This window comes from Symphalangus syndactylus, chromosome 4 (assembly GCF_028878055.3).
Source record: "Symphalangus syndactylus isolate Jambi chromosome 4, NHGRI_mSymSyn1-v2.1_pri, whole genome shotgun sequence".
In the NCBI taxonomy this organism is placed as follows: Eukaryota; Metazoa; Chordata; class Mammalia; order Primates; family Hylobatidae; genus Symphalangus; species Symphalangus syndactylus.
In genome coordinates, this window is record NC_072426.2 from 93,791,136 (window position 1) to 93,923,126 (window position 131,991).

At 44.5% G+C, this 131,991-nt stretch overlaps 4 protein-coding genes and 1 pseudogene across 14 annotated transcripts; 2 read left to right on the plus strand and 3 right to left on the minus strand.

Moving 5' to 3' along the window:
• The first annotated feature begins 29,175 nt into the window (after positions 1 to 29,175).
• Positions 29,176 to 44,863, plus strand: LOC129480952 (pulmonary surfactant-associated protein A1-like). Of its 11 annotated transcripts, none has more exons than XM_063638162.1 (6): positions 29,176 to 29,296; positions 30,451 to 30,603; positions 41,282 to 41,476; positions 41,769 to 41,888; positions 42,647 to 42,724; positions 43,195 to 44,863. In XM_063638162.1, the coding sequence occupies exons 3-6, from the start codon at positions 41,305 to 41,307 to the stop codon at positions 43,569 to 43,571; spliced, it is 747 nt and encodes a 248-aa protein (XP_063494232.1). In that variant the 5' UTR covers positions 29,176 to 29,296; positions 30,451 to 30,603; positions 41,282 to 41,304; the 3' UTR covers positions 43,572 to 44,863. The 11 variants fall into 11 exon arrangements, with proteins under 11 accessions (XP_063494232.1, XP_063494230.1, XP_063494231.1 ...); XM_063638160.1 differs by lacking the exon at positions 29,176 to 29,296 and adding an exon at positions 29,413 to 29,551; XM_063638161.1 differs by lacking the exon at positions 29,176 to 29,296 and adding an exon at positions 30,131 to 30,321.
• An 8,074-nt stretch (positions 44,864 to 52,937) lies between these two features.
• Positions 52,938 to 53,041, minus strand: LOC129481490 (uncharacterized; annotated as a pseudogene).
• A 6,892-nt stretch (positions 53,042 to 59,933) lies between these two features.
• Positions 59,934 to 63,725, plus strand: LOC129480954 (mannose-binding protein A-like). Its single transcript, XM_055275559.2, has 4 exons — positions 59,934 to 60,120; positions 60,564 to 60,680; positions 61,531 to 61,605; positions 62,278 to 63,725. Exons 1-4 carry the CDS (start codon positions 59,937 to 59,939, stop codon positions 62,649 to 62,651), a joined length of 750 nt encoding a protein of 249 aa, XP_055131534.1. The 5' UTR covers positions 59,934 to 59,936; the 3' UTR covers positions 62,652 to 63,725.
• Positions 63,726 to 75,105: 11,380 nt separating this feature from the next.
• Positions 75,106 to 87,464, minus strand: SFTPD (surfactant protein D). The gene is made up of 8 exons (XM_055275552.2): positions 87,131 to 87,464; positions 84,528 to 84,729; positions 80,062 to 80,178; positions 79,689 to 79,805; positions 79,257 to 79,373; positions 78,707 to 78,823; positions 78,004 to 78,087; positions 75,106 to 75,596 (listed from the first exon to the last, which is right to left on the minus strand). Exons 2-8 carry the CDS (start codon positions 84,724 to 84,726, stop codon positions 75,220 to 75,222), a joined length of 1,128 nt encoding a protein of 375 aa, XP_055131527.1. The 5' UTR covers positions 84,727 to 84,729; positions 87,131 to 87,464; the 3' UTR covers positions 75,106 to 75,219.
• A 40,043-nt stretch (positions 87,465 to 127,507) lies between these two features.
• On the minus strand, positions 127,508 to 128,005 carry LOC129480301 (nuclear nucleic acid-binding protein C1D-like). The gene has a single exon (XM_055274032.2). It carries the CDS (start codon positions 127,975 to 127,977, stop codon positions 127,552 to 127,554), a length of 426 nt encoding a protein of 141 aa, XP_055130007.1. The 5' UTR covers positions 127,978 to 128,005; the 3' UTR covers positions 127,508 to 127,551.
• Between the last annotated feature and the right edge of the window lie 3,986 nt (positions 128,006 to 131,991).

A 131,991-nucleotide genomic window follows, 5' to 3' on the forward strand; every position in this document is an offset into this window, starting at 1 on the left:
CTGCACTCAGGGAGCTCCACTGGGTTCCTTGTTTAGTTTCAGAAAATGAAGAAGTCACTGCTCCAGCTGAGGTTGGTCAGGTTGATCCAGGTCAACCTGTCTGCCCTGTAATCTTGCTCAGCTCTGAGCCCCAGGACCCCCAGCCGGTGTCTCTGGAGCCTGCAGCCAAGTTGGTGAGCACATGGGCAGAGTGGCAGGCAAATTTGCTGCACGTTCCACTTCCCTCTGCCCTAGCAGGTTCAGCTGGAGGAGTCAGGGCAGCACCTGGAAGGTCACGGGAGAGCTGCAGTTTCTGTCTTTGGTAGAACATCACTTTGGGTGATGTCTGGCAACCTGCAATGGTGATTATGCTAAGTGTCCCAGTGATATATGAAGCCCTAGTTGTTGAGGTCCTGGTTCGAGCATCTGGATTAGGAAGGAGTCTCCAACTGTGGAGGTGGTAATGACGGGAACCAAGACAGGAAAATCTCCCCTGGCTTATTTGGAATTGGTTTGAAAAATCCCAAACCATTAAGGAGTTGAGCTCTTCCAGGGAGCAGAAGCTCAGCCAATGGACCCCAGGAGCAGGAGGCTGGGCAGTGCCAATTTGTAGCACGGAGTCTTTCAGCTGCCCCAGTGCTGTCTGCCACACCATGTGGTGGGTGCTGGGCCAGGTGTGGAATGGGGGAGTCAGGCCAGTGCAGGGTGGGTGCAGGTGGGGTGCAGCTCCAGCAACTTGGCTGTGGGGAGGCAGGGCTGTTTTGCAGGTGATGAGCAGGAACAGAGGCCAACTCGGATGTGCAGGGCCTTGTGGTTGGCAGGGCAGGGCATGGCTTTAGGGGAAAGGCACACCTGAGTTTTGACCCAGAGTTGTCACTTACTAACCAGGTGGCCTTGGTCAGTTTCATTTTTCATTTTATTATTCTGAAACAACATCAAAATTACAGAAAAATTGCCAGTATGGTATGACTTTTTTTTCCCCTGAACCTATGAGAGTAGGTTGTCGAAACCCCAACACCTCAATACTTTAATATGTTTTTCACGCAAAGGCATTTTTGCATTATAACCATAACCAAGAAATTAACACGGATATAATAACTCCAAATAGCCTTCAGGCCCTATGCAAAATGTACACAATGCCCCAATAGTGTCCTTTATAGCAAAGGATCCGTTTCTGAGCCATGTGCCTTATTCGGTTGTCACGCTTCTCCAGGGTCCTGAAACCCACAAAGTCCCTCTCTCTTCCCTTCACCTTCATGACCTGAACACAGTGTGAACACAGGAGAGTTACTGTGTAAAATGCCCCTCACTTTGTTTGTTTGTTTGTTTGTTTGTTTGTATTGCCTCACAGTTAGATTCAGGTTCTGTAACTTCGGCAGAAATACCATCGACACCCGGCTGCCGTCTTCTCCCATTCTACCCGGCGGAGCGTGACTTTAGTTTGCCCCAACACTGATGATGTTCGTGTTGATCATTTAATTAAGGTGGTGGGTGTCACAATTCGCCACTGCAAATTTATTCTTTTTCTGGTTTTAATCAGTGACTATGTTGTGGGGACGCACTTTGGGACTATTGTAAAGATACCATCCCTCATCACACTCACACTGTCTTTGTTGCCCATTGATTGATTTGTAGCAATGTGGACTCGTGAGTGAGGCTTGCCACCGACCGCCAGGGGGAGCCATGCACTCGCCTGTGGGCTGCAAGGGACACTATCCGAGTTTGATGTTGAGACAGGTACAGTTTACCAGCACATGGCACCAGCAAATCTAAAGAATGTCGTTAAGAAGCACAAGCTTGGCCACGGTGAAACCCCGTCTCTACTAAAAATACAAAAAATTAGCCGGGCGTGGTGGCGGGCGCCTGTAGTCCCAGCTACTCGGAGAGGCTGAGGCAGGAGAATGGCATGAACCCGGGAGGCGGAGTTTGCAGTGAGCCGAGATTGTGCTACTGCACTCCAGCCTGGGTGACAGAGCAAGACTCCGTCTCAAAAAAAAAAAAAAAAAAAAAAAAGAAGCACAAGCTTGTCGTTCTTAGCACTAAGAATTGCTGCAGTCCCTGCTGAGTTCCGAGTGTCCATGCCAGGCCACAGCCTCCTCCCGCTGCTCAGGCCCCATTGCCCCCGCCGGTCCGCTCTCCTTCAAGTGTGCCCTTCTCACTCTCCTCGGGGCTTCACCCCCCCATGCTGGGCCACCTCCCTCTGCGGGGACATCCTCTTCACACCGCCAGGCCCTGGGTGCCCACGAGAAGCCACCTCAGAGTCCACAGTCTCACTGCACTCCGAGTCCCACTCCCTGTGGCAGGACCCCCTCCTCACCCAGTGTGACTGAAACCACGAAGACGACGCTTTCCCACGTGGGCAAGGTAAGACTGAAGGGGCACAGAGTGGGAGCCATGCACCTCCCTAAGGACAGCCCACGGGGGTTTCTGCAGATTCGAGACCTCTCTCTTAGTGCTCAAGGGACTCTTTCCTTCCCCTTTCTCCAGCTGAACTGGGTGCTAGCAGTGGGAAGAGGCTGTCTGTGGCTGCTAAAGCTTTCCCGTCGTTTTGGATCATCGCAGCACTCTATGAGGCGTACAGAGAGTAAATCCCCATTCCATACTTCAGTCAAGTGAGGCTGACAGGGGTTACATGGATTGCCAAAATTACCCAGAAATCCTCTTTCCAGCTCAATCCTCTGCTAGAACCTTCCCAGAGTCAGAGGGATGTGCTTAATCTACCTGTACCTGGAGACAAAGAGATGCATAAATTGATTTACTAATTATGGATATATTTCAAGATCACTTCTACTGTCAGAATCTAAGGGGCAGCTCAGCCACATTAAGGGAATGGAAGTTGACGCTTCTTTTCCTTGATGCAGCCAGCAAACTAAGCAAATATGTGTGTATTATAAATATATGTACACACGGATATTGTGTGCTGTATATTTACACATATATTTATACTACATTGGCACATCTAATAAATGTCACTGCATTCTTAAAAAGCATAACACAATAAATCTTTCTATTACCTAGAAATGACATATTTTAATTTTCATCAACACAGCCCTCTCACCTCTCTACCCTGAGCATTTTGAGTCTTCCAAACCCCAGAGAAACACATCATGTTTTATTGAGGCTTTGAGGAGAGAGAAACAGCTTTTCCCATTCTGCGCCTTGGAGGAATTGAAACTGGCAGAAGGCAGCAACTATCTCCAATGAAATAAGCTCAGGAAAACACACGTGCGTGCACACACACACACACAAACACACACACACACAGACACACACACACTGACTTTGCATCAATAAGACCATACTGCAGATACTCTTCTACAGTAAGTGTTTTCTCTTACATACCCCAGCCATATTTTCAGATTGACACATAGGGATATAATTATAACTATAGTCTTTTCTTGGGGTTTCCTTGTTTTTAATTTGGGTGATTTATTCTTTACTTTTTTTAATTTTAAAAAATTTCTTATTTTTAATGGACACATAATTTTATATATACATGGGATATTGTGAGCTATTTTGATACATGTATGCAATAATCAATGATCAAATCAGGGTAAGTTGCATACCCATCACCCCAAAAGTGTATCAATATTTGGTGATGAGAACATTCACAGTCTTCTCTTTTACCTCTTTGAATGTATATAATGAGTTATTGTTGACTATGGTCACCCTCCAGTGCTCTAGAAGGCTAGAACTGATTGCTCTTGTCTAGCTATGATCTTTTATCCATTGACCAAGCTCTCCCCATCCTCCATTCTCCTGGTCTTCCCAGCCTCTAGTATGCTCTGTTCTACTATTTACTTCTATGAGATTAACTTTATTTTTAGCTTCCACATATGTGTGAGAAGATTCTGTGTTTAACTTTCTCTTCCTGGCTTTATTTCACTTAACATAATGGCTCATCCATGTTGCCATGAATGACAAGATTTCATTCTTTCTTAGGGCCGGACAGTATTTCATTGTGTATCGTTATCGCATTTTCTTTATCCATCCATCCATTGGTAGACACTTAATTTGATTCCACATTTGGCTATTGTGAATAGTACTACAATAAACATGGGAGTGCAGATACTTCTTCAACACTGAGTTCCTTTCCTTTGAATATATGCCTTTGAATACCGAGTAGTAGAATTGTTAGATCATATGGTCGTTCTATTTTTCGTTTTTTGGAGGAATCTCCACTCTGTTTTCCATAATGACTGTACTACTTTACATTTCCACCAACAGCGTATAAGAGTTCACTTTTCTCTGCATCCTTGCCAGTATTTATCAGTTATTGTCTTATTAATAAGAGCCAGTCTACCTGGGGTGAGATATCTCATTGTGGTTTGACATTTTCCTTAGGAGTAGTAGTATTGAGAATTCTTATTTTTATATTATATTTATTATTTTATTTTAGACAGGGTCTTGCTCTGTCACCCAGGACAGAGTGCAGTGACACAATCTCAGCTCACTGCAGCCTTCACCTCCTGGACTCAAGCAATCCTCCCACCTCAGCCTCCTGAGTAGCTGACACTATAGGCATACACCACCACGTCAGGATAATTTTTTATTTATGTAAGCATGAAATCTCACTATGTTTCCCAGGCTGGTCTCAAACTCCTGGGCTCAAGCCAACTTCCCACTTCAGCCTCCCAAATTACTGGGATTACAGGCAAGAGTCATCATGCCTGGCCAAGCATTTTTAATATACTTGTTGGCAATTTATATGTCTTCTTTTGAGACGTGTCTGTTCAGATCATTTGCCCATTTTAAAATTGTGTTATTTGGATTTTTTTGCTGTGGACTTGTTTGAGTTCCTTGTATATATAGGATATTAATTCCTTATTGGATTAATAGTTGCAAATATTTTCTCCAATTCTGCAGGTTTTCTCTTCACACTGCTGATTGTTTTCTCTGCAGATGCTTTTTAGTTTGATATAATCCCATTTGTTTGTTTTCACTTTTGTTGCCTGTGCTTTTGAGGTCTTTCATAAAATCTTCACCCACCAGTGTCCTGAAGCACTTCTCCTGTGTTTATTTCTAGTAGTTTCATAGTTTCAGGACTTACATTTAAGTCTTTAGTCCATTTTGTGTTGATTTTTTGTATGTGTGAGAGATAGGAGTCCAGTTGCATTCTTCTGCATATGTATCCAGTTTCCCCAGCATCATTTATTGAACAGACTGTTCTTTCCCCCAACGTATGTTCTTGATGCCTTTGTCAAAAATCAGTTGACTATAAATATGCGAATTTATTTCTGTATTCTCTACTCTGTTCCATTACTGTGTTTATAACAGTACCATGCTGTTTTGGTTATCATAGATTTGTAGTACATTTTGAAGTCAGGTAGTGTGATGCCTCCAGCTTTTCGCTTTTTGCTTAGGGTTTCCTTTTGTGGTTCCATACAAATTTTATGATTGTTCATTCTCATTCTGTGAAGAATGTCTTTAGTATTTTAATAGGCATGACATTAAATCTGTAGATCACTTTGGGTAGTATGGTTATTTTAACAATACTGATTCTTCCAATCCATGAACATGAGATGTCTTTTCACTTTTTGGTATCCTCTTCAGTTTTTTTCTTCAGTGTTTTATAGCTTTCATAGTAGAGATCTTTCACTCCCTGGTTACATTTATTCCCAGGTATTTTATACTTTGTAGCCATTGTAAACGGGATTGACTTCTTGATTTCTTTCTCATGTAGTTCCTCTTGATGTATACAAATGTTGATTTTTGTATGTTGATTTTGTATCCTGCAACTTTACTGGATTCATTTATCAGTTCTAAGAGTGTTTTTGTGAAGTCTTTAGGATTTTGCCTTTTTAAGGTCATGTTGTCTGCAAATAGGGACAATTTGATTTCTTCCTTTCCAATTTGGATACTCTTTATTTTTTCCCCATGATTAATTACTCTGGCTAGGACTTCTTTAACTATCTTGAATAAAAGTAGTGGGCTGGGCGCAGGGTCTCACGCCTGTAATCCCAGCTCTTTGGGAGGCCAAGGCAGGAAGATCACCTGAGGTCAGGAGTTGGAGACCAGCTTGGCCAACATGGTGAAACTCTGTCTCTACTAAAAATACAAAAAAATTAGCCAGGTGTGGTGGTGGGTGCCTGTAATCCCAGTACTTGGGAGGCTGAGGCAGGAGAATCACTTGAACATGGGAGGCGGAGGGTGCAGTGAGCCGAGATCACGCCACTGCACTCCAGCCTGGGTGACAGAGCGAGACTCCGTCTCAAAAAAAAAAAAAAAAAAAAGGAGTGGTGAAAGTGGGCAACCTTGTCTTGCTCAAATTATTAGCGGAAAACTTTCAAATTTTCTCCATTCAGTATGATGGTAGCTGTGGATTTTTTTGTATATGGCCTTTATTGTGTTGAGGTACTTGGTTTACACACCTAATTTGTTGAGCGTTTTCATGATGAAGGGATGTTAAATTTTGTCAAATATTTTTTCTGCATCTATTGAGATGATCATGTGTTTTCTTCTTCATTCCATTGATGTAATGTATCACACTTATTGATTTATATATGTTGAACCATCCTTGCATCCCTGAGATGAATCCCACTTGATCATGATGATTATATTTTGGATGTGCTGCTGGATTCTGTTTGCTAGTATTTTGTTGAGGATTTTTGTATCTCTGTTCATCAGAGATATTAGCTTGTACTGTTCTTGTTGCTGTTGTTGTGTTTATGTCTGGTTTTGCTGTCAGGATATCAGGACAATGCTGGCCCCATAAAATGAGATTGGAAGAATTTCCTCCTCTTCAATTTTTTGGAATAGCTTGAAAAGAATTGGTGTTTTTTGTTCTTTAAAACTTTGGCAGAATTCAGCAGTGAAAGCATCCAGTCATGGACTTTTCTTTGATGGTAGACTTTTTATTATTAATTCAATATTGTTACTAATAATCAGTATGTTCAGGTTTTCTATTTCTTCCTGGTTCAGTCTTGGTAGGTTGTATGTGTCCAGGAATTCATCCATTTCCCCTAGATTTTCTCATTTGTTGACATAAGTTGTTCATAATAATGTTTAATGATCATTTGTATTTCTGTGGTATCGATTGTAAGTTTCCTTTTTTGTTTTTCATTTTTACTTATCTCAGTCTTCTCTCTTATTTTTTTAGTTAGTCTACCTAATTGTTTGTCAATTTTGTTTATCTGTTTAAAGTACCAACGTTTCAGCCCAGTATAGTGGCTCATGCCTGTAATCCCAACACCGAGGCCAAGGCAGGAGGATCTCTTGAGGCCAGGAGTTTGAGACCATCCTGGGCAACAAAAAAATACTACATCTTTTTAAAAAGAAAGAAAAAAAATCTTAGCTGAGTGTGGTGGCATATGCCTGTATTCCCAGATGCTCAGAAGAATGAGGATCTCTGGTGCTCATGAGCTGGAGGCTGCAGTGGGCCATGAGAGAGGAACTGCACTCCATCCTGGGTGACAGAGCAAGATGCTCTCCCTAGAAAAATACAAAAACAAACAAACAAACAAACAAAAACTTCCCCCAACTTTTTATTTTATTGATCTCTAATCTGTTTGTTGTTTATTTCTGCTCGATTTTTAAAGTTTCTTTCTACTAATTTTGGGTTTGGCTCTTTTTCTTGCTTTTCTAGTTCTTTAAGGTGCATTATTAACTTGTTTTTTTTTTTTTTTAAATCACCTACTTTTTTGATGTAGGCATGCAATGCTATAAATTTCCCTCTTAGTACTGATTTTGGTATATCCCATAGGTTTTGATATGTTGTGTTTGTATTTTTGTTTCTTTCAAGGAACTTCTTAATTTCCTTCTTAATTTTTTTATTCACCCATTGGTCATTCAGAAGCATATTGTTTAATTGCTATGTATTTGTTCAGTTTCCAAAGTTCCTCTTGTTATTGCTTTCTTGTTTTATTCCATTGTGGTCATAAAAGGCAATTGAAATGATTGTGATTTTTTAAAATTCATTGAGACTTGCTTTGTGGCCTAACATATGGTCTATCCTGGAGAATGTTCTATGTGCTGATGAAAAGAATGAGTATTCTGTAACTGTCAGATGAAATGTTCTTCAAATGTCTGTTAGGTCCATTTGTTCTGGAGCACAGATTAAATCCAAAGTTTCTTTGTTGATTTTCTGTCTAAGTGATCTATCAATACTGAGAGTGAACTGTTGAAGTCCCCAAGAATTATCATATTGGAGTCTGTCTCTCCCTTTAGCTCTAATAGTATTTGATTTCTATAGCTTGCTTTTCTGGTGTTGGGTGAATGTATCTTTACAATTGTCATATCCTTTTACTAAATTGATCCCTTTGCCATTATATGTGACCTTCTTTGGCTTTTCTCACAGCTTTTGACTTAAAATACATTTTATCTGAAATAAGTACAGTGATTCCTGCTCACTTTTTATTTCTATTTGCATGAAATATTTTTTTCACTCATTTGCATTCAGTCTATGCATGTTTTTACAAGTCATGTAAGTTTCTTGTCAGAAGCATATAGTTTGGTCCCTTTTCTTTATCCGTTTAGCCAGTCTATATTTTTTAATTGAGTAATTTAATCTGTTTACATTCAAGGTTATTGTTGATAAGTGGGGATTACTCTCGTGATTTAAACAGTTGTTTTCTGGTTATTTTGTCTCTTCTTTGTTTCTTCCTCTCTTATTGTTTATCTTCGAAGTTTGTTGGTTTTCTGTAGTGATAAATTTTGATTGCTTTCTCTTTCTCATTTGTATGTTTCCTCTACCAATTATAGTATATTTCACATGTTTTCATGAAGGTAGTTATTTTTCCTTCACTTCCAGGTATAGGATTCCCTTAAGTATTTTTTATAAGGCTAGTCTAGTACTGATGAATTTTCTCTAGTTTTGCTCGCCTGGGAAAGTCTTTATTTCTCTTTCATCTCTGAATAATGGCTTTGCTGGTTGTAATATTCTTTTCTGACAATTTTTTTTCCAACACTTTGAAAATTATCTTATTCTCTCCTGACCTCTAAGGTTTATTCTAAGAAACCTGCTGTTAGTCTAATAGGGATTCCCTTATTGTGACTTAACACATTTTTCTTACTGCTTTGACTATCTTTGACTTTTGACAGTTTATTTACAACTTTTACTTTTGACAGTTTATTTACAATGAGCTTCAGTGAAAACGTTTTTGGATTGAATCTATCCAAACTCCTGGAAAACATTATGCTTTAGGCTTTGAGGAGAGGAAGCCAGCTTTCCTCATTCTGCCACCTTGGGGCAATTGAAATTCTCAGGTGGCAGCAAATGTCTCCAAAGAAATAGGCTTAGAAATTCTCTCTCTCTCTTACTTTGCACAAAAAAGATCATACTGCAGATACTCTTCTACAACTAGTGTTATATACCTCAGACATCCAGACATCTATGCAAATTCTGTAATTAGTGATTTCCCTTACATCCCTCAGGCATCTTTTCAGGTGAACACATATAGACCTAATTATAACTATACTCTTTTCTTGGGGGTTGCTTATTTTTAATTTTGGTAATGTTTCCTTCACTATCTTTTTAACTTTTTGGAAAAACTTGTGCACCATAATAAACAAAAAGGATAACAGATAAGTTTACATCTCAGTGAGTTGTTACACATTGAAACCTATAAAACTACCAACCAGTCAAAAAGTAAACTTTGCCAGCACCACTGAGACCTTCTTATGCGGTCAGTTTCTATGCCCTCTCTCTTCCCTATAGGAACTCATTATTCTAACCTCTGTTGCCATTGATTAGTTTCCCTGTTCTTGAAATTTATGTAAAGGACATACTCATACACTAGGGAATTTTGGGGTCTGGCTACTTTGGATCACCATTTTATGTGTGAGATTGATCTATGTTGTTGCACACGGCAATAGTGTGTTCATTGCTGACCAATATTCTACTAGATGAATATATGACAACTGGTTATTTACTATGGTATTGACAGACAGTGGTTATTTCCAGTTTCAATTTAGTATGTAAAATGCTGATGTGAACATTCTTGTACATAAAGCTGTCAGGTTATGAGTTTTTCATATGTTAAAATATTAAAGTATTAAAGTACATACTGGATGGGATTCCAAGATGGCAGAATAGGAACAGCTCTGGTCTGCAGCTCCCACCGTGATTGAGACAGAAGATGGGTGATTTCTGCATTTCCAACTGAGGTACTGGTTCATCTCACTGGGACTGTTGGAAAGTGGGTGCAGCCCACAGAGGGCAAGCCGAAGCAGGATGGGGCATCGCCTCACCTGGGAAGCACAAGAGGTTGGGGGATTTCCCTTTCCTAGCCAAGGGAAGCCATGACAGATTGTACTGGGAAAATCGGGAAACTGCCACCTAAACGCTGTGCTTTTCCAACGGTCTTAGCAAATGGCACACCAGGAGATTATATCCCACACCTGGCTCAGCGGGTTCCATGCCCACAGAGCCTTGCCACTGCTAGTCCCAGATAGTCCCAGCAAGGAGGCAAGCCTGAGTAAGTAAACAAAGCAGCTGGAAGCTCAAACTGGGTGGAGCCCACCGCAGCTCAATGAGGACAGCCTGCCTCTGTAGACTCCACCTCTGGGGGCACGACACAGCCGAACAAAAGGCAGCAGAAACCTCTACAGACTTAAACGTCCCTGTCTGACAGCTCTGAAGAGAGCAGTGGTTCTCCCAGCATGGTCTTTGAGCTCTGAAAATGGACAGATGGCTTCCTCAAGTGGGTCCCTGACTCCCACGTAGCCTAACTTGGAGACACCTCCCAGTAAGGGCCAACTGACACCTCATACAGCTGAGAGCTGCCTTGAGACGAAGCTTCCAGAGGAAGGACCAGGCAGCAATATTTACTGTTCTGCAATATTTGCTGTTCACCTCTCCTGGTGAAACCCAGGAAAACAGGGTCTGGAGTGGACCTCCAGCAAACTCCAACAGACCTGCAGCTGAGAGACCTGACTGTTAGAAGGAAAACTAACAAACAGAAAGGAATAGTATCAACATCAACAAAAAGGACATCCACACCAAAACCCCATCTGTAGGTTACCATCATCAAAGACCAAAGGTAGATAAAACCACAAAGATGGGGAGAAACTAGAGCAGAAAAGCTGATAATTCTAAAAATCAGAGTGCCCCTTCTTCTCCAAAGGATTGCAGTTCCTCAACAGCAACGGAACAAAGCAGGACAGAGAATGACTTTGATGAGCTGACAGAAGTAGGCTTCAGAAAGTTGGTAATAACAAACTTCTCCGAGCTAAAGGAGAGTGTTCGAACCCATCATAAGGAAGCTAAAAACCTTGAAAAAAGATTAGACGAATGGCTAACTAGAATAAACAGTGTAGAGAAGACCTTAAATAACCTGATGGAGCTGAAAACCATGGCACAAGAACTACATGACGAATGCACAAGCTTCAGTAGCCGATTCAATCAAGTGGAAGAAAGGGTATCAGTGATTGAAGATCAAATTAATGAAATGAGAAGAGAAGTTTAGAGCAAAAAGAGTAAAAAGAAATGAACAAAGCCCCCAAGAAATATGGGACTATGTGAAAAGACCAAATCTACGTTTGATTGGTGTACCTGAAAGTGATGGGGAGAATTGATCCAAGCTGGAAAACACTCTTCAGGATATTATCCAGGAGAACTTTCCAACCTAGCAAGGCAGGCCAACATTCAAATTCAGGAAATACAGAGAACACCACAAAGATACTCCTTGAGAAAAGCAACCCCAAGACATATAATTGTCAGATTCACCAAGGTTGAAATGAAGGAAAAAATGTTAAGAGCAGCCAGAGAGAAAGGTTGGGTTACCCACATAGGGAAGCCCATCAGACTAACAGCAGATCTCTCAGCAGAAACCCTTCAAGCCAGAAGAGAGTGGGGGCCAATATTCAACATTCTTAAAGGAAAGAGTTTCTAACCCAGAATTTCATACCCAGCCAAACTAAGCTTCATAAGTGAAGGAAAACTTAAGTCCTTTACAGACAAGCAAATGCTGAGATATTTTGTCACCACCAGGACTGCCTTACAAGAGCTCCTGAAGGAAGCACTAAAAATGGAAAGGAACAACCAGTACCAGCCACTGCAAAACATGCCAAATTGTAAAGACCATCGATGCTAGGAAGAAACTGCATCAACTAATGGGCAAAATAACCAGCTAACATCATGGCTAAATGCTCCAATTAAAAGACACAGACTGGCAATTTGGATAAAGAGTCAAGACCCATCAGTGTGCTGTATTCAGGAGACCCATCTCACATGCAGAGATGCACATAGACTCAAAATAAAGGGATGGAGGAAGATCTACCAAGCAAATGGAAAGCAAAACAAAACAAAACAAAAGCAGGGGTTACAATCCTAGTCTCTGATAAAACAGACTTTAAACCAACAAAGATCAAAAGAGACAAGGCCATTACATAATGGTAAAGAGATCAATTCAACAAGAAGAGCTAACTATCCTAAATATACATGTACCCAACACAGGAGCACCCAGATTCATAAAGCAAGTCCTGAGATACCTACAAAGAGACTTAGACTCCCACACAATAATAATAATAGGAGACTTTAACACCCCACTGTCAATATTAGACAGATCAATGAGACAGAAGGTTAACAAGGATATCCAGGACTTGAATTCATCTCTGCACCAAGCAGACCTAATAGACATCTGCAGAACTCTCCACCCCAAATCAACAAAATATACATTCTTCTCAGCACCACATCACATTTAATCCAAAATTGACCACATAGTTGGAAGTAAAGCACTCCTCAGCAAATGTAAAAGAACAGAAATCACAACAAACTGTCTCTCAGACCACAGTGTGATCAAATTAGAACTCAGGATTAATAAACTCACTCAAAACTGCACAACTACATGGAAACTGAACAACCTGCTCCTGAATGACTACTGGGTAAATAACGAAATGAAGACAGAAATAAAGATGTTCTTTGAAACCAATGAGAACAAAGACACAACGTACCAGAATCTCTGGGACACATTTAAAGTATTGTGTAGAGGGAAATTTATAGCACTAAATGCCCACAAGAGAAAGCAGGAAAGCTCTGAAATTGACACCCTAACATCATAATTAAAAGAACTAGAGAAGCAAGAGCAAACAAATTCAAAAGCTAGCAGAAGGCAAGAAATAACTAAGATCAGAGCAGAACTGAAGGAGATAGAGACACAAAAAACCCTTCAAAAAATCAATGAATCCAGCAGCTGATTTTTTGAAAAGAAAAGCAAAATTGATAGACCGCTAACAAGACTAATAAAGAAGAAAAGAGAGAAGAATCAGATAGACACGATAAAAAATGATGAAGGGGATATCACCACCAATCCCACAGAAATGCAAACTACCATCAGAGAATACTATAAACACCTGTACACAAATAAACTAGAAAATCTAGAAGAAATGGATAAATTCCTGGACACATACATCCTCCCAAGACTAAACCAGGAAGAAGTTGAATCTCTGAATAGACCAATAACAGGTTCTGAAAATGAGGCAATAATAGCCTACCAACCAAAAAAACTCCAGGACCAGATGGATTCACAGCCAAATTCTGCCAGAGGTACAAAAAGGAGCTGGTACCATTCCCTCTGAAACTATTGCAATCAATAGAAAAAGAGGGAATCCTCCCTAACTCATCTTATGAGGCCAGCATCATCCTGATACCAAAGCCTGGCAGAGACACAACAAACAAAGAGAATTTTAGACCAATATCCCTGAAGAACATTGATGTGAAAATTCTCAATAAAATACTGGCAAACCAAATCCAGCAGCACATCAAAAAGCTCATCCACCAAGATCAAGTCAGCTTCATCTCTGGGATGCAAGGCTGGCTCAACATACACAAATCAATAAATGTAATCCATCACATAAACAGACCCAAAGACAAAAATCACATGATTATCTCAATAGATGCAGAAAAGGCCTTCTACAAAATTCAACAGCCCTTCATGCTAAAAACTCTCAATAAACTAGGTATTGATGGAACGTATCTCAAAATAATAAGAGCTATTTATGACTAACCCACAGCCAGTATCATACTGAATGGGCAAAAACTGGAAGCATTCCCTTTGAAAACTGGCACAAGACAGGGATGCCCTCTCTCACCACTCCTGTTCAACATAGTGTTGGAAGTTCTGGCTAGGACAATCAAGCAAGAGAAAGAAATAAAGGGTATTTAATTAGGAAAAGAGGAAGTCAAATTGTCCCTGTTTGCAGATGACAAGATTATATATTTAGAAAATCCCATCATCTCAGCTCAAAATCTTCCTTAAGCTGATAAGCAACTTCAGCAAAGTCTCAGGATACAAAATCAATGTGCAAAAATCACAAGCATTCTTAAACACCAATAACAGACAAACAGAGAGCCAAATCATGAGTGAACTCCCATTCACAATTGCTACAAAGAGAACAAAATATCTAGGAATCCAACTTACAAGGGATGTGAAGGACCTCTTCAAGGAGAACTACAAACCACTGCTCAACAAAATAAAAGAGGACACAAACCAATGGAAGAACTTTTTTGTCCTTGTGATTGTTCCATGTGAACATGTGAATTTCATGTTCAGCTAATCATCTCAGCTAAGTAGTATTTTGGATACAAGCCATTTCTATAAGAGAGTAGTAATTTCTTCTCTGAAGATTTGATACAACTCACCTTAAAACCATTTTGTTGATGGAGGGATGGTTGTTAATTTTTGACTTCCATTTCTATATTTTATGATTAGTGATATATCAATTACTCTGATATCTCAGTTATTCTTGAGCCAACTTAAATAATTCTAAACTTTCTTATAATATATATTTTACCTAATTTTCCATATGTTGCTATAAAATTAACTGTACATAGTGTGATTTTATAATGTCAGTACCATCTGTACCAGTATAATAATCCCTTTTCCTCCTGATTTGTTTGTTGTTGTTGTTGTTGTTTGTTTGTTTGAGATGGAGTCTCGTTCTGTAGCCCAGGCTGGAGTACAGTGGCACTATCTCGGCTCACTGCAACCTCTGCCTCCTGGATTCAAACAATTCTCCTGCCTCAGCCTCCCAAGTAGCTGGGATTACAGGCGTGCACCACTACGCCTGGCTAATTTAAATTAACCATGTCCAGTTAATTTTTGTATTTTTAGTAGAGATGGGGTTTCACCATGTTTGCCAGGCTGGTCTTGAACTCCTGACCTCAGGTGATCTGCCTGCCTCGGCCTCCCAAAGTGCTGGGATTACAGGTGTGAGCCACTGCGCCTGGGCTGATTTGTTAATTTCTTATACCTTTTCTATTAATCATTGATATTGTATCAGTCAGCTAACACAACAGTAAATTTCCCTCTCAAGGGCTTACAACAGTAAACATTTTATTTTCTGCTCTGGATCTTCCAGTTTGTTGAGCTTTGGCTGATTTCAGCTGAGGGGGCCTGGACTCAGTAGCAGTCGGCTGGACTCCAGACTTTCAGGTGAGCTCATGACTGTTCCATATCACTTTCCAGTGATACATACTTCCCATGATTGGGAAAGAAACACAAAGGCCATAGCAAACCTGTAAGCACACGTTAAGCTGCTGCTCCCTTTGTCTCAGCTCAGGGTCACATGGCCACACCAAACAGCAAAGGGGCTGGAGTGTTTACTCCTCGCGCTCTAGTGGGAGCCTTTGTGAAGTCCTATGGCAGAGGGCCTGAGATGTAATTTTACAACAAGGAGGAAACAACCCAAACTACCATGGCCATATCTGCTAAGTTTATGTCTGTTACAAAGAACCAGTATTCTATTTTATTAGCTCTATAGTTATTTTTAATTCTAGTTTATTAATTTAATTGTATAATTTTCATTCATTCCTTCATTATACCCTCTTTTGAAGTGCATATTAATTTATCTGTCATGTAGAGTCCACACTCCTTGGAGGACTATTTCTGGGAGGCTTATCATTTCTATCAGCTCTCACTCTGTTTGTCGCCTACTATATTTGGTAATTGTCCCATGGTGAACTCAAATCTGCTTGGCCTCCATCTGAGACACCACTGAGGTTCCTGGGCTACGGGTGTGGTTCTCCACAGCGTTTATGTCTCCACAGTGCAGGTGATCATGCCACGCTGAGACACTGGAAACACAATTTTTCATCTTGGCATAAATAGCAGAATTCTGTAATAGTCGTAATAGCAACATAAATTCATCCCTGGGTCTATGAGAGGACAGACCTATGGGTACACATCCTTGGGGGATAAACTCGTCCCCTCCAGAATTCAGGCTTTCTCAGGTTCCTTTGCTCCTAGGTGTATTTACCTCCTGCCTACCCTCTCCTCGCTCAAACCACCCTTTCTCTAAGTCTGCAGCACTGTTAGGATCCTGGTTCAACGGAAATCTGTCAGTTTCACATTCCCACCTTCCTCAGAGGTCTGCCTATTTGCTGTGTGAATTGAAAGTCATTTGTCCTCTGGGCCTATGGGCTCTTCAACATTGTGTCAATGGCATCAGGAGACACAGCCTTGAGAGGGATCTTCTTTACCATGGAAGCACCTCTTGGTGCCTGGCAGGCCCCCTGAATGGGAACCGGGAGGGCAGCTGGGCAGGGCCTGATGACATAAGTACACAACGGTGAGGACCCTTGAGAAGCCAAAATGCCTATCACAAGGCAAAGTCACAGGGAAGTGACCCACCCCACTCCCCACCTGGGAAAAACAAACTTCTCAAGCTGTTTGGTGACATGAAGTGTTTCAAAGAATGGGTGTGAGTTTGGAGGAAGGCAAGCATCAAAGGTCATATCTGGGACCTGGGCAGCTTGACTAGGCTCTGGAGACAAGAACTGGACGCTTCTGGTAACTCAGGCCTGGACGAGCACAGATGGTCTGGTGTCTGCTCGAGGTCTCTGCCTCTCTCCTCTCCCTCACACCCAATCCTCCTGTGTGCCCAGCCCTGGTTTGCACCCTGGGGACAGAGATGTGAACTGAGAATAGGAAAGTGAGATCACTGGTAAAGGGGGCACAGATGGTAGCTCCAGCCAGAGAGAAGAGGGCTGATTTGAGGACACGCTGCTGGAGGATTCGTTTGTTCCATAAATGTTTATTGAGCATTGACTCTGTTTCCAGGCACTCTTCTTGGTGGAGAAACAACAGCTGGGGAACAAGACCCCTGTTCTCATGAGCTTCTCGTTCTACCGGGGTGGGGTGGGTGATGAATCAATATGCAACCAAATAAACAAAGCAGTCCCACATGGAAGCAACAATCGGCAGAAAATTAGAACAGAGAATTACAACTCACTGACAGAGTGACTACTTAAAATTACAGGGTTAGCAAAGACCTTTCTCCAGAGATAATATTTAAGCTGAGAGCTGAGTGACAACAAATAAGCATGCAGAGATGCAGGGAGATGTCCAGGCAGAGGGAGCAGCAGGTGCCAATGCCCACATTCGCTGTGGATTGAAGTCATCTGCAAATACCCTTTCTCCTTGTGCCTGGCCTGGTGAGATGCCCAAACAAGACATTTGACAAACGTTCTAAATGAGAAGAGAAGAAGGAGGTGACTCAGTGCTAGGGGTCTTTAGTCTCTCCACACTGGCCCTGCAATAAATGAAACACAAATGGAAGTAGTCAATTCAACTGATACAAAGGTATGTGTGCATGCATCTGTGTATGTCCCTGTATGTGTGTATGTGTGCGTGTGTGTGTGTGTGTGTGTGCATGTGTTTGTCTGGTGGAAGATCTATGCATGCTTTTTCTGGAAATAAATATCTGGAGAAAGCTACCCTAAGAACCTGTGACTCTGGAGGCTCAGAGGTGCTTAGCTGTGGAGACAGATGCCTGGGAGGGAGCAGTGCAGGATGGGGTGAGGACACTAATGTAGAGAGCTGCCTAGTGCTGTGCTGGAGACCCAATGGCATCCCAGGCAGAGATGGGTGAGACTGACCCAACAGGGAAAAGGGACATCCAGGTTCGGCCTGTGTCTTTCTGAATCTCCACCTCCAGCAGGTGTCTCCTCCACATGAGGGTTCCAGCACAGACTTGGGGAGGCTCCCCTTTCATCAGGACCCACGCTACACTCAGAACAATCCCTGTAAAATGCCATTGCCTCCAAAACAAAGCTGCTCGCTGACTCTCTGGGATCCCATATTTCCACACAGGAATTAGGGATATGTGGTTGTCCCTACAGAGGGGTGTCCCACCTGGTTAGGGAGCTGGCCTTGGTGCAGGCCCTCCCCTGGGATGCAGGAGGGGGTTCTTTCTTCTTTGGGTCACCATTAGCTCGCTGGCTATTCCAGGGGTGAACATGAATGGAGTATTGAGCTTTCTGGAAAAAAAAAATGAGTGACAGCCACTGGGTCATCTTCCCTTTGTCTTGCAACAGATCAAGGGCTCAGAGATTTGCAGCGCCCTCCTGGGAACTTGGGGCCCCCAGTAAACACAGGGGCTCCTGGAATTCCAGGACCAAGGGGCCAAAAAGGAGATCATGAGGACAATTCAGGTAAGGGGCATACCTCAGCATGTGTGGCCTGGGGAGCTGGAGGGCCAGCTGGGAGGTCCCCTTCTCCCACTTCTCCTGCTACCTCATGGGAAGGTGCTCAATTCTGCTTCCTGGCCCAGTGCCCCCGGCCCTCTCAGCTTTACTTGGGGCCTGAAGAGACTCCCATAGGTGCCCAGGTGCAGACATTCAAGCCACATAGGGCCATTCCCTTGTCAGGCCCCTTAGCAGATGGGCCTAGGCTTTTCTCCAATGGAAACAGTTCAGTGTGCACCTCCGGGGTGCCAGGGAGGAAATAGGCCCTTTAGGGGTTGGGTTTATGTCCATTGTCACAAGAGTGCATGAAAATGGTCTGTCTCTTAGGACCCCTGGGTGATGGGGAACATCACAGCAACTTAGTTCAGAGTAAAATAGAGCAAATTCAGTAAGAACAAAAGAACAATGACAACCCACTTATTCATATTTGTCTACCAGCCTGTCAAAACAATAAAGGTATTAAAAAGTGTATCTGGAATGAGAAATGAAAACTAATGACAAAGAAATTTTTCAGAAAGAAGAGTAATGAGTTGAATATTTTCTTATGAATTCTTACAATATGACAATATGCAAGCTATATGTGGAGACAGGGGTCCAGGACTGAAGTTCCAGGTTGTGAAGGGATGCAGAGATATTGCTGGGAAGCAGGAATGTAGTCATTTTTCCCCTTTTATTTCTTTTGCTTTCTTATTTTTCTGGAACAAATATTCTTCTTAGTAAGCCACTTTGTTTTTTTCAAAGTGCTCCACTCTCCAACTTAAGGTCTTCTCCATAAACACCTTCTCCCTATTGCTTTGCAGTTGCTGAGGCTAAGCTGGCCAACTTAGAGAAAGAGCTATAGAGCCTGAGATCAGAACTGGACCATATGAAGAAGCATGTAATTCAGCTACCACTGACTTTCTTCACAGAATTGGAAAAAACTACTTTAAGTTCATATGGAACCAAAAAAGAGCCGGCATTGCCAAGACAATCCTAAGCAAAAAGAACAAAGCTGGAGGCATCATGCTACCTGACTTCAAACTACACTACAAGGCTACAGTAACCAAAACAGCATGGTACTGGTACCACAACAGAGACATAGATCAATGGAACGGAACAGAGCCCTCAGAAATAATGCTGCATATCTACAACTATCTGATCTTTGACAAACCTGACAAAAATAAGAAATGGGGAAAGGATTCCCTATTTAATAAATGATGCTGGGAAAACTGGCTAGCCATATGTAGAAAGCTGAAACTGGATCCCTTCCGTACACTATACAAAAATTAACTCAAGATGGATTAAAGGCTTAAATGTAAGACCTAACACCATAAAAACCCTAGAAGAAATCCTAGGCAATACCGTTAAGGACATAGGCGTGGACAAAGACTTCATGACTGAAACACCAAAAGCAATGGTAACAAAAGCCAAAATAGATAAATGGGATCTAATTAAACTAAAAAGCTTCTGCACGGCAAAAGAAACTATCATCAGAGTGAACAGGCAACCTACAGAATGGGAGAAAATTTTTGCAATCTACCCATCTGGCAAAGGGCTAGTATCCATAATCTACAAAGAACTTAAACAAGTTTACAAGAAACAAACAAACAACTCCATCAAAAAGTGGGCAAAGGATATAAATGGACACTTCTCAAAAGAAGACATTTATGCAGCCAACAGACATATGCAAAAATTCTCATCATCACTGGTCATCAGAGAAATGCAAGTCAAAACCACAATGAGATACCATCTCACACCAGTTAGAATGGCGATCATTAAAAAGTCAGGAAACAACAGATACTGGAGAGGATGTGGAGAAACAGGAATGCTTTTACACTGTTGGTGGGAGTGTAAATTAGTTCAACCACTGTGAAAGACAGTGTGGCGATTCCTGAAGGATCCAGAACTAGAAATACCATTTGACTCAGCAATCCCATTACTGGGCATATACCCAAAGGATTTTAAATCATGCTACTATAAAGACACATGCACACGTATGTTTATTGTGGCACTATTCACGATAGCAAAGACTTACAACCAACCCAAATGTCAATCAATGGTAGACTGGATTAAGAAAATGTGGCACATACGCAACATGGAATACTATGCAGCCATAAAAAAGGATGAGTTCATTTCCTTTGCAGGGACATGGATGAAGCCAGAAATCATCATTCTAAGCAAACTATCACAAGGACAGAAAACCAAACACTGCATATTCTCACTCATAGGTGGGAGTTGAACAATGAGAACACATGGACACAGGGCGGGGAACAACACCCACTGGGGACGGTTGCGGGGTGGGGCCCTGGTGGAGGGATAGCATTAGGAGAAATACCTAATGTAAATGACGAGTTGAGGGGTGCAGCAAACCAACATGGCACATGTATACCTATGTAACAAACCTGCACGTTGTGCACCTGTACCCTAGAACTTAAAGTATAATAAAATATATATATAAAAAACAGAATCAGTTATATTAGAAGTATTGGGGGAAAATGAGAATCCAAAAGATGGTTGGGTGTAATATCAACAAACAGAAATTGAGTCTTTTTTTTCTAACAAATCAGCAATAATTAATTTAAAATCTAATAAAAATAGTAACAATAGCAAATAAAAGCATAAAGAAAGTAAAAATAATCCTAATAAGAAACAAGAACATATCAATTTTCAGAGGCTTGAAGTATTTATCTATAAAATTGGGACTATACACGGTCCTGGATTTTTGATGGTTTGACTTACAATTTATCCACTTTACAATGGTTCAAAAGTGATGTGAATTTAGTAGAAGCCATACTTCGAGTACACATACAATTATTCATTCACTTCCAATACAGTATTCAATAAAGTCCATGAGATAGTCAATATCTTATTATAAAATAGGCCATGTATTAGATGATTTTGCCTAACTACAGGCTAATGTGTTCTGAGCATGTTTAAGGTAGTTTAAGTTAAGCTATGATTTTTGGTAGGTTAGGTGTATTAAATGCATTCCCAACTTATGATATTTTGATCTTACACTGTATTTATCATGATATAACCCTATCATAAGTCAAGGAATATCTGTATATCCTTCTCCTTCTTTTTAAAATAATTTGGGGGAGGCCTCAATAATTTGTGTGCTGCATCCTAAGTGCATGCAGAATGGTGATCAGATTAAATTTTTTCATTCATAAAAGACTGAGAAATTATTTCCCTCATTCTCATTGGTTTTCTGAGTGTTGATTCAGAGCTTCCTTCCACCCAAGAAAAGCAACAAATGCCGAAGAAGAGTGTTCACAGGTATTGGGGGTGGAGAAGTGGGAGCCTTTCTGGGACAGTGTTACAGGGGAGAAGTGGGAGATGGGACACATATGTAGCTGCTTCTTCAAGCAGGTAGGGACATGGTCTCATTCCTGCACAGCCCTGGGGTATGGAAGTGTGGTCCCATTCCATGCAGACCTGAAATTAGGATGACTCACTGAGGCCTGGGACTGAGCCCTGAGTGCCACCATCACTGCTGGGCTGCAGAAATCATTCAGGTGGCTGTGTGGAGGACAGAAGGCATGGTATCCCCACCCACAAATGGACCATGTGGATTCATGATGCCCATGTGTTCTTCCAAATGGTGTCTGTAGCTCCCCATTCCCCTGCACCATCTCAGGGAGGAGAGCAGTTGGTCCCTCCCATCAAACAAAGAAAGCACATCTTAAGATTGAATTTTCCAATCTTCAGGCAAGTGGGGGCTCAGAGCCAGAGTTCATTTGATTTACAAAAATACAGAAATGTGATATATCTTGGAACCAGAACAGAGGAAACACGTATGAACACATTCACGATTTATTACATACATTTAAATCATCTTTGTTCAGCTCAGGGGTGGGGTGGCTGGGAGCATGAGCCTCAGATCCAGGAAGATGGGTTTGGATCCAGCCTCTGCCACTTGCTCTCTGGAATAATACTCAAAACATTTAACTCCTCCAAGCTTCAGTGTCCTTATAAAAAAAAAAATGGGGAAAACAATACCGGTCCCATGACATTGTGTGAAAATTGAATAATATGTAATAAGCCATATCAGAATTGCTTGTCAAGGTGTGTGGCACATGGTATGTGCTCAGTCAATAGCCTCTGTGTATAGTAACAGCTCTGGTGGCAATTTTGCTAGCTGCGGGGAATGGTAATAATTGTGACAGCAACAAGTATTTTATCCCCATTTTATAGATGAAGACATAGGCTCAGGGAAAAAAATCCCTAAGAGCCGCCAGTTACCTTGCCTACCTCAAGACACATCCTAAGACCTTGTCCACATTAATTTTAATGATTATCTGGGTGAATAGATTAATGAAAGGGGAAAGTGGAGCTGGTGGTGTGGGGGGTGGTGTGAATGCCCACTGAAGTCTGAAGTGGGATGCAGATTCGTCCATCAGGAGAAAGTTACTTGGATCACGTCTGCAGTTGGGGGGCTCTTCCCTAGAGGCCTAGGCCGGCTGCCTTCAGGTCAGGGGGCTGAGTTGGCATCCAAAGACTCAAAGGAGTGAATTGTACATGTCAGTCACAGGATTGGCTTGGGCACCACTATTCTGGGGCACCACTGGGCCCTCTGACCACCTGGAGAGCCTGACCAGGCCTGCCACAGAGACCTCAGAGTGCCAGAGAATCTCCACTGTGTCCTTAGCTCCACACAGTCAGGACTTCTCTGAAGTCCGCCTCTCTATATCATTAGGCTTGGCCGGGACTGCTCATCCTGCTGGCGCTGGGCTGCAGAGGGAGAGCTCAGGGCACCAGAAGGCAGGCACTCTGTGTGACTTTGGAGGGTCCTTCTACCCCAAGACCTCACTGCTACCATCTGTAAGTGAAGGAACTGGACCAGATGGGGAATAAGGAGGGTTGCATCTCATGCCAAAGGCAAAGGTTAGGAGTGACTGCCTGGGGTGCAGTGCTGGGAGGGTTTGCAAGGGGAGTGTCAAGGCTGGTCAGTGATTATGGGGAAGAGTCAGGGCCCATCAGGGGAATGAAGTGGCTAAGGATGCCTCCAGCCCTAATAGCCACAAGTGAATTCTGTCGAAAGGGAGTTCTAGCATCTCACAGACCAAGTAGAGCTTCAGGATGGAGGCTGAAGGCCAGACAGGATCCTCCCTGTCCTGCGGCATAAATTCTTCTCAGAACTTACAGATGGTCAGTCAGTACTGCAGGCAGCTCCTGTCATTCCACTGTGTACATCTCCAAGCACTTCTCATTGCCCTGACCTACGAGCTCCCCTAGGCACCAGTTTGTGTAGTCCACAGGGGCCCCATCTAGGTAGCAGAAGTCTCCAAGGCTGGGGCCCTCAGCCAGGGCCATGTAGGCATACATGTTGTACTTCTTCAAAAAGCTTGCAATGGCCTCGTTTTCCTCTGGACTCCTAGGGACAGCAATGCAGCTGCCTGCTCTGGCACATGCCTCACTAATGGCATCTAAATAGACCGACTGCCTGTTGGTGAAGAAGAACTTCTCTCCCACTGCCAATATGGAGCCTTGCAGACTGAGGGCTGAGAGCCGAGGAGTCTGGGTCAGGCCTCTGACCACTTTGTCTCTAAGCCACCTCCCTCACCTGGGCTGTCCGCCATCGGGCTCTCCGCAGCCTCTCCATCTCTGCCTCTGTGTCTTTTGTCCCTCCCCCAATCCTAGTTTTCCAAATTCTTTTCTAGGCTCTCATCCATTTATTTATTCATCTATTTAACAATTACTTATTGCCAGAAATGGTGCAATTTTCTGGGATTCAATAGAAAGCAAGATTAGGCAGAGACCTTGCTTTCCTAAGTCATCAGGAGTGGATCGTGTACACTTCTGTCACCTCCGGGCCATTCAGAAACATCAGAAAAGGCAACCACCATTCCTTTCCGAAGACCTGAATGTCCACACGCTTCTCTTCATCAAAAGGATATGCCAATTCTAAGTATATATGCACCCAACACCAGAACACCAAGATAAAAACAAATATTATTAGATGTGAAAGGAGAGACAGACTCCAAAACAATAATAATTGAGGACTTCACCAGTTTACTCTCTGCAGTGTTAGATCATTTAGACAGCACATCAACAAAAAAAAAGTTGGTTTAAACTGTGTTTAAACCAACCAAATGGACCTAACAGACGTTTGCAGAATATTTCATCTGACAGCTACAGAATTCCCATTCTTCTTATCAGCACGTGGAACATTCTCCAGGATACACCGTTTTAGGCTACAAAGTAAGAATCAATGAATGAAAATATGAAAATGACATCGAGAACCTCTTTTGACCACAATGGAGTAAGAAGGAAATTTAAAAATTTCTCAAAACAAATGAAAATAGAAACACAACATACCAAAACCTATGGTAGACAACACAAGCAGTGGTAAGAGGGAAATTTATAACAATTTAGCAGAAAAGTAGAAAGATTTCAGCTAAAAACCTAAAATGCATGTTAAGGAACTAGAAAAGCAAGAAAAAAGCCAAACCCCAAATTAGTAGAAAGAGAGAAATTTTAAAAGTTGGAGCAGAGGCTGGGTGCTATGGCTCACACCTGTAATCCCAGCACTTTGGGAGGCCAAGGTGAGTGGATCACCTGACGTTGGGAGTTTGAGACCAGCCTGACCAACATGTTGAAACCCTGTCTCTACTAAAAATACAAAAAAATTAGCTGGACATGGTGGCGGACACCTGTAATCCCAGCTACTCGGGAGGCTGAGGCAGGAGAATCGCTTGAACCCGGTAAGCAGAGGTTACGGTGAGCCAAGATCGCACCATTGTACTCCAATCTGGGCAACACAGTGAGACTCCATCTCAAAAAAAAAAAAAAAAGGAGTGGAAATAAACAAAAAGTAGACTAAAAAAGCAGTACAAAATATCAACAAAATGAAAAGTTGGGGAATTTTTTATTTGTTTGTTTGAGACAAGATCTTGCACTGTCACCCAGAATGGAGTGCAGTGGCATGATCGTGGGTCACTGCAGCCTTCAACTCCTGTGCTCAAGTGATCCTCTTGCCTCAGTCTTCCGAGTAGCTGGTACTACAGGCATGTGTCATCACACAAGGCTAAGATTTTTTTTTTAGTTTTTCAAAGACAAGTTTTTGCTGTGTTTCCCACGTTGGTCTCAAACTCCTGGGCTCAAGTGATCCTTCTGCTTCAACCTCAGTGCTGGAATTACATGCATGAGCCACCATGCCCAGCTGAAAAGTTGGATTTTTGAACAAATAAACATAATTCACAAACCATTAGCTAGAAAAGGTAAGAAAAAAAGAGAGAAGACCTACATAAAAATCAGAAACAAGAAAGGAGTCATTATAACTGATACCACAAAAAGACAAAGGATCATTAAAGACTTTTATAAACAACTATATATCAACAAATGGGAAAGCCTAGGGGAAATGGATAAATTTCTGGATTCATACAACCTACTAAGATGAAACCAGGAGGAAATGGAAAGCCTGAACAACTAGAAATGAGTAATGAGGTTTAATCAGTAACAAAAATCTCCCATCAAAGAAAACTCTGGGACTGGATGGCTTCACTGCTGAATTCTACCAAACTTTTAAAGAAGAAATAACACCAATTATTTTCAAGCTATTTAAGAAAATTGAAGAGGGAGATGGAGATAGGGATGAAACACGCCCTAGTCTCCTGCAGCGCCCCCAGGCTTGCTAGGATTAGGAAATTCCAGCCTGGCGAACTCTAGTCAGACCTGTTCTCTGCTCTTGAACCCTGACAATGCATGCACAGCGGGACATGGAAGTTCATTAGTGATTCTAGTTTTGCCCTGACCTTCTGCCTTGTGATCTTTTGTTGCCCTTGAAGCATGTGATCTCTGTGACCCACACCGTATTCATATACTCCCTCCGTTTTGAAAATTGCTAATAAAAACTTGCTGGTTTTACAGCTCAGGGGGCATCGGAACCTGCCAACATGTGATGTCTCCCCCGGACACCCAGCTTTAAAAATTTCTCTTTTGTACACTTTCCCTTTATTTCTCAGACTGGCCGGCACTTAGAGAAAATAGAAAAGGACTCATGTTGAATTATCGGGGGTGGGTTCCCCCGATACCCATGTTTATTTAAAAAAAAAGGAAAAGAAAAAAAAGTGTAAAGTTTGTGTGGAACTATAAAAAGACACCAAGTAGTCAAAGTAATCCTGAGCAAAAAATGAAAAGTTGAAGACATCACACTACCTGACTTCATAATGTACTACAAATCTATGATAACCAAAACAGCAGGGTACTCGTATAAAAACAGATGCATAGACCAATGGAACAGAATAGAGAACACAGAAATAAATTTGCATATTTATAGTCAACTGATTTTTGGCAATGGCACCAATAACATACATTGGGGGAAAGGACAATAAACGTTCAATAAATGGTGCTGGGAAAACTGAATATTCATATGCAGAAGAATGAAACTAGACCCTTATCTTTTACACGTTAAAAAAATCAACACAAAATGGATTAAAGCCTTAAACATAAGACCCAAAGGTATGAAACTAGTAGGAAAAAGCATAGGAGAAGTGCTTCAGGATATTGGCCTGGATGAAGATTTTATGGAGAGACTTCAAAAGTACTGGGAATGAAAACCAAAAATAAACCAATATGGTTATATCAGACTAAAAAGCTTCTGCACAGAAAAGAAAACAATCAACTGAGTGAAGAGATGGCCTGCAGAGTGGGAGAAATATTCATAAGCTATTCATCCAATAAGGGATTAGTATCCTGAATATGCAAGGAACTCAAACAATTCAACAGCAAAACATTCAAATAATCCAATTTAAAAATAGGCAAATGATCTGAACAGACACTTCTCGAAAGAAGACATACAAATGGCCACATATATAAACAATACTCAATATCACTATTCCTAAGATAAATGCAAATGAAATCAAAATAAATTATCTCATCCCAGGTAGACTGGCTTTTATCAGTAAGACAAAAAAGAATATATACTGGCGCGGGTGCAGAGAAAAGGGAACTCATACACTGTTGGTGGAAATGGAAAGTATTACAGCCATTATGGAAAGCAAAATGAAGCTTTCTTGAAAACCTAAAACTAGAACTATCATATAATCTAGTAATCCCACTACTGGGTATTCAAAGAGGTATCTACCCTCCTATGTTTATTGCAGAGCTATTCGTAATAGCCAAGATATGGAATCAATCTAAGTGTCCATCAGCGAATGAATGGATTAAAAAAATGTAGTAACTAAACACACTGGAATACAGTTCATCCGTAAGAAAGAATAAAATTCTGCCATTCATAGCAATATGGATGAGCCATTATGTTAAGTGAAATAAAGCCAGGAAAAGAAAATTAAACACAGCATGTTCTCACTCATTTGTGGATGCTAAGAAAACTTAATCTCACAGAAGTAAACATAGAACAGTAAGTAAACAGTAGAACAGAATATATTAGAGGCTGGGAAGATTAAAGGGAATGAGAAATGGGAAAGGTGGGGCAATGGGTACAAAATTACAGCTAGATAGGAGAAATGAGTTGTCACCTTCTTTAGCACTGTAGGGTGACCATAGCCAACAAAAAAATTATGTATACTTTCAAATAGCTAAAAGAGAGGGTTTTGAATGTTATCAACACAAAACAATAAGTTTTTGAGGTGATGGATATGCTGCTTACCTTGATTTCATCATTGCACATTACATACATGTATCAAAATAGTCCACTGTGCCCATACATATATAAAATAATTGTGTCAAAAATAACATTTTTTAAATTAAAAAGATAGTAAAGAATACATTACCAGAAGTAAAAACAAACAAACTCCAAGAAAAGACTATAGTTACAATTATATCCCTATGTGTCAATCTGAAAAGGTGGCTGGGATATGTAAGAGAAAACACCAATTGTAGAAGAGTATATGCAGTATGATCTTATTGGTGCAAAGTAAGCGAATGTGTGTGTGTGTGTCTGCACGTGTGTGTTCCTGAGCCCATTTCTTTGAATACAGTTGCTGCCACCTGCCAGTTTCAATTCCTCCAAGGTGCAGAATGGGAAAACCTCTCTCCCTCTCCTCAAAACCTCAGTAAAGCATGATGTGTTTCTCTGGGGTTTGGAAGGTTCAAAATGTTCAGGGCAGAAAGAAGGGTGACAAGGCTGCATTGGCAAAAATGAAAATAAAAACAAGTAATGTGATTTTTAAGGCAAATTGGATGCTATTTCTAGGCAAAAGAAAGGTATTTATAGTGTTATTCTTTTTAAAAATAAAATGGCATTATTAGAGAGGCATCAATGTAATATATATGTATGTAAATATACAGCACACAATATATATGTGTGTATACATATGTATATAATGCATACACACATATTTGCTTAGTTTACTGGCTGCCTCAGGAAAGAAGAGCCTCAACTTCCATCCCCTTCATGTGGCTGAACGGTCCCTTAGATTCTGACATTATAAGTGATTTTGAAATATATCCATGATTAGTAAATTAATTTGTGCATTCTCTTGTCTTCAGGTACAGGTAGAATAAGCATGTTTCTCTGACTCTGGGAAGGTTCTAGCAGAGGACTGAGCTGGAAAGAAGATTTCTGGGTAATTTTGGCAATCCATGTAACCCCTGTCAGCCTCAGTTGACTGAAGTATGGAATGGGGATTTAATCTCTGTATAATTCATAGAGTGCTATGATGATCCAAAGTGACAGAAAGATCCAGCAGTCACGAACAGCCTCCTTCTACTGCTAGCATCCAGGGCAGCTGGAAAAGGGGGCAGGGAAAGGGTCCTCTGAGCACTAAGAGAGAGGCCTCAAATATGCAGAGAAGCCCATGCACTGTCCTTAGTGCCTGTGCATGGCCTCCACTCTGCACCCCTTTGAAACGGGAGAGTCCCCTGATCCCCCTCACAGGATGCATGAGAGGGGTGTGGCTAACCATTTTGGTTGCCCCGCTGCTCAAACCCCTAGGGGGAGCATGCAGATGGGCAGGTGCAGAGATTGGGGTGAGTGCTTTGGGCTCCAGCCCTGCGGTAGAGTCATGGGTGGGTGCCTGTAACCCTGGTGTTACAAAACTCTTTGAGCTTTGCATACACAGGTGGCTTGAGTGTTAATCAGCTCAATGGACCCTCTGCCTTATCCTAAGGTCAGAGGGCCTGTGTGACAGCTTTCGGTATCCCAAGCTTTCAACCAGCATCCTGGAAGAATCAGATCACATGTGGGCTTGAAGGATGAGTGCAAGATTTTATTGAGTGGTAGAGGTGCTCTCAGTGAGATGGATTGGGGACTGGAAAGGGAAATGGAGTGGGAAGGTGATCTTCCCTTGGAGGCGGGCCATCCAGTAGCTGGTATCTTCTCCGATCACCCCGGGCAAACTCCCCTCAGTGTTCAGATATTCCTCCTCTTCTCTCTCTCTCTGCCATGTCATTCCACTGTCCATCTGCTTGTCTGCTAGTCTGCTGGTCTGCTTCTGGAGCCTGGGGTTCGGGGTTTATATGGTTGCAGGATAGGGGTTGTGACAGACCAAAAGGCAACTTTTTGGTCATGAAAACAGAAATGTCTTTTCCCATTTAGGGCCATGGGTCTTCAGGCTTGAGGGTGGGGCCTTTGTTGGGGAGTCATCCTTTTTTTACCCAGTGTGTCACTGTCTCCTGTCACTATCATTCCCCTCCTCTGAAGAGGCACATCTAACTGCCATTAGAATATGGATGATGACCAGTCTTAGCTACTTCCTGCTGACAGGGGGAGTTGTTTTGGGGAAAATGTCAGTCAAATTCCTCCTAGAGGTCTATCTAAGGGTCCCTGACAAAAGGGAGCTATCATCTGAAGCTCTGGTTGCCTGATGAATCTTGAATTTGATGACCTCTAAGTGAGAGAGGAAAAAAAATTTTATCAGGTTAAGTAGGCATGGGTTAAAATAGTGTATTATACAAGGAAAGAATCTAGTGCCAAAGATTACAGAAATAAGAAGTAAAATATACTAATTACCCTGAAAACACTATTGTACCCCGTGGTATAGAAGAGAACAAAGGTAAGAACAGCAAGCATAGGCAAGACTAAAAAGAGGACATACATGAAATGTTAATTAACACTTATCTTTTGTGATTTTTAGTTTGAGTTCCCTGATCTCTTCACAGTGGTATTTTCGGTGCTCTTCTAGGTCAAAAGAGATGACTCTGTTGGCTTCCCAGGCCTTTACTCGAGTGTAATGAATCCAAGAGTCTATTCTGGTGACCTTGACCTCCACCACCGTAGGAGTGAAAAGAAGTACAGTGCAAAGTCCCTCCCAACCAGGGCATATTGAGGGAGAAAGGTAAGGAAGTACCTTTACAAGTACTAGGTCCCCTGGGTTGAATAGAGGTGGGCCTGGTTCATGGGACTGGGACTTCAACAGTTGTTTCAGTTCCTGTTGGAAATGGACCAAAGAGGTTATGTGCTTAATTATAACAAAGGTTTCTTGGTCTAGCAAGAAATCATTTGTGAGAAAATGCCATCCATACATAGTCTCAAAGGCACTCAAACCCAGACTTGTAGGAGTGTTTCTGATATATAGCAGGACTATAGAAAGAAGAGTAGTCCAGGGGAGATGAGTCTCCTGAGACAGTTTCTTGAGGTGCCTTTTGATAATATCATTTCTTTTCTACCCTTCCTGAGGATTGTGGTCTCCAAACACAATGAAGATGGTACTGTATGCCTAGTGCCTTTGAGACCCTCTGGGTGACAGCTGCCTTGAACGAGGGGCCATTATTGCTCTGGAGGTACTTAGGGAGTCCAAAGTGAGGAATTATCTCATTGATTAGTACTATTATCACCTCAGAGGCTTTCTCTGTCTGACATGGAAATGCTTTTACTCAGTTAGTGAAGGTATCCATCCATACTAGGAGGTACTGGATGCCCCTTGCCTTTAGCATATGGGTGAAATCCATTTGCCAGTCTTCCCCCAGGTAGCCTTGGAGAAGATGCTATTAATTAAGGGGATTGTTTTTAAGGCAGGTCTTGCAAGCATTAACAACATGTTTAACTGTTTGTATCAGGTTTTTATCTGAGAACGATCTGAGCCAGTTGATAGGTTTTATCTTTACCTAGGTGGAAGGCCTGGAGAAGGCTTTTAAGAACTTTCCATGGTTGCCAGCTGGTAGATGAAGCATGCCATCCCAAGAGGTGTCCCGTTCTATATTCACAGGAGAGTATTGAGGTTTTATTTCTCTGATGGGGGCGCTCCAAGATCAGCAGGGCTTCAAGTGGGTCAGAGACCTGGGGCCCCCTTGCTGCTGATTTAGCTGCTCAGTCTGCCAGCCTGTTTCCCTCAGCTATTTCATCCATCCCTCTTTGGTGGCCTTTACAATGTATTACTGCCACTTCCCGTGGGAGGAAAACTGAGCAAAATAGTCTATTAATTTCCTGATGGCATTTAATGGGATACCCATTAGCTGTGAGGAAGTTCCTCTCTTTCCAGATAGTGGCATGGGTATGGAGAACTAGGAAAGCATACTTAGAATCAGTATAAATGTTAACTGTTTTTCCTTTGCTTAATTCGAGTGCTCTCATGAGGGTGATTAGTTTGGCCAGTTGAGCACTTGCACCTGAGGAGAGAGGTGTGCTCTCAACAATATCATTCAGAGTAACTATTTCATACCCTGCTTTACGATTTCTTTGTTTGACAAAAGAACATCTGTCCATAAAAATAATCCAGTCTGGGTTCTTTAAGGGGTTTCCTTGAGGTATCCTCTGGATGCATAAGTTTGTATTACTATTTATTCACAGTCATATTAAGTTCCCCAGCTTCCTCTGGGAGGAAGGTGGCTGGATTTAGGGAGGGACAGGTTCTTAATTGGACTGCAGATCCTTCTGATAACAGAGCTTGATACCTGAGGAGGTGGTTGTCTGTTAGTCAGAGACTCCCCTTAAAAGTATTCTTACCACATTATGCAGGGTATAAACGGTTAAGTTATTACCCATGGTTAACTTAGCCTCTGGTACCAGCAAGGCTACTGCTGCGATTGCCCTGAGGCAGGCCAGTCATCCTTTGGCTACCAAATCAAGCTCATTACACAGTTAGCCCACAGGCTTCTGGGCTGGACCCTGGGCATATGTTAGGACTCCCAGTGCCATTCCCTTTCTTTCTGATATATAAAGATTAAACATTTTTCCCATGGGGGGACTAAGGGCTGATGCCTTAAGCAAGGCTTGTTTTAGTTGGTCAAATGCCTTTTTAGCCTCCAGTTCCCAAATTAGACAGTGAGTATCAGCTGCTTGAGTCTCCTTTATTAGGTGATATAAGGGATGTGCTATTTCACCGTACCCAGATATCCATAATCTGCAGAATACTGTAATGTGTAAGAATCCCCTCCGTTGCTTGAATGTTTGGGGAGGAGAAAGGAGAAGATAGGTTTAATCCTTTCTTCGCCCAATGCCCTGGTCCCCTCTGACAAGACCAGGCTTAGGTACTTCACTGAAGTCTGACAGAGCTGAGCTTCAGATTTTGAAACATTATATCCTCTGTTAGCAAGAAAATTAAGAGGAGCCTTATTGCCCTCCTGAGAGATTTCCTCAGTTGGGGTGCAAAAGAGAAGGTCATCCATGTATTGCAGAACTTTGAACTGAGGATAAAGGAACTTGGAGAGATCTCTCCATAATGCCTGCCCAAACAAGTGGGAGCTGTCTTGGAATCCCTGAGGTAACACTGTCCAGGTTAACAGGGTGGTTTGGTTAGAGGGATCCTCAAATGCAAACAAATACTGGGAGTTGGGGTATAATGGTATGTAGAAGAAGGCATCCTTTAGGTCCAGGAACCATTTAGTCCCCTCAGGTATTTGAGCTAGCAGGGTATACGGATTGGGAATCATTGAGTGTATTGGAACCACAGCCTCATTAACAAGGAGGTGGTTCTGAACAAGCCTCCATTTCTAGTTGGGTTTTTGTACCCCCAATATTGGGGTATTACAAGGGCTATTGCAGGGTTTGAGTGGGCCCTCCATCTTCAAGTTATCAATGATGACTTCTAGTCCATTCCTAACCTCTAGTTTCAGGGGATATTGTTTCTGGTTAGGAAAGGAGGTGGGATCCTTAAGATGGACCCAGACTGGTATGGTAGTTGTGGCTCTGACAATCTTCCCTAGAGTTGCCCAAACTTCTGGGTTAATATTGGTCTCCACTAGGATGAGACAAAGAGTTACCCTAGGGGCCATCAGAATGGTGGTCCCCACAGGGGCCGTAATATCCCTACCCAACAGAGGAGTTGGGCTTTCAAGCATAATTAGAAAAGCTTTGGTGAACAACCCCAGCTACCGCTAAGGGGTTGGAAAAAATATTGGGTTAAAGACCTTCCTGTGATGTTACTCACAGTCACGCTAAGAGAGGAGAGGGGGCCTGGATTGAAGAGGAGAACTGAGAGACCAGCCCCAGTGTCCAAAAGGAGGTCCACTTTCCTCTCTTCAATTTCCATGATTACCCAGGGCACCTTGATGATAATGGTTGTCTGGACCACAGGAGCCAGGAGAGGAGCCCTGGGACCTGTCAGTCCTGCTGCTGGACTATTTGGAAGACTGGCTCTGGACCTGGTGACCAGCATGCCCAGGAACAGTCCACCCTCCAGTGGTCCCCATTGCAGATTGGACAGGGTTGAGGTGGCTTCCTCATGCTGTCTGAGCAATTCTTGAAATGCCCTGGTTTGCCACATCTGTAGCAATCGACAGGTGCACCCTGGGAATTCTGGGGTTTGTGGGCTTTTCTGCTGGCCATTAAAGTCTCTGTCTCTTTCCTGTATTTCCTCTCTCTCTTGTGCCTACCTATCTCTATTATAAAAGACCAAGGTGGGTACTTTCAGAAGGTTCTCTAAAGTACTATCTGGTCCCAGAGCCTGTTTTGTAGCTTCCTCCTGATATCAGGGGCTGCCTGAGTAGTAAATTTATCCTCTAGGATTGGTTGTCCTTCAACTGAATCAGAGGATAGACAGGTGTGCTTTACTAAGGCCTCCCTTGGCCTTTCCAGGAAGGCAGTGGGATTTTCATCAAATCCCTGGTCAATCATGGATGATTTAGTATAATTGAGAGGCTTGGTCCTGGTCTTACGTAAGCCCTCCATTATGCACACCTGAAAGTGCCTCCTCTTCCAGTCTTCTTGTCATTGGAATCCTATTTAGGGCAATCCACTGATACTGCTTCTCTTCCAGTTGGATAATGTTTGCCCCCTTCCCTGACACTACATGTGATACTAAGCTCATCCCCAAATCTCTCTGCTGCTTGCAGAGCAGGCTGCTTCTCAGTGTCTGTCAAGGTCTGGTTCAAAAGCAACATAATGTCTCTCCAGGAGAGATCAAATATTTGGGTGAAATTCTGGAAAGCCTCTATATATCTATTGGGGTCATCTGAAAACTTCCCAAGATCCCCCTTAATTCACTTTAAATCCTGTAGGGAGAAGGGGAACTGGACCTTACTGGGCCCAAATTCACCAGGCATTTGTTGAAGGGACAAGAGTGAGGTTGGGGCTTGTCTAGGGTGAGGAGTTTTAGGAGGGGACAAGTGAGAGGCTGAAGCTGAATAGGGAGGTTGGGGTGGACCCAGAGGGGAAGAGCTGGAGGGGGCTGGCTTCTCTGCTTGGGGTGCCTCTGGGATTCATATCTTTAGTTTCCTAGGCTTGCCCCTTGCAGTCCTCCCTGAGATGGCAAACAGGAGGGCTGTATCAATCCTACACTGTCAGCAAAGTTCTGGATTGCCTTGCAGGGTGTAGAAAGCCTGCACATATGGGACCTCAGACCATTTGTCTTCATGTATACAGAAAAGGCCCGACCACCGGATACTATTGAAATGAATGGTTCTTTCCTGAGGTCCATCCTGTCCTTCATAATTTGGCCAAACCTTTGTGCAGAGGGCTATGAGGCATTTTTCTTCCAGATTAAGAGGATCAAAGCAGTCCCATTGGTTCTGGATACACTCCAGAGGGGTATAAGCTGGGAGTGGTGAAGAGAGATGGTTGCCTATTCTGAAAGACGAGAATAGAGGCATGCCTCATTCTCTTCCTTCTTTAGTGAAAACTCAGGGTGTGATGGAGAGGGAAAGCAAGCATCCTTCCTCTCTTCCATCTTTTTGTTCCTGAGTCCCAGTGACCTTGGCAGGTGCCACTCATGAGTACCAATGCAGCATGCAACCATGAAGCAGAAAAGGCCTAGAGAATAGGAATTATTCGCCCTCACCTATGCCTCCATCTTCCCCTGCTGTCAATAAACTTTGAGTTCCCTGGGCCTCATTTATGCCATGGAGCATGGCCTCCTTCCATGGTGTGGGGATTTAGTCTGCAGGAATTTGTCCTACCCATTTACATTGTGCCTATTGCCTGACTTTGGATCCCTCAGATCTAATTTTCCTTTCTAGGGACTCAGCCTGAAGTTTGGAATAAAGTTTGGGACTAAAAAGTATTTCAAGAGGCTGCACGTATCTGTTTAGATTGTCTCAAATGATCTCTGCCAAATGTGCAGGTATCAGCCAGCAGGGCCTGCTCCTCTGTTATTTTCCCCATCAGCAGCAGAGTGCCAGGAGGGGGAACCCTCTCACCCAGAAAAGGAAAAAAACCCAAAAACCCAAAATAGCATAAGGGGAGAAAGGGGAAGGTACTGGGGTAATGTTAGAAACAAATTTTCAGTGCCGCAAAAGAATAGCACTCAAACATAAACTTTCTCAGCAAGGCAAATTTACTCCTGCAGGAGGGTGTGTCTTGCGGTGGAGCAATGGTGAGAGCACCCAGGACAAAGGAAAGAAGGGATTTTTATTATCTCTTAACGTAGCTTGTCCCTGTAACTGTACCCTGCCTCCATTGACTGGAGTTGGACTGCACAATCTAAGCCAAACCCAGTTGACTAACTTGAAAAGTGCAGGAATGCTGTTACACTGGTGGAAAGACAGGAAGATCAGTTTCAGCAGGAGAAGCCGTTGCAATGGGAGGGCTAATTCACAGAGTGGGTAGCAGATGTGGAATGTGCACTCTATAGATAAGGATTGGTGGGAAGTTTGTTTACCGGGGCTGGGGGAACACAGAGAGTAAGGAAGTCTGGCCTTGAAAGCAGGGAATGAATGACAAGAAAATTTAAGCAAGCTAAACCTTTGAAGAAGAATTTCCTACTGTATTTAACAGGAAGAACCTCTTGCTCAGTGCAAATTTGTCCCTTTAATCATTGTATCTTTCCCCTGGATTGAACTGGGCTGAACTCCTTGGCCAGAGGAGTGAAAGTTCCATTGGTGCGACAGCCGAGAAATGCTGGCTGGCCTTTCCAGCAGGGCCCCTGGCAGTAGCCACTGTTTCTCCCACCCCTTGTGGCCACTGGGCACAGCTTTTGCATGCTCTGGACATTCCCAGGTGCCCGAGCCAGGAGGGGAGTGAGTACGAGTTGGGGGGTGGGGGTGTGTGTAACATGAGCAACTGCGGCTGTCAGGGTGGATGTGGGCATCACACATCCAAGAAAAAACAAAAACCACATTGTTCTAATTTCCACCTTTGATGGCTGAGCCAAGCACTCATTCTATTTAATGTTATAGCCACAGCCTGTAGCAAAACTGTTAACATTATAAAGGAAGAAATAAGAGCCATTTCAAACTGTGAAAGAAGAAAAGACACCAAGTGAAGTTTGTGAAGTCTGTGGGTCTTGGCCAACGTAGTTCAGTCTTGGGGCCTTCCAGCAAAAATGCCTTTGGTTGCCTGAGGGCTTTACTCCAGTCCCATGTGGTGGCTAGACCCCTGTGAAGAGAAACAGAGCAGGAAAGAGAGAGGTGGCAGGGCCTTGGAAAAGAGGCAGATCCGACGGTTTCACATCTGTACTCACCCTTCCGATGAATATCCCAGACAGGGCTCCAGCTGAAATGGAAGAGCTCCCTTATCCCTGTTGCAGGACATGCAACAGGGGTGTGGCTTGCCTGTTCAGTCACCCCACTGCTCAAACCCCTAGGGGAGCAAGCAGATGGGCAGGTTACAGAGGCCAGGGTGAGTGCTTTGGGCTTTGGCCCTGTGGTAGTGTCTAGGGATGTGTGCCTGCAACCCCAGTATTACAAGATCTTTCAGCTTTCCCTTCCACAGACGTCTCGAGTATTAATCAGCTCAGTGGACCCTCTACACAAAGATAGAGGGCAGGTGTGACAGCTTTCTGTATCCTGAATTCTCACCCAGCATCCCAGAAGAATCAGATCACACACGGGCTCAGAGGATGAGTGCAAGATTTTATGGAGTGGTGGAGGCAGCTCTCAGCAAGATGGATGGGGAACTGGAAGGGAGAATGGAGTGGGAAGGTGATCTTCCCCTGGAATTGGGCCACCCAGTAGCTGGACTCTTCTCCAATCGCCCCAGTCAAACTCTCTTTGGCATTCAGCTGTCCCTCCTTTTCTCTCTCTCTCTGCCACATCATTCTGCTGTCCGTCTGCTTGTCTGCTGGTCTGCTGGTCTGCTTCTGGAGCCTGGGGTTCAGGGTTTCTATGTGTGCAGGATAGGGGGTATGGGAGGCCAAAAGGCAACTTTTGGCCACGAAAATAGAAATGTCTGTTCCCATTTAGGACCATGGGTCTTCAGGTTTGAGGGTGGGGCCTTTGCCAGGAATCATGCTCTTCTACCCAGTGTTTCCCTGTCTCCTGTCCATATCACCTTCAGTCTTACCTTGCCCACGTGGGAAAGCATCATCTTCCTGGTTTCAGTCACACTGGATGAGGCGGGAGTCCCGCCACAGGGAGTGGGACTCCAAGTGCAATGAGACTGTGGACTCTGAGGTGGCTTGGCATGGGCACCCAAGGACTGGCAGTGTGAAGAGGATGTCCCTGCAGAGGGAGGAAGCCCAACGTGGAGGGTGAGGCCCCGAGGAGAGCGAGAAAGATACTGAAGGAGAGCGGACTGGACCGGTGGGGACAGTGGAGCCTAAGCAGGGGGAGGAGGCTGTGGACACAGCTGAGTGGCCTGGTGTGAGCACTCGGAACTCAGCAGGAACTACAGCAATTCTTAGAGCTAAGAGTGACAAATTTGTGTTGGGAGAACCATCTTCTTAACGACCTTCTTTAGATTCACTGGTGCCATGTGCTGGCAAACTGTAACTGTTTCAACATCAAACACACATAGTGCCCCCTGCAGCCCACAGGCGGGTGCTTGGCACCCCCTGGTGGTCAGTGGTAAGCCTCACGCACAAGTCCACATTGCTACAAATCAATCAATGGGCAACAGACAGTGTGATGAGGAATGGGATCTTTACAATAGTCTCAAAGTGCGTCCTCATAACATAGTCACTGATTAAAACCAGAAAAAGAATGTATTTGTGGTAGTGAAGCGTGACACCCACCACCTTAATTCAATGATCAACACAAACATCATCAATCTTGGGGCAAACTAAAGTCACATGCTGCCCAGTAGAATGGGAGAAGAGCACAGCGGAGTGTCTATGGTATTTCTGCCGAAGTTACAGAACCTGAATCTAATCATGAGCCAATACATTTAAAAAAAAAAAAAAAAAGTGAGGGGCATTCTACACAGTAACTCTCCTGTGATCTTTAACTGTGTTCAGGTCATGAAGGTGAAGGGAAGACAGAGGGACTTTGTGAGTTTCAGGACCCTGGAGAAGTGTGACAACCGAATAAGGCATATGGCTCAGAAACAGATCCTTTGCTATAAAGGACACTGTTGGGGCATTGGGTACATTTTGTATAGGGCCTGAAGGCTATTTGGAGTTACTGTATCCATGTCAATTTCTTGATTATGGTTATAATGTGAAAATGCCATTGTGTGAAAAACACATTAAAGTATTGGAGTGTTGGGGTTTCATGTTGACAACCTACTTTCATAGGTTCAGGGAAACATGTTTGTACCATGCCTGCATTTCTTCTGTAAATGCCTGCAATTCTTCTGTAAATTTGATGTTTCAAGATAATAAAAACAAAAAGGAAACTGAGCCTCAAAATGTTACATAACCTGACTGAGTCCACATGGGTAATAAGTGACAGCTCTGGGTCAAAACTCAAGTGTGCCTTTCCCCTAAAGTCATGCCCTGCCCTGCCAACCACAAGGCCCTGCACATCCGAGTTGGCCTCTGTTCCTGCTCATCACCTGCAAAACAGCCCTGCCTCCCCACAGCCAAGTTGCTGGAGCTGCGCCCCACCTGCACCCACCCTGCACTGGCCTGACTCCCCCATTCCACACCTGGCCCAGCACCCACCACATGGTGTGGCAGACAGCACTGGGGCAGCTGAAAGACTCCGTGCTACAAATTGGCACTGCCCAGCCTCCTGCTCCTGGGAGTGGGGTCCATTGGCTGAGCTTCTGCTCCCTGGAAGAGCTCAACTCCTTAATGGTTTGGGATTTTTCAGACCAATTCCAAATAAGCCAGGGGAGATTTTCCTGTCTTGGTTCCCATCATTACCACCTCCACAGTTGGAGATTCCCTCCTAATCCAGATGCTCGAACCAGGACGTCAACAACTAGGGCTTCATATATCACTGGGACACTTAGCATAATCACCATTGCAGGTTGCCAGACATCACCCAAAGTGATGTTCTACCAAAGACAGAAACTGCAGCTCTCCCGTGACCTTCCAGGTGCTGCCCTGACTCCTCCAGCTGAACCTGCTAGGGCAGAGGGAAGTGGAACGTGCAGCAAATTTGCCTGCCACTCTGCCCAGGTGCCCACCAACTCGGCTGCAGGCTCTAGGGACACAGGCTGGTGGGGGCGCCTGGGGCTCAGGGCTGAGCCAGGTCGCAGGGCGGACAAGTTGGCCTGGATCAACCTGACCAACCTCAGCTGGAGCAGTGACTTCTTCATTGTGTGAATTTAAACCAGGAGCCCAGTGGGGCTTCCTTAGTGCCTGTGTAAGGGCTCTTGGCTTTCACTGCTAAGGAGCTTGCTAGGGACAGGGTGGGTGACCTCAGCCATGGGGGGGATTTCTCTTCTTACAGACCTGGAGTTCCTCTTTGGTAGGTTCTGTGCTCCCCTCAAGGGTCCTTTGAGATCCTCCAGCCTGAGTGCTCTTGGGGAAATGGGCTGTGTAAACACCATGCCCATTTCCTGCCTGGAGCACAGGTTTTGTGGTAGAGCTCTCAGGGGTGGGAAGGAAGCCTGGCAGCCCCCACACCTATAAATGCTGCTGTCTACCTTACCCTCTGACTTAGAGGCAGAGACCCAAGAAGCTGGAGGCTCTGTGTGTGGGTGAGTTTAGCCCCATCCCCTGGGTGTTCTCCAGCTTGAGGATCGCAGGCAGAGAGGACCAGCCCAGCAGCCACAGGCCTGACCAAGGCCCAGGCTGGGAAGGAGGGCAACTCCCATTTTCCACTGGGAGGTGTTTCACAGCACAGTCAATATGGATGACCTGCAAAGACCCTCATACTTTGATATCTTCCTTGGCCAGATCCATCCCTACCAGGGACTCAGCAGGGCCTAAGCGGGGGGTGTGGGAGAACAGACCCCGAGAGGAAGGAAGACCTCATCACTGACTGTGAGAGGGTCATCACCAGCCTGATCATCACCTTGAAGGGCCCAGGCTGTGGGACCCGTTCATCTCTTTTCGTTCTCAGGTCGCTGATTTCTTGGAGCCTGAAAAGAAGGTAACAGAGCATATGAGGGACAGATGGAGTGAGTCAGTGAGTGAGTGACCTCATCCTTCCTCCTAACAGCCTGGGAGGGACAAGGCAGGTTTTCTGCAGAGCACGGAAGATTCAGCTGAAGTCAGAGAGGTGAAGCCAGTTTCCCAGGGTAACATAGTGAGGCACTGACAAAAAGGAGACTGCAATGGAGCCCAGGTCCCCGGGCTCCCCAGAGCTCCTTACTCTTTCTCCTCCTCAGCAGCCTGGAGACTCCACAATCTCCAGCCAGAGGCCTGAAGCATGAGGCCATGCCGGGTGCCAGATGATGCTGGGAATTTTGCACTCTGGTCTCACCCGCCCTGCCTCTCAGCTCTGCCCAGCTTCCTGAGTCCTGACAGAGCACAGTGGGGGAGATGTTGGCAGAGGTGGCAGAGGGGCTCACGGCCATCCCTCCTGCAGGAGCAGCAACTGGAGCCAGAGCCATGTGGCTGTGCCCTCTGGCCCTCACCCTCATCTTGATGGCAGCCTCTGGTGCTGCGTGCGAAGTGAAGGACGTTTGTGTTGGAAGCCCTGGTATCCCCGGCACTCCTGGATCCCATGGCCTGCCAGGCAGGGACGGGAGAGATGGTGTCAAAGGAGACCCTGGCCCTCCAGGTACTGTGCTTGAGACCCCACCCTCAGCTGAGGGACACAGACCCCTTTTCAGGAGGCCCATCTGTCCAGGCCCCTAGGTTGTGGGCCATAGTGAGCTGGGGGCTATAGTAAGCTGGGTGGGACCTGGTGGGTTCCTGGAGCCCTTAGGATGGCGCATCCTGGAGAGTCTGTCCTCATAGTGCCCACGGAGTGATAGCTGAGCCAGCCCCAGTGATAATGGGTGTCGAGTCTCACTAGCTCCAACCAGTTGTGGGTGACAGATCCTACACATCCATGTCTCTTTTCTCTGCAGGCCCCATGGGTCCGCCTGGAGATATGCAATGTCCTTCTGGGAATGATGGGCTGCCTGGAGCCCCTGGTGTCCCTGGAGAGTGTGGAGAGAAGGGGGAGCCTGGGGAGAGGGGCCCTCCAGGTGAGCAGGGTAGGGCAGGTGGGCAGTGGGAACATGAGCACAGCGACCCTGAAGTCAGTTACACAGGGGTGATGGGGGTCAGACAAACCCTGCAGGTTCCCCAAGGGCATTTGGCTCAACCTAAGTAAGAGAATATGAATTTGAGGGAGAAAGCCGAGGTGTCTGGGCAGTGTGGTCACAATTCAGGGAAGGGCAGGTGTGGGAAGTCCTCCGTGCCTCATGACCACCGATGGGGAGACACTGAGTCAGTTGTGGGATGAGGGACAGACCTGGGAGGCAGGGGAGGCACATCCTGGGATGGAGTTGCTGGGGGCAGTCTGAAGGGTGAATGCAGACCAGGCATCCAGACAGATGGTGTGATCAGGAGCCCCACAGACAGAGGGGAACTTTGAAGCTCAGAGCAGTAAGCAAGTCCATCAGGGCAGTGCAGAGAGCATCACGCTTGCCCTTGGTGGAGGGTGTGGGAGAGGGACTTGCCCCACAGAGGCGGGCAGACAGAGCCCCTCAAGAGACAGAGCAGGAAAGAGGACAAGGGGTGGGGGGTCTCAGCAGGGGCAAGGCTTCACTGAAGAATAGGGGACCACGGGGTGTGGAGACACACTGGAATCTCGTGGACCCTCTGAGCCTGGGGTCTGGGCGGTGCCTAGCAGCAATGAAAGGGCAGAGTTCCAGGATTGCAGATGGCAAAACGCCTGTGTGGCAGCAAGTGGGGGTCTTCACTGGGCTGCCCCTCCTTCTGTGTGGGGCGCTCTCCACAGGGCTTCCAGCTCATCTAGATGAGGAGCTCCAAGCCACACTCCATGACTTCAGACATCAAATCCTGCAGACAAGGGGAGGTAAGGGGACCCCCTGGGCCTCACAGGGTAGGAGTTTCCCACAAATTCCCTTCATTCTCAGCACTGGCTTCTAGAACATAGAGATGACAAATAGGCATGCACATGCAGGCCTTAGGGAAAGGAATGATGTTTGCTTTTCTGATGTCTTTGAATGGCCCAGAGGAGACAGAAGCAGACACAATTCACTCCCCATTTCATAGGAAAGCAAGTTCTCCACCTGCCTTGCTTTCCACTGAATCCCAGGAACTTGCACCATTTCTGGCAACAAGTAATTGTTACTTGGGTGAATGAATAAATAGAGGAGAGTCTAAAAGTGAATTTAGAAAACTGCGATTGGAAGAGGAAGAGAAGACACAGAGAGAGGCAGAGATGGAGAGACTGGGGAGAATCTGGTAGCAGAAACCCCAGGTGAGGGAGGTGGCTTAGAGACAAAGCGGTCAGTGGCCTGATCCGGACTCTTCTACTCTCAGCCCTCAGTCTGCAGGGCTCCATAATGACAGTAGGAGAGAAGGTCTTCTCCACCAATGGGCAGTCCGTCACTTTTGATGCCATTCAGGAGGCATGTGCCAGAGCAGGTGGCCGCATTGCTGTCCCGAGGAGTCCAGAGGAAAATGAGGCCATTGCAAGCTTCGTGAAGAAGTACAACACGTATGCTTATGTGGGCCTGACTGAGGGTCCCAGGCCTGGAGACTTCCGCTACTCAGATGGGACCCCTGTAAACTACACCAACTGGTACCCAGGGGAGCCTGCAGGTCGGGGAAAAGAGCAGTGTGTGGAGATGTACACAGATGGGCAGTGGAATGACAGGAACTGCCTGCAGTATCGACTGACCATCTGTGAGTTCTGAAAGGAATTAATGTCATGGGACAGGGAGGACCCTGTCTGGCCTTCAGCCTCCATCCCGAGGCTCCACTTTGTCTGTGAGATGCTAGAACTCCCTTTCAACAGAATTCACTTGTGGCTATTAGGGCTGGAGGCATCCTTAGCCACTTCATTCCCCTGATGGGCCCTGACTCTTCCCCATAATCACTGACCAGCCTTGACACTCCCCTTGCAAACCCTCCCAGCACTGCACCCCAGGCAGCCACTCCTAGCCTTGGCCTTCGGCATGAGATGGAGCCCTCCTTATTCCCCATCTGGTCCAGTTCTTTCACTTACAGATGGCAGCAGTGAGGTCTTGGGGTAGAAGGACCCTCCGAAGTCACACAAAGTGCCTGCCTCCTGGTCCCCTTAGCTCTCCCTCTGCAACCCAGTGCCATCAGGATGAGCAGTCCTGGCCAAGCATAATGACAGAGAGAGGCAGACTTCAGGGAACACAGTGGAGATTCTCTGGCACTCTGAGATCTCTGTGGCAGGCCTGGTCAGGCTCTCCATGAGGTTAGAAGGCCAAGTAGTGTTCCAGCAGGGTGGTGGCCAAGCCAATCCCATGATTGATGTGTACGATTCACTCCTTTGAGTCTTTGGATGGCAACTCAGCTCCCTGACCTGAAGACAGCCAGCCTAGACCTCTAGGGTGACCTAGAGCCACCTTCAGATGTGACCCGAGTAACTTTCAACTGATCAACAAATCTGCACCCTATTTCAGACTTCAGTGGGCATTCACACCACCACCCCCACCACCAGCTCTGCTTTCTCCTTTCATTAATCCATTCACCCAGATATTTCATTAAAATTATCATGTGCCAGGTCTTAGGATATGTCGTGGGTTGGGCAAAGTAACCAGTGACAGTTGAAGATTTTTTTTTTTTCCCAGAGCTTATGTCTTCATCTGTGAAATGGGAATAAGATACTTGTTGCTGTCACAGTTATTACCATCCCCCCAGCTACCAAAATTAGTACCAGAACTGTTACTATACACAGAGGCTATTGCCCGAGCACCTATCATTTGCCAAGCACCTTGACAAGCACTTCTAATACAGTGTATTATGTACTATTCAATCCTCACACAATGTCATGGGACCAGTACTGTTTCCTCATTTTTTATAAGGACACTGAAGCTTGGAGGAGTTAAATGTTTTGAGTATTATTCCAGACAGCAAGTGGCAGAGGCTGGATCCAAACCCATCTTCCTGGACCTGAAGCTTATGCTTCCAGCCACCCCACTCCTGAGCTGAATAAAGATGATTTAAGCGTAATAAATCGTGAATGTGTTCACATGAGTTTCCATAGCTTTGATTCCAAGAAACATCACATTTCTGTATTTTTGTAAATCAAATGAACTCTGGCTCTGAGCCCCAACTTGCCTGAAGATTGGAAAATTCAATCTCAGGATGTGATTTCTTTGTTTGGTAGGAGGGGCTACCTCCTCTCCTCCCTATGATGCTGCAGGGGGATGGGGAGCTACATCCACCATTTGGAAGAACACATGGGCTTCCTGAGTCCACATGGTCCATTTGTCGGTGGGGATACCATGTCTTCTGTCCCCTACTCAGCCACCTGAATGATTTCTGCAGCCCAGCAGTGATGGTGGCACTCAGGGCTCAGTCCCAGGCCTCAGTGAGCCATCCTAGTCTCAGGTCTGCATGGAATGGGACCACACTGTCATGACCCAGAGCTGCGCAGGAATGAGACAATGTCTCCAATTGCTTGAGGAGGCAGCTACATATGTGACCCACCTCCCACTTCTCCCCCTGTAACACCTGTGAACACTCTTCCTCAGTGTATTTATTGCTTTTCTTGGGCAGAAGGAAGCTCTGGATCAACACTCAGAAAACCAATGAGAATGAGGGGAAAATTTTCTCAGTCTTTTACGAGTGATAATTTTTAATCTGATCACCATTCCATATGTGCTTAGGACCCAGCACAGAAATTATTGAGCCTTCTTCAAAATTAAGAAAAAAAACAAGTAGAAGCACATACAGATGTATCTCGACTTATGATGGGGTGACATCCCAATAAACACATTGCAGGATGAAAATATATTAAGTGGAAAATGCATTTAATACACCTAACCTACCAAACATCATAGCTGAGCCTGGAGTAACTTAAACATGCCCAGAAAACTTAAGTTATCCTGCAGTTGGGCAAAATAATCTAACACAAGGCCTATTTTATAATGAGGTGTTGACTGTCTCATGAAATTTATGGAATGCTGGACTGAAACTGAATGAATAATTCAGTTATATGTGTACTTGAAGTATGGCTTCTACTGGATTTGCATTGCTTTTAAGTCATTGTAAAGTGCAAAATTTGTAAGTCGGACAATTGTAAATCCAGGACAGTCTATATTCCCAATTTTATAGATAAATACTTTAAGCCTCTGAAAATCTGCGTCTATTGAGATAATCCTGTCGTTTTTGTCTTTAGTTCTGTTTATGTGATGAATCACTTTTATTGATTTGCGTATGTGGAACCAACCTTGCATCCTGGGGATGAAGTTTACTTGATTGTGGTGGATAAGCTTTTTGATGTGTTACTTGATTCGGTTTGCCAGTATTTTGTTAAGGATTTTTGCATCAATGTTCATCAGGAATATTGGCCTGAAGTTTTCTTTTGTGTTGTATCTCTGCCAGGTTTTGGTATCAAAATGATGCTGGCCTTAAGGAATGAGTTAGGAAGGAGTTCCTTCTTTTCAATTTTTTGGAATAGTTTCAGTAGGAATGGTACCAGCACTTCTCTGTACCTCTGGTAGAATTAAGCTGTGACTCCATCTGGTCCTGGGATTTTTTTGGTTGGCAGGCTATTTATTACTGCCTCGACTGCAGAACTCATTATTGGTCTATTCAGGGATTCCATTTCTTCCTGGTTCTTTCTTGGGAGGGTGTATATATCTAGGGCATATTTATCCATTTCTTCTAGATTTTCTAGTTTATGTGCATAGAGGTGTTTATAGTATTCTCTGATGGTTGTTTGTATTTTGTGGGATCAGTGGTGATATCCCCCTTATCATTTCTTATTGTGTCTATTTGAGTCTTCTCTTTTCTTCTTTATCAGTCTAGCTAGTGATCTATCTATTTTATTAATTTTTTCAAAAATCCACCTCCAGGATTTGTTGATATTTTTAAGGTTTTACGTGTCTCTGTGTCCTTCGGTTCTGCTCTAATCTTGGTTATTTCTTGTCTTCTGCCAGCTTTGGGGTTTATTTGCTCTTAGTTCTCTAGTTCTTTTAGTTGTGATATTAGGTTATTAACTTTCTAGCTTTTGGATATGGGCATTTAGTGCTATAAATTTCCCTCTTAACACTGCTTTAGCTGTGTCCCAGGGATTCTGGCACGTTGTATCTTTGTTCTCATTAGTTTCAAAGACGTTCTTGATGTCTGCCTTAATTTCATTGTTTACCCAAGAGTCATACAAGAACAGGTTTTTCAATTTCTATGTAGTTGTGTGGTTTTGAGTGAATTTCTTCATCTCGAGTTCTAATTTGATTGCATTATTGTCTGAGAGACTGTTTGTTATTATGTCAGTTCTTTTTCATTTGTTGAGGAGTGTTTTACTTCCAATTGTGTGATCAGTTTTAGAGTAAGTATGATGTGTCAATGAGAAGAATGTATATTCTGTTGTTTTGGGGTGGAGAGTTCTGTAGACATCTAACAGGTCCACTTGATCCAGAGTTGATTGAGTTCAGATCCTGAATAACTTTGTTAATTTTCTGTCTCAATGATCTATCTAATATTGTCAATGGGGTGTTAAAGTCTCCCACTATTATGTGTGGGAGTCTAAGTCTCTTTGAATGTCTCCAAGAACTTGCTTTATGAATCTGAGTGCTCCTGTATTGGGCACATATACACATATATATTTAGAATAGTTATCTCTTCTTGTTGAATTGAACTCTTTACCACTATGTAAGGCCCTTCTTTGTCTTTTTTTATGTTTGTAGGTTTAAAGTCTGTTTTGTCAGAAACTAGGATTGCAGCCCCTGCTTTTTTCTGTTTTTCATTTGCTTGGTAAATTTTCCTCTATCCCTTTATTTTGAGCCTATGTGTGTCTTTGCATGTGAAATGGGTCTCTTTAAGACAACATACTGATGGGTCTTAATTCTTTATCCAGCTTGCCATTCTGTGTCTTTTAATTGGGGTCATTTACTCCATTTACACTTAAGAATAGTATTGATATGTGTGGATTTGATCCCGTCATGATGATGCTAGCTGCTTTTTTGCAGACTTGTTTATGTGGTTGCTTCATAGTGTCACTGCTCTGTGTACTTTGGTGTGTTTTTGTAGTGGCTGGTAACAGTTTTCCTTTCCATATTTAGTGCTTCCTTCAGGAGCTGTTGCAAAGCAGGCCTGGTCATGAAGAATTCGCTCAGCATTTTCTTGTCTGAAAAGGATCTTATTTCTCCTTCACTTGTGAAGCTTAGTTTGGCCAGATATGAAATTCTGGGTTGGAAATTCTTTTTTTAAAGAAAGTTGACTGTTGGCCCCCAATCTTTTCTGACCTGTAGTGTTTCCACTAAGAGATTCACAGTTAGTCTGATGGACTTCCCTTTGTAGGTGACCTGGCCTTTCTCTCAGGCTGCCCTTAACATTTTTTCTTTCATTATGACCTTGGGGAATCTGATTATTATATCTTGGAAATGATCTTCTCATGGAGTATCTTACTGGGGTTCTCTGCATTTCCTTAATTTGAATATTAGCTTGTCTTGCTAGGTTAGGGAATTTCTCCTGGATGATATCCTGAAGTGTATTTTCCAACTTGGTTCCATTTTCCCCATCACTTTCAGGTACCCCAATCAGTGACAGATTCAGTCTCTTTACATAATTCCATATTTCTTGCAGGTTTGTTCATTTCTTTTCATTCTTTTATCTCTATTTTTGTCTGCCTGTCTTAATTCAGAAAGCAAGTTTTCCAGTTCTGAGATTCTTTCCTCTGCTTGGTCTACTCTGCTATTAATACTTGTAATTGCACTGTGAAGTTCTTGCAGTCTGTTTTTCAGCTCTAACAGGTTAGTTATGTTCCTCTCAAAACTGGCTCTTTTGGCTGTCAGTTCCCATATGGTTGTATCAAGATTCTTAGCTTCTTTGCATTGGATTGCAACATGCTCCTTTAGCTCTGCGAAGTTGGTTATTACCCACCTTTTGAGGCCTACTTCTGTCATTCAGGCATCTCAGCCTCAGCCCAGTTCTGAGCCCTTGCTGGGAGGTGTTGCAGTCATTTGGAGAAAAAGGGGCACTCTGGGTTTTTGAGTTTTCAACATTTTTGCATTGATCCTTTCTAATCTTTGTTGGCTTAGCTACCTTTGATCTTTGAGGTTACTGACCTTTGGATGGGGTTTTTGTCGTTTTTCTTTTTTCTTGTTGTTGTTGTTTTCTGTCTGTTTGTATTCCTTTTAACAGTCTTCCCACCCTTCCACAGGGCTGCTGTGGTTTGCTAGGAGGCTGCTCCAGACCCTAGTTGCCTCAGTTCTTCCCATACCTGGAGGTATCACCAGTGAAGGTGGTCCCAGGGAGAGATCAGAGCTCTGTCTGTAACATGTGCCAGTGAGAGTGGCTGGAGGGCTTGGCTGGGAGGTCCCGCCAAGTGAGGAGAAATGGATCGGGTCCCCGCTAAAAGAAGCAGTCTGGCCACCATCTGTCAAAGCGACTACGTTGTGCTACTGGGGGAATTCTTTCTTGTCTGGACTGTGTGGATTCCCCAAAGCCCATAGACTGAAAGGGCTGAGTCAACCCTCCTCCCTGGGGCTCCATTCTGTCTCAGGCAGGCTCCACCCTGTTACTGATGGCTGCCTGGAATTCCAAGCCAATGAGTATTATCTTGCGAGGTACCGTGGAAGTGGAGCCCACAGAATGAAGCTGCTCAGGCTCCCTGGATTTTGCCCCCTTCCTAGGGGTATGTGTGGACCTCCCACCTTTGTACCTCTGAGTTGCAGACACATTTGTTGGGGATCCTGGGGCTAGGGCATATAAAACTCCTAAGTCTCTGTGTGTGCATGAGTAGCTGCTCCACCAAGACTGCACACAGCTCTGTGTGTCAGACCTGGCATGGGCTCACGAGGGTATCTCCTGATCAGTGGGTTACAAAGCTCTGCAGGAGAACAGTGGTTTCCTGGGGTAATACAATCACACACCACTTCCCTTGGCTGGGGGTGGGGCTTCCCTTAGCTCTGTGTCACTCCTGGGTGGGCCATTGTCCCACCCTGCTTTCCTTCATTGTCTGTGGGTCAAGTTATTTCCCTGAACGGTCCCATTGTGACTATCTGGATATTTCAATTTCAGGTGCTGTATTCACTTGCCTCTTTCATTCCTCTTTGTGAGTGCTGTGAACCACAGCTGCTTCTAATCGGCCATCTTCTCATTTCTTTTTAGATTTATTTTTACTTACTTTATGGTTTAATTTTCTATTGTTACTATGCTATTTTATTATATTCTAAATTAATTATTGCTGGTTTGTAAGAAAAACTCTTGATATATTATTTGTTGATCTTATACCCTACCAACTTTTTGGAACCTCATTTTCCCCCAATACTTCTAATATAACTGATTCTGTTATATTTTATATGTTTCTATTTACAAATAGTAGAAATTTTGTATATCTCTTTATGCCATTTATATTTGTATATCCCCTTTTTATAGGGGCCAGGAGAACCTATACATTTTTGAAGAGACTCATTGAAATTTTTCATTCAGTCTTCTTTTTTTTTTTTTTTGGGGATGGAGTCTCACTCTGTCGCCCAGGCTGGAGTGCAGTGGCGCAATCTCGGCTCACTGCAAGCTCCGCCTCCCGGGTTCACGCCATTCTCCTGCCTCAGCCTCTCCGAGTAGCTGAGACTACAGGCGCCTGCCACCACGCCTGGCTAATTTTGTTTTTTGTATTTTTAGTAGAGACGGGGTTTCACCGTGGTCTTGATCTCCTGACCTCCTGATCCGCCCGCCTCGGCCTTCCAAAGTGCTGGGATTACAAGAGTGAGCCACCGCGCCCGGCCTTCATCGAGTCTTTGTGATATAATTTTATGTCTAGAAAACCCCATAATCCTGGCCCAAAAGCTTCTTTAGCTGACAAACAACTTCAGCAAAGTTTCAAGATACAAAAGCAACATTAAAAATCCCTAGCATTCCTATATACACCAACAAAAGACAAGCCAAAAGCCAAATCAGGAATGCGATCCCATTCACAATTGCCACAAAAAGAATAAAATACCTAGCAATACAGCTAACTAGGGAAGTGAAAGATCTCTACAATGAGAATTACAAAACACTGCTCAAATAAATCACAGATGACACAAACAAATGAAAAAACATCCCATGCTCATGGGTAGAAAGAATCAATACCATTAAAATAGCCAAACTGCCCAAAGCATTTTACAGATTCAATGCTATTCATATCAAACTCCAATGACATTCTTCACACAACTGTAAAACACTATTTTAAAATTCAAATGGAACCAAAAAAGACAATAAAGCTGGAGGCATCACGTTACCCAAACCTCAACCTATACCACAGGGCTGCAGTAGCCAAAACAGCATGGTACTAGTACAAAAACAGAACCATAGACCAAGGGAATGGAATAGAGAGCCCAGAAATAAGGCTGCGCTGCTACAACCATCTGATTCTCAGCAAAGCTAAAACAAAAACAAACCAGCAATGAGGAAAGGACTTCCTATTCAATAAATGGTGCTGGAATAACTGGCCAGCCGTTTGCAGAAGATTGAAACTGGACCCCTTTTTTATACCATATACAAAAATTAGCTCAATATGGATTAAAGGCTTAAATGTAGAACCCAAAACTACGAAAATCCTGGAAGACAACCTAGGCAATACCATTCTGGACATAGGAACAGGCAAAGATTTCATGACGAACACACCAAAAGCAATCGCAATGAAAGCAAAAATTGGCAAATGGGATCAAATTAAACTTAAGAGCTTCTGCACAGCAAAAGAAACTATCAACAGAGAAAATACAGAATGGGAGAAAATATTTGCAAGCTACGCATGTGACAAAGGTCTAATATCCAGCATCTATAAAAACTTAAGCAAATTTACAAGAAAAAAATTAAAAACTGGACAAAGAACATGAACAGACACTTTTCAAAAGAAGACATACACGCAGCCAACAAGCATATGAAAAAAACTCAATATCACCAATTATTATAAAATACAAATCAAAACCACAATGAGATAACATCTCACACCAGTCAGAATAGCTACTATTAAAAGGTCAAAAAATAACAAATGCTGATGAGGTTGCAGAGAAAAGGAAATGTTTATACACTGTTGGTTAGAGTGCAAATTAGTTCAGCCATTGTGAAAAATAGTGTGGCAGTTCTTGCGGGCAACAAACATATGAAAAAAAGCTCATCATCACTGGTCATTAGAGAAATGCAAGTCAAAACCACAATGAGATACCATCTCACACCAGTTAGAATGGTGATCATTAAAAAGTCAGGAAACAACAGATGCTGGAGAGGATGTGGAGAAATAGGAACACTTTTACACTGTTGGGAGTGTAAATTAGTCCAACCATTATGGAAGACAGTGTGGCGATTCCTCAAGGATCTAGAACCAGAAATATCATTTGACCCACAATCCCATTACTGGATACTTACTCAAATGTACATAAATCATTCTACTATAAAGACACATGCACAGGTATGTTTATTGCAGCACTGTTCACAATAGCAAAGACTTGGAACCAACCCAAATGCCCATCAATGATAGACTGGATTTAAAAAATGTGACACATATGCACCATGGAATACTATGCAGCCATAAAAAGGATAAGTTCCTGTCCTTTGCAGGGACACGGATGAAGCTGGAAACCATCATTCTCAGCAAACTAACATAAGAACAGAAAACCAAACAATGCATGTTCTCACTCATAAGTAGGAGTTGAACAATGAGAACACATGGACAAAGGGAGGGGGACATTACACACCGGGGCCTGTCAGGGGGTGAGGGCTATGGGAGGGACAGCATCAGGAGAAATACCTAATGTGGATGATGAGTTGATGGGTGCAGCAAACCACCATGGCCCATGTATACCTATGTAACAAACCTGCACATTCTGCACATGTATCCCAGAACTTAAAGTATAATTTAGAAATATATGCAAAAAACAAATAATTTGCTGAGGAAATTTTTATCTATGTGATCATAGGATTTTTTATTTATGAGTGAGACTGACCTGTGATATTCCTTTTTTGTATTTTCCTTGTCACATTTTTGTATTGAGATCATTTTGGTCTCAAAAAATAAAAAATTTTTAAATTTTTTTTCTATTTTCTGGAGGATTTTGTGTGAGATTAGAACAATTTCTTAAATTATTTGTAAAATTCACTGATGAAGATATAATTATAGATCGAATTTATAAATCTATATAGAAAACTATTAAACTGATAAGAACAGATACTACACTTGATCTTAGCCAAAAGGCCGAGAAGCGATAAAAAATGATGAGTTTATGTCCTTTGTAGGGACATGGACGAAACTGGAAACCATAATTCTCAGCAAACTATCACAAGGACAAAAAACCAAACACCGTATGTTCTTGCTCATAGGTGGGAATTGAACAATGAGAACACATGGACACAGGAAGGGGAACATCACACACTGGGGACTGTTGTGGGGTGGGGGGAGGGGGGAGGGGGGAGGGATAGCATTAGGAGATATACCTAATGCTAAATGACGAGTTAGTGGGTGCAGCACACCAACATGGCACATGTATACATATGTAACAAACCTGCACGTTGTGCACATGTACCCTAAAACTTAAAGTATAATAATAATAAAATAAAAATAAAAAAAGAAAACTATTTAGATTTTTATACATCTTCTTGTGTAAGTTTTGGAATTTATATTTTTCAAGGAGTTTATCCATTTCCTATACATTTTCAAATTTATTGGCATAAAGTTATTTGTATTATCATTTTACGATCTTTATGTCTGTAGGATATGTAGTGTTAGACTCCTCATCGTTCCTGATATTCATTATTTGTGACTACTCTTTTTTCCTCTTTATCAATCTCATCAAAAACGTATCCATTCTTTTGGTCTTTTCTAAGAACAAACTTGTGGGTTTATCCCTTCTGTTGCATTTTATTTTATTACATTAATTTCTGCTTATTACTATTAGTTCAGATTCAGGAGGTACATGTGCAGGTTTGTTACACAGGTATATTGCATGATGCTGAGGTTGGGGCTCCTAGTGATCCCATCACCCAGGAAATAAACATAATACTCAATAGGTGGTTCTTCAACACTTGCATTCCTCCCTCCTTCCCTGCTTTTGGAATCCACAGTGTTTATTGCTCCTATCTTCGTGTCCATGTGAATCCAATGTTTAGCTCCCACTTCCGGGTGAGAACATGCAGTATGTGGTTTTCTATCTCTGCCTTAATTTGCTTAGGATAATGGCCTCCAGCTGCATCCATGTTGCTGCTAACGACATGATCTGGTTATTTTTTATGGCTGCATGCTCTTCATTATTTTCTTCTATTTTCTTTGGGTTTAACTTGCCTTCCTTATTTTTCTAACATTTTGAAATGGATATTAGATTAATGATTTTCAGCATTCTTCTTTTCTAAAATATATACTTAAAGGCTATAAATTTTCCTCCAAGTGCAGCTCTAGTTGATCTCATATGTTTTGATACTTAATTATTCATGATTATTCAGTTACAATGTTTTCTAATTTCTATTAGAATGGCTTTTGTGGCCTACAGGTTATTTAGAAGCATATTTCTTAATTTTCTTCTTAAATATATAGGGATTTTCAAAGTATCCTTTTATCATTGATATACAGAATAATTGCTCTGTGGTCAGGGAATATTTTTTGTAATTTGTTGAAACTTGCTTTAATATCCCAGCATATGCTCAATTTTTATTAATGTTTCATAAAAATAGTATTTACCCTTGAATTTTGGGGTGTAGTGTTCTCTATATGTCAAGTAATTCAGGTGTTTTAGTGTATCATCCAATATTTTATCATCTATTGATTTTTGTGTCAGCTTGGTCTATCAGTTAATAAGAAAGTTGTATGAAAATTTTCCACGATTGTGGATTTGTCTGCTTTTTCTTATAATTCTGTCAATTGTCTCTTTATATGTTTTGAGGCCATGTTTGTAAGTATGTACATATTTAGAATTATTGTATGTTTCTGGGAGATCAAACCAGAAATTATGAAGTATTTATTTATGAATTATACTTAAAGTGTAAAAAAAAAAGAATGAAAAATACCATTTGACTCAGCAATCTCATTACTGGGTATATACCCAAAGGAATACAAATCATTCTACCATAAAGACACAGGCATGCAAATGTTCATTGCAGCACTACTCACAATAGCAAGGACATGGAATCAACCTAAATGCCCATCAATGACAAAAGAGTTTTGAAACTACATACTAGTTTTGAGAACAAGAGAGCTTCAAGCTCCAAGATCTGAGAGACATAAATTTAGGCTCTTAATAAAACCTGCTCTTTATTAAATTAGTGATTTACATTTTTTTTATGTTGAACCATCTTTGCATTCCTCTGATATATGCTGCTTGGTCTGATGCTTGATACACTCATTACACAGACTATGGACCGGGCACTAGTGTTAACTCATGTAATCCTCATTAACTCTATTTTATAGATGCTATCATTCTTTCAAATTTAAAATAAGAATATTGAGGCATACAGAGGTTAAAGTGATTTGCCAAATATTATGCAGTTAATTCATGGGCTAATGAATGTAGGAAATCAGATTCCAGAGACTTCTGTTAACCGTGAGTACATTGCTGGTCTTAATAGCTATTTTTTACATTATATTTTTGCATCTGTACTTACAGATGAGGTTGGCTGAGAGTTCCCTTCTTTTCTTCTGTCCTTATGCATTCTGTGTAACATATTCAGCTAATCATTTTAGCTAAGTAGCTGTAGACACAAACCATTTCTATAAAAGAGAAATTATCTCTTCTCTGAAGATTTGATACAACTCACCATAAAACCATTTTGTTGATGGAGAAATGGTTGATAATTTTTGACTTCCATTTTAATATTTTATGTGATAAAATAATATATTCATTATTCTAACACTTCTAGGGCCAATGTAAGTAATTATAAACTTTCTTATAATATTATGTATTTTAACTAGTTTTCTAATGTTTTGCTATAAAATCTACTGTAGATGGTATAATTTTATAATGTTAGTACTATCTATATTAGTATAATAATCCCTTTTCCTTCCTGATTTGTTAATTTCTTATATCTTTTCTATTAATCATTGATATTGTATCAGTCAGCTAACACAATAGTAAATCTCCCTCTCAGGCCTTACAACAATAAACGTTTTATTTTCTGCTCTGTATCTTCCAGTTTGTTGAGCTTTGGCTGATTTCAGCTGAGCAAGCCTGGACTCAGCAGCAGTCACCTGGACTCCAGACTTTCGGGTGAGTTCATGACTGTTCCACATCACTTTCCAGGGAAATATACTTCCCATGATTGGGAAAGAAACACAAAAGCCATATCAAACCTGTAAACACACGTAAAGCTGTGGCTCCCTTTGTCTCAGCTCAGGATCACGTGGCCACACCAAACAGCAAAGGGGCTGGAGTGTTTACTCCTCACACTCCAGTGGGAGCCTTTGTGAAGTTCCATGGCAAAGGGTCTGAGAGGTAATTTTACAACAAGAAGGAAACAACCCAAACTACCACGGCCATATTTGCTAAGTTTATGTCTCTTACAAAGAACCAGTATTCTATTTTATTAGCTCTATATTATTTTTAATTCTAGTTTATTAATTTAATTATATAATTTTCATTCATTCTTTCATTATACCCTCTTTTGAAGGGCATATTAATTTGTCTGTCATGTAGGGTCCACACTCCTTGGAGGGCTATTTCTGAGGCTTGTCATTTCTATCAGCTCTCACTCTGTTTGTCCCCTACTGTATTTGGTTAATTGTCCCATGGTGAACTCAAATCTGCCTGGCCTCCATCTGAGACACCACTGAGGTGCCTGAGTCATAGGTGTGGTTCTCCACTGCGTTTATGTCTCCACAGTGCAGGAGATCATGCTGCGCTGAGACACTGGAAATGCAATTTTTCATCTTGGCATAAATAGCAAAATTCAGTAATAGTCATAAGAGAAGCATAAATTCACCTCCGAGTCTATGAGAGGACAGACCTATGGGCACACATCCTTGGGGGAGAAACTCATCCCCTCCAGAATCCAGGCTTTCTCAGGTTTCTTTGCTCCTAGGTGTATTTACCTCCTGCCTACCCTCTGCCCGCTCAAACCACCCTTTCTCTCAGTCTGCAGCACAGTTAGGATCCTGGTTTAATGCAAATCTGTCAGTTTCACATTCCCACCTTCTTGGGAGATCTGCCTATTTGCTGTGTGAATTGAAAGTCCTTTGTCTTCTGGGTCTATGGGCCCTTCAATATTGTGTCAATGGCATCAGGAAACCCAGCCCTGAGAGTGATCTTCTTTACCTTGAGGGCCCCTCTTGGTGCCTGGCAGGTGCCCTGAATGGGAACCAGGAGGGCCACTGGACGGGGCCTGATGACATGAGTACACAGGGTGAGGACACTTGAGAAACCAAAACGCCCATCACAAGGCACAGTCACAGGGAAGTGACCCACCCCACTCCCCACCTGGGAAAAACAAACCTCTGAAGTTATTTGATGACATGAAGTGTTTCAAAGAATGAGTGTGAGTTTGGAGGAAGGCAAGCATTAAAGGTCACATCCGGGACCTGAACGGCTCGACCAGGCTCTGGTGACAAGAATTGGACACTTCCGGAAATTCAGGCCTGGACGAGCACAGATGGTCTGGTGTCTGCTCGAGGTCTCTGCCTCTCTTCATCCTTCTACCCAATCCTCCTCTGTGCCCAGCCCTGGATTGCACCCTGGGAACAGAGATGTGAACTGAGTACGGCTCCTGCCCTAGAAAAGTGAGATCACTGGTAAAGGGGGCACAGATGGTAGCTCCAGTCAGAGAGAAGAGGGATAATTTGAGGACACTCTGCTGGAGGATTCATTTGCTCCATAAATGTTTATTGAACATTGACTGTGTTTCCAGGCACTCTCCTCAGTGGAGAAACAACAGCTAGAGAACAAGACCCCTGTTCTCATGAGCTTCTCGTTCTACAGGGATAGGGGGTGGTTGATGGTCAATCAATATGAAACCAAATAAGCAAAGATACAGGGAGTTGTCTAGACAGAGGGAGCAGCGGGTGCCAACACCCATATTCGGCTTTGGATTGAAGTCAGCTGCAAATACCCCTTCCCCTTGTGCCTGGCCCTGTGAGGTGCCCAAAGAAGACATTTGACAAACATTCTAAATGAGAAGAGAGGAAGGAGGTGACTCAGTGCTAGGGGTATTTAGTCTCTCCACCCCAGCCCTGCATAAACAAAACAAAAATGGAAGTAGTCCGATCAACTGATACAAAGATATGTACACATGTGCGTGTTTGTGTGCGTGTGTGTGTGTGTGTGCATGCGTTTGTCTGGTGGAAAATCTATGCATTCTTCTTCTGAAAATAAATATCTGAAGAAAACTACCCTGCGAACCTGTGACTCTGGAAGCTCAGAGGCGCTGAGTCATAGAGATGGATACCTGAGAGGGGGTAGTAGAGGAGGGGGTTAGGGCACTAATGTAGAGAGCCACCCAGTGCTGTGCTGGAGACCCTGCCAGCAGCCCTGGACATCTGCCCAGGACACAGTAGTTCTAAGGATTGTTGATTATTAATCTGGGGTTGAAGGCCAATCCAGTGCTGTCCCTGGTCATCACACTGATTGGACTGGACATTGCTGAGGCACCTGCCAGAGGCCTGGGCTGGAGGGCCAGCTTCCCTGTCACTAACTCCAGGCTCCGAAGAAGCCCTAGTAAGTCATTTCTGGAGGAAAGAGGTGGGGGCCTGGGCCAAGAGACTGACCTCTTGACTGGATCCTGGTGAGGTCCAGGTAGGGGCTTAGGGGGGTCATCAGGTCCACCTGGGGCCTCTCTTTCTCTCTGGCCCAAGCAACTGGGAGCTTCCTGTATCTACTTGGCCATCAGCAAACTAAAGTGTTGTCTTTGCCAACGTGAAGAACAGAAGTGGCATGTGCACGCTAGCGACAGGTACAAGCCTTGACTGTGACATCCAATGCCAATTCAGCACCAACAGAAGAGGTTTAAAAGAGACAAAAATGATACAAAGAGGAAAGTTGGAGAAGGACATGATCATAAAAGTTCCCTTCCAACTGGGCATCTCTCACTGCGTCCTGGAGGAAGGGAAGGGCTAAGGGACTGCGGCTGGGATAGCAAGGGCAGACACAGTGTTGGGCGGCAAGAGCCGGGACATTAGGATTCGAGGCTGGAGCAGAGCAGAGAGAGAGTCCTGTGGGGTCCCAGCTGCCAAGTGTCCTGGAGGACAGGCCAGCCTGGACAAAGGCAGGAAGGGACTCTGATGGCTGGGTAGGGGCACAGAGCTGGGGGGCATCTGGGCAGCCTCCTGGAGGGGGAGTAGGAGCTGAATCCTTCCAGACTCAGGCTGAGCAGAAATTTCAGAGCCTGGGTGGTGAAACAGCCTCTCAGTGGAAGATCTCAAACCAAGAGAAGTCTCAACTGGACAGGATCAATCACCAAAAAAGGTCCCATTTTGAGGGTCGGAATCCTGCCTCAGGGCACTCTAGGTCCCAGTCCTACAGGAAATGCCTCTCACAAATTATGCAAGATGGTCAAGAAGCAGCTGGGGAAACAGGGGCTGCTCTGAGGACAGAGCCCCACCATGTCAATCAGGGAGTTTTATAGGAAATAGGAGGGTGGATATCATCAACCAAGTCCAGCCAAGAGATGGAACTTGTGAGACCTCAGGTCTCCTGCTCCAGTCTGAGTCCAGCTCTTTCCTTCCATAGGAAAGGAAGAAGAAGGAAACCATGGCTCCTTTGGCATTTTAGAAAGAAATCCGAGCAATCCAGGGACCACAGCTCACACAGGCAATGAGCTCTCTTCACCACTGTCTGGACCACTGTGCCCAGGGCTCATGGGTAATCCTCAAGCCCTGTGGGCTGTCAAGTAGGAGGTGCCTAACTGCTAAGACTTGTGCTAACAGGAGCTCTGGGACCTCAGGGAGAATGGGCTCGCATTCATCTTACACCTGCCTTTGTTTTAGCACTGATCTAACTCTCACATCTTTTACCCACCCGTCTCCCTAGTAGCCTGAAAGTCATTCAGAGCCAGGGGTTGTGATGGTCCCCTCTGTGTCCACTGTCCCCAGCACAGGGTCTAGCACACCACAGTGGGTAGTAAATGCTATTTAAATGAGATGGGATGAAATTCCCTTCCTTCACTTTCTTCACCTCAAGGTAAGGACCATGTTCCTGTTTCCGTCATTACCTGTCCTTCTCCTGTCTGTGGTGACAGCTTCCTGCTCCGAAACAAAAGCCTGTGAGGATACCCAGAAGACCTGCTCCGTGATTACCTGTGGCATCCCCGTCACCAATGGCACCCCAGGCAGAGATGGGCGAGATGGACCCAAGGGGGAAAAGGGAGAGCCAGGTCTGGGACAGGTTTCTGTGGCTTCCTAAATCTCCACCCCCAGCAGGTGTTCAAGCAAATCTGTGCTTGAGCCTGCCACAAAGGGTTAAAGCACAGACTTGGGGAGGCTCCCCTTTCATCAGGACCCACGATACACTCAGAACAATCCCTGTAAAATGCCATTGCCTCCAAAACAAAGCTGCTCGCTGACTCTTCGGGATCCCATATTTCCACACAGGAACTGGGGGTGTGTGGTTGTCCCTTCAGAGGGGTGTCCCACCTGTTTAGGGAGCTGGCCTTGGTGCAGGCCTTCCACTAGGTTGCAAGAGAGTCTTTCTTCTTTGGGTCAGATCACTGGCTCACTGGCTGTTCCGGGGTTGAACATGAATGTAGTATTGAACTTTTGGGAAAGAAAAAAAAAAGAGTGACAGCCACTGGGTCATCTTCTCTTTGTCTTGCAACAGGTCAAGGGCTCAGAGGTTTGCAGGGCCCTCCTGGGAAGATGGGGCCCCCAGGAAACACAGGGGCTACTGGAATTCCAGGACCAAGGGGCCAAAAAGGAGATCGTGGGGACAATTCAGGTAAGGGGCACACGTCAGCATGTGTGGCCTGGGGGTCCCGGGCCCGGGGAGCTGGAAGGCCAGCTGGGAGGTCCCCTTTTCCTTCTTCTCCTGCTGCCTCATGGGAAGATGCCCAACTTTGCATCCAGGTCCAGCACCCCCAGCCCTCTCAGCTTTACTTGGGGCCTGAGGAGACTCCCATAGGTGCCCAGGTGCAGACATTCAAGCCACGTAGGGCCATTCCCTCATCAGACCCCTTAGCAGATAGACCCTGGCTTTTCTTCAGTGGAAACAGTCCAGTGTGCACCTCCGGGGTGCCAGGGAGGAAATAGGCCCTTTAGGGGGTTAGGTTTATGTCCATTGTCACAAGAGTGGCACGAAAATGTTCTGCCTCTTAGGACCCCTGGCTGATGGGGAACATCACAGCAACTTAGTTCAGAGTAAAATAGAGCAAATTCAGTAAAAACGAAAGAACAATGACAACCCACTTATTCATATTTGTCTATCAGCCTGTCAAAACAACAAAGGTATTAAAAATGTATCTGGAATGAGAAATGAGAAAGACTTACAAAGAAAAATTTTCAAAAAGGAGGGTAATGAGTTGAGTATTTTCTTATGAATTCTTACAATATGACAATATGCAAGCCGTATGTGGAGACAGGGGTCCAGGCCTGAAGTTCCAGGTAGTGAAGGGATGCGGAGGTATAGCTGGGAAGGAGGAATGTAGTCATTTTCCCCTTTTTATTTCTTTTGCTTTCTTATTTTCCTGGAATAAGCGTTCTTCTTAGTAAGCCACTTTGTTTTTTTCAAAATGCTCCGCTCTCCAAATTAAGGTCTTCTCCATAAATACCCTCTCCCTATTGCTTCGCAGTTGTTGAGGCTAAGCTGGCCAAATTAGAGAGAGAGCTACAGAGCCTGAGATCAGAACTGGACCACATGAAGAAGCGTGAGCTTTCTCTCTGCCTGTAATGTGTTCTTGGCTCTCACTCTTCTTCAGTGCACTCTAGGTTTGGAGGAGGTGGGAGGGGAACTAATTCATGAACACTTGTCCTACACCAGGGCCTGTGCTGGGTGGCATTTTCCCATAAGACGGTTTCATTCAATCCTCTCAGCAACCTCAGTTGTGGTTGTTGAACTTGCTTTATTGACAGGTGAGGAAACCGAGGTGCAGGAAGTGTTGGTGACTCATTTGATGTCACACAGCCTGGAAGTGGCAGGGGAAGGATTGGATGGAGATCTGTTGTCTCCAAAGTCTGTGCTCCGTCCTTGTCATCTACTGTGCTCTGATGTCTGTCCCTGCGTCTTCCTTATCCTGGTGCCCAAGCCTGCAGTGAGGCCCAATACTGTCTCCCTATGTCTACCTGTGTTGGGGCAGGTTTTAGCAGATGCTTTTTCAAGGTGGGATATCCCAGGGGAGTCTGGATTGTCTGCAGGCGTCTGGATGCTCCTTCCCAGGCTCTGCAGCTGAGGCTTACTTCCTGACCAGGCTCTGGCCTGAGCTACTGGGCATAGGGTGATTTTTCAGAGGTCTGACTTCCCAGGGAACTCAGACTACTTGCCTACTGTCCTTGGCTGGGCTCCAAACCCAGCCAGCCTCACTCACCATTTGTGGTTTCAGTGCAAGCCTTCTCCTTGGGGAAAATGTCTGGGAAGAAGCTCTTTGTGACCAACGGTGAGCGGATGCCTTTCTCCAAAGTGAAGGCTCTGTGTGCTGGGCTCCAGGCCACAGTGGCTGCCCCCAAGAATGCCGAGGAGAATGAGGCCATCCAGAATGTGGCCAAAGGCACTGCCTTCCTGGGCATCACAGATGAGGCAACTGAAGGCCAGTTCATGTACGTGACGGGCGGGAGGCTGACTTACAGCAACTGGAAGAAGGATGAGCCAAATGACCACGGCTCAGGGGAGGACTGCGTAATTCTCCTGAACAATGGGCTCTGGGATGACATCTCCTGTGCATTCTCCTTCATCTCCGTCTGTGAGTTTCCTGCCTGAAGAGGCATGTTCCTCGGCCCCCTCCTTGGCTCCCTGCTGAACTCTCTGCTGCTTTGGTAGAGAATTCAATGCTGGTTTTCTTCTGCCCTGTGTTGAGTCCTTCCTTCACGTGGATGGGAGGAAAATGAAGGGGATATATTTGATTGTGGGGTGAGGACAGAAGAAGAGGCTGGCTGTGGGGCACAAGGGTTCTGGTTCAGCACATGGCAAAGGACACCACCATCCCACTAGGAGCACAGCGCTGGGTGGGAGTCCACCCTGGAAAGGGCCACGTCTGACCCTCTCATTTCATGGTGAAGACACTGAAGCCCACCAGAAGGACCCAGTGGGGCCACACCTGGGTCAGAGTAGGCTGTAGATCCTAGCCACTGAGAGATCTTATTCCTTTTCTCCATGAGTTGCCACTACTGAATGCCTAAACTCCTTCCATGGCGAGCCCAGACCTCTCTAGGACACAGGTATTGTTTCTAGTTGTTCATGAGCTGCGCCAGACAACCTCTCACTACCTGACTGTAACACCTGGCGGTCTCCTGCCTGGGCAACAGTTGTTAGCCCTAGGAATCCTTTCATCTTGCCCATGTAGCCGTGGCCACCCTTTAGTCACTAGGGTGACCTTAAGGCCAAAGAACAGCTTTTCCTCCTGCATCATTTTAGGAGGCTGACTCGATATTGAGGTGTGTCAGCTGCGTGTGAGGAGGCAAATTGTCATGCAGGGTGTGCCCTTCTCCGCAGGCCTCATGAGTCTCATAAGTCTCAGCCCCAAGCCCTACTCCAGTCCCCCACCTGCCCAGCAGCCCCTCCTTTCCCTGTAACACCCTCTTCCCATTATAGGTCAATGGGCCCATTGTCAGTACAGACAAGCTGAAAATTACCCCAAAGCTGAGCTTCATACCCTACGGGTTAAATTACGCGGCTCCAGCTGGCCAGCAAATGCAATCCACTTTCGGAGCAGGCTTCTGATGCCATTGAGGCCCACAGTTCTGCTCATGACCATGGCTGTTTTTCAGCTATCTCAGGGTGGGTGGCTCTGAGATGACACAGAGCCCGTGCCGCAAACTAAGGGAAGGGAATGGATTCCAGCACCTGCCGTATGCCACTCACACAACGAGATGGGAAAATATTTCATAAAAAGGCTAAGGGCCACTTTAACTCTGTGAAAAGCTTTAGTTAATCTTAGTTTTCTATTTTACTTCTCTTTGTATCTGAACTACCAGGAAAATCAACACGTGGTTGGTAAGTGCTTGATGAATATTTATCAAATGGATGCATCAAAAAATTACACAGGGACGCATGGGTGGGATCTCAGGGACTGAATATCAAGCATGCTTTCTCTCAGGTGTCCTTCTGCGGGACTATCCGGGCAGGGCTGGGACGTGCCAAGGGCATTGGGACCATCAGGATGAGCGTGGCAGGACCTGTGTGCTTGGCCTCTGGCCTACATAGACAGCCATATCACTGAATTTTCAATTCCAAAAAACCCTTCTATAGGCGCCAAAATTGGGGTCAATGAGAGGAGTATTTTTGTGATGTAGTGCAAAATAATTAACTGCTTCCAATGCAATCCACACTGCTTACCGAGGGAACAGGAAACTGGTTAAGCTTTAGAAGCACATATGAATCCATAGTGTATGGCAAACAGAGAAAGGAAGGACCAGAAACCTTTTAGAGGGAGAAAAGACACACATATACAGTGACCCAGAACAAAAGAATGACCAGAACCAAGCATGAATGTTACACCTGAATGTTCTCACAGCCTAGATGAAAATGAGAAAACTGGCCGGTGATGGTTACATCGTCCTTCCTATGTTATGCTAAGGAGGGTTGTCGTGGTCAGTGCTGAGATGAATGCCTCCTTTTCCACACTGTGCATAAAGGACAATATCTTCAGCCGTGAAACTGTAGAACATGCAGTTATGTACTTCACATAGGGGTGAAGTACATAACCGGTTGTTATGGTTTTCCATCATGCAATGATTGCCCCTCAGTCAGGGAAATGCAAGAAATCTTGTAGGGAAAGCTCCAATTCTTCCATCCCCCTTTCAGATTGCTTCTCTTAGTTCCTTCTACAGGGCTCTTTTCTTCCTATCTCTCTCAATGACTACAGCCTCACGTTCCTGCTCTAAGAGCTTTTTATGCCACCAATGCCCTGTCCTCCTTCTCCCCAGCTCATAAGCCTCCTCCCCTGCCCCTGGCACTTTGAGGTTCCTTGCTAATTCTCTCTTCTCTTGGCTCACCTGGCAGGGCATAAAGCCTCCTGTTTCTATTTGATGTAAGGAAGATTGCCATGGTCAGTGCTTCTGGATGGGTCGGGCTTTGTTCTCTCCCTGATCCAGCACCTAACCATCTCTTTTGAGCTCCTCTCTCTAAATGTATCTGCTGCCACACTATTCTTCATTTAGCCTGGAATTGAGACAGACTGCCTCTCTGTATTCATTTCTTAGTTTTTATCTGCAAGCAATGGGAGCCTGGTTTGTATTAGCTGGGGAGAAGGTGGAGTTAATCTGAAGATACAGGATTCTCTTTCTGCAAGAAAGATGCCAAGAAAAACAGTTTTTAAGAAAGATACAGGATTCTCATGAAAGTCCAAAGATAGAAACTTCAGTTCATCCAGGCCTTCCAGGACCTGGGACAAGAGGAAAATTTTGGATTTAAGATGACCCTCCAAACAGTCTCCCTCCCTCCTACCCATCCTTCCTTCCTCCTTCCCTCTCTTCCTTCCTCCCTCCCTCCTTCCCTTCCTTCCTTCCTTCCTTCCTTTCTCCCTCCCTTCCTCCCTTCCTTTCTTACTCCCTTCCTCCCTTCCCGACTTCTCTCCTTCCCTTCTCTCTCCCTCTTTCTCTGTCTGAAGGGCTGAGGACAGGCAGTTTCCTTTACTAAGGAACAGACAATGATTGACATCTCTTGCACAGGGAACCCAGTGAAGCCACACACTCCAAGGACAGGCCTGAGGGGCCCCAGGCAGCTCATTCCCCTGAGACTGCAGCAGTGGGGATGACTGTGAGCAACTTCTTGAGCCCTGCCATTTGTTCGAATGGGGTAGATGTCTCTGCCATTCATTTCTCACATTGGTTTTTGGACCACGGAGCTGAAAGACATCTCCTAGCTGCAGTCTTCCTTTGCTGCCTCTTGCATGGAGTAAGAACCTGAAGGCCATGCTCAGAGCATTCCTGGAAGGGAAGCTGGTGTTCAGAACTCCGTGCAGCCTGGGCTCTGGCTCTGGGCCATGCCCAGGGTAGAAGGCGGCCTGGGTCTCTGTGCACTATGTTAGGGCTGAAGGAGAGATGGCTTGGTGGGTGGGAAGTTCAGATTTTCAGAGCGGGAGACAGGGGTTTCAGGTTAGCTCCCTGACTAATATACTGAGTGGCATGTTGGTTTCCTGGGCCTCAATTTCCCTATCTATAAATAGGTCACTAAAGATTTCTTTCTTCTAAAACTTAATGAATCAATTGTTACACAGAAGTCCAGACTGTAGGAGCCAATTCAGGAGCAAAGTGGCAGAAACTGAGTTTTTGTGTGTGTGTTATTTCGTAGAGATGAGGTTTCACCATGTTGTCCAGGCTGGTCTCGAACTCCTGAGCCCGGGAGATCCCCCCACCTAGGCCTCCCAAAGTGGTGAGATTACAGGTATGAGCCACTGTGCCCTGCCCTGTTTTCAGTTTTTGTTTCCTGGCAGTTCTGTCCAAAGTAATTGTGGGCTAAATATTTATCAGCTATTTCTGAATTCTACAGAAGACAGTCTGGGTAAATTAGAATGACAAATATACCTTGGACTCAAGATGAGAACTTCGGATTTAAATTATGTCTGCAGAAGCAGAGGCACAGCAAGTATAATCACAATTTCCCTCCTGTGTCTGAATGAAAACAGCTACCAAAGCCTGTGACACTCGAGGCCCAGGCTCCTGCCTGGGTCTGAATCCAGGAATTGTAGGGCCTTGTGCCTGCAGGACACTGTTTCCTCGGAGTCCTACAGCTCTGCTGCTTCACTTTAGCCATGTCCAAGCCAGAAGATGGGGACTTGGGGTACCAGCTGAGGGCCCAGTGTTCACATCTTTCAAATCTTCTTCCTGCTGGTGCCAGCCAGCTTCCCTTCTCTGTGGCTGTCAGAGGGGGACCAGTGCCAGGGGTCACAGTCAGTCCCTGGACTTGCCCTCTGTGTCACAGCAGAGCCTCTGACCTGGAAGGCTGTTTGCTTGTCATTATGTAACTGGTCTGTGCTTTTGAGCCTGCCAAAGCTCAGGGTTTTTCCATTAACTGAAAAGGGATTGGATGTTATCAGAGGGCCTGGGCTGGAGATGCCGGGAAGTGGATTTTGTAAAGCGATGTTGTCCCGGTAACCCTGAGTGGCTGATGGGCTGCTGGGAAGAGGGGAGGAGATCAGGGCAGTGGGCCATCTGGGAAAGGGTGCTCACAACCCTGGTGGCCACTGTGTGAAGAGTAGACAGTGTCCCCAACTGTGAACCTGTGGTTTGTCCAGCAAACACAGGTGCATGTTTCAAAGAAGCTGGGGGCAAGCAGCCATTCATTAACCAAGCAGATGCCTTGGGCGAGGCTAGCCATTGCCAACCCACAGCCCAGCCTGCCTTGCCCTGGCTTGTGCTTGTGCCACCTTGTACCTCTCTTCTGAGTGGTGACCAGCAGAATTGACTGGAATGCTTGACAAAATCATAGGCTCTTGGCCTCATTCTGAACCCAGTGAGTGAAAACCTCAGAAATCTGTCATCTTCATCAGTTCCTCAGGTGAACCGGATGTTTGGCCAGTTTTGAAACCACTGCCCCAAGAAATACAGACACCACAGTGGCTTTCTGCCTGCCTCTCACCATGCAGGGCAGCCCTGGAGCCTGGAAGCCAGCATTTTCCCATTCCTGATAGGCCCCTCATGAGGTGAAGGGAGTGCTGCTTAACTGTATAGTGTCAGACCCCAAATAATCTCCCTCAACGGACCAGTGCCCCACTAGTGAAAACCAACTGCAGACCTAAACCTTCCCTATTTCCAAGGTCTCACTGCTTCCTGTGGCTTTAGGGAGGAGGTCTGCGGTTGGGACAGCTCTGAGGAGCTTCAGAGCACGTGAGGCACTGGATGCGTGAGACCTTGAAGGGGGAATTGTGTGCACATGGGCTTGGGGCTGTTTGTGTGTATTGTTGTGCATGTGTGAGTGTGTGTTGAGTGCCTGTATGGAAACCAGCAACCCAGTATGGAAACCAAAACCCAGTGCTTGTGGTTCTCAGCATCCTGCCACTGGGTGGCTCAGCCCCTACCTCCCTAGCCTGTCTCCAGGTCTACCTCTGCATACTCCCCACTGAAGAACATTGGCTCAGGCTGACCCCAGAGATTCTGGGTGAGGAGTTGGGGTGCTTGGTCATAGACAACATGTCCTCTGTAAGGGGTCCTAAGCTGTGTTCTAGGACACCAGGGGGTCCACAGAGATTGAGCACTAATATGATCCTCTTCCCCTGCCAGGCCTTGGATTGTATGTCACCACTCCTCCCACCACCCAAGTCCCTGCCTGACCACTGAAGCTAAGGTTGCTCCAACCCCAGTCACCATTACAACACTCCATTTTATTTTCTTCTAAGAGTTATGGTTATCTGTTGTCATCTTGGCCATCTGCTCAAGTTATGTCAGTGTTGCAAAGTCATTAAGAATAAGGAATCTAGCCGGGGTCAGTGGCTCACGCCTGTAACCCCAGCACTTTGGGAGGCCAAGGCGGGCAGATCATCTGAGCTCAGGAGTTCAAGACCAGCCTGGGCAACATGGCCAAACCCCACCTCTACTAAAAATACAAAAAATTAGGTGGGCTTGGTGGTGCATGACTGTAATCCCACCTACTCAGGAGGCTGAGGCAGGAGGATTATTTAAGCCCAGGAAGAGGAGGTTGCAGTGAGCAGAGATCGTGTCACTGTGCCTCAGTCAGGGCAATGGAGTGAGACTGTGTCTCAAAAACAAACAAACAAACAAACAAACAAACAAACAAACAAAGAGTGAGGATTCTGGAGTCAGACTGCCTGGATTCAAATCCTGGTTCTACCAGTTTGCACCTGTGTGACCCTGGGCAAGTCACATAATACACTCTCTCTGTGTTAGTTCCCTTCTTGGTAAAATTGGGATCGTGACAGTGTCCACCTCAGAGGGTTGTTGAAGGAATAGATGAACTGATATAAGCAAGGCAATTAGGACAGCACTGGCCTGCAAAAAATGCCCTGCAAACATTAGTCCCTACTGTTGCGATTAGTACAAGACCATATCACTCACCTATGCAGTCCCAGTGCCTTGAAAAGGGCTGGGAACCACATACACAATCAATAACTGTTGAGTGAATAAGTGAATGAATAATAAATGAATGAATCTGAGTCCTCCACCAAAATGTGTGACCCAATTCCCTTCTCTGGAGCTTAACTCAGCTCTAAGCTGGATCCAAGAGAGAAACAGCAAAACTCATTTTGGAATACGGCTACGGGCACAGCCTCCTTTCTCTGATAATTGAGTATCCCTGGCCCCAGCAACAGTGGCCATGTGCAGCTGGTGCTGTGGCCTCGTGCTGCCCCCTGCTGGTTGCCTCCAAGACAAGGCCAGCAAACCCAGAGAGACTCAAGCACAGCCAGGTGAGTGGTGGGATAACATGAGCACCTTGTTTGCAACTTTGGATGCTCCCGCTTTCCTCCTCTCCACGATTGCCCTGGTTGCTTTGCTCACTAGGGTTGTGTCCCCAACCTGCAGGGCCAGGGCCAGACGCACGCTCCTACTGCGTGACCGCAGGTCTTCAGCGTGCTGGATCCCGACAGCCCTCAGTGCACAGGAAGCCCCGGGGACTGGCGGGATGCTCTGCTCCTTGTTTATACATGTCTCCTTTCCAAGCCTAGAATGTGATCTCTTTAGGGCAGGACCCACAGGCCACCCCCACATTCTCCTTGCCTGCCCCTCCACAGGTCTCTGTGTCCGAGGCAATTTCAGAATCCCCTCAAGACAGGACTTTGCTGCTGCTCTTCCCCGAGCCCTGTCGGGGCTGGATTTGTGGGCTCCTCTCTGGGTTCCCTTTGCGGACTTTTTGGGTATTTCTCTCAAATGCAGTCACTTTTTTCTTTCCTCAGCATCAGCAGGGAAAGAATCTGGACTTTTCTCTGAATCAGGTTCTTTTGGAGAACACTACTAAGTATTTGCTTATGATTTTCGTGTGATGACCTCACGTCATTTCAAAAGGACAAAGGGGTTCAGGCTGGGAACCTGTAACTCAGGACAGTTTAGGGACTCTGCCTGGGACCCATTAGGCCACCAGCAGAGGGTCTGGTGCACAGAGGGATGGTGGGGATCTCCTAGGGGGTCTCAAATGGAAATGACATTGTTGTTCCACCAGCTTCAACACTGTCCTTGCTTCTTGTTCTTGGACTTCCTGGGAAGCCAGCTGGTGGAAGCACAGGATTCTTGCAGAAGTCACAGAAGGTGCCTTCACTGGGTGCATGATGAAGCTCGGGGCAACCCCCTTGTTGGGTTCCCTCTGGACCTGCAGGGCAGTGCCCTCTTAAGCCAAGGATGACAAACATTAGCACACATACTGACCCTCTCCTCCCCCTTATCTGTGCCAGATGCAACTAATCAATGATCTCCTACACAGCCTGGAAAAGACCCTGAAAGCCATTTAACTCCACAGTCATTACCAAGGGATGTGAGATGGTGTGGGGAAAAGGACTCATTGTCCAGCCCTGCCCAGAGCTCCTGATGTGTCCAGCTTCCTATCCCCATGAGAATCTATGGCCTTGACAATTACAGAAGTACCACCAGAAGCTATATGCTGAATTTCATGTGAGACCCTTTTCCCCAGTGACAGCATCCTCTGGAGACCTCACCTTGCCCAGCAGTGCTGACCCTTTCCTGTGCTGTCTGCAAGCAGTTCCTGGGTGGTCATCTCTCCTACACTGATGGAGTCTGGTTCCCAAGCACCCCAAGTGCAGGAATCAGAAAAGGTCATGAGTATTTTGGATTCACTATGTGAAAAGGGTCTGGGGAGTCCAGAGGTAGAAGCTCCCAACCATGGCTGAGATGGAGAAGAAGGTGATGAGACATAGTTTAACATCACACTCACTGTTCTATGGTCATGCTTGCCTAATGCACCAAGGTTATGAGCTAAATTCCACATCAGATAAAAAGCAGTGCGGCTTTCCTCCTCCTTAGCCAGGGAGCTATAAACCACCTGGAGCTTCAGGGCAAGGAGTGTAGAATCCGACCCCAGGCCATGGAGCAAAAGCAAGGGAAGAATGGGGAGGGCTGCCAAATTCCCTGAGTTCTTGCTGCTTTCAATTCTGATCAATGCCTAAAAGGAAGTGAATATGTTATCTCAAATTTCTTTTTATCTTTTTCATATCTCTGCTCCTTTCTTATCGCTACTACTCTATATGTTGGCTTTTTTCTTCTTATACAGATTTATCAACATGTATTTGTCTAATTCAACTCTTAAAAAGTCTAGTTTCTGAGATGATTTGTCATATCTATTCTTGTTTTTTGTTGTTGTTAACACAGGGTCTTGCTCTGTCTTCCAGGCTGAAGTGTGGTGTCATAATCATGCCTCACTGCAGCCTCGACTTCCTGGGCTCAAGTGATCCTCCTGCCTCAGCCTCACAAGTATCTGGGACTTCAGGTGCAGGCCACCACACCTGGCTGGCTTTTATTTATTTATTTATTTATTTATGGTAGAGACAGGAGCTCTGTATGTTGTCCAGGCTGGTCTTGAACTCCTGACCTCAAGTGATCCTCCCCTCTCAGCCTCCCAAAGTGCTGGGATTACAGGTATGAGCCACCATGCCCAACTTATTTCTATTATTGTTATTTGTTTTATATTTCATTAATTTCACTTTTATATTTATTTGTTTTGTCCTTCCTTTTTTTTGTTTTAAAAATTTGTTTTAAAAAGATGAACATTTAGTTCAACTATTTTCAGTCCATGTTTTTTTGTTTTTAAATTTTTAATAATGAAAGCAAAGTTACTTATTTCCTCTGAGTATAGCTGTAACTCTATCTCATAGATTTAGGGATACATATTACTGTTTCATTAAGGTTTAAAAATTACTACTAAGATTATGCATTTTTCACATATCAGTACTATTGGCCATTAATATTTCTTCCTTTATGAATTTCCTCTTCTCGCTCTTATGCCATTTTCCTACTTAGATATTCATTATTTTCTATTGATTTATCTGTTATGTACATTGCAAATACATAACCACTTTTCTTTTACATTGTGTTTTACTTTTCAGTAGAAAAGTTTTACGTATTTCTTATGTAGTCAGGTATATCAATATTATCACTTTGGGTTCCCCTGTCTGATAGCATTCTTAGATAGCTCTTTTTCCTTCCAAGACTACATAAATTGTTACTTATATTTTCTTCTAATTTTAAGTTGTATATGTAATAAAATAATCTGATTTTACACTTCCTCTAAATGTTTAACTATTTAACCCAGAATAATTCATTGGTAAGTCATTGTTTTCCTGTAATTTTGGCATTCTCTCTGTATCATGCATATAGGATACATACGTGTATATATACATACTTGAGCCCATTTTGAGGCTTTCTGTTCTTTTTCATTGTTCTGTCTATTTCTGTGTCATTAATCTACAACTTCAATTATGCTAGTTTTATAAAACCCTCTAACATAGATGGGTCAAGTCCATTCTAATTATCCCATTTTAAGCAATTTTCCTAACCCTTGAGAGTCATTCTTTCATAAGAGCTTTAGAATCACTTCATGAAGTCCTCACACCTTCCTCCACTCCCTCTTTTCTTTCCTGTGAACATTGTATAGGGGTGCAGTAAGTGTCTAGGTTCTCTGCAGGATCCCTATCCCTCTCATCCTCTCTCTATTCTCTCAGGCCGTCTCTCTAGCTGGGGGCCAAGCATCCCCTTCCTGCCCTGATCCTTCCCTCTGGTCACAGAATGTGTTTGCTTGGCCTGAAGTTGCCATCAGACCTTTCAGCCCTGGCCTGGCCCCAGGCACTTATGCCTCAAATGAAGTATTAAGGGAATTAAAAAATAAATATGTAGAAGCGCTGGCAATGAGGCCGCTCTGCAATTTCCTCAGATCAAAGGGCCTAGAAACATCTTAAAAACACTTTATTCAGCCCTACAAACAGGACTTACATAAGGACCATTCTGCTCAGGCAGGGTACTCCTAAGTCCCTCTCTGTGGCTCAAAGGTGTTTCAGCCAGGTAGTCTGAGATTGCCTACAGACTCTTAAGTAAATAGAGAGCAAACATGTTAATATTCAAATGTATCCAGGAAGGATGGGCACTGCAGTAACAACCCCCAAATATCACTCAGAGTATAAGTCCATTGCCTAGATCCAGGCAACCCCCAAGGGCAGTTGCTTTCCATGCATTTGCTCAGGTTCCAGAATGCTTGATTGTACAACAACTTTATTATTATTGTTATTATTATTGAAACAGGGTCTCACTCTGTCGCCCAAGCTGGAGTGCAGTGGCGCAATCTCGGCCACTGCAACCTCCACCTCCTGGGTTTAAGTGATTCTCCCGTCTCAGCTTCCCAAGTAGCTGGGATTACAGGCACGTGCCAGCACTCCCAACTAATTTTTGCATTTTTAGGAGAGACAGGGTTTTTCCCATGTTGGTCAGGCTGGTCTTGAACTCCTGACCTCAAAGTGATCCACCCGCCTCAGCCTCCCAAAGTGTTGGGATTATAGATGTAAGCCACCTCACCTGGCCTCGTACAAGAACTTTATATCTACCTATCTGTCTATAATCACAGAAGATATGGCAGCAGATGAGAGGGCATTTTGGAAATGTATACCCACTCTTTTCTGCTTCTCCCCAGGAGTGACCCACATCACAGGTTCATGCCTGCCTTCAAAAGTCCTCTCAGTGAAAGATTGGCGAGAAACAGTAAAACCTACCATAAGATGCCAGGCCTGCTGTTAGCCGTAGAGAGGCCTAATAGTCACAGGCAATTAGAGTGGACAGTAACGAAGACTGCTTTGGTCTCTGAGTGGTCTCTGAGGCTTGGTAATTGCACAAAGAGAGGTCTCTTCTCTATTCTCATGGTTAAAACTCTTATCATCCATCCATTCATTCGAAATCCACTTGTTGAGTGCCGCTATTGTCCATTGCTAGAACAATCCTGCAGCTTACTCATCTTGTTATGTTAGGGAAGTGCAGGATCATGAAGGCATGACTAGCCATGTCTATCTTCAGCCATGACCCAGCTGTAACACTGACTTCCCCTTTTGTCCCTGCACAGTTTCATCCCTCTGTGCCTTGGTTTTCATATCTGGAAAATGAGGAGGAGGATTTAACTAGATTATCTCTAAGGTTGAGTGAGGAAAGAACATTCCTGGAATCACCAGGCAAGAAGAGGATTGGAGGTAAATCGGAGCTTGGCCAGAGACCCTTTGTTCCAAAGTTCCCTAAGGTTTCAAACAGCTTTAGGATTGTGCAGCTGGTACTCCTCCCATGAGTCAAGAGGCAGTCATGCTGGCAGCGATGGAGACAGATCCTGGGCAGTGCAGGGGTGAGGAATGGCCTACTGAGTGCAGGGACATGTGGCCTAGCTAGGGAGGCAGACATTCTCTGCCAGGTCACCCTGCCATGCTGTGCAGCTTCCTGGGCTCAGACCTTGAAATAAGAGGCAGCCATGGAGGCTGGGAGCCTCCTTTTATCCCTGGGCTCCAGCCTGAACTGGCTAGAGGAATCTGGGGTTCAGGAAGAGGTGCTGAATAGGGATATACCTGCAGGGAAGCCACCAGCCTGCAGAAGGAATTTAAAGTAGAGGACAGGATGAGCTCATCTCTGGAGTGAGTGTAAGAAGAGAAGACAGCTGAGAGCTGAGACTTTGGCACTGCACCATTAAGTGGTCAAGGAGAGAAAGAGGGACAAGCTAAAAAGACTAATAAGGGGCCGGGGGTGGTGTTCTATGCCTGTAATCCCAGCATTTTGGGAGGCCAAGGCAGGCAGATCACTTGAGCCCAGGAGTTCAAGACCAGCCTGAGCAACATGGCAAAACATCATCTCTACCAAAAACACAAAAAATTAGCTGGGCGTGGTGGCTCATGCCTGTGGTCTCAGCTACTTGGGAGGCAGAGGTTGCAGTGAGCCCAGATCGCACCACTGCACTCCAATCTCGGTGACAGAGACCCAGTCTCAAAAAAAAAAAAAAAAAAAGAGTCAGAGTAGGCAAAAGTGGTATCTGTGAAGTTGGGAGGAGGAAGTGCTTGAAAGAGGAGGGAGAGATCTTCAGGGTCAAATGCAGCTTATGGTTTGAGAAAAGGGGCTGAAAAGGAGTCTTCAGGTTTGGGGACAGGAAGGTCATTGGAGACCCACTTTTATCCCTTATAGGGAAAGCAGGCTGGCCCCTTCTTCCCCTGAAAGGAGTTTTAGTGTGAAGGAAGCCTCACATTTCACTCTGTGGTGTCCTGCAGCAGCCCTACCTTTTGGCCACGTTCTGTAGAGAAGTCCTCCCCGGCACAGACGGTCACCTTTTTATTAGGATATTGGCAGCACGAGGATCTAAGCCTTGACTTCCTGGCCAAACTCCTGGGCCAAGCACTGCCCCACCCACCCCAGTTGGCTCAGAACTCGCAGACCACAAGACGCTTTTCTCCACAAGCCCTGTCATTCCACTTGCCATTGGTGAAGATCTCCACACAGTCCTCTGACCCGCCGTCATCGTTGGGCTCCCCTGGGGCCCAGTTGGAATAGACCAGGGACTCTCCTGTGGGGTAGGTGAACTTGCCCTCTGTCTTGGAGTCAGTCATGCCCAGGAAAGCAGCCTCATTCTGAGCTATGACCAGCTGTTGCAAGGCGGCATTCTCAGCGGCAGAGCGTGGAGAGGCCAACTGCCCACCAGCCTGTGTGCACACCAGCTGTGCCTCTGTAAACGGTTTGACAAAGCCTGCTGTCTTGAAAATCTTCTCCCCGACACTTTGGCCATTTGGGAAGAGCTCAACTAGGAGAAGAACAGAGTCAGGTTGGGGTTGTGGCATCAACTGGCTAAAGCTCAGGGGCTCTGAGACCTCTGTGCTCCAACCTGAGCCTCTCAGACCTCCCAAACAGGCGCCACATCAGGATGCCAGAGAGAATGCAAGAGAGATTGTTCCAGAACAGCCCCCGTCCCATGACCTACCCTGTGAGGTGACACCATGATTCCCCACTTACAGATGAGAGCACTGGAGTTTAGAGAAGCTGAGAGGCTCAAAGTCACACAAGCAGCAAACGTGAAGTTAGGGATTCAACCTCACTCAGTCTGACACCAAAGCTCAGACGTGCTCTTTCTATTTTGGCACATGCTATACACCAGAATCGATTTCTCAATTACTATGTAGAAATGAACAATTTTTCCCAAGTTGATCACAGTGTAGACCAGTCCAGTTTCTGAGAGTACAGAAAACACCTGCAATGAGCCCACTGTCACCCTGTACAACAGTGGGGGATGTGGGGTTGTCGGAGAGGGTCTGTGCTGTGTGATGAGGTGATGAAAGGGGAGAGACAGGAAGAGGAGAGGACATCTGAAAGCTGCCAGATGCTAATCTCTGCTCTGGGTCTGGCCTCATGTCGGCCTCTTAGTATGCACATGGGTGATGCCCCAGCCAGTCAGCCTGCCTGGGAGGTGCTGAGGGAGTGGAGGAGGGCATCTGAAGGACATGTGTGAGTGAGGCGCAGGGGAGTGGTGTTAGTGCTGGAGACAGCCCTGAGTGGGAACTGGAAGACCAGGCATTCAGATCCACCCTGGCAACGGCTGTTGCATGGGCAGGGAAAGTCACTTCCCTTTTCAGGGTTTCCATTTCCTCATCTCTAAAATGAGGGCTCACTTCACAAAAGCATTGCCTGTGTGACATGTCAAGTATCTCTTTTTAGTCTGTCTTTGTGGCTCTTGGGCCCATGCACGGAAATCTTCTTCAAAGGACACTGGAAGCTCCAGAGAAGGCTGTGCCCCTGTCTTTGTTGGGCTGCTCAGAACGCAGGCTGCACCCTGACTCATCGTCCTTAAGATTCTCCATGGGCTCAGGGTGGCACCCAGAGCATCCCTGAACAAAGTCAGCATAAGAGTTCATGCACCATTACTAGGTTTATGTGCCATGCACATATGTGGGCATGCCTTTGAATATATGTGCATATATCCAAAGGTACATGAAAGTATGTAAGGTTCATCTGGATGTGTGTGCATATTTGTGTGTGCTATATAGACAACATATGAGCTCATGGATGTAGATGGAGGTGGAATTAGTTTTATGGTGTTTAAGTGCACACACATGCGGTGGGTGCATATGGACATGTTCCTCTGTGTGGTTCTGTCACTGTGCCTCTGGGTGAATTAGAGCATATGCAGAAAGAGCTATACACCAAATGCTTGAAACTCTCATCTCAGAGCTTGGGTACTTAGAAGCCAAATCTATGTTGCACCCGGTCAGCCCCTTTATGCTCTACTACTTCGGAAAACTTTTATCTTTTATTTTTTGCCTCAGTGAGATTCGCCTGAACTCAAAGCTGATGTTAGGAAGGGCAGAGGAGAGTAGGGGCAGTTGAGCACTGATGTGGAGATTCAAAAAGGCATCTGGCCCTCTAGTGTGTGCCCCTGACGCCTCTGACTTTTCAGGATTCCAGGGTTAGGGCAAACTCTCTGCTCTAAAATGCCTCCAGAGCTGCAGGTAGAGCCCAGCAGTGGCTGGAGCCCAGAAGCAGCCTGCCCCCTATTTGAACCAAGAGCACACCTAAGGTGAGCTATCTGATGGCCGCATACCAAGGTCAGGCTCCCACTTGCCTTGTACCCCCAGAGCAGAACCCCAGTCCTAGCTCCCAGAACAGTATCTGGTTTCTGGGCTGCCTTGGGATGTGCAGCAGCATCACTGGGCACTCCCATACCTGGCCCCTCTGAGGTAAAAAATGCAGCCCATGTTGGGTAGCCCCTTGTCTATCAGAGGGACCAGCACAAGGTAGGCAGGAGAGAGGCTCTACTGAATTGCACTGGACTCAGGACAACAGTTTGTCTCAGGGCACAGGTGGAACTGAGGTTGCTGGGTAGTTCAGGAGCCTGATGGCCTTTACTATGCTACTGCTAGCCTGGTGAGCTGGTGATAGGGGCCACGTCCTCCTCCTTTGCCCCCTTGGATCTACTTTCAGCTCCAGGAGCAGGTGGCTGCCCTGTTCTAGCCCCATCCCAGCCTGAGCCCTACCCCCTGCCACAGTCCCGGGTCCAGCCCTACACAGGTCCCAGCTCATTCCCATCCTAGACCCAGGGCAGGCTCTGCCTCAGGCCCAGCCAAAGGTCTAGCCCCAGCCAAAGGCCAAATCAAGGTCGAGATCTAGTGTGGGGCCCAATGCCAGTGCTGGGCCCAGGTTCAGATCCAGGAACTCACCTTTCTTATACTGAGAGAAAGCAGCCTGGAGGTGCTGTACTTGTACCTGTAAGGCCTCAACCTGCTGCCTCAGAGAAGCGACATCTAGAGGGGAGAAAATGGCCGAGAAAATGGCCAAGAAAAGACTTGTCCAGAGAGCGAAGGAAGAGCTCAGAGTCTGAGCCCCAAAGGAAGGGTGTCTAGTTGCAGGCACATATTGTGGGGCTGACCCACAGCAAGCTCACATCTGCTGACACAGCTGGCCTCTGCTGTGCAAGGATGTCTTATGGTTCTGCTATGGACAAATTGCTCCCTGTACTTCACTGACACTTAACCAGATGACATTGTGACTTTAAAGTCTTGGAATATAATGGCATCTCCACTGGGTGGGTGGGGGTTGCTGGGCAGGAATACACACTCATGTGTTTTCTATTCACTGGGTTTTTAATGCCCAAAACTGTCCTGTGAATTGGGAAGGCAGTTGTAGTTTTCCCGATAGTCAGATGGAGAAGCTGCCCAGGTTGCTTTCCCATGAGTACTAAGTGGCTAAGACCAGAGCCCAGTGCTCCTGCCTTCCAGCCTGTCCACCTTTCCTGAGTTCCGCCCACCAGCTGCCATTAATAGGGCACACATCCCAGAGCCCCTCCTCTGGGATAGGGAGGGCTTCCTCTCTGCCCACCCATGCCCCAGCGGGGCTTCCCTGGGCCAGGAGCTGCTGCCTTACCTGGAAGCCCACTTTCTCCCTTTGCTCCTTTGTCTCCAGGGACGCCTTTGTCCCCTTTCAATCCTGGGGTTCCTCTGGCACCTGGACTTCCCTGAGGACCCACTGCTCCAGCAGACCCTGGGGTGAAAGAAGAACTGGGTGAGCTATGTACCCATTTCTTTTTTAGCATTTTTACCTTCCCGTACATGGATTAACTATCCTTATTGCCCAGAAATAGATAGACGGTCTCCAGTACCCAGCCATGCAGCTCTCTGTACACTGACTGTCCCTGTCACCCAGCAATCAACCCCACTGTGTAAAACTGCCCTGCCACCCAACAACTAACCTTCCCTGTATATAGACTTCTCGGTTGCTTAGCACCCCACTCTCCCTAGATAGGAAAGGTCCCCAGAGCCCCCTCATGCACCCTTCTTGGATATAGATTCTCCCTGTGTTCCAGCAATGCCACCTCTGCCTTTGTGGGTGGTGGGGGGGAGGGGTAGACATTCACAGCTCCAAGCAGACACAGGAGAACTGGACCCAGCCCAGCCCAGCTCTTTCCACTGCTCACCTGCTGCCCCTGCGTTTCCAGGGGCTCCACGCTCACCAGGGATGCCTCGCTCTCCCTTAGGGCCTGCGGGGCCTCTTGCCCCTGCCGAGCCCTGCATGCCTGGGGCACCTACTTCTCCTGAGGAAGGAACACACAGGAACAAACACAGCTAAGAGTGTGTTCAGCAGAACTCTTGTTAGCAATGGAGCTTTTTGCCCACAACTTTAGGGTCAGAGAGAGAAGTGGGGAGACCCTCCTAGCTTTCTGGGGCTCCTCTGTGGAGGGTGAGAGGAAAATATTGCAGTTGTGGGGATTGGGAAGGTGCACGGCAAGGCCTTTGCAGCATCAAGGGTCTGGGCTCTCCCTGGCACTCTGAGCACGCCTCAGGTCACATCATGGACCCTTGTCCTTCCTCCTTTCCCTTCTCAGACCGGCCACAGACCAGCCACCTACCTTTGGGCCCAGCTTCTCCTTTTGGGCCTGGCTTGCCCTGAGGTCCTATGTTTCCCTGCTTCCCCAGGGGACCTTCTCTTCCAGCTGGACCAGGCACACCGGGAGGCCCTGGAGGTCCTGAGGAAAAGCACCAGCCCGGTCAGTAACAATGAACCCTCTTGGCAGGAGGAGTGTGTAGTAAGGTGAGGGTAATAACAGGTCAGGGAGGCAGCATTGTTGTCCTCCCAACAGCAGGCCCCATCTGTCCTGAAATGACCCAGTGCCACCTTCAGACAACCTTCTTCCTGGGATGGGCTCTGTGCGTGCCCACTGGCATATACTCGCAGCTGCACCACCACCCGGAAACACCTGAAATCGACACCCAGTTGCTCACCACTTGGCCCAGTGTCTCCCTTTGGTCCAGGTTCTCCAATGGAGCCATTGTCCCCTTTGGGCCCAACTGGGCCAACTTGTCCAGGCATCCCTGCTTGCCCTGCAGCTCCTGGCAAACCTGTAGCAGCAGAAGAAACGGACAAAGACCTGGCCCTAGACCCAGAAAGGGCCAGCTGCCTGCAGGATCAGCCCCCAGCATTCTTTTTTTTTTTTTTTTTTTTTTTTTTTTGAGACGGAGTCTCGCTCTGTCGCCCAGGCTGGAGTGCAGTGGCGCAATCTCGGCTCACTGCAAGCTCCGCCTCCCGGGTTCACGCCATTCTCCTGCCTCAGCCTCTCCGAGTAGCTGGGACTACAGGCGCCCGCCACCACGCCCGGCTAATTTTTTGTATTTTTAGTAGAGATGGGGTTTCACTGTGGTCTCGATCTCCTGACCTCGTGATCCGCCTGCCTCAGCCTCCCAAAGTGCTGGGATTACAAGCGTGAGCCACCGCGCCCGGCCAGCCCCCAGCATTCTTTCAGGATTCTGCAGAGCATGAGACTTCCACTGTCACACACCCGGGTCCAGCGGTGATCCAGGAAATGGGTATCAACATCCCCATTTTATAGATGAGGAAGAAGCCTTCCAGAGCTGGAGGTGGATTAAAGCCAAGACCTGTCTGACCTTCTATGCGGTGCTCCTTCCCCTGCCCCAAGGCCACTGTATTGATGGCAGGTAATCTGTCAGCTCTTACCAGTGATCGTGGACTTCTTGCATTCCGTATATATATATATATGTGTATATATGTATATACACATACATATATACATATACACATACATATATACATATATATACACATATATACATATATATACACGTATATACATATATACGTGTATATATACGTATATATACGTATATATATACATATGTGTATATATATACGTATATATATACACATGTGTATATATATACGTATATATATACATATGTGTATATATATACGTATATATATACATATGTGTATATATATACGTATACACGTATATATGTATATGTATATATATACGTATATATACATATGTGTATATATATACGTGTATACACGTATATACACGTATATATATACGTGTATACATGTATATATATATGTAAGGGAATCCAACCAGAAATGGCACCAGACAGGTGGTGCTAACTTGTTCATTCAGTTATTGGTCCATTTGCTCATTTATTTGTTCACTAAGAGCCATCTATGCAGCATCTACTTTATACCTAGCACTAGGCCAGATGCAAATCTCAGCTTAGCCTCAGGTCCTGCTCAGCAGGGGGTTCATAATACACTGTGAGACAAGGGAGAGGAAGGACAATGCATGAAGTGTCCCTCATCTCATCCGAGTGTCCCCACTCCAGCATTCACACACTCAGAGCTGTCTTCTTCAAAGAGAAAGTGGGATTCTAAGGGCAAGGAGAATTGAGGGAGATTTGCAGAGAGGAAGTGACATTTCAGGCTTGGAAGCCATGCTCCCATGGCAGAGGAGGCCAGGCCTCCGTGAGGGGCGAGCGTGTGGTTGGGGGTAAATTTGCTGGATGGGTGGAAGAGTCTGTGCTGGCGTATCCCAGCAGCACCACCACCTGGAAACATCTGAATTCCATGCCCAGTGGAATTCCGTGCCCTGGGTCCGGCTGCCCAGGTTGCTTTCCCACGAGTACTAAGTGGCTAAGACCAGAGCCCAGTGCTCCTGCCTTCCAGCCTGTCTGCCTGTCCGACTGGTTACAGTCCTTATTAGGGATGAAACGGAAGCACAGAGGGTGATAGGATGGGCCCTACCTCTGACACTCAACAGCACATTGTGCTCAAGGCAGGATGTCCTGACCCCACGTGGAGCCTCGCTTGGGCTTCACCCTGGCCAAGCCAGCAGCAGGAAGATGGACCAAGAGAAAAACATCACTCTCCAGAAGGGAGTGTTAGAGCCTGCTTGTTCTTGGTACACCAACTATGGAGGCCATGCGCGCACCAGGATGGAGGAGGGGCACCTCTCCCAACGCTGCACCCATGCCTTTCAAAACACTCACTGTGTATCCTAGTGTCCCCAGAGACCTAGACCTGCACCCGAGTGCCACCTGAAGTGGAGCTTTATGGCCCAGCCTTTTGGCTGTTTTGACTCCGAAAATTCCTCCACCCCTTCCATCTTCCATTCACTCATTCCATAAATATATCTGGAGCCTCTAATACATGCCAGGCACTGTCCCAAATACTGGGGATAAACAGCCATTCTCTAGGGAAGTTCAACTCTATCTCATAGAAACAGATAATAAAACATTAAAAATGTACAACATATGGTATGTTAGATATAATGCCACAGGGAAAAGTAAAGCATAGGGTGTGTTGGGGGTAGGGTCTGTTTTCGGTAGGGTGGTCGGGGAGCACCTCACTGAGAAGGTGATCCAGGAGTAAAGCCCCAAAGGAGGTGAAGTGTGAGCTGCAGGGACAGCTATGAGAAGAGCAAATGGCAAGCCCCTAAGGAGACAGGAGGCTGAGCGTGGCCGGGGGCCAGAAAGAAGCTATGTGGTTGGAGCTGAGTAGGGGTGGTGGCACCGAAGTCAGAGGAGCAGCAGGGGTACAGGGGTACAGGGTGGTCCTGCCGGGACTCATGGGCTGCTGTAAGGTATGTGATTTGTCCAAGGGAGATGAGCATCCTTGGAGGGACTCCCCCACGGAATATTGCTGAGCAGGAATGCTGGAGGTGCTGACGAATAAGGAATTGTTCTCCCCAAAGGCAGGATCTGGGTCATATTTACTCTCCATGATACGTCGGGGGTGTCACCAGAGTGACTCAAGCTCCACCCTCCACCCCTACTCAAAGTTCTCTTCTTTCAAGCCCCAATTTCCCTCATAGCAGATTCTGGGAACCGCATGCTTCCAACTCTGCAGGGCTGCTTGTCATCAGCTCAGACTTTGGCCCCACACAGACCTATTCTGGGTGGATTCTGAGGATGCTGAGGATTCTGAGGGAACCCAGCCCTCAGATCTGTAACAGTGGAGTGACTGGAGAGACTGCAATTGAGAAGCCAGAGCGGAGCCTCATCCTGCAGCCCCACTGTGTTCTGTCCTCTATCCAAGTACTGACCCAAAGCCAGGCCTGGAATGTGCACGGGTTGAGGCACATATGTGGGGAAGGGAGGCCTTGACCATGCTTCAGGCGGCAAGCTCCCAGGGCCATTGTGGGAAAGATCCCTGAGATTCAAATCCGGGGCCCCACTGGAGGCCAGACTGAGTTGAGAATCTCTGAGAAAGAGCTGCCAAGGTGAACCCCACCCCCATTCTGAGATCCCCTCTGGGCAGCCCTCCCCAAGCCCCATCCCATTCACATTGGGAGCCACTTTCTGTCTGTAAGGGACAGGCAGATGCTCACTTGCCCCTTACCCCACAAAGCCTGGGGATGTTGCTTCATCTTTCCGGAAAGTTAAAGACTGTATCTGATCCCTTTGAAGCCCTGCCCACTATCATAGAGGTCCCTTGGTTCATGCTGCTGGCTCATGGAATTCTCCTTTCTTGCCAGTAAGACCTAGATCCTTCCCTGCAAGCGGGGAGCAGTATTTCCAAGGACAGTTCCCTTACTCATCAGTACCTCTGCTAAGCTCAAGATAATTCACCTATCTGGTACAGCAGAAAATGCAACTTTATCCCAGAGACTCAAGAAAAAATAAAGCCTTTGGCTCAGTTATTCACCACTGGGTGGTAGATATCATTCCCATTACCAGATAAAAAAACAGACTCAGTGACACTGAGGGGCTCGCCCAGTGTGGAGATGGAGCCAGCAGTAAAGCCCAGGCCAGTCTGATGCAGAGCCTTCGTCCTTTCCACCTCCAGACTCATTGTTACTTAGCTTCTCTGCATCATCATTTTCTTACCTGTTGAAGGAGATTAATATGTCCCCCGTAAGACTCTTGGGAGGATTAAATGAACTACTCAAGTGAATGCCCAAGCACAGGGGTGGACAAAGAAATATGAATGCCTTTTCTCTCCCTGTAATGTATTAGAGCAAATCCTCTTGATTAGACTTGAGAATGGAGCCATGGAGCCCCATTTTTTCCCACCCTTCATGCAGTGGTGTTTAATTAAATATTTAAGATATTTAATGCCCTGCACAGGCATCATTTAATTGGAATGAACAACTGCTAACTGCTGGCACAGGGCTCTAGAAGGCCCCAAATATCAGTAATTTACCACTGTTTGCTTGCTCTTAGGATGGGAAGGATCTGGGGATCCTAGGGGAGGAGCTAGGACAGTTGGGTGCTGGATGAGGCACATGGGGGCTCAGCACAGCCACTCGTTTGCCAGCTGGTGGAGCAGTGTGGAACTCGCCTTCTTGGGAGGAAGAAACACATCTCCAGACTTCCATAACAAAGTACCCAGAGTTGCTGGGCTAGTTACAATTCCAATGACTATTCCTCCCCAGCAGGATAAGCCCAGGGCCCCACCCTACCTGGGTCCCCCTTCTCGCCCCGAGGGCCCTCTCTCCCATCCCGTCCATCACGACCAGGCAGGCCACTCTCCGCTGAGCTACACATGACCAGGGTGCAAGCACTGGGCGCTGTTCTTTGGGAGTAGGTCTTCATTTCTGCTTCCAGGTAGCCCAGGGGCTGTGTGAGCAGGACCAGTGCAGAGAGGAGGAAGAGCAGCATGGCCTGGAGAGGGGAACAGAAAGAGAAAAGACATGCTTATGCTTCATGGACATGGTTTAGGGCTTGGCTCAGCTTCTAGAGGTGACGGAAGCCCCCATTCCCAACTTCTCTCCTCTGCTATGGGGCCTAGAGCAGCAGGAATCCAAAAGCAGTTTAAGGACAAGGTGGGCACATGGTCTGGATGGAGGGCATGAGTTACCCAGCTGGAACTCTGACATAGGTTGACAGCAGCATCCCCCATTTCCAGGTGCTCATGTCTTCCCTTCTTGTGCCTTCCCTTGGGCACTAAGTTTGGTACAGTGGCTAGGATGTAGCATTCCCCACTGGGGCCATCTGTCACATCAAGAAGGGTTCATTGAGTGCCTCTGGGCAGGACACCCCCCACCACTCCCTAGACCGTCTCCCTGTCTGTACCACTGAGGCAACTGGCTTAGCTCAGACAAGGCAAGCCTGTTTCTTCTCTCTTGCTGTCTTGCATGGACTAGCACTGGCGCCGACAGTGCTGGTCTGAAAATGCAGCCAGAGTCCTGAATGCTTAGTGATGTCCTTCCTGAGCGCAGGCTGGGAGTGTGGTGCACATTTGCCTGGCAATTTGCCATTCCTGAAGCAGGCGCTGTCTCTAGAGAAAAGTTCCAGAGGGAACCCAGGTGAAAGTTTTCAGAGACACTAAACTAGCAGTAGGAGAAATCCTGAGACACCTGGAGTTCTTCTAAGACCTGAAAGGGTTTGGAAAAGAAGTATGTGGAGTCCGGGCATGGTCGCTCATGCCTGTAATCCCAGCACTTTGGGAGGCTGAGGCGGGCAGATCACTTGAAGTCAGGAGTTTGAGACCAGCCTGGCCAACATGGCAAAACCCCATCTCTACTAAAAATATAAAAAATTAGCCGGATGTGGTGGTGTGTGCTGTAATCCCAGCTACTTGGGAGGCTGAGGCAGGAGAATCTCTTGAACCTGGGAGGTGGAGGGTGCAGTAAGCCGAGATCGTGCCACTGCACTCCAGCCTGGGCAAGAGAGTGAGACTCCATCTCAGAAAAAAAAAAGAAGTCTTATATGGAAAGAGGACATGCCAGGTAGGCTCAGTCAGGCAGAAAGCTAGTGTTGTGGGTAAGCAAGAGCAACTGCCCAACAGGGAACCCATTTACTATCTAAGATGGTCAGGAACTGAGATCAGGATAAGAGCAGGACCTGGGACATTCCCTGTTTTGGGTATCTTTTCTCTCAATGAGAAACCGTAAAGTTATGAGAGTGAAAAGAGCTGATCAGATTTGCAGAAGCTGGGAAAAAAGCCAGAGGGACTTGTGCAAATAAAGGGGTCACCAGGCCAACTGGGGTGGTGGCAAGTGGGGGGCTTCCTGCCCAGAGGAGTGCTTTCTTCTTTGACTGCGGGTGATTCTGGGCTGTGGATGACCCCTATTTCTCACTAGCCTCTTTCAATTTTGAAATCACCACTTCCTTGGGTATCCTGGTAGTCTCTAGAAACACCTGGGTGAGCTCACTGCCAGCAGCAGCTACCTTGTTACACCTGTTCTGGCAAAGGCTCAATCATGAGCAGCAAGGGCTAGACCCAGGACAGAGCAAGGGCATTGTTCTGTGCCCTGCAGCTGCCTCACCCCTCAGGCCCTGTGTCTGATTCTGGGGAAGAATGAAAGGCAATAGGCATTCTGTCTACAGGCTCGAGATGGCACAGAAGGCACCAGCAGCCACTGTGGCTTGAAGGACCCTTGGAGAGGGCAGACCTGGGTTTTCAGGCCCAGGATTCAGATGAGGCATCTTGGCTGGGGCAGCAGATGGAGTGGGCAGAGTCGTGGTCCCCCTCAACCCCTGCAGTGCCCAGTTTATGCTAAGCTTTCAGAGTACAATTTCATTGAAAAGGCCATCTCCTCTGAACATGGATTGGAAAATCAGAGACCTACTCCAGTAAGTATATTTTTTAAAGTAAAGACCTGAAGCTATGAGAAAAACAGGCTTGCCCTGCTTTTCCACAGGCTGTTGGCACCAGGATGGGTTTAGAACCCCGGCCTGTGAGTGCCTGGGTTTGTCTCCCTTCCACTGTCCTTTCTGAAGAAATCAGTGCAGAAAAGAGCCTAGAGATAAATTAGAATTGCATTTTTCCACCTGAAGCTTCCACACTGTGGCATCCCAGGTCTAGATAGTGTCACACCCACTCTTACACCCTGTGCACCCCCAGCTGAGAAAGCAAATCCTCCCTGGGCTGAGGTCACTGAATAAGGGGCAGAAGAACACCATAAGACCTCCTGTGCTCCCCACCTCCTGCACCCATGCCTCCTAGACCAGAACAGCTACACAGACCCTCCACACCAATAGGTTGAACTGCCCAGGTCGGCAGAGGGATATTTACAGGATGTGGAGAAAATAAAAAGAAGGCAAGAACAGAGACACTTACAGGTTTCTTCTTGTTAGGCCCCAGGAGCTCCAAGCAAACTAGCCTTTGCTTGGCAGGCACTCACTATTTATGCCTGCCCTGTACCCTGAGCTGCCCAGCCCCAAAAACTCCCTTCAAGAAGTGGGGCAATTTTCTTCTTTATTGACTCACTCACTCTTATTCCCACCTGCGTTCCGGAAACCCGCCACTGATATTCACAACACTATGCACATCCATCACTATAGTTTGCAGAACACTATCAGGCCTTGATCTCATCTGCACCTTTCTCACTGCAGCTCTGTGAGTTAAGTGGCATCATCAGTGTCTGTATTTTATAGATGTCTAGAAATCAGGAGTCCAGAGACCAGCAAGTTGCACAATGACCTACAGCGATTGCGAAAGGAACTCACAACTGCAGATCTTAAGGGCCAAGACCTGCTGTGTCCACTTCTCCTCTTCCTTTATCTCAACAGCACTGCCTAGATATTGGGAAAGAGCTGAGAGCTGCTTGGAATACCTGGGCAGGGGTGGGGCAGGTAGAGTGGCTGCAGAGGCAACAGCATGTGGGGGCAGCAGCTAGGGAGCTGCCACCTGGAAAGAGTTGCTCTTTTGCATGCTGCTCTAGGCCTCAGAGAGCCCCTGCCTCTCTTGTCTTTTGTGGGATGGATTTCCCTTAGCAGACCTCTGCCTTGCCTTGTTCAGGCTTATTCTCCCTGCCATCTTAGCTGGTGTTTGTCTTGTGCACTGTTCTCGTGACTAGTTAGGACCCCTGAGCTGATGCTACTTTCATCCAATCTTTTAGTCTGTATCTATTTTTTTTTTTTTTGAGACAGTCTCACTGTCACCCAGGCTAGAGTGCCATAATGCATTTATAGCTCACTGCAGCCTCAGACTCCTGGGCTCAAGTGATTGTCCTGCCTCAGCCTCCTAAGTAGCTAGGACTACAGGTGAGCATGATCATACCTGGCTAATTTTTCTTTTTAATTTTTTACAGAGATGGGGTCTCACTATGTTGCCCATGCTGGTCTCAAACTCCTGGTCTCAAGCAATTCTCCTGCCTCAGCCTACCGAAGTTCTGAGATTACAAGTGTAAGCCATCACACCCAGCACCAATCTGAATCTTTTAAGTGGAACATTTACTCCATTTATTATCAAGGTTAATATTGTTATGTGATGTTTTGTTCCTGTCATGATAATTGTTACCCAGTTGCTTTTTAGTCTCAATTATATAATTGCTTTATATAATCTGTGAGTTTTTCACTTTAATGTGCTTTTATGATGAGGAGTATTGTCCATTCATTTCCATGTTTAGAACTTTAAGCATTTCTTGTTGTTTTTTTTTTTTTTTTTTTGAGACGGAGTCTTGCTCTGTCGCCCAGGCTGGAGTGCAGTGGCGCGATCTCGGCTCACTGCAAGCTCCGCCTCCCGGGTTCACTCCATTCTCCTGCCTCAGCCTCCCGAGTAGCTGGGACTACAGGCGCCCGCCACCACGCCCGGCTAATTTTTTTGTATTTTTAGTAGAGACGGGGTTTCACCATGGTCTCGATCTCCTGACCTCGTGATCCGCCCGCCTCGGCCTCCTAAAGTGCTGGGATTACAAGCGTGAGCCACCGTGCCCGGCCGAACTTTAAGCATTTCTTGTAGTGCTGGTCTAGTGGTGACAAATTCTCTTTGCATTTGTTTGTATGGCAAAAACTTTATTTCTCCTTCATTTATGCAGCTTAGTTTAACAGGATACAAAATTCTTGGCTGGCAGGATTTTTGTTTAAGAAGATTAAACATTAAGACCCCAATCTCTTCTGGCTTGTAAGGTTTCCGCTAAGAAGTCCGTTGTTAATCTGTTGGGTTTTCCTTTATAGATTAGACATTTCTCTCTTGCTGCTTTTAGAATGTTTTCCTTCATATTGACTTTGGATAGTCTGATGACGATATGCCTTTATGAGGTTTCTCTTGTAAGGCATCTTCCAGGTGTTCTCTGAGCATCTCCTATCTGGATGTCTAATTCTCTAGCAAGACCAGGGAAGTTTTCCTGAATTATTCCCTCAAATAGGTTTTCCAAGCTTTTAATTTTTTTTCTTCTCCCTCAGGAATGTCTATATATTGTATATTTGGTAACTGTATATAATTATATATTTTTCAAAATCTTTGTTCATTTTTTAAAATTTATTTTTTCTTTATTTCTGTCTGACTAGGTTAATTCAAATGACTGGCCTTCAGGCTCTGAAATTATTTCTTCTGCTTGGTCTAGTCTTTTGTTAAAAGTTTCAACTATGTTTTATAGTTCCTTCAATAAATTTTCATTTCTAGAAGTTCTATTTGGTTTTGGTTTTTTAATCTCTATCTCTTTAGTAAATTTTTCATTAATATCCTGAATTATTTTTCTGATTTCCTTATGTTAGTTTTCAACTTTCTCTTGTATCTCATTGAGCTTCCTTACAATTCATATCTTAAATTCTTTATTTGTTATTTCAAAATTTTTTTATTGGTTAGAATCCATTGCTAGGGAGCTGGTGTGATCCTTTGGGAATGTCAAAATACTGGTTTTTCATAGTTCCAGAGTGCTTATGCCGATTTCTTCTCATCTAGAGAAGCCATTACTTCTTACTTTTGAACTTACTCTCATTTGAATGGGATTTTTTCCCCCTTTGAAGGTGTGACTGTATGTTGTGTATGATCATTTGGCTTCAATTTTGGGTCATAGCTCTGTATGAGTTCCTTGGCCATAGATAGCTTTTGCGTGGTGGCTTTATTATGCTGTATAGATAGCTTTTGTGTGGTGGCTTTATTATGCTGATTGTAGTAGCAATGTATTGGGCATATGAGCAGGAATACTACCTTCTGAGGGGCTGGGAATGTGGAAGTCCCCGGAAGTTTATCTCATTCCCTAGCACTATACCCTCTGTCAGCCTGTTTTTTATTTGGTCGTGCAATTCAATCTGCATCCCAATAAAAGCTGGCTGTGGCAGAAGCTGATGGGTACTTGGTCTTTGTTTTCTGGGAGGGGATCTCTGTTGTCACAGGCAGTTGGCTGGTCTGTGGATGGCCTGATTCCCTGAAGGGAACACAAAGCTTTGGAGGGGGACACAAAACTGAGTGGCACTAAACGACCAAGCTCACCCTGGGAATCCCCAATTATGAGTGGAAGCACCTGCCTTGATGGGAGTGGAAATGGGAGCTCATGGTGAAATGCACTGATGTCTCCACCAGAGTGGGAAGGAGTATACCAGCTCCACATCCTGGTCTGGCAGGAAGGCAATCCACTTTCCTAAAACACCCTTGTCCCGGAGCTTATGACCTTCAGTTCAGATAAACATTGTCCTTCATCTCCAGGCTGCAGTGCGATGGAGGTCTGCAGAAAACACCCATCCTGTGGCTACCACCAAAATGGCCTTGGGATAGAACCTCTTCCCTCAGCAGCTCTGATACTCATCTGCATTCTGCTATGGGAATGCTGCTGCTCCATATGGGGAGGAGGATAAACTCTGCCCTTCGTGCAAGGCTCGGCCAGCAGGCATCCCATCAATGGGAGTGCAGCTGCCCCCAGGAGCCCTCAAAAGCCATCCCCAGGTGCACTTGTGCCAGCTCCCAGTAGGGACAGCCAAGGGTCTATCTGGAGCAGTGGGTGAGGGGGTAGGAGAAGACTCCCTTTCCATGTTTATTCCCAGGCACCAGTGTCACCTGTCTACTGGTGCAGAACTACACTCCTCCCCTTCAGACCCCAGCACCATGCCTGTGTCTTTGCTGGGAGGGGCACAGCCAGCCTCTTATCACAAGTAGGGAGCTCTCAGGCAGAGGAGAGCAAATGAACTGGTTTCTTTTATCCGAAGGGGTACATTGGCACAGACACTCTCCCTTCTCCTGAGGGCTAGACTTCCAGGAATCCCATAGCTCCCCAGCATCCCACCCATCCCCTGTGGTTGCTGCAGTCTAAGTGGGTTCTGGGGAATGTTTGTGGAGGATCTAGTGATGCAGAAACACAAGGGCTGGGATTCCCTGGGAAGAATAGAGACCCACAATGGGTGCATAACCAGTATGACACCTGCCACTTCAACTCAGGTTTTGGGGGACAGCGAGTGAGCCTGCATGAGCTGGCCACCCAATGCTCTGCCCTAAAGAAGTTCCAAAATTGCCACTGACAGCAGTGCCTGGGCTCATAGGTGCAGAAGCGTTCTCCAAAAATTTCAGCAGTCCATAGTCTGCCACAGGAGTGAGGGGAGCAACTTCCCCTCCTACCCTCTCCATGGGACTCTATGTTCCTTGGAGGTCAATCTCTGCAAAACTCTTGCTGTCTTCTTTTTCAGCAACACAGCTTTTTCCTGTGGGTTCTCCAATAGGTCATGTCACTCCTTCCTCAGTATTACACTCAGACCATGATTATTCAACTGCAATTTTGGTTCTTTGTTCTGAGGAGAACTGGTGTCCAATGTCTCTAGACAGCCATCTTGGGGAAAGGAAAACTCTACTTGTCTTTATAATTACTTTTACCTGTGAAACTTATACTTTTGTGTGCATTTGTGTTTCTGTTTAACCTCTTTTTATTTCAACTTCAAGAACTTCCTTTAGCACTTCTTGCAAGGTGGACCTAGTGGTGACAAACTCCCTCAGTATGTGTTTGTCTGGGATAGTTTTTATCTTTCCTTCACTAATAAAAGACACTTTGCTGGGTACAGAATTCTTGATTGACAGGTGGGTTTTTTTTTTTCTTTTAGTACTTTGAATATATCATTTCATTCTCTCCTGGTCTGCAGGTTTCCACTGAGAAATCTTGTGATAGTCTTTTGGAGGTTCCCTTTTATGTGACAAGTCAGTTTTCTCCTGCTGCTTTCAATTTTTTTTTCTTTGTATTTGACTTTGGACAAACTAATTATAATGTGTTCAGTATAGACCTCTTTGGGTTTGTCCTATTTGGGAAATTTTGGGCTTCATGAATCTAGATATCTATTTCCTTCCCTAAATTTGGTAAGTTTAAAGTTACTATTTCTTTAAATTTAAATTCTTTTCTCTCTCTTCTACTTCTGTGACACCCATAATACATAGAAAGGTTTGCTTCATGGTGTCCCATAAGTCCCATAGGCTTTCTTTACTCTTTTTTATTCTTTTTTTCTTTTTGTTCCTCTGATTGGATAATTTCAAATGATCTGTCTATGAATTTGCTAATTCTTTCTTCCACTTGATTGAATCTCCTGTTGAAGTGCTCTATTCAATTTTCAATTCAGTCCTTGAAGTCTTCAGTTTCAGGATTTTTGTGGTTTTTTTTTTATAGTTTTTATTTCTTTGTTAAACTTCTAATTTTGTTTATGTATTGTTTTCCTGATATTTTTTCATTGCCTTTCTGTGTTCTCTTGTATCTTGTTGAGCTTCTTTAAGATGATTATCTGAAATTATCTGTCAAGCAGTTTGTGGATCTTCATTTCTTTTGGTTTGGTTACTGGAGCTTTATTAGATTTATTTCATGGTGTCATGTTTGCCTGATTCTTTATGATCCTTGTATGCTTGCATTGGTGAGTCTGCATTTGTAGAAGCAGCCAGATCAGAGATTCTGGGTGAGTTGGCTGGGAGGGTCAGCAGACAACCAGCTGTTGGTGACCACAGGTGGGCCTATTGCTGAAATCTGTGGGTAGGTTTGCTGCTGTGATCCATGTGTGTGCTTGCTGCAGTTGTCCACACATGGGAGGACCTGCTGCTGGGGTACACATTTGAGCAGGCCTATTGCCATTGTCTGCAGGTGGGGTCTGCCCGCTGTCAGTATCTGCAGGTATATTTGGCTAATGGTTGTAGTGGTGGGTGGTGGGGGGCGGTGGTGCTGCAGTAGGGGTCTGCAGGTGGGCAGGTTTCCTTGGAGTTTGTGGGTGGAGAGGATCACCACCAGGTCCACTAGTGTGCATGGTCACTGCTAGTTTGCAGGAGGTGGAGCTGCTTTGAGTTCTGTTGATTAGCTTTCTACTGGGGCCTTGGATGGACAAGCCTGTTACTAAGGGAATACGATTTCCTTCTCAATGAGGCTTTTTGCAGTCTTAAGTCCCCCAAGTGTTGGGAGAAAAGCTGAGTGTTGGGAGAAAAGCCAAGTCAGGGCTTGGAACAAGTCCACAGTCCACAGTCTAAAACCCCTGGTGGCCTTGGGAATGTATCTAGACTTGCTGGCTCCTTGCTTCTAGCACTCCCATTATCTCAAGTAGCCATATGTTTCAAAGAAAATGCTAAACTGTCACAGCTGTAGCTCATTTACTTGATACACCACTTCCTTTCAACCCCCACATCCTCACCACCTGTTTCTTTGTTTGATCACCAATTAATAGCTTGGGCCTCCAGAGCTCCGGGCCTTCGCGGCCTCCATACTAGCATTGGCCCCCTGGTGCCACTTTCTCAACTTGTCTTTTCTCATTCCTTTGACTCGGCTGGACTTCGTAGCCCCCACAGCCTGGTGTTGGGTCTGATCACCCCAACACCAAGGAGCTGGAGCCTTTTACTTGGATCCCAAAGGTTTTATAAAGGCATTTTGTCCATGAATGGTTGTTAAATTGGTATTTCTGAGCAGGAAGGAAGGCTGGGGATCTTCTATGCTGCTATCTTGTTGATGTCATGAGACTATAATTATAATGTTTTGAAGAGTAAGGTTTTATCTTAAAATATTTACCACCTTGCTTTGCAACTAAGTTGCAAAGAAAGACAAATATAGGGATCCTGAAGTAAAACAAAATAAAACAAAAACCCTGCCATATCTTACGTTCTGCCAAATCTTGAAGCTTGATAGTCTAAACCTGTAATTCTCCACCCCCTCTCTCCACCACAACCTCACAGAAAAGGTAGGCTTGCTTATGCTCAGGTGTTATCTGTTGATGTGATCTAATCTGTTCACTAGATTCTGCAACAATTGTCAATGGGCTGAATCCAACTCACATGCATATGCATGTTCTATGAATGTCTAACCTAATAAAAATGACAGAGTGCTTGAAACTACCTTTTTGGATGAGAATTCTAGACACTTTACCCTTTGTTTCTTTAAATATTAACACATTCAATAAAGGAAAAACACTTCACTGTGTAGCTCTATTATTCACTAGAGAAAGGAGTGGTTAAAGAGAAACATCTCTGCTGCATCCTGACTGGTATTACTTCTGTCTCCTGCATCATTTGAAACTGCTGAAAAAGAGCGTGTCTTTTAATCTTGCTATTGATAACTGAGTCAAAGACAAAGGCAGAAAAAGAAATATGAAGCAAATGTTGGCGGGAAGTAAAGAGACACAACTATACTAATTTCAGAAAAAACAGAATTTTCATCTAAAAGCATGATTTAAAAAATCGTTATAGAATCCATCTGATTTTATGTGAAAATGATTTATGTATTTATTGTGAAAATTTAACATTGTGAGAAAAAAAGTTTAAAATCACCAAAACTCCACCTTTCTTAGACAATCAATTTTAACATTTTGGTGATCATGTCTTTATTATTTTCTCTATGTATATGTAAATCTGTGCTCTTTGTATGTAAATATACACACAAATGAAGATTTTTATATATACTTACATACAAAAATATACATTATATGATGAAAATCATGTAATGCATCCTATTTTTTTCCTTATTAATAGCTTTATAATTTTCTAAAGTTTTTAGTTCTCCTGTCTTCCTCTCCTCCATTCACCTTTCTTATGTTTTTTAACTCCACTGTCCCCCACAACCAAGTAACATTTTCCATGTGGACCTCTTTACATTCACTTGTCTATGCTTCTACAGTCATTTATCAGCATATATGCATATATTTATGCTTGTGAGTGTGTTGGGAGAGTTTCCATTTTTTAAGGATCATATTAAACTTGCTTCTATTTGTTAAATTTTTCTTTTTAACAATTGTAAAAATTTATTCAACTCCATGCATATAAATTTAACCCACTCTTTTTTAGAGCAGTATAATTTTGCCTGGTATAAATTTATCAAAACCTTTTAAATGATATTTCTATTAAAGTTGACTTTTTCAGGTTTCATAACCATGAAAAGTATTACAATAAACTTATTTGTTTCTATTCTATCTGTGTATATATCTATCTATCATTTATCTATCAATCTACCATCTGTCTACCTACCTTTCCTTATTCCTGGTGTCTTTGTTTCCATTTAAAAGATTTCCAGCTGGGCACAGTGGTTCACATCGGTAATCCTAGCATTTTGGGAGGCTGAAGTGAGAGGATCATTTGAGACCAGGAGTTTGACACAAGCCTTGGCAACATAGAGAGACCTTGTCTCGGCAAAAAATTAAAAAATTAGCTGGGCATGGTGGTACATTCCTGCAGTCCTAGCTACTTGGCAGGCTGAATCTGGGAGGCTGGAGGATCAGTTGAACCCAGGAGTTCAAGGCTGCAGTGAGCTATGACCACCACTGCACTCTAGCCTGAGTGAGAGTGAGACCATATCTCTTTAAAAAAAAAAAAAAAAAAAAAGAAATAAAAGAAAAAAAAAACTAGGAGTGAGACTCCTAGATTGGAAGGTATATGCACTTTCATTTTAATAAATATTGCCAGAGGCTTTCAAAAACCTAGTATGTTATCTATTTCAACTAAGAATGTCAGAGTACTTATCCCTAGCATCAGTGCTAATTCTAAAGTATTGCTTTCTCATTTTTGTGAATATGATGAAAGAGGATTAAAATCTCATTGCTATTTTAGTTTGCATTTCTATGATTATTATTGAGGTTGAATAACCTGTCATGTATTTATGACCATTTGGATTTTCACTTCTCTAAAACAACATTTACATAATCAGCCCGGGCGCGGTGGCTCACGCTTGTAATCCCAGCACTTTGGGAGGCCGAGGCGGGCGGATCACGAGGTCAGGAGATCGAGACCACGATGAAACCCCGTCTCTACTAAAAATACAAAAAATTAGCCGGGCGTGGTGGCGGGCGCCTGTAGTCCCAGCTACTCGGAGAGGCTGAGGCAGGAGAATAGCGTGAACCCAGGAGGCGGAGCTTGCAGTGAGCCAAGATTGCGCCACTGCACTCCAGCCTGGGCGACAGAGCAAGACTCCGTCTCAAAAAAAAAAAAAAAAAAAAAAAACATTTACATAATCTCCTTTGTCCCTGTTTCTATTTGATTATTTTCACATTTTAGGAGCTTGTTATATAGAGTGAGCTTGTGTTTAACTCCCATTTATAAATGAGAACATGTGGTATTTATTTTTCTGTTCCCATGTTAATTCACTCTAGGATAATGACCTCCAGTTGCACCCATGTTGCTGCAAAGGACATGATTTTATTCTTTTTTATTGCTGTGTAGTATTCCATAGTGCATATGTATCCCATTTTCTTTTTTATCTGTATATCTCTAATCCACCTGGCATTCACTCGATTTCCCCATATTTTCTTCTTTCCTGTTCCTCACCCTGATCATACTTGGTTTATTGATGGCAGTTCCACCAGGCCTAGTCGCCATTCACCAGTAAAGGCAGGCTATGCTATAGTATCTTCCACACCTATCATTGAGGATACTGCTCTGCCCCCCTCCACTACCTCTCAGCAAGTTGAACTCATTGCCTTAACTCAAGCCCTCACTCTTGCAAAAGGACTACTCATCAATATTTATTCTGACTCTAAATATGCCTTCCATATCCTGCACCACCATGCTGTTATATGGGCAGAAAGAGGTTTCCTCACTACACAAGGGTCCTCTATCATTAATGCCTCTTTAATAAAAACCCTTCTAAAGGTCGCTTTACTTCCAAAGGAAACTGGAGTCATTCACTGCAAGGGCCATCAAAAGGCATCAGATCCCATTGCTCAGGGCAGCACTTATACTGATAAGGTAGCTAAAAAAGCAGCTAGCATTCCAACTTCTATCCCTCACGGCAGTTTTTCTCCTTCTCATTGGACACTCCCACCTACTCCTCCACTGAAACTTCCACCTATCAGTCTTCCCACACAAGGCAAATGGTTCTTGGACCAAGGAAAATATCTCCTTCCAGCCTCACAGGCCCATTCTATTCTGTTGTCATTTCATAACCTCTTCCTTGTAGGTTACAAGCCACTAGCCCACCTCTTAGAACCTCTTATTTCCTTTCCATCATGGAAATCTATCCTCAAAATATCACTTCTCAGTGTTCCATCTGCTATTCTACTACTCCTCAGGAATTTGTCAGGCCCCTTCCCTTCCCTACACATTAAGCTCGAGAATTTGCCCCTGCCCAGGACTGGCAAATTGGCTTTACTCACATGCCTTGAGTCAGGAAACTAAAACACCTCTTGGTCTAGGTAGACACTTTCACTAGATGGGTAGAGGCCTTTCCCACAGGGTCTGAGAAGGCCACCACAGTCATTTCTCCCCTTCTGTCAGACATAATTCCTTGGTTTGGCCTTCCCACCTCTAAACAGTCCAATAATGGACCGGCCTTTATTAGTCAAATCACCCAAGCAGTTTCTCAGGCTCTTGGTATTCAGTGGAAACTTCATATGCCTTACTGTCCTCAATCTTCAGGAAAGGTAGAATTGACTAATGGTCTTTTAAAAACACACCTCACCAAGCTCAGCCTCCAACTTAAAAAGGAGGACTCTGTCAAGAATAAAACCCAAAAACTCACCAACCAAGCTGATCCCCCTTGGACACTCTCTAATTGGATGTCCTGGGTCCTCCCAATTCTTAGTCCTTTAATACCTGTTTTTCTCCTTCTCTTATTCGGACCTTGTGTCTTCCATTTAGTTTCTCAATTCATCCAAAACCGTATCCAGGCCATCACCAATCATTCTATACGACAAATGTTTCTTCTAACAACCCCACAATATCACCCCTTACCACAAAATCTTCCTTCAGCTTAATCTCTCCCACTCTAGGTTCCCACATCGCCCCAATCCCACTCAAAGCAGCCCTGAGAAACATCGCCATTATCTCTCCATACCATCCTCCAAAATTTTCACCACCCCAACACTTTACCACTATTTCATTTTATTTTTCTCATTAATGTAAGAAGACAGGAATGTCAGGCCTCTGAGCCCAAGCCTGCACGTATACATCCAGGTGGCCTGAAGTAACTGAAGAATCACAAAAGAAGTGAAAATGGCCTGTTCCTGCCTTAACTGATGACATTACGTTGTGAAATTCCTTCTCCTGGCTCAGAAGCTCCCCCACTGAGCACCTTGTGACCCCCACCCCTGCCTGCCAGAGAACAACCCCCTTTGACTGTAACTTTCCACTACCTACCCAAATCCTATAAAACAGCCCCACCCCTATCTCCCTTCGCTGACTCTCTTTTCGGACTCAGCTCGCCTGCACCCAGGTGAAATAAACAGCCTTGTTGCTCAAAAAAAAAAAAAGTTATTGATACATAATAGATGTACATATTTATGGAGTATATGTGATATCTTGACTCATGCATACAATATATAATGGTCAAGTCAGGATAATTGGGATATCCATAACCTCAAATAGTCATGATTTCTTTTTGTTGGGAATTTTTAAAAATAATTTCAACTTTTATTTTAGATTTAGGGGGTACCTGTGCAGCTTTGTTACATGGGTATATTGTATGATGCTGAGGTTTATGGTACTATTATACCCACTGTTCAGGTAGTGAGCATGGTACCCAGTAGTTTTTCAACACTTTCCCCTTCCCCAGTGTCTATTGCTGCCATCTTTATGTCCATGAGTATCCAATGTTTACCTCCTATTTACCAGTGAGAACATGCAGTATTTGGTTTTCTTTTGCTACATTAATTCTCTTAGGATAATGGCCTCCAGTTCTATCCATGCTGCTGCAAAGGACATGATTTTATTCTTTTTTATAGCTGTGTGGTATTCCATGATGTATATATACCACATTTTCATTATCCAATCCACTGTTGATGGGCACCTAGGCTGATTTCATGTCTTTGCTATTGTGAATAGTGTTGCAATGAATATATGAATGCATGTGTCTTTTCAGTGGAATTATTTATTTTCTTTTTGATATATACCCAGTAATGAGATTACTGGGTCAAAAAGTAGTTCTAAGTTGTGTGAAAAACATCCAGACTGCTTTTCACAATGGCTGAACTAATTTACATTCCCACCAACAGTGTGTAAGCATTCCCTTTTCTCTGCAGCCTTGCCAGCATCATTTTTTGTTTTTTTTTTTGTTTGTTTTTTGTTTTATTTTTTCATGATAGTCATCCTGACTGGTGTAAGATGGTATCTCATGGTTCTTATTTGCATTTTTCTGATGATTAGTGATATTGAGCATTTTTTCATATGTTTTTTTGGCCACACTTATTTTAAAAAGTGTTTGCTCATGTTCTTTGCCCACTTTTTAATGGGGTTGTTTTTTGCCTGTTAATTTAAGTTCCTTATAAATTCTGGATATTAGGCTGGGCGTGGTGGCTCATGCCTATAATTCCAGCACTTTGGGAGGCTGGGGAGGGCGGATCACCTGAGGTCAGGAGTTTGAGACCAGCCTGACAAACATAGTGGAATGACGCCTCTAATAAAAAATAAAAAATAAGGGCCAGACATGGTGGCTCAAGCCTGTAATCCCAGCATTTTGGGAGGCTGAGGCATGTGGATCACGAGGTCAGGAGTTAGAGACCAGCCTGACCAACATGGTGAAACCCCGTCTCTACTAAATATACAAAAATTAGCTAGGCGTAGTGGCATGCACCTGTAGTCCCAGCTACTCGGGAGGCTGAGGCAGGAGAATTGCTTGAACTCAGGAGGCAGAGGTTGCAGTGAGCTGAGATCATGCCAGTGCACTCCAGCCTGGTAGACAGAGCAAGAGTCTGTCATAAATAAACAAATAAATAAATGTACCCAATGCTGTACATGCAACGATTTCCTAAAACTACCTGAAGAACAGGACATCTGGTTGACTCAATTTGTAAAAGGGACATCTAATTTACATGAGATGCCAGATATATCTGGATTGTTCTCTCCCCTGGCTGGACACTAATCCTCACCTGTAATCGCCAGTAACTTAGTCCCTACCTGTTGTTTCAAAAGCTAAAATTCACCTTTTTTGTCCAGAAAATGCAAACCTGGATACCTCCCTTCAGAAGATATAAGTAGATTTGTAGAGAAGGTTAGGGATAGAGAGGAGGTAGGCAGGGGAGATGTAGATATAACATAGACATAGACACAGGTATAATTTACATAGAACTATACATAAAAAGAGTATATATTTATACAGAGAGAGGTACATATAGACACAGGTTGAACATCCCAAATCTGAAATGCTCCAAAATTTCAAACTTTGTGGACACTGACATGATGCCCAAAGAAAATGCTCATTGGAGCATTTCAGATTTTGGATTTTCAGATTTGGGATGCTCAACCAATACAATGCAAATACTCCAAAAACTGAAAAAAAAAATTCAAAATCTGAAACACTTTTGGCCCCAATCATTTTAAATAAGTGATTCTCAACCTATACAAATATAAATGAATATATGTCAACTGACAAGCATCAGATTTGTTTTCATAACTTGGAGAACTCTTTCCACCTTTGTGTTGCAAGTATCGGAATGTGACTAGTAATACTTGGAGTTCTTATCTCTGGATAAACTTGAGAATCACTTGCGGGAACAGAAAAATCTCAGGAAACAACTTAAAACTAAAAAATAATTACATCAGACTCTCTTCAGATAGTTCTGTGTCGTAAATATCTATGTGGGCATGCGTGCACACACACGTATGTTAATCCCCTAGATGGTTAATGAATATACAGCTCATGTTAGGAGCAACAGCTTCTGATGAGTGTACTTCGGTAATGAAGAGAGTTTGGAAAATGCTGGCACTTGTGTTTCCGTGTATAAATTCTTACACATATGTACCCAGATACAACATTAAAAACGTCTACTACATGGCTGGGTGCCGTGGCTCATACCTGTAATCCCAGCACTTTGGGAGGCCAAGGTGAGTGGATCACCTGAGATCAGGAGTTTAAGACCAGCCTGGCTAACATGGTGAAATCCCATCTCTACTAAAAATACAAAAATTAGCCAGGCGTGGTGGCAGGCACCTGTAATCCCAGCTACTTGGGAGGCTGAGGCATGAGAATCGCTAGAACCCGGGAGGTGGAGGTTGCAGTGAGCCGAGATGGCACCACTGAACTCCAGCCTGAGCGACAAGAGTGAAACTCCATCTCCAAAAAAAAAAAAAGTCTACTACATACAAAACTGGTATGTTTGTAGACATAAGCTATGAACTAGATCTATGTTGTGCACCTAACGTCATTCCAACACCTTCAAGTGCAAATGAAGAAGATGGAAAATTACTGAAAACTTGTATAATGGGGACATAATGCAGTAACACAAGGAAGCGATAATAATTTTTTGAATATATTTTTATTGTACAAAACTAAAGCCACATACACTTTGTTACACTATGATGTATTTTCACATGTTATTACATCAAAAGAAGGTAGAAGACTGAGAAGAGGGATGATTATTGAAGAGATTTTAAGGTTATATATAATTCATTTGTAATAAAATAGGCTATTTTATGGGTATGTATGGAAATGACTATCTCAGCATAAGATTGTATATGAAAAATCCACAGCTAGGCCAGGTGCAGTGGCTCAGATCTCTAATCCCGAAACTTTGGGAGACTGAGGGGGGTGGATCACGAGGTCAGGAGTTTGAGACCAGCCTGGCCAACATAGTGAAACCCTGTCTCAACTGAAAATACAAAAAAATTAGCTGGGCATGGTGGTGCCTGCCTGTAGTCCCAACTACTAAGGAGGCTGAGGCAGGAGAATCACTTGAACCTGGGAGGCAGAGATTGGGTGAACCCAGATCGCACCACTGCACTCCATCCTGGGCAACAGAACAAGACTCTGTCTCAAAAAAAAAAAAAAAAGAAAAAATCCACAGCTAACATACTCAACAATGAAAAACTAAAAGCTTTCCCTCTCAGATAAGGAAAAGGCAAGGATGTCCACTCTTGCCACTTCTATTCAGGCTAGACTGGAAGCCCGAGCCAGAGCAATTAGACAAGAAAAAGAAAAAAGGCATCCAAATTGGAAAGGAAGAAGTAAAATTATCTGTTTATGGATGATGTGGTCTCATAAATAGGAAAACCTAAACAAAGCTATTAGAAATAATGAACAAATTCATCAAAGTTACAGGATTTTAAAAAAAATCAGCATACAAAGATCAAATGTGTTTCTATACATTAACAATTAACAATCTGAGTAGCCAGGAACAGTGGTTCATGCCTGTAATTCCAGCACTTTGGGAGGCCAAGGCGGTGGATCATGAGGTCAGGACTTCGAGACCAGCCTGACCAACATGGTGAAACCCCATCTCTACTAAAAATACAAAAATTAGCCACGCATGGTGGTGCATGCCTATAATGCCAGCTTCTCAGGAGGCTGAGGCAGGAGAATTGCTTAAACCTGGGAGGCAGAGGTTGTGGTGAGCTAAGATGGTGCCATTGTACTTGAGCCTGGGCGAGACAGAGACTCTGTCTCAAAAAAAAAAAAAATCTGAAAAAGAAGAAAACGATCCCATTATGAAAGCCTCAAAAAGATCACACAGCTGGGCTTACCTATATATTTTTAAAAAAAGCATTAAAAGAAATAAAATATTTAAGAATAAACTTAACCAAGCAGGCAAAAGGCTTGCATACTCAAAATTTCATAACGTTGAGCCAAATTTAACAAAACACAAATAAATGAAAGCAATCTTGTGTTCATGAATTTCAAGATTTAATATTGCTAAGATTCTCATACTATTTAAAACCTATAGATTAAATGCAATCCCTATCAAAATTTCAATAGCATTTTTTCTAGAAATAGGAAAAACTACCTTAAAATTCCTATGGAATCTGGGCCCGGTGCAGTGGCTCACACCTGTAATCCCAGCACTTTGGGAGGCCAAGGCAGGTGGATCACTTGAAGTCAGGAGTTTGAGACCAGCCTGGCCAACATGGTGAAACCCCACCTCTACTAAAAATACAAAAATTAGCTGGGTGTGGTGGTGCATGCCTGTAATCCCAGCTACTTGGGAGGCTGAGGCAGGGGAATCACTTGAACCTGGGAGGCTGAGGTTGCAGTGAACCAAGATGGTGCCAGTGCACTCCAGCCTGGGCAACTGTGAGTTGAGTAAGACTATCTCAAAAAAAGAAAAACAAAATTCCTATGGAATCTCAGGGAAAAGCAAAATAGACAAAACAATCTTGAAACAGAAGAACAAAGTTGGAGATCTCACAATTTCTGATTTCAAAACTAATTATAAATTGATAGTAACCAGGCCGGACGTGGTGGCTCACGCCTGTAATCCCAGCACTTTGGGAGGCTGAGGCGGGCGGATCACGAGGTCAGGAGATCAAGACCATCCTGGCTAACACGGTGAAACCCCATCTCTACTAAAAATACAAAAAATTAGCCAGGCATGGTGGCGGGCACCTGTAGTCCCAGCTACTTGGGAAGCTGAGGCAGGAGAATGGTGTGAACCCGGGAGGCAGAACTTGGAGTGAGCCGAGATCGCGCCACTGCACACTCCAGCCTGGGTGACAGAGCGAGACTCCGTCTCAAAAAAAAAAACTGATAGTAACCAACACAGTATAGTACTGGCATAAAAGCAAACATATAGACCAATAATACAGAATACAGAGGTCAGAAATAAATTCAAGAGTGTGTAGTCGAATGGTCTTCAACAAGAGGACCAAGATCATACAATGCAGAAAGGACAGTGTCCTCAAGATATAGAGTTGGGAAAACTGAATACCTACATGCGAAATAATGAAGTTGGATCCTTACCTTATACTATATATGAAAATTTACATTTAAATATTCCATTCATTTTGAGTTAATTTTCATATTATAAATTTCATATTATACTTTTTTTTTTTTGACAGAATGTTCCTCTTGTCGCCCAGGCTAGAGTGCAATGGTGCAATCTCATCTCACCACAACCTCCACTTCCCAGGTTCAAGTGAATCTCCTGCCTCAGCCTACCAAGTAGCTGGGATTAAAGACATGTGACACCACACCCAGCTAAATTTGGTCTTGAACTGGCTAGTCTCGAACCCCCCGACCTCAAGTGATCCTCCCGCTTCAGCCTCCCAAAGTGCTGGGATTACAAGTTTGAGCCACCACACCCGGCCTCATATTATACTTTGAAGCCTTACATTTAAATCTTCCATTCATTTTGAGTTAGACCTAAAAGTATAAAACTCCTATAAGAAATCGTAAGGGAGGGTAGCTTATACTCATTTGAAAAGGAGAAAAAAAGAAATCATAAGGGAGGCCAAGCATGGTGGTTCACACCAATAATCCCAACATTTTGGGAGGCCAAGGGAGGAGGATGGCTTGAGCCCAGGAGTTCAAGACAAGCCTGGGCAACATAGGGAGACCTCACCTCTATAAATAAAAATAAATAAATAAATAAATAAAATAAAATGAAATCATAAGGGAAAAGCTTCATGAGGTTAAATAGTCCATGATTTCTTGGATTGACACTAAAAGCTCAGGCAACAAAAGCAAAAATAGACAAATAGGACTATATCCAATGCTAAAACCTATGTGGATCAAAGAACACAAAGTGAAAGGCAAGCTATGGGATGGGAGAAAATGTTTGCAAATTCTATCTAATAAGGGGTTAATATCAAGAATATATAAAGAATTCCAACTGGGCACCGTGGCTCACACCTATAATCCCAGCACTTTGAGAGGCCGAAGCGGGGAGATCACTTGAGCCCAAGAGTTCTAGATCAGCCTAGCCAACATGACAAAACCCTGTCTCTGTGAAAAATACAAAAATTAGCCGGGCATGGTAACACACACCTGTAGTCCCAGCTACTTGGGAAGCTGAGGTGGGAGGGTCACCTGAGCTCAAAGAGGTTGAAGCTGCAGTGAGCCACGATTGCACCACATCACTCCAGCCTGGGCACGGAGTGAGACCCTGTCTCAAAAAATAATATGTCACATAATATATAAGAATTCCTATAACTCAACAACAAAAAACTTGATTGAACAATGAACAAATAAATAGACATTTATCCAAAAAAGGCATACATGTGAAACGATGCTCAACATCACTAATCATTAGAGAATTGCAAATCAAAAGCACAGTGAGATATCGCCTGACACCCATGAGGACAGCCACTATCAAAGCAACAAAAAATGACACGTGTTGATGAGGATGTAGATAAGTGAGAATTCTTGTACACTGTTGGTGGGAATGTAAAATGGTACAGCTGCTATGAGAAACATTAGAAAGCTTCTTCAAACAATGAAAAATAGAATTACCAGGTCCAGCAATCCCACTTCTGGGTATATGCCAATAGAATTAAAAGTAGGATCTCAAAGACATATTTGTACACCCATGTTCATTGCAGCATTATTCATGATAGCCAAGAGAAGCAACCCAAATGTCCATTGATACATGAATGGATAAACAAAATGTGGCATATACATTAAATGGAATATTATTCAGCCTTTAACAAAGGAAATCCCATCACAGGCCACGTAGAAGCTTGAGGATATTATACCAAGTGAAATAAGCCAGTTACATAAAGCAAATGCTGTATGATTCTACTTATGTGAGGTATGTAAAACAATCAAACTCATCAAAACAGAAAGTAGAATGGTGGTTGGCAGGGGATAGGAAAAGGGGAAATCAGGAGTTGTAAATAAGAGCATTACAGACCAAATTGTGTCCTTCCCAAATTCACGTGTTGAAGTCCTAACCGCAACAGGATTGTATTTGCAGATAAGACCTTTAAAGAAGTAACTATGATTAAATGAGGCTATAACTGGCTGGGTGTGGTGGCTCACACCTGTAATCCCAGCACTTTGGGAGGCAGAGGCAGGCAGATCACCTGAGGTCAGGAGTTCGAGACGAGCATGGCCAACATGGCAAAATCCTGTCTCTACTAAAAATACAAAAAATTAGCCAGGCGTGGTGGCACACGCCTGTTGTCCCAGCTACTTGGGAGGCTGAAGCAGGAGAATTGCTTGAACCCGGGAGGCAGAGATTGCAGCAAGCTGAGATCACACCACAGCACTCCAGCCAGGGTGACAGAGCGAGACTCTGTCTCAAAAAAAAAAAAAAAAAACAGCTATCTATTGCACAACAGTGTGAATATAATTAACATTACCAAACTGCACACTTAGTAATTGTCAAGATTGTAAATTAAATATTTTATTTTTACAATTAAAAATTTAAAAAAAACCACTCCCCTTTGGGCTTCAAAATGGTAGGCGCTTCTTTCATTAGTACCACAATGAGCTTGTTGTTCATTTTCCTTTCTATCACACTAATTTTGCATCCAAGGAAAGGAGGCCTGGATTGAGGTCATAATAAAAAAAAAAAAAAATCCTCCTCCTAAATCTAAAGCCTTGGTGAGCTTACCAGCATGTGGAGCAGAATCTGAAAATCTTCACTAAGAGGTTATTCAGGTCATGGACTGTCATCTGCTTAGAAAGATGATATCTTTTCCTGAGAATCTGTGGCAGACAGAAGTTAACCGAAAAAGCTTGAAGTTTATCCATAGCGCGGGCGTGGTCAATCCAGTAGTGTGATGGCTTTTCAAGGGGTGGGGCCTGTGCTGCTGCCACCTGTGTCTCAGTTTGTCCAGGATATGCAGGTCCTTTTATAAGGTTCCCATCAGCAATAAGAGACTGGAGACACCCATTCCAGCATTTCATAGAGAGAGCTGTGTCTTGCTGACCCAGACCCTGCCATTGCTGTTTAGGGTCACCAGGCTGAGGCTGAGCCAGATTCTTAAAGGGCAGCACTACCAGGCCAGTGTGCTTTTTCCCCTTGTCACCTTGGCATCTTCCTTGGTATGGGGTTCAGAAAGGAGTCTGCATATGTGACAGCCCCACTCATAGAATTGGTACTATTGACACAGGACTTTAAGAGTCAAAGGAGAGTGAGAGCTCTCTCCCTGCACAGCCTGGTAACCCCTGGTGCCTGGCTCATGCAGCTCCCAGGGGGATCCCAAGGAACAAAGGACACGTAGAATGGGAGAAAAGCCAGTACAAAGGACTGTTTGCTGCTGAAAAACTTGGAAGGAGGAATGGGAGCAGAGCTGCGTGGGGCAGCACACAGGTGGCTTTGCTCCAGCTTCACAGTCACGTGAGGTCTCTGGCTTGGGCCTGCTGCCGGAGAATTCATGGGTCCACCTCTGCTCCGGTCAGGGTGCCGAGCTCTTCGGTTCTGAAACCATATCTAAGACAGAAAAAGGGGTACCTAGACAGCAGCAGATTCCACCTGCTTCTCAAAATCTGTTAAGCAAGGAGACTATCAATGCAAGTCCTAATCTCAGGATTATCTGAGATATGTAAATTGTTCTTTAAAATATGCCCAAATTAAGGGCCACTGTTTACTTCTTTTTTTAATTCTTTTTTTTTTTTTTTTTTTTTTTTGAGACTGAATCTCACTCTGTCACCCAGGCTGGAGTGCAGTGGCATGATCTCAACTCACTGCAACCTCGGCCTCCCTGGTTCAAGTGATTCTCCTGCCTCAGCCACCCAAGTAACTGGGATTACAGGTGCCTACCACGACGCCCAGCTAATTTTTGTATTTTTAGTAGAGACGGGTTCACCATGACGGCCAGGCTGGTCTCGAACTCCTGACCTCAGTGATCCACCTGTCTTGGCCTCCCAAAGTGCTGGGATTACAGGCATGAGGCACTGCGCACAGCCAGTTTACTTCTGCTTTGGGATGTATTCTACATTGATTTTCTGAAATCCCAAAATTGTGAAACTTTATCCATGAATTCTTTTCCCTTTATATTTCTGGAATGATATAATTTTATATTACCCTCATTTTGTGTTGTGGGACGGAGTTCCCAACCCCTAGGCTGTGAACGCGTGCCAGTCCATGGCTGCAGAGTAGGAAGTGAGCAGTAGGCGAGCAAGTATTACCACCTGAGCTCTGCCTCCTGTCAGATCAGCAGCAGCATTAGATTCTCATAGGAGTGTGAACCCTATTGTGAACTGCACATGTGAGGGATCTAGGTTGTATGCCCCTTATGATAATCTAAATAATGCCTGATGATCTGAGGTGGAACAGTTTCATCCTGAAACTATTTCCCCCCAACCCCATCCATTGAAAAATTGTCTTCCATGCCAGGCATGGTGGCTCACACCTGTAATCCCAGCACTTTGGGAGGCTAAGGTGGGTGAATCACCTCAGGTCAGGAGATCAAGACCAGCCTGGACAACATGGTGAAACCCCATCTCTACAAAAAATACAAAAGTTAGGTGGGCATTGTGGTGCATGCCTGTAATCCCAGCTACTGGAGAGGCTGAGCCATGAGAATCGCTTGAATCCAGGAGGCGGAGGTTGCAGCGAGCCGAGATGGTGCCACTGCACAGCACTCCAGCGTGGGCAACAGAGCGAAATTCCATCTCAAAAAAAAAGGAATGAAGCTGGAAACCATCATTCTCAGCAAACTATCGCAAGGACAAAAAACCAAACACCGCATGTTCTCACTCATAGGTGGGAATTGAACAACGAGAACACACGGACACAGGAAGGGGAACATCAAACACCAGGGCCTGTTGTGGGGTGGGGGGAGGGGGGAGGGATAGCATTAGGAGATATACCTAATGTTAAATGACGAGTTAATGGGTGCAGCACACCAACATGGCACATGTATACATATGTAACAAACCTGCACGTTGTGCACATATACCCTAAAACTTAAATAAATAAATAAATGCAAAGAAAAGTTGCCTTCCACAAAAATGGTCCCTGACCACTCTGGTAGAACATATACTCATAAATTCTTCACCCTCACCATAGAAATCTGCATGAATTTACACAAGCATTCATTCCTCAAAATTCTTTCCCTCTTGATAATTCCTGTAATCCAAATCCATCTCTTCTAGTCAAGATGTTCCTTACTGATTTTTTTTTTTACTTATTTATTTATTTATTTATTTATTTATTTATTTATTTTTGAGACAGAGTTTTGCTCTTGTCGCCTAGGCTGGAGTGCAATGGTATGATCTTGGCTCACTGCAACTTCCACCTCCCAGGTTCAAGCAATTCTCCTGCCTCAGCCTCCGAAGTAGCTGGGATTACAGGCATGGTACCAACACAGCTAATTTTGCATTTTTAGAAGAGACAGGGTTTCACCATATTGGCCAGACTGGTCTCAAACTCCTGACTTCAGGTGATCCACCTGCCTCGGCTCCCAAAGTGCTGGGACTACAGGCGTGGGCCACCATGCCTGGCCCCTTTCTTTTTCTTTTCTTTTTTTTTTTTTTTAGACGGAGTCTTGCTCTGTCGCCCAGGCTGGAGTGCAGTGGCGCGATCTCGGCTCACTGCAAGCTCCGCCTCCCGGGTTCACGCCATTCTCCTGCCTCAGCCTGCTGAGTAGCTGGGACTACAGGCACCAGCCACCGCGCCCGGCTAATTATTTTTTGTATTTTTAGTAGAAACGGGGTTTCACCGTGGTCTCCATCTCCTGACCTCGTGATCCACCCGCCTTGGCCTCCCAAAGTGCTGGGATTACAGGCGTGAGCCACCGCGCCCGGCCCCCTTTCTAATTTTAAAGTCAAAATAATAACTCTGGGCCGTATGTGCAGTTGATACATACACCAACACATCGATCCAGGATAGAAGTCATGACACATGCCGGGCGCGGTGGCTCACGCTTGTAATCTCAGCACTTTGGGAGGCCGAGGCGGGCGGATCACGAGGTCAGGAGATCGAGACCACGGTGAAACCCCGTCTCTACTAAAAATACAAAAAATTAGCCGGGCGTGGTGGCGGGCGCCTGTAGTCCCAGCTACTCGGAGAGGCTGAGGCAGGAGAATGGCGTGAACCCGGGAGGCGGAGCTTGCAGTGAGCCGAGATCGCGCCACTGCACTCCAGCCTGGGCGACAGAGCGAGACTCTGTCTCAAAAAAAAAAAAAAAAAGAAGTCATGACACATGCAGCCATGAGCTGTAGACGAAATAATACTCTGGCTGAAAAGGCGTAAGATGTCTCTTCTCCACCAGTGCACACATAAGAATATGAGGCTTCTGAACAGGTATAAGTATGATCATAGATATTCAACAATACAAGACGTGGTGGCTCACGCCCATAATATTAGCACTTTGGGAGACCGAGGTGGTCAGATCACTTGAGGTCAGGAGTTCAAGACTAGCCTGGCCAACATGGTGAAACCCCATCTGTACTAAAAATACAAAAATTAGCCAGGCATGGTCATGTGAGCCTGTAGTCCCAGCTACTTGGGAGTCTAAGGCTTGAGAATCGCTTGAACCTGGGAGGCGGAGGTTGCAGCGAGCCGAGGTCACGCCATTGCACTCCAGCCTGGGCAACAGAGCAAGATTCCGTCTTAAAAAAAAAAAAATACAATTGAAGGTTTTGAAAGTTTCTGTCTAGATTACCCTATAAATGTGCTTCAGAAATTATGAACATTTAATGTACATTTAACCACAATCCCCATAATTTGCAAAGCACAGGGATTCTTAACTGGGGCGATCTTATGCTTACCCTGATGGCAGGTCATTGGAAATATTCCTAGACTTTTTAGGTTATTACAATAGGGGGTGGGATGAGTTCAGGATCTCTACCTGCATTCTGTAGACCGTGGATGCTGATGAACATCCCACCACACACAGGACAAAGCCCTGATAACTCAGGTTGAATCAACACTGCCAAGGCTTAGCAACGCTGACATAGACTGTGTTCTCAAAATATGTCAACTTCCACATTTTCCCACTTTTGTCCTGCTATTATTTCTCAATGTATGCAATGTGATTAGAAAATACATCCCTTCACCAGACTCCAACTTGCAATGCCACGTGTTTTACTATCCCATGCCTTTGCCCTAGATCACTGAGATAACCCCAAATAGCTCAAATATATCCAGCAACATCTCAGGAAGCAATACCAATTCTAGGTGGGTCAAATTTCGTGCCAAAAACGTAAAACTTACTTGAATTCTGGATTCTGGAAGGCCTGTTTGTTTAGCCAGTTCTTCCCTGGTAGCAATTCCAGGGAAATGATTCTTCTCAAAGGCTTGAACTAGGATACTAGCTTGAGATCTCGTGATAGATGTTCGATTTCGTCCAGCTTCTTTAGCTAAAGAGAATGTGGGCACAAAATAGGGTTTTTAGGCCAGTTTCACATTCAAACCTGAAAATCAAATTTTTGAATACCATTCTGACAACCTTTACTTTCTCTGTAACTCAGCAGCCAGTCCTGTCCCTGAGATAGAACCCCAGAGGTGACAGGAGAGCAGGACACTGCACTGCTCAGCAGCAGCAGCAGAAATGGAAGGTTCAAAACCCTTCTCTCTCTCTCCTTTTCTTTTTTTTTTTTTTGTTTTGCTTTTGTTTTGAAATGGAGTTTTCCTCAGGCTGAAGTGAAATGGTGCAGATCTTGGCTCACTGCAATCTCCGCCTCCCAGGTTCAAGCAATTCTCCTGCCTCAGCCTCCCAAGTAGCTCGGATTACAGGCATGTGCCACCACACCCAGCTAATTTTTGTATTTTTAGTAGAGACAGGGTTTTCACCATGTTGGCCAGGCTGGTCGCGAACTCCTGACCTCAGGTAATCTGCCTGCCTCGGCCTCCCAAAGTGCTGGATTATGGGCATGAGCCACAGCATCCGGCCCAAGAAACTATCTTTCCAGTGAGACAAGAATAATACAGGGTGATCACAGGACAATAAAAAATTCCAGGCAGCAGTTACACATGAGTAGAGGCTATAAGCTGATAAGACTCTGAAAAACTGGGTGTTGGCCAGGCGCGGTGGCTCTCACCTGTAATCCCAGAACTTTGGGGGACCAAGGCAGGAGGATCTCTATTTTTCCTTTTTGTTTTGTTTGTTTGTTTGTTTGTTTGTTTTGAGACAGAGTTTCACTCTTGTTGCCCAGGCTGGAGTGCAATGGCGCCATCTCAGCTCACCACAACCTCCACCTCCCGGATTCAAGCGATTCTCCTGCCTCAGCCACCCAAGTAGCTGGGATTACAGGCATGTGCCACCATGACTGGCTAATTTTGTATTTTTAATAGAGATGGGTTTTCTCCATGTTGGTCAGGCTGGTCTCGAACTCACGACCTCAGGTGATCCGCCTGCCTCAGCCTCCCAAAGTGCTGGGATTATAGGTGAGAGCCACCATGCCCGACTGAGGATCCCTATTTTTTTTTTTGAGTGGAGAGAGTTGTGTTTATTCAACCATGTTTATACCATGTTGTGTTTATACAATCATGTAAAATAGGGAACCTCTATTTAGGAGCTGGTGGCCTGCACTCAGCATTGCACAGATAAAAATATGTGACTTTCAACACAGATCCAAATACCTTCAGATTTTAAAAAATCAGAATTCCCTACACAAGGTTTAAGCTGACAGGATTCAAGTTCTAAGTTTTCATATATAGCTTTAACTTGTATTAAACACATGTTTATTTACAGTGCGGAGAGAGAATAAGGGACAATTAAGGCCATTTTCTCTCATGAAACACTGCAAAACATGTACATAAGTTCGAGAACAGCCTGGGCAACATGATAAAACCCTGTCTCTACAAAAAAAAAATTAACCAGATGTGGTGGCATGTGCCTGTAGTCCCAGCTACTTGGGGGTACGCTGAGGTGGGAGAATTGCTCGAACCCAAGAGTTCAAGGATGCAGTGAGCCATAATCACGCCACTGCACTCCAGCCTGGATGACAAAGTGTGACCCTAGCTCAAAAAATAAAATAAAAACCAGGGTCCGGGTGCGGTGGCTCATGCCTGTAATCCCAGCACTTTAGGAGGCCAAGGTGGGCGGATCATGAGGTCAGGAGTTCAAGACCAGCCTGGCCAACATGGTGAAACCCCGTCTCTACTAAAACTACAAAAATTAGCTGGGTGTGGTGGCGCGCAGCTTTAATCCCAGCTACTCAGGAGGCTGAGGCAGAATTGCTTGAACCCGGGAGGCAGAGGTTACAGTGAGCCAAGATTGTGCCAGTGAACTCCAGCCTGGGAGACAGAGTGAGACTCCGTCTCAGACAAAAAAAATAATAATAAATAAATAAATAAATAAATAAATAAACCAGATCTGTGGCTGGGCACAGTGGCTCATGCCTGTAATCCCAGTACTTTGGGAGGCCAAGGTGGGTGGATCACGTAAGCACAGGAGTTCAAGACCAGCCTGGACAACATGGGTAAACACCATCTCTACAAAAAAATACAAAAAAAAAAAAAAAAAAAAAAACCAGACATGGACAAAACTGGCTTAGACTGACTGGACCCAATATGGTGCTGGATTTGAGCTGGGTTTCTCCTAGGACCTCCTTATATGCTCATTAATATACTAAATTACACACCCACCAGCTTCATAATAGTTCTGGGAACACCCATATTTAGTATAAAAAGGGGTGACACCATAGTTCTAAGAAATCTCCACCTTTTTCCAGGAATCTTCATGAATATTCCACCCCTTGTTAAAGAAACCCATAAAGGTAGCAGCCCAAACCCCTTGCACACAACTCTTGAGTACACCCACCCTCCCCTTTCTGGAGTGTATACTGAAACTGAGGCAGGAGAGTAGGGTCTGGATACAGGAAACCAAAGACCAGTTTGTGTCAACTCCCTGGAACTAGATCAGAGGGAAAATCCCACCTCCATGCCCAAGTAACAGGGGACCAGAAGCCACTTCCCCAACATACCCCACCTCCCCACTCCACTTCCTCACAAACAGAAAGTGCCTCTGATTAGCTGTGGGTCATTCTTATTTGCATAAGGTGCCAATTCACTCAATCCTCTGATTGGTTGAGGGCTGCTCCTTAGTTTGCATAGTGTGCCAACTCTGACAGCCTCTGGTCAATTCACGTCTGCCTCTAATTGGCCGTGGGCCAAATCCTTCATTCACATAGTGGATAACCAATAGGAAACCTCTAAAGTGTACTTAAACCCCAGAAAACTTTGCAACCGGGGCTCTTGCAACCAGTAGGGCCCGCTCCCACCCTGTAGAGTGTACTCTCATTACAATAAATCTCTGCTTTTGATGTTTTACTCTTCGGTTGCTTTGTTTGTGCGTTTCGTTTAATCCTTTGTTCAAGATGCCAAGAACCTGCATAACTGACACTCAAGACCTTCCTTCCAGTCATAAAACTGCCATTGTAGAATTATAACTGACACAGTGAAAGAGACCTGACCTAACCAACTCCATCTTGCTTCTAACATCCAAGCTGTCCTTGTTCATTCCTGGGTGTAGGCCAAACTAACTTTGGGAGGAGCTTAGTTTATAGTTTAAAACAAAGATGATAACAGCCTTTTCCCAAAACAAACCTCCTTGCCAAATTAGCTACAAGATTAGAAATTATGGTTTAGGAGGCACGCAGCTAGAGGCTACAAGGTTCTAACCCTCCCCAAATTCCTCCTGGGGATAACATCACTATTGTAAAACCTAGGATCAGTGCTTGAGATACTTTGCAGACCCTGCACTTGATGGATCAGCTGGCACCACCCAGATCAATAAACTGGCTTATCTGATCTTGTGGCCCCCACCCAGGAACTGACTCAGCAGGAAGGAGAATCAATTCCCTACGATTTCATTGCTGACCTGATCAATCAGTGCTCCTGATTCACTGTCCCCCCGCCACCCACCAAATTATTCTTAAAAACTCTGATCCCTGAATGTTGAGGGAGACTGATTTGAGTAATAATAAAACTCCGGTCTCCCACACAGCTGGCTCTGTGAGAATAACTCTTTCTCTATTGCAATTTCCCTGTCTTGATAAATTGGCTGCCTAGGCAGTGGGCAAGGTGAATCCATTGGGCAGTTACAATACCTTTCACTTTGCAATGAATCTCCCTACATTTACTATTTTCTGACTCATCCTTGAATTCCTTCATGCAATGGTGTCAAGAGCCTGGACACCAGCTAGGGTCAAGGTCCCACCTGCATTTGAGGGCCTCTCCCAGGCAACCAGTAATACCCCCACTCCAAATAGTGAGATGATATCTATATCTCTGACACTAGGATGCCCAGAACTATTATTTGACCCCTAGTCTAAGCATTCTTTGCAGAAAATGTGGGCACAACATGCATAGCTGTTTATACATTCAAGGAGATCCACTGAGGAATTTTATTTGGACTGGTGGGTTCTTACCTTGAGTCCCAAACTGAGGATTAGTCTGTCCCTGGGTTTGATATTCCTCAAAGGAGCATTTTAACCCCAATCGTCTCTGTCTCGATCTGTGGTTCTGAAACCAAACCTAAGTGGCCCAAGAAGATGTGGGGAGAGAAGATGTAACTCAGATCACTCCAAACAACAATCCAATCAAACAAAACTGATTTGGCATCTGCCTTTGGGGTAATATTCATGAGAAAAAAGCAATGTATTATTCTAAGAATGATGCTATTGCCTTAAATTATTAGCATGAAATTCAGGACAGCATCAGTCTGAGCTCAAATTAGCATGTCTTCTAATGGTCTCTCCAATGGTATCTAAAGTAAATTTTCTTGATTTAAGACACTGTTTTCAGCCGGGCACAGTGGCTCACACCTGTAATCTCAGCACTTTGGGAGACCAAGGCAGGTGGATCACCTGAGGTCAGGAGTTCGAGACCAGCCTGGCCAGCATGGTGAAAACCCTGTCTCTACTAAAAATACTAAAATTAGCCAGGCATGGTGGTGGTGCCTATAATCCCAGCTACTAGGAAGGCTGAGGCACAAGAATAGCTTGAACCCTGGAGGCAGACCCTGTCTCAAAAAAAAAAAAAAAGACACTGTTTTCTCTCCCTCTCCTTTGTCAAATAGGTATTCAATGTCTTTTATTGGCCCCTTCATTTCTTCATAAGAAATAATATTTCATAATATATGTATATATATGTGTGTATATTTCAAAGATTAATTCCACACAGATATATATTCCACATACATCTGTGTGGAATTAATCTTTGAAATAAATTATTTAAATAGGGAGGCAGAAATGGCCACAGAAAACAGCTGGACTAACATAACTTCATACTTATATCTTACTTATTTCATTCCAGGGCCAGCAATAAATAAGGAGACTCCTGGAAACCCAGATACCTAGCTTTGAAATTATTTTCACTAAGATAACCAATTGGATTTTTGCTTGTTTCCTCATCATAGGAGTAGAAATTCCTAACATTTTAAAAAATTATTTCTGAGTATTGTATTTGTATATGAAGAAAATTAAAGTATTTTACCCCCAAATATATTTATTTGATATATTTTTAAATGGCTGCCATTTGGCTAGCAGGCAGAAGAGGCCTTGAAAAGCTGTGGTGAAAATTTTCATCTGTAAAGAGTGTCCATTAATGCAATTATTCCCCCTCCCCTTTCTTTTTTTTTGAGACGGAGTCTTGCTCTCTCCCCCAGGCTGGAGTGCAGTGGCGCGATCTCGGCTCACTGCAAGCTCCGCCTCCCGGGTTCACGCCATTCTCCTGCCTCAGCCTCCCGAGTAGCTGGGACTACAGGCACCCGCCACCGCACCCGGCTAATTTTTTGTATTTTTTTAGTAGAGACGGGGTTTCACCGTGTTAGCCAGGATGGTCTCGATCTCCTGACCTTGTGATCTGCCCGCCTCGGCCTCCCAAGTGCTGGGATTACAGGCTTGAGCCACCGCGCCCGGCCTCCCCCTCCCCTTTCTATGCCTTTCCCAGATCTAGGAGAATGAGTCTGACACCTTTATTTTTTATTTTATTTTATTTTGTGAGATGGAGTTTCGCTCTTGTTGCCCAAGCTGGAGTGCAATGGCTTGACCTCAGCTCACTGCAACCTCCGCCTCCCAGGTTCAAGCAATTCTCCTGCCTCAGCCTCCTGAGTAGCTGGGATTACGGGCACGGGCCACCATGCCCGGCTAATTTTGTATTTTTAGTAGAGACGGGATTTCTCCATGTTGGTCAGGCTGGCCTCAAAAACCTGACCTCAGGTGATCTGCCCGCCTCTGCCTCCCAAAGTGCTGGGATTACAGGCATGAGCCACCGTGCCCGGCCAAGTCTGACACCTTTAAAAGTCTGAAAAGAAACATTTACCGCTGGCTGCCATGGTTCATGCCTATAATGCTAGCACTTTGGGAGGCCAAGGCAAGCTGATCACTTGAGCTCGGGAGTTTGAGACCAGCCTGGGCAATATGACAAAACCTCGTCTCTACAAAGAAAAAAAAAAAATTAGCCAGGTGTGGTGGCATGCACCTGTAGTCCCAGCTACTCAGGAGGCTGAGGTGGACAGATTGATTGAACCTGAGAGGTCAAGGCTGCAGTAAGCAACGATCACACCACTGCACTCCAGCCTAGGCGACAGATGGCGGTCTTGTCTCAAAACAAAACAAAAAACAATGGTTTACCATCTATTCTCTTTGAGGGAGGTATCATCCATATAACAAGGCCAACTTTGCTAGTCCACCTTCTTCCTTTCTCTCTCAACCTGTCTTGCCACTAAACCTGATTTACTTGTTTCAGACCATGCTCCAAGTCTATATTCTTTAGTGGCCTCAGGATGGTATGTAAGTTTCTGTAACTCTTTGGGAAGTTGGGTCTTCATTCTGAAGGCTCCTGTGTACACGTTAAATAAATCTGTATGTCGTTTCTCCTGTTGTCTGAGATGTTTGAACAAGAGTGGCTCCATCTGGAATAGGGGCTGGTTAAAATGAGGCTGAGACCTACTGGGCTGCATTCCCAGGTAGTCAGGCATTCTCAGTCACAGGATGAGAGATGGAAGTCAGCACAAAATACAGGTCACAAAGACCTTACTGATAGAACAGCCTGCAGTAAAGAAGCCAACCAAAACCAAGCTGGTCACGAAAGTGATCTCCAGTCATCCTCACTGCTCATTAAATGCTAATTAAAATGCATTATTTATTTTTATCTTTTATTTATGTATTTATATATTTATTTATTATCGTTTATTTTTTTTTGGATGAAGTCTCACTCTCTTGCCCAGGCTGGAGTGCAATGGTGCCATCTAGGCTCACTGCAACCTCCGCCTCCTGGGTTCAAGCAATTCTCGTGCCTCAGCCTCCCGAGTAGCTGGGATTACAGGTGGGCACCACAACACCCGGCTAATTTTTTGTATTTTTAGTAGAGACGGGCCTGGGGGCGGGCGCCTGTAATCCCAGCTACTCGGGAGGGTGAGGCAGGAGAATTGCTTGAATCTAGGAGGTGCAGGTTGCAGTGAGCCAAGATCGTGCCACTGCACTCCAGCCTGAGCAACAGAGCAAAAACTCCGTCTCAAAAAAAGAAAAATCAGAAAGAAAAGAGAGAAAAAGAAAAAAGAAGAAAAAGGAAAATAAGAAAAAAAACCCAAAAAGTTCAAAAACAAAACAAAAAAATACAAAATATTTTAGAGTTTAACTCTTTTCATCAACACTATTGATCTGCTTTTAATTCCCAAGCATTGTGCTCAAAGCCTATATCTGCTGTCTAAATTAATTAATCAAAATATTTTTAGATAAAAAGTCTTACACACAGCTGGAATCTAAACTAATGAATACTTTTATGAATACCGTATGAGAGCTAACAGCACCTTACATTGTTTCCTGGCCTTTCCTTCTCACCATAGGTTCCAACGAGCTCAGTACCTCTCAGGCAGCCAATCACCAGGTGTTCTCACATGCAGCAATTTTATTACCGGAATTTGAGTAAACCCTATCTCCCATACCCAGAACAGATCATCTAAACATGAAACTGCCTTTGCAAAAATTATAACAATGACAAAATTATGACAGTGAAAGAGATCTGAACTAACCAGCCCCCACCTTGCCTTTATTAATTAATTTATCTGCTTTTGAGACAGCGTCTTGCTTTGTGGCCCAGGCTAGAGTGCAGTGGTGCAATATTGGCTGACTGCAACCTCTGCCTCCCAGGCTCAGGCTACTCTCCTACCTCAACCTCCCAAGTATCTGAGACTACAGGTGCATGCCACCACACCCAGCCCAGTTTACCTTTAACCTCCAAACTATCCCTAGGCATTCCTGGGCTTGGGCGAAGCTAACTTTGGGAGACATTTAGTTTATCGTTTAAATGATAATAGCCCTTCCCCAAAACTGCCTTTGTAAAGCTAATGAAAGACCACCAGGATAGGAGGATAAGAGGAGCCTGAATTCTGCTGATGTGCAGGCCTAAAAGATTACCAGCCATTATTCCACAGGTCACAACTTCCCCAATTACTCCTCCAGATAACATTACTATTGTAGAACCTAAGATTGGCCTTTTGAGATGTCTTACAGGTTTTTGCGCTTCTGACAACTGATAGCTCCACCCAGACTGCCAGCCACCCTGTGGGCCCACCCAGATGCAGATGCAGACTCAGCACAGGACCATATTCCACACCCCTATGATTACATCCCCACCTAATCAGGTACATCCGTTCCCTTACCTGCCAAACTATCCTTGAAAAATCCTAGCCTCTGAATTTTCAGGGAGGTTGATTTAAGTAATAACTACATCTCCACGTGGTGTGGCCAACCTCATGTCAATTAAATTCTTTATTGCAATGCGTTGGTCTCAGTGAATTGGTTTCATCTGCACAGTAGGCAGGATGAACCCATCAGGCAATTAAAAACATAAGAAAATTGTATCCTCTTGAGCATTTTCAAAAATTGAGGCCATTATAGCCAATTAATCAGAGACTGGATATTAGATGCTAACACCTGAACTCAATTTTTACTCCTAAAAAGACATATCCACTTATCTTCATTGGTTTAAATACCGTCCCACTTGGGACAATTATATGCCTTATCTCTTTAATAAGTTAAAAAATTATCTTAGTTTAATTATTGCATCAATAATTTTATTCAAAATAACTCAATATAGAATTTCTTGTGTATGGATCAAATTAGGGACATTAGCTTAAAAAAAATTAGGGCCACATGTGGTGGCTCACACCTATAATCTCAGCACTTTGGGAAACTGAGGTGGGAAGATTGCTTGAGCCCAGGAGTTTCAGACCAGCCTCAGCAAGATGGCAAGACCACATCTACACAAAAACTTTTTTAAATTAGCTGGGACGGGGTGCAGTGGCTCACGCCTGTAATCCCAACACTTTGGGAGGCCGAGGCAGTTGGATCACCTGAGGTCAGGAGTTCCAGACCAGCCTGGCCAACATGGCGAAGCCCTGTCTCTACTAAAAATATGAAAATTAGCTAGGTGTGGTGGTGCATGCCTGTAGTCCCAACTACTCAGGAGGCTGAGGCAGCAGAATCGTTTGAACCCCGGAGGTGGAGGCTGCAGTGAGCCGAGATTGCGCCACTGCATTCCAGCCTGCAACAGAGTGAGACTCAGTCTCAAAAAAAAAAAAAAAATTAGTCAGTCATGCTGGCATGTGCCTGTAGTCCCAGCTCCGCAGAAGGCTGAAATGGTAGGATTGATTGAGCCCAGGAAGTTGAGGCTGCAATGAGCTGTGATTGAGCCATTACACTCCAGTCTGAGTGACAGAGTGACATCCTGTCTCAGAAAGAAAAAAAAGATATACACAGAGTTATTCCTCTTGTTTTATTTTTTTCACTACATAACAGGAATAAACTTCATGGTAAAATAGGAAACCTAAGAGAATTGCTTGAAAGTGCTTAGCCTAGCTTTTCTCTTTACTTAACTTTGAAAGAAAAGAAATAGAAACCAAATGCCTACCTGAATTCTAGGCTCTGGAATGCCAATTTCTTTGGCCAGTTGATCCCTGGCAGCTATACCAGGATAGGGATTCTTTTCAAACCATGCCTGGAGGGTATCTTTTTGATGCTGGTTCAAAACAATCCTCTTTCGCCGGGCCTCCTTTTCTAGTGAGCCTAGCAAAGAAAAAAAGGAATAAAAGAGTATGAAGAATGTGCTTATAGATTAAAATTGCTGGCATTATTTCAGACGGAAAGCCAATATATCCATTGATGGCTCTATGTTTTTACTTTAGCAACATATCTTAAGTCATGCTAGTAAGGATACATATAAGTGTAAATTCATCGTTTAGGAAATATAGGCAATGATCTAAGTATACAGAGCAAAAGCTTACAGAAATTCCACAATAGTACATGCAAGAAAATAGAAAGCAACAGAATTAGAAAAATGCGTAAAATTAATAAAACAGGTAGTCTTTCTCTGTCACCCAGGCTGGAGTGAAATGGTGCGATCTTGGCTCACTGCAACCGCCACCTCCTGGGTTCAAGCACTTCTCCTGCCTCAGCCTCCAAAGTAACTGGGATTACAGATGCCCATCACCACGCCCAGCTGATTTTTGTATTTTTAGTAGAGATGAGGTTTCACCATGTTGGCCAAGCTGGTCTCGAACTCCTGACCTCAGGTGATCCTCCCACCTCGGCCTCCAAAAGTGATGGGATTACAGGCATGAGCCACTGCGCCCAGCCGTGATTTAAACTTTCATAAACTCTAGAAAACAAACAAGCCCTTTGGCATCAACACAGAGAACAGCCAGCAGGCTGACAGGGACTTACCATTTGAGCTTTTGGCCAAATCCATACTGGGAAGGGTGGCCTGGATTCCAGAGTCTAGTGGCTTCACAGAACAACTGCCAGAGACACAAGATACAACAAAACTCAGGGTGGCCCAACAAAACTCAGGGTGGCCCACCCATCTCTCCAAATCCTGACCTCAGGTGATCCGCCCGCCTGGCCACCCAAAGTGCTGGGATTACAGGCATGAGCCACTGAGCCGGGCCACACCCGGTTCTTAAATACCTTTCTACTGAATCCCTTCATTAAATATTTAAAACCACTTAAAAGGATTTTGAAGTAATTAGATTAAGGGTAAGTTGAATTTTAAGTAGAAGTACAGATTCTACTAGGTAATTTTGCATCTATCATGATACTTTTCCAAATATGACTTTGGTTCTCTGCTCTCTAGTTTCCACATATTTAAGCATTTTCTTCTCTGTGTTCAGGTTCTTTTATTTATTAATTATTTTGGCTTGGCCATGTTATTTAATGAATGGAGAGTCTCGCCTTACTTTGTACTTTTCACATTCTCCTCAGGTTTTCCTGCAACTTATTTTATTCCATCATCAATGTGGTGGTCTGGCCATATGTCAAGTTAGCTAGTCTAAGCTTTGTAGTTTATCCATCAAACATGAATGCAGGTGTTGCTATAAATGCATTTTGCGTGTCTCATTAATATATAAAATCAATTGGCTTTACCCAAAACAGATTATTCATTGTAATGTGGGTGGGACTGGAGAGCAACTTTAGCTCCTGCCTGAGGGTGTCAGCATACCTTTCCCTACAAATTTCCTTCCTGCCTAGTCAGTACCCACAATTGTGTAAGTCAATTTCCTTGAAAACTGATTCTGTTACTCTGGTTGAACTTTGACTGACACAGATATTGGTACAGTCAGTGGCTGTATAACAAAGAATGTTATAGATGAGTTTTCTGAATTGATTCTGGGTTTCTGAAATTGGTTCTCTAATCAAATAAACTTTAAGGGCACTGGCCAGGCACAGTGGCTCATGACTGTAATCCCAACACTTTGGGAGGCCAAGGCAAGTGAATCACGAGGTCAGGAGTTCAAGAGCAGCCTGACCAACATGTGAAACCCCTGTCTCTACTAAAAACACAAAAATTAGCCAGGCGCGGTGTGGGCACCTGTAATCCCAGCTACTCAGGAGGCTGACGCAGAAGAATCGCTTGAGCCCGGAGGCAGAGGTTGCAGTGAGCTGAGATCGCTCCACTGCACTCCAGCCTGGGTGACAGCAAGACTCCATCTCAAAAAAAAAAAAAAAAAACTTTAAAAGCACTAATGACCAGTTCCAGTAATAGAGAGGGCACTGGGTTCATCACTAACTGTGGCAATTTATCACCATTGGACACTCCTAATCAAACCCACAGAAAGCATCAGAAGCTAACACTGAGTCCACAGTATGGCATCATCACCCAGGGTGATAAGCTATATCTAGAGGAAAAATAATTACATTAGACCACTACCATAGTAGAAGGAATGAAGTTTGTTCTTACTGGAATAGACATGCTGCATATGCTTTTGCCTTCCCTGCACCCAATACTTCAGCCAAAAGAATTATCTGTAAACTGACACAATACCTTATCTGCTGTCATGGTACTCCACACAACATTGCTTCCAACCAAAGAGCTCACTTCCTAGCAAGTGAAGTATAGCAATGGACCCATGCTCATGGATTCACTGGTTTTGTCATGTTCCTCAGCCACCTACCTAAAGCGGATGACTTTTTTTTTTGGACAGTCTCACTCTGTTGCCCATGCTGGAGCACAGTGGCATGATCTCAGCTCCCTGCAACCTCCACCTCCTTTGTAGCTGGAATTACAGGCACGTGCCAACATGCCTGGCTAATTTTTGTATTTTTAGTAGAGACAGAGTTTTCCATGTTGGCCAGGCTGCTTTCGAACTCTTGACCTCAGGAGATCTGCCCACCTCAGCCTCCCAAAGTGCTGGGATTACAGGTGTGAGCCACCACGCCTGGCCCACTTGACTTTCAATAAGTGGTCCTGATTATTGAATTAATCAGTTGGAAAAAAGGCCTTCAAAGCAGAACTGAGTCTTCTATAAAAAAATTCTGCCTATGAACAACAGGATCAGCTCTTGCCCAACTTTTCCTATGGACTTTGGACTTTCTCAAGTGATTCTTTACAATCATATAAGCCAGTTCCTTGCAACAAATCTCTAAATACATACTAGTTCTCTTTCTTGGTTGATACTCTGATGGATACAATCATCCCATTGTTTATTTTGGTAAAATGGCATAATAGGAAAACTTATATGGGTAGATTTGTCACTGGAGATAGGCCATGGGTGATATAAAACTTTTTCAAATCCTAGAAAGATGGCAGATGGGCTGGGCACGGTGGCTTACACCTGTAATACCAACAATTTGGGAGGCTGAGGTGGGCAGATCACTTGAGGTCAGGAGTTTGAGACCAGCCTGGCCAACATGACGAAATCCCATCTCTACTAAAAATACAAAAATTAGCCTAGCGTGGTGGCACATGCCTGCAGTTTCAACTACTCAGGAGGCTGAGGCGGAGAATTGTTTGAACCTGGGAAGTGCTACCTGGAATGCCAAGGTAGCACCACTGCACTCCAGGCAGGACAACAGAGACTCCGTCTCAAAAAAAAAAAGAAAGAAAAAAGAAAGCTGGCAGCCCATCTTATGCCACTGAAAATTTTTGGTAAATCTATGTCAGTTGTGAATACCTGGAAGGCAGAAGTGAGGAAAATAATGAAAGCAGAATATAACTATCATGACTCACCTGCTCTTAGCTGGTACTGTACATAGGGTATATATTGTACATAGGATACATATTACACGTAGGGTATATATTATATATAGGGTATATGAAGAAAGAAATGAGTTCAGAAAGAAATATTTTGCTTAAGAGGGCGAAGGAAATGGAACAGAAAGAATACATCACTGGCCCGGCGCGGTGGCTCATGCCTGTAATCCCAGCACATTCGGAGGCCGAGGAGGGTGGATCACGAGGTCAGGAGATAGAGACCATCCCGGGAAACGTGGTGAAATCCCGTCTCAACTAAAAATACAAAAAAGTTAGCTGGGTCTGGTGGCAGGCACCTGTAGTACCAGCTACTAGGGAGGCTGAGGTAGGAGAATGGCATGAACCCGGGAGGGAGAGCTTACAGTAAGCCGAGATCATGCCACTGCACTCCAGCCTGGGCGACAGACCAAGACTCCATCTCAAAAAAAAAAAGAAGGAAAGAAAGAAAGAATACATTACTGTAAGGTAAGACCTACAGATATACAGATATCTTTTCTCATTTTAAATAAGGAAATAAAAACATACAGGCCCACATCCTAACAACAACTATATATATACTCAAACCTGGGTTATGACCATCACACCATTGGTTTAAAGCAAAAAGAGGCAACATGGACAACTCCAAGCCCCTGGAGGGTACTTTGTCCATGAAGAGGAACCAAAGTATTGAGTAAGCCTTCACAATTCAAACATCTCTTCAGAAAACACTGAGGGTCAATGGAGAGGCCACATATACACCATGGTTTTAGAGGGAGGAAGCTCACAGCCTACTCGGAGTTGCCGGGTGCCAGGACTAGTCCCGGACCTGGACCAGATCTAAGGAGGTGGTGATGAAGGAACTTCAGGCATCACATTCCCTCAGTGGACCCCTGTGATCCTAGCTACAGGAGTTCCCATGATCCCCATGGACATTTGGACTTCCAGGGAGAGCGGCCTGGAGAACAAGCAGAGGCACAGCTTGAACCTGAACAAAGCCCAGAAGGCTTCACTGGGCTGTGCCGTGGTAGCAAAACACAACCATAAATGCTGATTTCCGAAGACGCTTCGTCTTGCACTGAGCGTGGGACTAAGGTGCATCTGGACCTCACTCCCCCACCACCTCACTCCCACTACCTCCCAGCCCCTCTCAAGAGTGTCCACCTGGTCAGTCTCACAGAAGGATGCCCGCAGCACACCTCCACTGCACTGCACAGAGAAGAGTGCTGTGCAGGTCCATGTGCCAGCATGGGAGCTGGGTGCCCCTCCCTTTGCAAGACTGGACCGGGAAGGGCATGGCCTGATAGCCAAGGCTTCTCACCCATGGGGTGTCATGGCTGAGAATGCCTGGAACAGTTCAGCAACCTGGATGCAGACAGCTGAGAACAAGCCTAGCCAGTTGGGCCTGCTGCCACTGCGGATGCCAGAGGGAGACTCACCAGGTCAGAAGAGCATGAGCTGGGCAGGCCTCACAGTCACTTGCAGGGCTGAAAACCCCAGGTCACAGGTACCATAACAGTTGTACACCACTGGTGCCACTGCATTGCCTAAGTGCCCACAGACACACCCCACAACCCACTTGACTCCAGCACGCACAGGGGACCAGAGAGAGGTCACTGAGGAGTTGCAGATCCCTTGGTGTCATAACCCTCAGTGCAGTCCACTCAAGGTTGGGGAAATGCAGCCCATCAAAGCCCCCTTTGGAACAAAAGAAACATGGCCGTAGCACTAGTCACTAAAGGGGTCACCATAAGAGCCTGGGAATGGACATGGAGAGGGTGTTACCTCTTGCCTCTCAACTTCCCTCCCCAGTGCACTGTTGCAGATGAGGCAGGGGCACTTCCACTTGGGACCCAGTAAGCATGTGATGAAAGAGGCTGCTCTGGCCAGGCGTGGTGGCTCATCCCTGCAATCCCAGCACTTTGGGAGGTAGAGGTGGGCAGATCACCTGAGGTCAGGAGTTTGAGACCACCCTGACCAACATGGAGAAACCCTGTCTCTACTAAAAATACAAAGTTATCTGGGCATTATGGTGCACGCCAGTAATCCCAGCTCCTCGGGAGGCTGAGGCAGGAGAATTGCTTGAACCCGGGACGCAGAGGTTGCAGTGAGGAAGATCGCACCAATTGCACTCCAGCCTGGGCAACAAGAGTGAAACCCGGTCTCAAACAAACCAGAAAAATAAAAACAGAATCGTCATTCACCCAGCAATCCCACTACTAGATATATGCCTAAAGGAAAATAAACATTCCACCCAAAAGACACCTGCATTTGTATGCTTATCACAGCACTATTCACAAGAGTAAAGACATGAAACCAACCTAGGTGCCCATCAGTGGTACACTGGATAAAGAAAATGTGATACATATACACAATGGAATACTACACAGCCATAAAAAGAATTAAATCATAGACTTTGCAGCAACATGGATGCAGCTAGAAACCATTATTCTAGCAAATTAAAGCAGAAACAGTAAACCAAGTATTGCATGTTTTCACTTATAACTCGGAGTTAAACCATGGGTATACACAGACATAAAGATGAGAACAAAAGACACTGGGGACTCCCAAAGAGGAGGAGGAAGGGAGCGGAGGAAGGTTTGAAAAGCTGTCTATAGGATACTAGGTTCACTTTTTGAGTGACAGGATCAATAAAAGCCCAAACTTCAGGACAATTGATTTGCACTATGTACAAATATATCCATGTAACTAACCTGCACATGAAACTCTGAATCTAAAATAAAAAATAAAATACAATAAAGCAATGACTGGAATAAAACTTCTACCAAGAGATCATTTCAGTTGTCTACAGTACTACAGAGGAAAAATAGTGTGTGCTTTTGCTACAACTGATAAGCTCAAAATTATTAAGAGAAAGAAGAAATAGACAATGAATTGGGGAAGTAAATAACTATCTGGAGCTACATCCAATCAGCTGCATTCAATGGCTTTTATTGAGTATTTTATATGTGCCTGTGGACGGTATAAGTGTGTTATGTCATTGAAAATAGTACAAATATTTACAAAGAATATTTCACTTAAATTTTACAGTTGCTTAGAAAGTGGTACTTGCAAGACTGACCTATATAAAGAAATAAGAGTCTCTTCAAAAGAGATGGTAAATTGTAAATATAAAATATATCACAATGTTAAAATCCTCATAGTGCAAATCAATAAAGATAACAATCTTTGGAGAGGAAAGCATTGAGCTTTACAAATTTACTGTAAATTTACATATTAATTCAATAAGGAATACATTTAAAACTTGCACTGCCACAGAATTAGTTTGTGGGGAAAAAAAATGATGTACTTTTTGAATATGTGTACATCAAAACCAAAAAGTTAACTTTTACTTTTTCCTTTATTGGCAACTTTGGATACATTTTTCAGTTTTGGTTCCCAGAGGGCATTTTTTACAAATCTTGAAGCTGCACCTCTGTCCAGCTTGCCAGCATTTTTCTTGTATGTTATTTCCTTGACTCTGTTCATATATACTCTGATTCTTTCCAATTCCTGCTTTACTGGATGTTCCTTAGGATTCACTCCTTGAGTTGACAAATAAACCCAAAACATTGAATTTAATGTGTATGCAGAAACCAAATCCACTTTTGCTTGTTCAAGTGGGTCCAAATTCTGCAACAACTCATTTCTAGAAACAGACACCAAGTTCTTCAGCATCTCATCCACAGCATCAATGGAATTCGCAAACGCTGACAAATACTCGTGAATTTCTACTGGAGAGTCCTCATTAATTTCTTCAGCTGCCATTATGGCTGACTCACGGCCTTTGACTCCAGTCTCCTAGAAAGCGGTCAGGCAACGATGACATCAATGACGTGCCAGATCTAGAACAGAGTCTTTTAAAAGTATTTCTCTACATTCCCAGAAATACATTTATTATAATTGCATCTTATGGCCCTCTTTTCAACAGAAGTAAAATTTCTGGACCATTAGAAGAGCAAAAATTTATTTTCTAAATGAAATATTCTAAGACGCTTGTCATTCTCTCAGGCTCAAAGCCTAAAGAAGTACACCAATAAGACAAGATTCACTATCACATCGAAGATCACGGGGAGATGTTTGCTCAGGTGCTCACGTGATGTGCAGAAACAGAGGGAGACACAATTGAACTAAATAAATAAAGATGCAGGCTGGCGCAGCAGCTCAGCCTGTGATCCCAAGACTTTAGGAGGCCAAGGCAGCAGATTGCTTTAACCTAGCAGTTCCACATTTATATATATAACATACATATGTTATATATATTATATATATGTTATATAATCCCAGCTACTCGGGAGGCTGAGGCAGGAGAATGGCTTTAACCCGGGAGGTCGAGTTTGCAGTGAGCCGAAATCATGCCAGTGTACTCCAGCCTGGGAGACAGAGCGAGACTCCATCTCAGGAAAAAAAAAAAAAAAAAAACTATATATATGTATATATATATATATATATATAAACTATATCTATATAAACTCTATATAAACTCTCTATATAAACTATATATATAAACTATATATACAAACTATATATATATATATAAAGAAATAAAGCCCCAATATTTTCTACGTGTGGAAGAAAAGATAGAGTGACCCAAATGTTTCTTCATCCTTGAGTAGTGGTAGATTATTTGCACTTTTAGAGAAAAGCACAAAAGGTAAAAGAAAAGCCTCTTTGGATTTACTTTTCCATGTCCTAAAGTACTTTTCAATTAAAAGTGAAGACCAATCAATCGTCTCAAGGCCATTGTAAGGCATAGCACTTGGTTTCAATGAATAAGAGAGACATCACAGATTTGTCCCTCACCAGTGAGGGGTGAAATATTCCAATCCTGCAAGCACATGGACATATTGAAACCATCTTCAAGAAAACAGAATGAGGGCTGGGCGCGGTGGCTCATGCCTGTAATCCCAGCACTTTGGGAGGCTGAGGCAGGTGAATCATCTGAGGTCAGGAGTTCCATACCAGCCTGGCCAACATGGTGAAACCCCGTCTCTAATAAAAATATAAAAATTAGCTGGGTGTGGTGGTGGGTGCCTATAATCTCAGCTACTCCAGAGGCTGAGGCGGGAGAATCGCTTGAACCCAGGAGCTGGAGGTTGCAGTGAGCCGAAATCCTGCCACTGCACTCCAACCTGGGTGACAGAGGGAGACTACATCTCAGAAAAAAAAAAAACCACAGAACCAGATTTCCCACTGGCACTGACAGGGCTGGTATTCTTAAAGCAGTAATTGTGAATTTCTATCTGAACACATTTCCATTATTAAAAGAAATAAAGAAAAGAAAAAATAAAAATAAATAAAACAACAAGAACAAAACATAAAACCAAGAAAAAGAGATGTCTCAAGGTTACTTTACATCACTAGGCCTACACTCAAGGGTAGAGACCAAAGTACCAGCTGTTCTTCAAAGAAACACTATGATCCAGATGAAAGAAAGATGTTTCCCAATGGGTTCAGATGTCCTTTTAGAATCAAGGGAATGTCCCTAGTATATGCCAAATCACTACTTAAAGTTTATCTGGTGGGGCACGGTGCCTCATACCTATAATCCCAGCACTTTGGAAGGTCGAGGTGGGAGGATCACTTGAGCCCAGGAGTTTGAGGCCAGCCCTGGCAACACAGCAAGACCCCATGTCTACAAAAAACAAAACAACCAGCTGGTGTGATGGTGCGCACCTGCAGTCCCAGCTACTCAGGAGGCTGGAGTGAGAACACTTGAGGCTGAGAGTCAGGGCTGCAGTGATTACAGGCAGGAGCCACCGCGCCTGGCCTTTTTTTTTTTTTTTCATCATGTAATACATCCATGTAATGAAACTTATTTCTTACAGTGCTGGAGGCTGGGAAGTCCACGGTCCATGGGCCGCAGCTGGTTGGCTTCTGGTAAGGGCCTCATCCTGCATCATAACATGGTGGACAGAATCACATGGAGAGAAGTCACAGGAGAGAGATGAATAGGCTTTTATAACAGACCCACTCTCATGATAATTCACTCACCATTATTCCTACTCACCCATTAACCCACTCATTCAGGAATGGATTAATTCATTCATGAAGGCAGAGACTTCATGATTCAATTATCTCTTAAAGGACCCACCTCTTAATACTGTTACTTCACAGATTAGGTTTCAGCATGAATTTCAGAGAGGACAAACGAATCATAGCACCATTTTAGTCAATTACACCTCAGTAAGAATTTCACAATTTTACTTAATCTTTTCAGTGAATAAAGTATTTGATTTTGCAATTAGATTTTGACTATGGGATAGAATGCACAAAGAAATAAACTTTTGTAGAAACCACAATAGTTTCTTTTTCTTCCACCTATCAGTCTAGGTGTTTATAAAAGTCAACTTGATTTTTTAAAAAATTATAGAATGGACATGCCAACAGGCAGATATTCCTCCATGAGACTCAGCTTCTCCTATTCTTTTTTTTTTTTTTTTGAGACAGAGCCTTGCTATGTTGCCCAGGCCAGAGTGCAGTGGCATGACCTCAGCTCGCTGCAACCTCTGCTTCCCAGGTTCCAGTGATTCTCCTTCCATAGCTTCCCAAGTAGCTGGGATTACAGGCACAGGCCACCACGCCTGGCTAATTTTTTGGTATTTTTATTAGAGACTGAGTTTCACCATGTTGGTCAGGCTGGTCTCTGACTCCCGACCTCAAATGATCTGCCCACCTCAGCCTCCCAAAATGGCTTCTCCTATTCTTGAGGAAATCAACATATCTACAGCTGACATTTCAACTATTGTTGTGATGGGCTACCAAGGGCATATAGTGACAGAAGATCTAAGATCCAGATGGAGCTCTGTAAGTTGATAGAAACACCAGTGAAATTTCCTATAGGAATTTCTTTTGGCCACATCATATCTGAGCTAAGAACTATAACCCACTTTTCAAGAGAGTGAATATTTTATTCACCTGAAAGCTGTGTATATCTGGACTCCACCTGGAACGGGGAGGCTGCAGAGGGGCAGGCTAGTTCCTTTAAGGAGACACCATGAGATGACCAGGTACTATCCAAACTATCCAAATCCCCACAGCAGGCTCTCCACTGCACCTGGACTGCCAACTGCCAGCATCCCACTTCTCTCCATCCATGGTTTCCAGCTGGAGCTGGTTGGAGAGTGGAGGGACTACACTGTGAGCCCTGGAGACTCTGTGTGGGGTACAGACTCCTTTGTTTGCAACCAAATACAAATGATCAACTCTTGTTAGCAAGAGACCATGAGGTCAGTGAAAGAAAAAGAAAAAGCCTTTTTTTTTTTTTTTTTTTTTCCATTTTTTGACACCAGGTCTCACACTCTCACCTAGGCTGGAGGGCAGCAGCACATTTTTTATTCACTGCAACCTCTGCTTCCTGGGCTCAAGCAATTCTCCAGCCTCAGCCTCCTGAGCAGCTGAGATTATAGGCATGGATCACCACATCAGGCTAACTTTTATATTTTTTGTAGAGATGGGGTTTCACCATGTTGTCCAGGCTGGTCTCAAATTCCCAAGCTCAAGTGATCTGCCCACCTCAACCTTCCAAAGTGCTAGGATTACAGGCATGACCTACTGTGCCCGGCCTAAAGGCTTTATTGTCTATAAAAATAAATAAATGCAAAATCTACGGTTCGGGGAGACACAGGCTCCAGTGTAAGACAAAAATTAAGCTCCGAAGAACAAAAATAGGTCCTGGCTTAAATAGGGAAAGGTCCTGCCCTAGACCTCAATATGGTCTGTACATGCAAATGAGGGATTGAAACTGGCTCAGACCTCACTGGTTGAAAATAACTGTGTCTC

What these genes read in the sequence shown, in the direction of transcription:
- LOC129480952 (XM_055275553.2), top strand. Translation starts at nt 41,236, where the DNA reads ATGTTGGCAGAGGTGGCAGAGGGGCTCACGGCCATCCCTCCTGCAGGA. An exon ending in AGGAGACCCTGGCCCTCCAG is followed by an intron (nt 41,477 to 41,768) that starts GTACTGTGCTTG and finishes TTTTCTCTGCAG; the next exon opens with GCCCCATGGGTCCGCCTGGA. An exon ending in TGGGGAGAGGGGCCCTCCAG is followed by an intron (nt 41,889 to 42,646) that starts GTGAGCAGGGTA and finishes CGCTCTCCACAG; the next exon opens with GGCTTCCAGCTCATCTAGAT.
- LOC129480954 (XM_055275559.2), top strand. Translation starts at nt 59,937, where the DNA reads ATGTTCCTGTTTCCGTCATTACCTGTCCTTCTCCTGTCTGTGGTGACA. An exon ending in AGATCGTGGGGACAATTCAG is followed by an intron (nt 60,681 to 61,530) that starts GTAAGGGGCACA and finishes ATTGCTTCGCAG; the next exon opens with TTGTTGAGGCTAAGCTGGCC. An exon ending in ACTGGACCACATGAAGAAGC is followed by an intron (nt 61,606 to 62,277) that starts GTGAGCTTTCTC and finishes TTGTGGTTTCAG; the next exon opens with TGCAAGCCTTCTCCTTGGGG.
- SFTPD (XM_055275552.2), bottom strand. Translation starts at nt 84,726, where the DNA reads ATGCTGCTCTTCCTCCTCTCTGCACTGGTCCTGCTCACACAGCCCCTG. An exon ending in GGGAGACACTGGGCCAAGTG is followed by an intron (nt 79,806 to 80,061) that starts GTGAGCAACTGG and finishes GCTTTTCCTCAG; the next exon opens with GACCTCCAGGGCCTCCCGGT. An exon ending in TTTCTCTCAGTATAAGAAAG is followed by an intron (nt 75,597 to 78,003) that starts GTGAGTTCCTGG and finishes TTCTTCTCCTAG; the next exon opens with TTGAGCTCTTCCCAAATGGC.
- LOC129480301 (XM_055274032.2), bottom strand. Translation starts at nt 127,977, where the DNA reads ATGGCAGCTGAAGAAATTAATGAGGACTCTCCAGTAGAAATTCACGAG.